At 34.4% G+C, this 144179-nt stretch overlaps 3 protein-coding genes, 1 long non-coding RNA gene, 1 other non-coding gene and 1 pseudogene across 5 annotated transcripts; 4 read left to right on the forward strand and 2 right to left on the reverse strand.

The window, feature by feature from the left end:
* The first annotated feature begins 24248 nt into the window (after window positions 1-24248).
* Window positions 24249-26569, forward strand: LOC109806848 (pathogen-related protein). Its single transcript, XM_020369376.3, has 4 exons — window positions 24249-24525; window positions 24676-24808; window positions 25285-25583; window positions 26202-26569. The coding sequence occupies exons 1-4, from the start codon at window positions 24376-24378 to the stop codon at window positions 26334-26336; spliced, it is 717 nt and encodes a 238-aa protein (XP_020224965.1). The 5' UTR covers window positions 24249-24375; the 3' UTR covers window positions 26337-26569.
* Window positions 26570-33422: 6853 nt separating this feature from the next.
* Window positions 33423-70919, reverse strand: APC6 (anaphase promoting complex 6). Its single transcript, XM_020370280.3, has 16 exons — window positions 70438-70919; window positions 70218-70352; window positions 69260-69333; window positions 68818-68857; window positions 68377-68422; window positions 68154-68233; window positions 67893-68074; window positions 67639-67764; window positions 57592-57666; window positions 56894-57019; window positions 56179-56248; window positions 55940-56022; window positions 42844-42957; window positions 42412-42511; window positions 41677-41712; window positions 33423-33639 (listed from the first exon to the last, which is right to left on the reverse strand). Exons 1-16 carry the CDS (start codon window positions 70681-70683, stop codon window positions 33541-33543), a joined length of 1632 nt encoding a protein of 543 aa, XP_020225869.1. The 5' UTR covers window positions 70684-70919; the 3' UTR covers window positions 33423-33540.
* On the forward strand, window positions 70904-70976 carry TRNAE-CUC (transfer RNA glutamic acid (anticodon CUC)). Its single transcript has one exon. It is a non-coding gene; the product is annotated as a tRNA-Glu (tRNA).
* Window positions 70977-73406: 2430 nt separating this feature from the next.
* Window positions 73407-74956, forward strand: LOC109807440 (uncharacterized). The gene is made up of 2 exons (XR_014428586.1): window positions 73407-74349; window positions 74723-74956. It is a non-coding gene; the product is annotated as an uncharacterized LOC109807440 (long non-coding RNA).
* A 14292-nt stretch (window positions 74957-89248) lies between these two features.
* Window positions 89249-92802, forward strand: LOC109807778 (Pentatricopeptide repeat (PPR) superfamily protein). The gene is made up of 2 exons (XM_020370400.3): window positions 89249-91410; window positions 92652-92802. The coding sequence occupies exon 1, from the start codon at window positions 89340-89342 to the stop codon at window positions 90708-90710; it is 1371 nt and encodes a 456-aa protein (XP_020225989.1). The 5' UTR covers window positions 89249-89339; the 3' UTR covers window positions 90711-91410; window positions 92652-92802.
* A 35079-nt stretch (window positions 92803-127881) lies between these two features.
* LOC109817455 (putative mitochondrial protein AtMg00820 pseudogene) lies at window positions 127882-128349 on the reverse strand (annotated as a pseudogene).
* Window positions 128350-144179: the final 15830 nt, after the last annotated feature.

Consider the following 144179-nt stretch of genomic DNA (forward strand, 5'->3'; position numbering starts at 1 on the left):
AAAAGTATATTTTGTTGTAGTGTGTCTTAATAAAAAAAGTAAAGCAAAAAAATGGTACCTTTTATCTATTGTCATAGATATATATATATATATATATATATATATAGAATATAAATATAGATTTATATACGGTATAAGTATAGATATAAGATTTAGATTATGTATTGTATAGATAAAGATAAAAATAAAGTAATAAATGAAAATTTGAAAAATAAAAATAAAGAAAATATAGACGTTACTTAATAGTAAGGGTATAATAGTCTTAAAAATATGGATATCAAAATGAAGTAGGGATGAGTATAACCAATCTATTTCCGGACCCAACCTATCCTTCATTCTTTTAAAATGTATAAATTATTGGAATAATTGTGTATTAATAATAAAATATTTTTTAACATAAAATATTTTGTATAACATTATATTGTATTTATAATAAAATTATTTATTATATATATATATATCATAAAATATATTTTAATTTTAAGTTTTGTATCACTTTTATTTCATAATTTAGTTATACATATGTTAATATTGATATATTGAATTAAAACATTATATTGATTCAATTATATCTCATATTTTGGATCTTGATTGGGTTGGTTTCATATTTAAATAAATATTTTGATCAATTTTTTTTTGGTCAAGTAAGAACAAAACTAAACTCATCTCAACGCGTCTTTTGCTCACCCGCTAATAAAAAGAAGTTGCATGAGTTATAAATAGTATAAATTAAATTTAAAAATAAAATAAAAAATAGATATTTAAAAATAAAACTATAGAGATTTATAAAATAAAATGAAAAATAAAGACAAAGATAATAGAAGTTACATACACTATGCCAAAAGTGAGAGTAGATAGTATCATTTAGATGACGTTTAATTAATTAAGTGTTGTGCATAAACACATAAAACTTTAAGAGAAAACTTAATTAAATAGACATTATAATAAGATTTTATATAGAAAGGGCTTAAGAAAAAAGTATGTTGTTTTTTGTTTATTTTATTTTATTATTAAAAAAATATTTCAAGGTGTTCTCTAAAGAAATTGGATAGAGAGTGTTGGTGTATCGAAGCGTCTTTTGTAACATTCTACATAGAGAGAGCTTAAGAAAAAAAATGTTATCTTTTATTTATTTAATTTAATTTAATTTTTTAATAATAATGTAGCATTTATCCAAAAAGGTACTTTCTAATGAAAATAAATAGAGTTTTTTGTTGATAGAAATTAACACCTTCTATTGATTTATATAAAAGTCACTTTCTCAAAAGCGTGCTTTCATATATATATATATATATATATATATATATATATATATATATATATATATATATATATATAAGTTTTTGTACCAACCTAGCCAATGATATATATACTCAGCTACATGTGTTATCAAACTAATATGTCGACCTCTATTAATAACTAGAGAACATGTGGAATCAAGTTGATATATCAACTCAATATTTATATTCATACTAAAGGGTAATAATCACAAAAAGAAGTTTATTTACATGTCAACCATAACAGTTATAAAATTGATGTAAATGGACAATTACAATTAACAAGAAGAAAGATATGTATAACATAACGAGCAAGAATATTGGGGAGATTAGACTAACTTGATCGTTGAAATCCTTTCTGCAAGTATCTCCTCAACTTGGAAATGAAGATCAACAACAATATGAACCAACATAAATTCACAAGGACGGAAGGAGATCTTATGAGATAACCTCATCATCCAAGTTTATACTAGTAAGAACATTTTGGCGCCCACCGCAAGACCGAGGTAAACTTTCTTTCAACTGCCTATGGTTTCAACCTAAAGTCATACCAGAAGTGTGACAAGAGCAGTAGAACACGGAGTACCAAGAATGGAGGATATTCATGCAACACTTAAACATTTACTTGAACAAGTTGAACTCATGCAACAACAAGCATGAAGTCAATCTTCGCACACTACACACTGAGAATGAACATATCTGAGCACAGTTTCAGAAACAACATCCACAAAATGCACAGGAAGAGGAATGTCATTCTTTTTCTCTAGCACATACACATCACTCTGCAAATGAAGTTACACATGCACAATCTCAACGTCATCAAGGTCATTCATGAGTTCAATAACACACATTCATTGATGGCATAAAGGAAGCCTCTCTTCCATTAGGTTGGAAGTCACTCAATATTTAATGTTAAGATGGGACATCAAATCTTGACAAACACATATAGATGCCTACATCACTCAAATGTATTTATTCACAAATGACAATGCTTTTATGTGTTGTGTTTTTCCTACTTCATTGAAAGGATTAACATTGAGTTGGTATACCTAGTTTCCACCAAGATCTATTGACAACTTTGAACCGTTGGTGCAACGGTTCACGGCTTAATATGCTATAATGAGATCTCATCACATCACTTCGGCAACCTTCGCCAATTTGAGACAAGAAGGTGATGAGTCCTTACCAAAATTTATGGAACACTTTACAAGTGTATCTATGAAGATATGTAACCTTAATCTTCAGGTTGCTCTACATTTCATGCTTATTACACTCAAATCGGGATCATTTGTAGATAGTTTATGTAGTAAACAACCTCACAACATGGACAAACTCCATTTAGATGGAGGAACATGCCGTGTTTAGAGATAAAGTTTGAGGAGGAACATCTAGTAAAGGTGATTAAGGGCATAAAGAAAAATTTAAAATATTTGGAGAAATTCGATTTAAGAAACCTTGTCAAGAACGAGGTCCAAGGTATGATTTTTATATTCCATTAAATGCACCTTGAGTCAATATCTTGAAAAAGCCTAACAATGTAGGTTTAATATCTCTACCACCACCTAGAATAATCCCAACAATGCGGATAAATCCAAAAATTATTATTACCATAAAAATTATGATCATATGATAGAAGAATGTTAAAAGTTAAAAGATCGCCTTAAAGAATTAATTCAAAGCAAGACAAATTGGTCATTACATTCAATGATCTCCGTCTCATCGAGGTGGTTATCGAGGATGAGGACAAGGCTGAGGTCGCAAAGATGGTAGAGGTCAACAAACTCAACAAGATCAATCCCAAGAAGAACAACCAGTCACTAACAACACAAAACAACAAGTTAGCGAACGAAACAATGAGTTTTAGTTGTAGTATGCAAGAGAGATCGATCAAACGTCATGTGATCAATAACACCTAAATCGATAATCTACCCGATGTCCTTGATAATATCAATACTCAAAAAAGCAAATCCAATATTACCTAATGATTGAGTATTTTGTTGTAAATCAGAGTTGGAACCAGTAGGCTTAATTGTCATGATGGATAATGACATGGAAGGAGGTGACACAATCATTGCAACTTTATCATCCCTCTTGTCTTCATCCATCCGATTATGTCAATCACAAGATTTTTCGTTCCTTAAGCTTATCCCACCAATCTGGGTATCCATGGAGCTTGAAGTAATTGTCTACAACATGTTTAGGATTACTACAATGACTACAACCACTCTCACCACCTCTTTGATTTTTAGAAGGAAAAGGCCGATTCTGAGTTAGAGTAGTTTTAGTTGCCATAGCCACGTTAGGAATCACTTGACTATGTAGCATAGTATTTCTCCTTTGCTCTTCACTCCGGATGACAACAAATGCATTCTCTAGATTAGGGAAAGGTTATATACAAAGAATATCACTTCGAACATGATCGTACATGTATGTCGTTCAGACCAGCTAAATAGGTATAAACATGTTCTTCGTCAATTTCCTTTTATTGAGCTTGCTTGACATCAGGCAGAGAAAAGGGTTCGTTATTGGCTTGCGATAGTCTAATTCGTGCCATATTGTACACAAGTCAGCATAATACGTGGAAACAGGCCTACCATCTTGCCTCATTTGCATTATTCGTCGAGATATGTCATAAATAACTGACCTGTCAACGCCTTCATGATAAGTTTGAGATAAAGCAGTCCAAATACTCTTTGCTGTGGGCAAACAAACGAACAAATTCATCAAATCAGGCTCCATAGCACCAATGAGCCAACCTTTCACAATAGCATTCTCCATAATCCATTTGTCATATCATGCATCATCTATAAGGGGTTCTAGAGTTTTTCCTGTTAAATAGCCAAATTTACCACGACCAGCAACAAAGGTCTCAATGATTTGAGACCAAAGAGAATAATTTACACTATTAAGCTTCACACCGTAAGGAATGGCTGGAGGTTTTGGTCCAAGACTCATAGCTTGGACATTAGGAACATGGGTAGTATTAGAATCATTCATGGTAGCACTCACAGAGCCAAGGATGGCTCTGATACCAACTCAAAAGGTAAAATGCTACAATATTATTCTTCTCTGACAGACGCAATATATATCTACAAATTTGATAACATCTTTCCTAATTTAAGCATAATTAATCTCTAAAATAAAGTCTAAATCCCATAATTATAGATATTCTAATTTCCATAATTACAGATATGTTAATTACTATAATTACAACATAATTGTATGCATAACTCATGCCAACACTAGTCTGATTGCTCTTTGTTGGTAGTATATCCAACATCGATCTCCATGCAATGATGGTTTTGATGACAGTTTGAGCCTCCTTATGATTGTAAAGATATCAGTCTCCTATAATAATGGGTCTTAATGAGTGTAATTATTCTTCATACGCCAAATTAACCGTATAAGAGTTGGATGAATCTAGTTTCCACTACCATTTTTCAAAACGTTTTCATTGATTCTTAGTGCTGCCACACCTTAATTTCCAACAATAGTTCATCTGGCACTATTTTGTTTCTCTATAAATTTGCTCAAAAAATACACAATAGATACGTAAAATGTTGTTGATAAGAGTGTTATTAAACTTGGACCGCAGACTAAAACAAATCTATACATAATCTAGTCACTATATTCGATCGAATATATGATTAAACCGACGTCATCTCAACCCGGTTATGGAAACCCGATCTATAGCCAATTAACAAATTAAGTAATTTACAATAAAACATGAAAAAATAGGCTCACAAGGGTTAGAACCCTGGTCATTAGGAAAACTACAAGTGTTTTGACAACTATACTAGCTGAAGCCTTTAATTCATTTATGAGAGATTTTATTTAAATATAATAGTTTTAGAGTAAAATTTAATAAATTTAATTAACACTGATTCCCATTATTTAATTAATAACTCACTAATTCAATCGATTCAATACTGATAATTAATTAATTAATTAATATCGATAGATGACAATAATTAATTATCAATTCTTTTTACATGAAAAATCATTTGTATTATTTATTTACAAGAAATTAAAAATATTATTTTATTTTTATTTTTCTTATTTATGTTAAATAAAATACTCTTACTTTTATTATATTTTCACTTGTTTTCATTCCATCTATTTTTCTGTTGTCCATTTTCATTTACTCTTTTTTTTTCTTCTCTATTTACATTCACTCTATTTTTATTCATTTATTTTCATTATACGGAGCACTAATTCAATTTCATCATAAAGAATCAAAATTAAAATACATAAGTGAGAATTTTCAAAGTCAGATAGAGAAAGGAAACGCTCATTTCCCGTCAATTAATGCCATCGTCTTTATTTGAGCTGAAATCGTTGTTTCCAGTAACAAGTCATTTACAGCTATCCAATTGCTAGCTAGCTTGAAATCGATTTTAATTTTTTCTAATTCAGTAACTCTATTATGACAAATTTTATGCAGCAAAAATAAACACAAATTTTATGCCTATGTCTCTAATTTAATTATTATCTCAACTTTAATATCTTAGTGTCAATAATGATATTTTTTTATTTTTAAAAAAGTCCATCTATTTCTCTTGTATTATAAATTATTATAAATATTTTGAAGTTAGTTAAAATTTTTAAATCACAAATTAATGACCATACAATTTTAACTTTAGTGTGTGATTTTGTTTAAAATTTGGACATCTTTATTGAAGAAGATTATAAAGTAACTTGCTTTCGCTTCAAAATTTCGAGTAAATGAATGCACTAAGTAAATTACTTTCGGGATATGTGAAGTTCGCAGGGTCAAAAATTTTATATTAAAATATACTCTTTTTTTTAATATAAATCACGAAATTTATGAAGTTGAACATGTTAATTTATTCGAATTTTTTTTCCTTTTTAAGGATATTTTCACATCTTTAAAGTAATAGATTTAAATTTAATTCAATCCTATAAAATAAGATAAGAATTATTTTTCAATTATATATTATTTAATTGCTTAATTTTTAGTCTAAGACTTGAATTTTTTTCAATAATCCTTTTTAACATAATTTTACACTTATACTTATAATTAAAAACTATTTATTCAATAAAATAGTGACTTAATTATTGTTATTCGAAACTTTTATGAAGAAAAGTAAAAAGCTTGATGTTCTATTATTATTGAACTTAGAAAATTAATAATGGAAAGGTAGTTCGAATCATCTATAGGATCAGATTGAATTTTGGGTTCTCTTGTATTATATCTACTATGTTGATAGTTATCACTTTTAATTGAAACGTTTTCTTATTTTATTTTTAAATTAAAATCTAAAAGATAGTAATATAAAACAAGTTGTATGATTTTAATATAGAATACATATTTCAAAAGTGTCGAAAATATTTCTCTAGAATCCAAGACCAAGAGCATATATTTTTCTTTATTTTCTCTTTCAAGTAGTATTATTTGCATAATCATATTGTATACTTAATTTCAATGTTATCGGACATGGTTCGGGCTGGTTAATTGGTCCGATTAGTTAACCCAGAAATTGGTCATTTAACAAATCCAAATTGACAATTGGATCAATGATATATACTTTCAATTTGGTACGATTTGATCGATAGGTTTGGCCAAATATATGTAACTTGTGGATTTGGTTGACTCAACTAGGAATGCATTGTTTTTTATGTTAGTAATATGACATTTGTTACTGTCTTATATTCGTTAGTCTTTTATGTTTATCACTCTCCTTTGTCGCATGAGACATCTTTTATTTCGTATGCCATAATATATAAATAATGAAAATTAAGTAACATAACTTTGAATAAATAAAAATTATATGCATTCAAGTAAAAAAGTATCACATTCTTAACTTAACTAGATAACATAATCAACTGAAATTACAAGGAAATAAACTAATGTTTTTCAAAATAATTCAACAAATAAGCATCCTAATCTAGTCCTAGAAAGCTCATAACCAAGCCTAAGTACGTCACATGTCCTATTAGAGCAATCCAACAAGAAGTCAAAGTCTCATCACCAGTCTCATCACCAGCATGTTAATCATCACCTAAAAAATCAACACAATAACAAGAAAGACAAAGGGAGTGAGAAATATCTCACTCTGACTCGCGATGTAGGAATGTAAATCAAATAGCCAATACATAAACATGACATACGATACGTAGCCATACACACTTCATTTAACATGATATTAATAAATAATTCTCATGATCAATATAATAACTCATTTGTCATCATCGACACAATTACTCATCCATGACACACAAATCATAACTAACTCATTCACATGCAATTATGGAATGCAAAAGACACAGACTCTCAATTTGCATGCATTTGGTACAAATCTCAAGATATGCGGAATGCATATTAAACGATTTTCTAATTTACTAACTTGTCGATTTGCGTGTATATAATACATGTTAAACAAACACGATGCAACAATAAACACATGCTTTCATTTCACATGTCACATATTTCTCATATCACCTCATATATCTCATGTACATTCTCAAATATGTTAGCTAGCCATTAGTAAAAAGGTAGTATCAAAATCATAAAGGTAAAATAACCAATTAATAGTCGCTACCCAACAACATCTAACTGAGTCACCAACATTTAACTGAGCGAGTTGAGCCCCTTAAGACTTCTCACCAAGTGACTAATATATCTAGTTGAGCGAGTTGGGGCTTCTCGTTGAGCGACCAATCATTTAGCTAAGCGAGTTGAGCCCCTAAGGCTTCTTGTTGAGCGACAATATCTAGCTAAGCGAGCTGAGCTCCTTGGAGCTTTTTGCTAAGTGACATTGTGTGTCTCGCTGAGCAAGAATGTGATCTTCCTTCATGAATCACATATCCTCAACAACTACAAGTTATCGACATCTAATTCCATGCATAAAAACATATACAATTGATAAAATTATTCTATAATATTAACATTTTAAATCACTCAATTTACACAACAAGTTCCCTTATAGGGTTTGACATAAGAACCCACAAGAACTTTAGATAATACAATTACAAACTAAAAATATAATTGATTATACATTCCAACAATTCATGTCATTATTTATGAGTAAGAAGAACAGAGAGTAAAACAAAAAATATTAGGAAAAACCCTTCATACATAAGCATACATCATACATAGGATTAAAGGCCAATTTCACTACCCAATATAAACTCACACCAGTAAGGTTTCTCACTCCCCCCTTACCTCTATTAGCAAAATGTGAAGAACGTGGAACTTCGAGATGGTATCCTCTTATCACTACAAAAAAACAAGGATTTAACGGGGGTTATTTAGCTGGGGTTATCATAACCTCTAGAAATGTATGAAATTATCAAGGATTTTATTAACCGTAGTTAAGTTTCAGCAGCTTATACCATAACCCCAAGTAAATTGATGAATTTATTATGAACCCCCGTAACATTTAGATATTTTTTTATTTAATTTAATTTATTCATTAAAAAAATATGATTCCCACCTTTTTGTTTTTAATTATTTTTCATTTCCCCCTTTTTTTTTAATCAATTCAATCATTTTTTCCCTGACCCTCTTTGAAATCGCGCGCTAACCCTCCACTTGCGTTCTCTTCTCCCATGATCAACCTAACCTTTGTTTTTCCCTCTCCACACTCTGTAGGTCCTTTTATCAAGTTGCATAACCTAGCCTTCGTTGTTCGCACAAGCCCATTGTTCAAGCCACATGACACTTTGTTGTTCACGCACAACTACTCGCACAATCCTCTGTTGTTCGGACAACGTTCTACTATTTGTGTAAGATCCTCTCATTTTTTTATTCTTATAAGATTTTTATATATAGAAATTATCATCATGTATATTCCATCTTAGGGACATTTTATTTGGTCGTGCAACTGACAGATTTGTGCGGAAGGGAAAATAGGGGGTTTTGTGGGGTTAGGTAATGTAACGGACCGATGAAAATGATTCCCCTGTTCTTTGTTTGAAAACCGAATTCTTGCTTTGTTACTGGATCAAGAAAGATTCACTCTTCAAAGAAGTAATTTCTATTAAGTCAGACGAAGCAACTCCCAGTAAGGTTTTGAACGAGACAAATATAATTCATATTGTTATTTTTAACAAGTGTGTTAGTGTTTTAGATAAAGACATAAGTACAGGCAAACTGAAGGAAATACATCAGACGAAGACACCCACAAACGCAGACAAAGGAAATAAAGAATAGAGCACGAGCAACCAAGATGAAGGGCAAAAGTTAACAAGACGTCAGATGAAGAGATAACACAAGAAGGAAAATAATGAAGCCTCAGATGATACAAGACCATACGATGGACAAAACTAAGTCAAAGCATCCTAGACGGAGTCAAGAGCTTGCACAGCTGACCAGACGAACACTCAAATGCACAAACGAAAACCAAGAAGGCTAGATTGCATCTGAAGTCACAACGAGAAGAATTACCCAGCATCCACACTCTCATAAGAACACATGAAGTCATCAAAATAGAAGAAGAGAGAAGAGAAAAATGGACTAGCGCTTATCCACAAATCAAAGTTACATGTGTCAGAGCAAGTACACCTACCAATTAGCAAAGGACAACGCCTCTGTAGCTACAATACTAGGAAAGTACAGAGATATCTAGGTCATGATTAATGTCAGACATAGAAGCAAACAAAATGTACAAAAGACTTCGTGAAACGCAGATTCAACAACCAAACATTAAATGCAAGAATCCACAAAGCCTGTGCAAACTAAACAAGAGAATCAGATGATGGCTAGTCAAGCATCAAAACTAGATTTGCTCACGGACAGAAGAACATTCAACAAACACCAGATGCGGACTACTACAAGAAAGAGACATTGGAGTATCAAAAGAAAAGCCAAAACGAGACCAAACCAGGAACAAGAAAAGTTGTTTCGAACATCAGATGAAGCCAGACGGTCAACTCTATTAAAAGAACAGTTAAGGTAAGGCACATCATGAGAATCAGACAATTCAAGCTAATTGAATAGACAAAGTACAATATATGCACCAGACAACTATGAGTCCAATATCAGATGGATGTGTGTCAAGAACAACCTCCAGTGCAACATGAAGAAATGGACCAATCATGAGACAAATATAAGAAGAAAGTCAATTACACATCAAACGAAGGACAACAGCTCAAAGAAAAGTCAAAAGTATTAAACTCAAAAGTATTAAACTCAGACGCTGAGACGAAGGTCAAGATTGAGATGCACAGAACCAACAAACGAAGACGAAGATTGCCACGCAAGTAATTAAAGAATCAAGTCTCAAGAAACAAACAAAGACATTGTCTATGACCACACAACAGCTCTCAACGTAAAATGCATGATCTAAATGAAGAAACGAAGAAGAAGAGAAGCACGCAAAAACAAAAGCATGTATATGTCAGAAAAAGTGCGTTACTTTTTCAGATAAGGACAACGACCATATTGCTACATGACTAGAAAAAGATAAATAATTCCTAGGTCTCAGATAAAGTCAAACATTGCTGCCAACAGGATAGAGAAGAATACACGCAATGTCTAAGAACATGAAGTAACATTTAATGCAAGATGTTGAGCATTAAATGAAGGATGAAATTGGTCATGAACGACTACATTAGCTTTAAAGGAAATATGCAACAGGTAAATTTTACAGGCCTATAAGTATGCAATAACCTCAAACTGAAAAAGGTTGGCAAGAAGCAACGAAAGAATAACTATAGGCATTACCCTGGGCTCTGAGTATTAAGCACCAAAAGTAATATCAAACCCAAAAGAAAAATAGAGAGATCAGAGATCGATTCTTCATAGTTAAATCTACAATGTATCATTGTATTTGTCTCTGTAGTCTAAGGTGTTCCGAGTGTATCTTAGGAGAGAGACCTTAGTGAGTGTTGTAATCTTATGTATCCTCTTTGTAAAGAGTAAGCCACACACTCAAAATCTTTGTAGGACTAAGGTAGTGAAACCTTAGAGAGTGTAAATCACATATATATCCTCTCTATGAGAGTAACCCAAACACTCAAACCTGATTATACGTATATCATCTGTAAATCCTGAAGAGGCAATACTTGTAAAGCTTGAAGAAGCTAAGGAAAGAATACTTGTAAATCCTGGAGAGGCTAGTCAAAGAATACTCACTGCTAACCAGAAGTGGCTGATAAGAATATACTAGCGTCGACGAGTGAAGTCGAAGGGCCAAGAGGTGGTTGAGAATACTCACTACAAGTCAGAAGTGGCTGATAAGAAAATACTAGCACTAGTGAGTGAAGCTGGCGGGCCAGGAAGTCGAGAATAATTGGGAAACCAAAAGTGATTTAAGAATACTAGAGCTAGTGACTGAAGCTAGCCAACCAGGAGTGGTTGAGAATACTCGTGACCAGGAGTGGTCGTGACCTGGGTGGTCTAGAATACTCATGACCAAGAGTGGTCGTGACTTGGGTGGTCTATAATACTCACTGCTAGCATGAAGAGACTGATAAGAAAATACTAGCATTGAAGGAGACTGGACGTAGCTTAGTTGAGCGAATCAATATAAAAATGATTGCATTGTTTTATTTATATTTCAGACGCAAACTCTTCTTAATTGACAAATCATGTTGAAAACTTCGTTTATTGTCTATTCTTCATTAAAACCATTTTTCAGACGAAGACGCAAATTTTTCTTAACAAATATATTACACTGAAAAGCTTTACCTACTGCTTATCTTTAAATGAAACTATCTTGAAAAAGAAAATGCAAGAACTTTAATCATTATTATTATATGAAACATTTTCCTTCAGCAGACGATAAATCTTTCAGACGCCATGACCTTGTGATTGAGCAAATTATGCATAACCATCTGGTATCTAAAAGTGCATTGGACGTAGTACATTATTCTTGCGAAAATGGCTTAAAATTTCTTCTTACACACACATATTCAACCCCCCCTTCTATGTGTTTCATGTATAACTTCAATTTCCTTTACTTATACGAGTTATAATGGAGTAATGCCAAAGTTAATTATATATGTTTTAATAAAGAAATGGAGAGGATTGCATATAAATTAAAGAGAAACATACTAGATAGGTTTGCTTGTCTAATCATGGGTGGGAATTGAATCTGATTCATTCATAAATTAATCAATCATAACCGAACTAGCAAACACTATGATTGGGCACATCCTAAACTAACTTAGCTATCTTTTGCATTGCTCATCTGTTTCCACGGCTCCACACATTTTTCGTTAATAATGGGTAACGGAGTTACGTTACATTACATATTTCACATGCCTTGCATATATAATATAGCCCTATAACATGTAATTAACCTAAACTAGGGAAATGATCCTCTAGACCAATTAACAACCTCTAGACCCTTTATGTCAGGAGGAAAATTTGTTAGAGTCAACAAGTAAGATATATAGACTGCTATATATATATATATATGAACGAGTAAGGTTTTCCTTCCAATGTGATATCCTGGATTTGAGCTTGAAAGCACTAATAAAGTTCGGTCTTTCAGATGCCAAATGTCATGGCCTAAATCTTGTTTATGTTTTTTTCAAGATATAGAAATGTGTATTAATTTTATTTCTGGTGTTGTGTCTTTTTAGTAAAAATGCTAATTAATTTGTTTCTTTAATAACTAATTTCTTTAAGAAAACTTACTATTTTTATTGGGATCTTCCGTTAACTACATTTTTTCTCATACACAAAATTTAAATAAGAAATATTGTTTAAGTTTAGTATCACTCAAAACAATGACTTGGTAGTTTTTAGTTTTGTGTTTGATTAGATAAATTGTGCAAAACTTTATCTTAACTGGGTTAACAATTAAAATGAAATATCTGCTGCTATGAGAACAAAGGTCTAGTAAAAGTGTTAGTGAACGGGCCTTGTCTTGATTTTGGGTCTTAAGAGTCTAAGATTAAGAATGGGCTTTTGTTATAGCCCAAGCTTGTGATAGCATGAGTTATGGGATGATTAATAGTGTTGGTATTATGATGAGCATGGAGATCTCTATCGCTATCATGTTTGTGGTCGCTGTGGTAGGTGGTGAGGCACAACAGCCAAACCTTGATGCCTACTTCTAAAAATGATAGTTACCAATTGGGAAAAATGATAATGAAAGCACTTTTCTACCCCCAACTAAAAAAACTTTTGATATAAACTTTAAAGATGTGGTGGTGTCTTGTCATCCTTTATTTTCATCGACTCTACTCTGTTTTGAATCTAACATTTTCTAAACAAGTTTCTATGATATCCAATATTTTATTATGATTTTGCAGTAAAACAATATCTATTTCAATTTGGGTTAATGCTACTCTGCTTGTAGCCACAAATTTAAAGATAACTGCCACTCGTAACTATGAAATAATTAGACCGTTAAAAGGATTTTAATCAAGTACTAAGAATTTAATTTATATAAATCCTTTGGCATATATCCTTCAAGTGAAACAGATTTCGTAGGTGGTTATAAGATTCCTAATTAAACCCCTGACATAGTATTTCATACCCTGTGCCTGTTCCTGAGGATATTTATGGAGGCAAGTCAGGTAATACTATTGTCACGGTTTCCACAACAGCCTCAGATTCCACAATAGTTTCCTCTGAGAAAGTTGGAGTTGAGCTTCTAAATATACTATAGGCTTCAGCAACTAGTTTTTCAATTTCTTGAAGAATGCTTTCTTGTGCTTCTTTGGATTTTGTCTTCCGATTCTTCTTGGAGGAAATGTCTGTCACCAAATGTCGTATTTCATTGATTATACCATCAGTAAATGCAGAGATAGATTCCTCTTGACCTGCCTCTTCAGTCACTTCCCTCTGTACACCTTCTGATTGATCTTCTATGTTGCCAACAACTAAGCTACCAAAACATGAGAAATGGATATAAAAGTCATTTCCCATGTCATTTATCCAAGTACTGTCATTTAGCTTAAGAACAAAAAGAAATCCAGAAAACTCTTCTCCCAAAGAGAGTTGTACTAAACTTCCCTCTCCACTCTCTCTTGACTGTAGAAAAAGTTGGGTATGTAAATATATCATAAAACACAAAAGAATGACAAGGAATTACAATACCACATTCTGAATGACATAAAACAAATTTTCAAGTTTTCCAAGAGAAAGAAGAAAAGGGGGAAAGAAAGTAACTAATATAAAAATTTAGAATAAAAGGCTGCATGAATATCATACATTCAAATATTGACTTAAAGAAAACACCCAACATAACTAAAGGTAGGACAAGAACACAAGACTAATCCTTCAGATATTGACACAGCATAGTCTTAATTTTAGTCCAATAAGAACAAATCACATTAGGTGATTATTTACTTTAATTTTAAAAACAATATTACAATTATCATTTGTTGTATCCGACTTCAGGAGAATCTAGATATTTTCCCCAAGGCCCCTAGGTGTGAGGAAAGACCATGAATCATGTCTCAGTTCAAGCTCACCAAAATAATGGTGTGACATCACAACTAAAAGGATTAAAAAAATTAAAAGAAAAAGAGCATTCTTAACTCATTAAGCTTAAATAATGATCTTTTCAAAATTAAATAGAAAGCTGAGTCACATCAATTGCATTAGTTGTATGGACTATATTTCTTATTTCATTTATATTATTCTAATTGTTTTTTAGGATCTTTGAAGAAGAGGACATTTCACACTAGCAACAGTAACTCTGCACCTCAACTAAATATTCAACCTCCACTTGCATCTCATTTTGATTCTCAACCTGCACATGATTTTCTATATGAATCTACACCTATAGCTACATCTGAGTTACAATCTGATAGTGACGAGGAAGGAAATGAGGAAATTGGCATGCAAGCAAAGCAATCAAAGGTTGCATCACATAGGAGATCATGGCTTGTTGATGTGATAGGTAAGCTTTAATTAATATTATTTAAATTACATATATCAGAAAATTTGTTCCTTATGTAAGAGATCAAGTCCTGTTGACTTCATAAGTTAGATTTAATTTACTAGTATATAATTAAATTAAATTCTTGTTTCTCCTGTTTATGTGATACTTTAACAGATGATCAAGGCAATAAAAGTACAAAACATTTGACAGTCAATGATGTTTGGTTTTTACCTCTTACTGAAAAAGATTGTTGTGCATTGGAATAGTGAGGACCAACCGATTGACAATGTTGGAGCCTTGTTGAATAGGTTCTTAGGTCGAGTTGCGAGAAATGTTAATGCATTTCCTATTTACTATCAAAGTTGGAGAAATATTCCAAAAGATTATAAAGAAAATGTTTTTAAGAACACCATTCAAGTAAGTCATGTATGCATTTCACTTATTTGTAATTTCAATTATACATAAATTATTGTTAACTTTAATTATTTAATAATTTGAAGGCTAAGTTTGAAGTTCACTCTGAAGCTCATGTACAATATGTTTTCAAATCACTCAACACAAAATGGAGTGACTATAGGCAACAATTATAGAACCAAAGGAATGATGGAACACGTACTAGAGGTGAATTGATTGCAATGGTTCCAACAGGAATAAATACAGATCATTGGGCTTCTTATGTTGACTAACGTCTAACTTCAAAAATGAAGGTACTATAAACTAATTTTTTTTATCCTTACTATTTATGCACATGGACTTGTTAAGTTTTTTTTTTATCATGAATAGGAAATTTCCCACAAAAATAAGGATAATAGAAAGAGGCAAGCATTTCCTCAGACTAGTGAATCCAAGAGCATTGCAAGAAAGAGACATGAGATGGTAACTTAAAACTTTCAATAATAAAATTATACTTTTTCTTCTAGTGTATATTATAATATAATTTTGTTACATTTTATAGGAATAAGAGTGTGTTCGTAAAGTTAGTAGGGGAGAAGTATGGATAACAACACATAAACATGCTAATGGAGAATTTGTAAATGATGAAGCAAAAGAAATTAGTGTAAGTGTATTTTGGGTAAACATTATAATGCTCAAACAAGTATATGTCAACTTATTGTATGGTTACTTATATTATAGGAAAAAATTAAAGCATATGAATCAAATGCACCATCATTTTCACAAGACATATCAACTCAAGATTCCCTAGCACATGCTCTAGGAAGTCAAGAACATTGTGGACGTGTTCGAGGGATGGGATTGGGACCCTGCCCATCTCGCTTGTTTGGATACACTAGGCATTCTCATAGTGGGATGGCTTCATCTTCTTCTTATAGACAATTGCAAGATGAGGTTAGTATGTGTTTCTTTTTCTTTCATTGCTATTAATTTTTTGGGACTGAATTAATTCCTTGTGAATGGGACAGAATTGGTGGTGCTAGTCCTAATGCATTGTAATTTTTTTATTTTATTGGCTTGACTAAGTCAATTAATTATTTTAAAACAAGTCACTGCCTTGAAATCACAATTAGATGAACAAAATAAAAAATTTGAGACGATGTTTAACTTTTTCGCGCAAAATTATATCAGGGTCAATTGCCCCCCAATTTGGCAATGTTTCATCCTTCACCGGTAATTTTTAAAAGTGAAATAACTTTTTTAATATATTTCATATAATTTTCTAAGTTTTAAATTATGATTTACATTTATATGTCATGTTTCTGATCAAGGAAATGTACCAACTAATAAAACAAATTCTCGACATGGAGATGAGCATACTAATTTGCAGATGATTTTCTTTTATTTTTGGAAATTTGATAGAACATATTGTACTAGTTTGTTTTGAGGAACATATTGTAAGTTTTTATATTTACTATTTTGTAGGATTAATCACACAATACAAGTTTCATACATTGTGCTTGTTTTGTATGTACTTTGTGTTTTCTAGTGAAACTAATATAAATTTGTGTTACTTTTATATTTTATATTTTGCATCTTTATTACTTGATTTATTTTATATAATTATATAAAAAAAAGTTATTATGTAAAAAATATCTTGTATAATATTATATGTGCAAGTATAATAAAATATTCTTTTAAAAAATAGGTATTATTGAAAAGTAGATAAGCTAGGGAAATTTTATATTGTATTAATAGGGGTTGTATAACTCCCAACACATTCCTGGGGTTATAACTCCCGCTAATCTACAGGGGTTATAAATACATGTTATTTAACAAGGGTTATAAACACACATTACTTAACGGAGGTTCGTAATCCTGGTTAATTACCGAGGGTTAAAAATTGCAATTACATAGTTGGGGTTACAAACCCTTGTTACTTGTTGGGGTTTAGAAACCACAACTACATAGTCAGGTTAGAAACCTTTGTTAATTATTGGGGGTTAAAAACCTCAACTAATTAGTTGGGGTTTAAACCCGCCAGGAAATTTGCAATTTCTGGAGGTTGCTAAAAACCCCGTTAAGATGTTCCCTACGGATGATTTACCGGGAGTTTGCGCAACCCCTGGAAATGTGTTTAGCGGGGTTATAACCCCGGTTAAATTCAAAATTAACTCCATTAAATCCAAATTTTTTTATAGTGTATCTCCTCTCCTCTTGATTCTAAAGACCATAAAAGAAAAGTGAGAGCTTGAGTAGAAAATTGATGCATCCCTCTTTTTAAAAAACCTAACTCACCCTCCTTTTAACTCATCCTTAATTACTTGTCCATAACCCTGGTTACCTATTCATTTCTCTCACTTGTAATAATAATAATAAAAACATTATAATAAAATATAATTCTCATATAATTTACTCAAAACAAATATATAAAATATAATATCAACCTTGAAATACTTTATAACATCCACCCTTTAATTTTATAATAAAATATATATTATTAATCTAATTGCAAAAATGTAGGGTGTTACATCACACATCAATCGCACTGCACAACGCTTGTGGTCACTCCTCTCTCATAGTCACACATCTGAAAGTAGTGGTGCGACTTTGCTGATACGTATGCATTCATCATCTCTTCATCGTACAATGACACAACCTTTAGCATTTGATATCATTCATCATCTGTCCTCACTATATAAGAGAGTGTTCATCATTTGTTCATTGCATGACAATGCAACATTACTTTAATGCATGAGTTATTAACTAGATTTTAATATTTATTTTATTATGACTTTTGCCTACTAGTTTGAGTGAGTGAAGGTTGCTTTATTGTTACTTACCTATCCATGGGTTCTTAATTTTTTTTAATTGTGTTTATTATGTTGTTCGATTGCTCTAATTATGATTTGATAAGAGTGTCTATAATCTTAAAAACTTTAATATCTCTATTCACGGAAAGTTTATAATATATTTTTATTTTTTTATAATATGTATTTTGAAGCATAAATTTTACGTGTTAATTATTTATAAATTTTTTAATATAAACAGAATTATGCAAATCAATTGGTGACCTAGTGGTTCAATATCTAATTCACTAACCCAATATCTTGACTTAGTTTTCTACTGAGTCAAATATGATAACATTACTTAATTTTAATTAAACTTTTTTTATAATGTAATAATGATTAAATCAAAACAATTTCTTTCACACTCGTAGTAATTAAATGTCTTGACTATACTATACACAAAATATTTGTATTCATTTCCTACATTTTTTTACTTTTATTACAAGAAAAATGCTGATTTCCGACGGAAACAGATAAATTTTCGACAGATTTTTCTTTTTCCGACGTATTTTTGATGGATTTCAATCCGTCGAAAAAAGTGACGTCGGAAAAAAAAAAATCCGCGGAAATAATTTTTTCCGACAGATTTTTCTGTCGAAAAAATCCGTCAGAAATTTCTGACAGAAACATCCGTCGAAAAATTCTGGCAGAAATTTCTGACGGAAAAATCCGTTGAAAATTTCTGATAATTTTCCGACAGAATTTTTCGTCGAAAATTATAATTTTTTTTTAATTTTAATAAATTTATTAATGTAACAACCCTCATATTTGGCCTCTCAAGAGTTCTATTTCACAATATTTCATTGTTTACTACTCCAGGTTAAGCACGCGAAGTTCTTATGAGTAAGCTACCGAAATGTATATGTATGTTGTCAGTATAACTTGTACAAATTAATTCATTTAAGTCATCCTCAAATATACAAATTTGTACTATAATAATAATATATAATAATTTTATATTACGAATAATAATAATAATAATAACAATCATATAATAATAATAATAACAATAATATATTTAATTATTCTTTATTTATATGTACTTACTTTTATAATTAACATATACTTATTTCTATTTAAAATTATAATTTAAATTATTTAATTTTATAATTTATAATGATAATATAATTTATAAAATTATAATTATTTATTTATTACATACTTATAAATTAAATTTTAATATTTTAAATAAATTATTAATTAATTTAATATATTTATTTACCTTAAATCAAACATATAAAATTCAAAAAATGTATTTATCCGTGTTTTTTTTCTTCTAATTATTAACTTTTAATAAAATACTAACTTAAAATCTTATCTAATTATATATAATATTCTCATATTAAATTTAAAATCAGATATTAGTTATACAAAAATATTAAGATCATATAGTAAATTGTCAACAAGATTTTAGTTAAATAATTTAAAATAATTAATGTTTCAATTATATTGTTAATTAGCAAATAACTTATTCCAAAACTAATTAATTTTTTTATATTAATTATTAGTAAAATTTAATAACTTTTAATTTAACAATTAATTGGATCGATGAAATTCAACACACACCATGAGTTATTGAGCGGAATAACTTTGCCAAGAGTTATTTTGTAAGTTATCTTAAATCAAACATATAAAATTCAAAAAATGTATTTATCCATGTTTTATTTTTTAATTATCAACCATTAATAAAATACTAACTTAAAATCTTATCTAATTATATTATAATATTTTCATATCAAATTTAAAACCAGTTCTTACATTTTCGACAAATATAAATTTGTCTGAAATTTTCTCATCAAAAATATAAATTTTTCGACAGATTTAATTTTGTTTTATAAGAAATCATCTTCAATTAATATAACATTTTGTATATATGATTTAAGAGTAAAAGATTTTCAATTTAACGGTTGAATTTACAAAATTTACATTTAATATAAAGTTATTGAGCGGTGTAACACTTAGTAAAATTTACACCATTGTAATTATAACCCCCCTCATATATATATCTATATATATATATATATATATATATGTGTGTGTGTGTGTGTGTGTGTGTGTGTGTGTGTGTGTGTGTGTGTGTGTGTATGTATGTATATATATATATATATGTGTGTGTGTGTATATATATATATATGTATATATATATATATACACATATATATATATGTGTGTGTGTGTGTGTATGTATATATATATATATATATATATATATATATATATATATATATTAAATGTGACTTTTACTAAGTATTACATCACTCAATAACTTTATATTAAATGTGAATTTGGTAAATCCAACTGTTAGATTGAAAGTTCATATCTCTTATAGATTATATATACAAAACTTTATATTAATCCAAGATGATTTGATACTTCATTTTTATAAAACAAAATTGATGTAATATATTCATTTCAAAATACACTAAAATATGAACACTTTGATTACGTTCCATTTGTTGTTCAATTTTAACAAAATTTGATATACACGTATAAAGTGATATGAACTTTCAATTTAACGGTTGGATTTACAAAATTCACATTTAATATAAAGTTATTGAGCGGCATAATACTTAGTAAAAGTTACACCGGTATAATTATAACCCCCTATATTATATATATACATGTATACACATATAATTGTGTTTTTTATTTATTGTATACATTGATTGAAAAAATCAAAATAGTAAAATTGTATACATTGATTAAAAAAATCAAAATAAGAAAAATTAGAAGGTTTATGTTCCATTAAGAATTGTTATTATAAGATATATTTTAAAATAAATTATCATCTAAAAATATATATTAGATATTAAAAACATATTTATATCATAAATAAATTAAACTTTATTTTTATAAAATTTAACATATTAATTTTTATATTTTTAATAGTGTGAAATTATTATAAAATAAGTCTTTATGATTGTAGTTTTACCCAAACATTTAAAAAATGTCTATGATAGATAAATAAGTCATACTTAAGATATATATTTTTAAAGAAAGTTAGGTTCAAACCAACTAAATTATAATAAAATATAGTGTGACCTAATTTATTTTCATCTTTAATACTAATCGTAAATATAAAAAACTTGTAAAAAATAATTATAATATATATTTATACCTTTAAAAGATATATAAAATTTTTAATACCACAAATATATATAAGAAGTTAAAAATAATAAATTAAAAAGAAGAAATTAAAATAAAAATTAAAAATAATAATTAAAAATAAGAAATTTCCGATGGATTTATATTTCTGTCAGAAATTTCCGACGAAAATATAAATCCGTCGAAAATTTCCAACAGAATATTCTGTCAAAAATTTTCTGTCAGAAATTTCTGACAGATTTATATTTCCGTCAGAAATTTCCGACGGAAATATAAATCCGTCGAAAATTTCTGACAAAAATATCCGTCAGAAATTTTCGACGGATCCATATCTGTCAGAAATTTACATTTTTCTTGTAGTCATTTCTATTTTTTTAATCATATTTTTTTTTATTTATCTATCTTTTCTCCACCTACCTCCAATTCTTTTATATATATAAATAATAATTATATGTCCTTCTCACTAGAAGGCTTGACTCAACTATTTTAAAAATAAAATAATACTTTTAATCGTGATTTTATGTTTAAAATAGAAGTTAAACCTCAATTAAGCTTTTTTTTACACTATAAGAAAAAATTTTATTTATCTATGGAATATTACTTACGAAATTTTTTTAGTAGATAATTTTTAGTTATTTATAGAATATTACCTACGGAATTTTTTTTGTAGATAATGTTTAGTTATCTACGAAATATTACCTACGGAATTTTTTCTGTAGACAATGTTTACTTATCTACAGAATGTTACCTACGAATTTTTTTGTGTAAATAAATTTTAGTTATTTACGAAAATTTTCAGTAAATAACATATAGTGGGTGAGTAATAAAAAAATTCAGATTACCTACGAATTTTCGTAGATAAACTTGGCGGGATGTAGGGCAAAAAATTTTATGCTCTAAGTGATGTAAAGAATATTTTGTAAAAAATAAATATTATTAAAAATTATCATTTTAAATTTTTTTATTTTTATAAATTAATGATAATAAGAAATAACATAGTAATTTTTTATAATAATATCAAAATATTTAATAACATTTAATTTAAAAATAAGTACAATATTTAAAATAAATGAAAATAATAATAAGTACAATATTTTATTTTTGTACAACTAATATTTGGTTTTAAATTTGATATGAAAATATTATGATATAATTAGATAAGATTTTAAATTAGTATTTTATTAATGGTTGATAATTAGAAAATAAAACAAGAATAAATATATTTTTTGAATTTTATATCTTAGATTTAAGATGAATAAATATATTAAGTTAATTAATAATTTATTAAAATGTTAAAATTTAATTTATAAAAATAATATTTTGAAAGAGAAGGGTTATAATAACACCGCTATAACTTTTATTAAGTATTACACTGCTCAATAACTTTATATTAAATGTGAATTTTATAAATTCAACCGTTAGATCGAAAGTTTTTTACTCTTAGCTCATATATACAAAATATTATATTAATTCAAGATGATTTGATACTTCATTCTTGTAAAACAAAATTGACGTAATATATACATTTTAAAATATACTAAAATACGAACACTTTGATTACCTTCAAGTTGTTGTTCAATTTTAATAAAATTTGATATAAACATATAAAATGATATGAACTTTCAATCTAACGGTTAGATTTACAAAATTCACATTTAATATAAAGTTATTGAGCGGTGTAATACTAAGTAAAAGTTACACTGGTGTTATTATAACCCTTATCATTTTAAAATATATAAATTATTATTTAAACTTTTAAATTTATAATAAATAATTTAAATTGTATCATAATATTAATTTTAAATAAAAATAAGTAGATTGTTAATTATAAAAGTAAGTATATATATAAATAAAGATTAATTATATATAATATAATTATAATTATTTGTAATATAATTATTATATATTTTTTTATATTTTTATAGCAGTCCAGACACACCAAAATAAGAGGGATTCAAAGATAGTATAAGTATGAGATTGTATAGTTGAGGATGACTTAAATGAATTAATTTGTACTACTTATACTGACAACATGCATCTGTTTTTTTGTAATTTATCTCATTAGAACTCCACAGTTAAGCGTGCTTGACTTGGAGTAATATACAGATGGGTGACCTTCTAGGAAGTTTCCCAGAAATTGTGCAGTAAGGACAACACACGTTGAAAAGTGAAGTGTCGTGAAATAGCATTCTTGAGAGGCCAAATATGAGGGTTGTTACATTAATAAATTTATTAAAATTAAACAAAAAAATTTCTACGAAAATTTTTGTAGATAATCTCACCCATAGATAATTCCGTAGGTAAGTCTTTTAAATCTTATCCGTAGATATAATTCATAGATAATAACTTTCGTGGGTAATATGTAGATATGTTCGTATATAAGGTTATCTACGGATAAATTTTTTGTAAATAACGTTATCTACGACCTTATTACCTATAAATTTTTTGTCGTACATAATCCGTAGATAATTAAAACTTATCTACGGATTTTCATGCTTATTTACGGATTTCTTTCATAGATAATTCTAATTTTTCTTGTAGTGTTAATTCTTTGGGTTTTATTAGGAGCTCGTCAAGGTCAAGGCAGGCCAAGTTCTATAATTATTTATAGAAATACTTACATATTATACCAATAAATTTCTTATCACATCATCACCCAGAATGGAATCCACATCATTCTCAAACATGAATTTATTTTTTATCAATTGAACCAACTTTTATTAGCACCTCAATCAATCTTTAGTTAAAAAAATATGTGTGAAACCATTTGTGGTTTCTTATATATTCGGTTTGGAAAACCTTATCTTATTATGTAACCTAGATAAGGACATGAGATAGAACTTATATAAATTCTGATCTATGTTGCAGACTATATGCTCATACCCTGTTCATATTACTTAGTTGTTTCCTATATATTGTGTCCAAGCTCCACCACAACTTACGATGGCCAACGAAGTAGAAGTGTCTGGCAAAGTTGCAGGCGATAAATACAGATCTTACATACATGATGAGGCTGATACAACCCTCTGGAGACATGGAGGACCACCCCTCTATGATGATGTGAACAAGCTTTTTGAAGAAGGGCGAACCAAGGTGCACCATATAAATATAAATATAAATATATATATATATATATATATATATATATATATATATATCTTTAATTATATGTTTTTTTATTTTACTTTTTCTCTCTAAGTATATTTTATGGCCACACAAGAATATTTTGTATATATTTTGCAGGAATGGCCTAAAGGATCATTAGAGGAGATCGTGCAAAACGCTATAAAATCATGGGAGATGGAGCTCTCACACAAAACCCGCTTGCAGGATTTCAAGACTATAAATCCTGAAAAGTTCAAGATCTTTGTTAATGGTGATTAAGGCTTAAAAATAAATTAAATTGTTAAGCTTTTATTTGCTATGTTATTACTGCTATATATTCTTTATTTTTCTTCCATTAATTATTTGATTTGGAGAAAATTATCTACATAATTAAAGAGATTATACACTTTCATACGGTTAAAAATTATCTTATACGTTAAATTTAATTATCTTAAAAACTATACTTATCATGATTTATTTTGTTGGTCAAGAATATAAAACTGCTTGATTTGACTGTTTATAACATGATTATTGGAGGTGAGTGGATACAAGATTTCCACGTATTATATATTCTTTAGAGGTTTTGCTAGGTTGTTCAAAAAGATATCACAAAGTCAACTAGCTTAATACTGTTTAATATTTTATCCAGAGTTGGAGACAGACATTTGTTTCTTTCAGGTGAAAAGGCTAATGGCATCAAACTTCTTATTCTTTTCAATTTATTGTTTTTTTTTTCAATATTGGCAGGGAGGGAGGGATTATCTGCAGAGGAAACTCTAAGCATAGGAAGTTATAATGCTTTGTTGAAGAACTCGTTGCCACAAGAATTGAAGTATTACAAAGCTGATGAAGAGAGCTTTGAATCATCTCATGAAGCATTCAGATCAGCTTTTCCTCGTGGATTTGCATGGGAAGTGATCAAAGTATATACTGGACCCCCTGAAATTGCTTTTAAGTTTAGGCACTGGGGCTTCTTTGAGGGTCCTTTCAAGGGACATGCCCCTACTGGCAAGATTGTTCAATTCTATGGCTTGGGAACTCTCAAGGTATGTTCAATCACAAGAAGTGATTTCTAATTTGACTATGTATTAGGTGAAATCGAATTTGAAGAAAGAAAATAATTAATCAGCAACAGGAGGGAAATTAAATACTACTTTTATTACTTTTATATTTCTCATTGAAAGAAAAAATCTTTATAAAAAAAAAGGGTTTAATAATAATAATATATTATCATTGAAAAAAAAATTACACACTCAACTAATTCAGAAATTATGATTTGTAAGACTTTTTAGATAATTCTTGTAAAAGTCAACACAAATATCATTTATGATAAATTGTGATCGGATGATCATGTAAGATTATTTTATATTTTCAGTATGTTATTATTAAAATTAAAATTAAAATTATTTAGAATATACTAAAAAAATGATTTCACACTAACTACCTTCTAATTATAAATTAATTATCATTTATGATAAAATTGTTGACTTATTATACAATAATTACTTCAAAAATAAATTTTAATTGTTTGATAAGATATGGAATATATTATACTAATAGTGTATAAAAATTAAATTCTATAAAATATTCATGCCCTAGATATAATAACAAATCAAATATATTTAAGGTTTATCGACAATGAAGAGCATTGATTCTGGTCACAGGTTGACAACTCTCTGAAAGTGGACGAGGTGGAGATATACTATGATCCAGCAGAGTTGTTGGGAGACCTTCTGTCTGGAGGCAATGACAACAAAACTTCATCATCTTCTCAAGGATATTGTCCTTTCTCCAAATAATTACACTGAAAAATTATAAGAATGATATCATTTGATCTAGTTAAATATATGTTTGATTAAAAGAAAATAAGTGTGCTACTATTCGTGTCATCGTGTGATAAATGGGGTCTTGTTAATAAAATAGTAAGTGTGCGTGGTCCTGATTCACGCCTTTGTTTTACTTGAAAAACATGCAGTGGTATTGTGTTTATATATAATAAAATTATACACTAATTTATGTTTTTTTTCCTTTATCATATTATCTATTTTATGTTACATGTTTCTTTCTTAATTATTCGCAGAAAATAATTATATAAAAGTGATGTATGACAAGCTTGGCTCTACGTACGCAGCAGCAAAAATCCACAACTTTGTTTCTGAAGCAAAGTGTTAACTATTAATAATGAGCGTTGCAATTTTGACCAAAACAAAAACTTTAATTAAAAACATAAAAACCAATTATTATATTAGGTTAATATGAAGGAATAGGCAGTTGACTTTCTTTTTTGTTAAACTTTGTGAATTTTGATTTTTTTTTCAAGCAACACACACTAAATTTATTAAAAATGATAAATGGATAATATATATATATATATATATATATATATGAGTTAATCACTTATACACTGTCAGTATAAAGTTTTTTTACACTGGCAATCAATTACATCTTTTAATTGTGCCATGTCACTGTTAAAAGTAAATGTATTTATAGTGACATGACACAATTAAAAGATATAATTAGTTACTAGTGTAAAAAAAATTTACACTGACAGTGTATAGGTGATTAACTATATATATATATATATATACACACACGAAACAAGAGAACATGGATGGATTAGACCAAAATCCATAAAATAAAAAAAAATAAATAATTAACAAAATCGGAACAATGGTAGACCAACGCAAACCCACTTCGTTTGTTGTGTATTTGTTTGATAAAAAAATTATTAATATGTTTAATCTTTTTATTTGTTATTATTAATTAAAACATTTTAGGAACTTGAATAGAGATTTAATTCGTTATTTGATATAATAATTTTTTCATTTTTTTATGAAGACAAACAAAGATATATTTAAATGAGTTTTTTCTCACATAGTTAAAGATTCAAATCATACAATCTATCATATAAGCTTAAGTCAAAGCAACAAATAAATTTATCAAAGTAATTGATAGTTATATGAAAACAAAGATTACCATGTTATCAAAGCGAGAATGACTCCCTGCTAAGTATAAGAGTCAAAAAGAGTTTGCAATGTTTAATGCTAAGTGAGAATGAGTTTTTGCTAAGTGTAAGAGTCACAAGGAATTTCAGACTAAGCTAAGTGTGAGTAAGTTGGGCTAAGAGCGAGAATCACATAGTCATTGGAGTATTGGCACTAAGCATGGAATTTCTCATGTTAGGCATGACAACAACAGAGAATTCTTAAAGTTTGGTGCTAAGTGAGCAACTTATCCTACTTAGCAAAGGAAGAATAAGGAGAAATGTTATGTATTTTGAATGTTATGCTAAGTGTGTATCTAGTTACATTAAGAATCAAGAGTTACGTCACTAAGAAAGCCCCTCAAATTAAGGATCCCAAAAAACATAATGAACATACTTAAAATGTCTACTAGAAACATGTATATTAGTTATGAATTTACCTAATATGCAATGATAACAAAACACAACTTTAATTTATCCAATTTATCACCAGTTAATATATTTTGTTTTTCTAGTTTCATTAAATCACTTTCACTAACATGCCCAAAGTCTTAGATGTCATAATTTGGTTTTATCAAGCAAACCTTGGCTAGTTATAGATGCATGAGCAATAATAACGATAAAAAAATTTATTAACCATTTTTCTTAGTTCCCTTAACAATTTATTAAGACATAATTAGAAATCGTAATCATACCATGTTCAATTCTCGTACAGAAGCTAAAATCATCAAACATGATTATAAACAAAAGATTTCTTTTAAGTTTAAAAATATACCTCGTATCTTAAATAAAGTTTCACAAATATGAAACATTCAACAAGACAATACTCATATATTGTACCTCACAAGTTTTGTCGTTGCTAAGAAGCAGATCCACCTTTTTCGATCTTTGAGGTCTCAAGTAGTCTTTCACATGACACATGTGGTATATACATCCAAAATTCATAACTACTCAATTCTTTTATATTGGCGTCGTCATCACCTCTATACTCTCAAAATTGAAAGTGGTAATAAACAAGGCGGGTGAGGGAAGTAACCCCCTATCACCCACATCATTTTGTGTGGTACTTATTTATTGGGTGTCCATGAAATTTGTATCTATCCACAAGTATTCATGAGGATGCTAGTTAAAATAGAAAATTTTAATTAAAGAGGTAAAAAATAAAAAATAAAAAACTAAATAAATAATTTTAAAACATATTTGAATAAAAAATAATTTTGTAACATATATTTGTACAAATAATAAATAGTTATGAAATATATATTTATAGAGAAAAAAATAAATTAGACCAATTTAATTTATATTATAAATTTCGAAGTTCAAGTACTCATAAGTATTAGTACCTTATTACTCATCTCCACTCATTAATAAGTGGGTTTACATTTAGTTATTCATTTTCAACTCATAATGGATTTTACCCACAGGTATTCATGAGCATAGGTTTTTGTCATCCTTACTCTAATCATCTAAAGTAATATCAACATCCAACGAATCAATTAAGATTTTGGACTCTTTAACCCTTTTCTCAAGAAAAACTTTTTTGAAATAACAACTTTTATGATATTTAAAATGCTTAAACTTTGACTTTATGTTTCTTCCTTTGACCCTTTCTTCTTACTTCCCCATCTTGAGACATTCATGTCTTTATAATTACCCTCGGTTTAATTACTATTCTTGTTGTTTCTGAAGTTCCTTAGTATGAATTGAGGTTTGAACCTCTTTTAAGGTAATGGTTTGATCATTATCATACATAACAACATCCTTGAAATGCTCAAATAATTTAAGTTGAGTAAATGTAAAGCTTTATCCTAATCATCAAGTTTCACCTTGATGCTCTCCATATCACTAAAAATCTGGTCGAAATCAACACTTTGTTTTGTAATAGATATTTACTTTGTCATATTGAAAGAATGAAGTTGTTGCTTCAAACATAAGCAATTTGCTAAAAACTTTATCTTGTATAAGATTTCAACTTGACCTAAATGACAAAAGTAATTTTCATCTTGAAACCTCCCTAAGGGATTTAACATCAAGACACAAAATGATTGTGCTTCTTTCCCTATTATCATTATCATTCTTCTAGTTTTGTGATAAAGATGCAAACATTTTTGTCTCACCCTTCAAAGAGGTCTACAACTCCTTATTGCTCCAAGATGGTACCGATCTTTACCCTCCATATAAGCCAAAGTCATTATGTTTGAAGAAATTATTGATTCCATACTTGGTTATCTTGATAATTCAAATTTTCTATTTTCTATCTTTCATTCTATAGATAGAGTCGCTTGTTGGTCCTGCAAGAAAGAAAGACACAAAATCAAACCTACACAAAAATAAACCAAGAAACACAAAAAGCTCACAATACCCATTAAAAAAGTAAAACACTAAAAGTAATTTTTCTAAAAAAATAAAAAGACGACATCAAAACGAAAGAGATTAAGAGAAGAGAATAACAAGATTTACGTGATTAGACCATTTAACTTACATTCATAGGAAGAACAATTTCCATTACACAAAGAATAAGATTAAGTTAAAATATAGCAACCATTGGCTTTTATGCGTTCTACATTCAAGATAAACATCAATAACACCCTAGACTCTATTTCCACATCCTTTAATATCTCTAATAGTATTCCCTTTTCTCTCTTTACACAACTCCTTGTTACTTACTTTGCACTCACATTCTCACTTAGATAGGAGTCATATATGTGTGTGCGCGTACATGCACATGCACATATAAAAGTCACTAAGAATAAATTGCATAAGATTGAATAGATCGAATCCATTAGACTAATGGAGAAAAACATAGCAAACTAAACTCATCGAATTAAAGAATCGGATTAAGAAAATGATCCATTAGACCATGAGACTAAGTCAAACTTAAGACAAATTTAGAATCATTGTTAATAGTTGTTGCAAAAAAGAAAAAAAATGTGTAGACTGTCAACTTAGGGTTGGTGGATGAATGATGTATGGGTTAGAGTTCAAGTGTGAAATAAAGATATACATCGATTAAATTTGGGCATGTTAAGTGATATATAAGTGAGAAAAATTCATCTACCTAATGCCTTAAGGTTTTAGGTTATGTTGTGGTGTTACACTCATTTATATGATTTACTCACTACTCATTGTGTTGATGCTCTCTGGTATAAAACTCTCTAACCCAACAATAGTATCAAATAGTTGATGGTTCGACCAATTGACTAATGACCAATTTAGACGAGTATTGACCTATAGAATTAGCAGTGGATGGATTCAAAAGTGGCATACTAAATAATGAAATTGGCAGGAGATCCAAGAGTGAGATCATCCCTTATATTAAAAGTCTCCCTAGAGGTGTGGAGGACGTGTGTCATTAATGTGTAACAACAGTGCAAGTAGGACACTATTAAATACTCATGGGCGAAAAAAGACTTTCGCTTGAGGGAAAGTGTGACCATGTGGAAGGGATTCACACTTGAGGAGGAGTGTTAGAGTTCACATGTAAATTGAAGTCTCACGTTGGTTAGAGTTGGACATATTGAGTATATATAAATGAGAAAAACCCACCTACCTAATGTCTTAAAGTTTTAGGTCATGTTGTTATATTAAATTCACTTGTATGACTTACTCACTACTCATTGAGTTGATGTTCTCTAGTGCTAAAACATCCCAATAGTATGAGCAAAGAAAAAGAATCAAGAATGTGATAGTGGGTGTATATAGGAAGAAAAGGATCCATCTCGAGATCTATTTGAACATTTCCATAAAAAAAAATCAAATTGTCTATATTTATTCCCTACAATTATGTTATGGCTATGAAAAATGAGAAGATTTAAAAAGGGGGAGAGAATAAGGAATGTTGAAGGGAAACAAGTTTGTCAAAATGTGAATTTTATATGTAAGCTTATATAAGAAAGAATCAAATAGAAGTGGATGGTGACTTTCCCCTCCTCGGAGAGTGAAGTTAGACCCTATGATAAAAAATGGTGAAGAAAAAATAAAATAAATCCAAAAATTACATACTATTGTATTTAGCAATGCAAAATGTACCTAAACTCTACAATTATCCACAAAAATATACATAAGCAAAATTAGTATTTACCTACAAAATATACATGAGCAAAAATATACCAACAAAATTTTGCGAGTATTCATCCAAGTCTATGTATTAATATAACTAAAATCATATATATATATATATATATATATATATATATATATATATATATATATATATATATGAAAAGTAATTATATTTTTTAATAGGTATTGGATAGTACTATCACCACATGACATCCAAGTTTAATAAGAGTTTTTGTTAAAAATTTAACACAATTGTTTTGTTAGATGATTGTCTTTATAATGTATTTATGACTTGGGTCTTAACAAACAAATGTTATATTTACTTGTTTTTAATATTTTGTGTGTTTATTTTTAAGCTTATGTTAGAATTATCTAAGAATGAATTTTTAATAGAATTGTAATAATTTTTTTAATTATTTTTTTATTAATTTATTATTATTAACCTCATATATAAATAATGCAATTCGTGAGTATGTGTATGGATATCTAGGTAATCAATGGATACCAAGATGAGAATCAAAATTGTTAGCCGCATGAATATGGACAAAGTACGAGTATTATTTTTCAATACAAATACAAAAATGGGTACTATAAGACCCTACTCAAACCCTATCTATTGTCATCCCTAATCATATTGCATTAAGCAAGATATTAAAACCAAATAAGTAAAGGCAAAGATATCAAAGGGAGAGCACAAGAGTAATATGTTCTCAAATGTGGGGGTAGCTAGGAACCAATTTTGCATGCAAATAGGGGCAAGAAATGAATTGAGCTAAGTTGAGTTTGATTTTTTTCATCTTGACTCGATAACATTTGGTTTAATTCGAAATTTAACTCAAGTTTGACATGAACATTTTTTTTCAACCCAATTTAAGCTATAACAACTTAGTTTAGCTCTTTAACTTGAATCACAAACCAAGAGTCAAAAAATTTTAATCTTATACATTTCAAGATTTTAATTTATTAATAGATTTGTTTTAAAAAATGATTGTTTGACTATTTTAAAAGACAAAAGACAAAACATAACTTATTATATTATCTTTGCAAGGTTACAATGTATGACTCTAAAGAAATATAATTACAACCAAAGTCTACATAAATAAAAAATATTTTAACTTGGATAAAATAATAGAAAACTCAATTTATAATCATGAAACTCAATAGAAAACACCTAGTTGTACTACAAATGAGATTTTTTTATTATTATTATAACTATTTTTTATTAATACTATTGTATCTTTCCTTTTTATTTAATATCCATTGCCTTTTATTTTTATTTTTGTTAATTTTATCAGGACAAAATTGAATATCCATATATAACATTTTGCACAGATATCTGAAAATGACAAGCTTGACTTGTAACGACACCCTTATATAATGCAATTACATCTTGAATTATTTTCCATGTTAATTCTTAACTTACTTTAATCAACACAATCAAATTTTAGTTTCTTTAATTACAACAAACAAATCCTTTAAGATTCTTCTACTTAAAACTGTATAATTTCTTTTTAAAATCTATATATAAAATAAAAGCATTAGGCCATTCTAATCCTTTTTTTCATCATAAACCCACCATAGTATCATTTCTCCTAAACGAATTACTAAAATTTTCCTTAATATCAGATTACATATTATTTCAAATTTCCTCATTTTCTTAATGAACCTTCAAAATTATTCTCTCAAATTAATTTTAAACCTTTTATTGAGCAAATATATATATATATATATATATATATATATAAAGGTCTTATGTACAAGGTGACAAAAAATGATTGCAACAAAAAAATTAAGACTAAATTTCAGAAAATTTGATAAAGATATCACCCACTAACCATAATAGAAGGATAAATCATCTAATAATAATAATTGCACATTGGCAATAAATTAATTTGGTTCCAATGAATTGTTTACATACATATATTACAAGAGTAAACGAAACTGCACCATCATAATATTCAAATCAGTCTAGGGTCAAGTCCCCTTCGGCTTTCATCTATTAGGGCCCAACTTAACATTTCTGTGCAGAACTGATCATCTGGTTTCAGCCACAAGGCCTAACATTCAACAAAATGATAAGTAAACTCAAATGCATGTTAAGCAAAACATACAAATGATCACATGGAGATTCCTTAATAGACAGTGACGGTATCGTTTTAAGCATAATATTCAAGTAAACATGGCAAATTCCCAGAGCTAACATTCATCAAGTTAATAATTAGTTGAAGAAAAATTCTTAAGCATTATCCAATAGGCACTCCATTCAACAATTGATACGCAAACATTCTTCAGATATGAGTGCATTTATAACATGTTGAATAGTGTCCATGGTAGGTATGCTACAATTCTTGAGTAAACATTACCCAACATAGGCACTCCATTCAACAATTGATGAACAGAACACCCTTCACAGGTAAGTGCATTTTTAACAAATTTCCATACAACCTTACATTTGTTACATGTTAAATAGAATCCCCATGAGAAGTAGTGCCTCCTAGGGACATGTTTAGTTTGAAAAAAATATTTTTTAACTAATGATTACAAAATGTTATTTTATTTTCACATTGTTTCTTGTTCTCAAGAATTTTTACAAGAAATGACGAAAACACCAAATACTGAAACAAATTGATATTTTACAATTATTAATGAAAATAGAAAATTAAAATACACAACATTTTCTCAAATCAAATATATTTCAAGGATTTCTCTTTTAGGGGAGGGGCAATTCAATGGATTTAATTCAAGTGACCTCTAAATCTACTCAAAAGTTAAAGATAGACACATCCTTGTTCGCTCTAGAAAGTGACTCACTAGCCATGAAGCACATACTCTGGCACATATAAGAAACCACACACACACAGAAAGAAAAACTCAAATGAAATGAAATATGAGAAACATATTACGAGTATAACTCAGTTACTGTTTTCTTTTATACTTTGTATTTTTACTTTTTCCATGTTTTAGTTTGTTGGGCCTTGGGCTTCAGTTGTTTTCTGAGACTTGGGCCTTGGGTAGTTAGCTGATGAGCTGATCTGTAGATATATATTTCTATATGTTAGACATCAGGAACCACAGGAGATAAATAGAGGGTTAAGAGTGTATTATAGGAAGAAGGGTACAAATAGGAATTAATTAAATCTATTTGTTCCTTTGACCTATTAGTTAGGTTCACGGTTACTGTTAGTTAGTTTTCAGTCTTCTTTAAATAGTTTGGTTGTTTAGGCTGAGGGGGTAAGGAATTACTATTGTAAGTGAACAACTGGACTGATTTCAGTGTGAAAGGAGTAGTCTCCTTTGTGTAATCATTTTCTTTCTAAAGATTCAATAAACTCAGGGACGAATAATTCCCTTTCTCTTTCGGACATTGTCAAGAACCTAACAAATTGGTCCGACCTGCCGCTCTTCCCCCGAATGCATGTATGCACTCCGCGAAAAATACGATCAAAGATCAAGGCATCAAGTTGGCAGAATTACAGAAAGACGTCGCATACATCAAAGAACATCTGCCCGATCTGAGCCAGATACGGAATCTCATCATGGAATGCCTCACCAACAAACCCAACACTGACGATGATGGTCAGTCCAATACAACCAAACCGAGTTTCACCGAGGACGACGATAATAGCACGATGCGTTCTTGGTTAAAGAAAGTTGTGCTACCCACGTTCGAAGACCCTCTGGGATGGCTTGCTAGAGCAGAAAGATTCTTTGAAGTCCATCAAGTTAAACCATCAGAGCGATTACGCGTAGCCTTCATCAGCATGGAAGGCAAAGCCTGTCATTGGTTCCAATATTGGCGTAACCAAGCCAAACACCCATCTTGGGACGAATTTACGCGCGCACTACTGAAGCGATATGGTGAGAACGGTAGGGGTACGGTGTACGAAAGACTGGCGACTATTCGACAAACAGGCAGCGTGGAAGATTACGTTCAAGAATTCGAGTTACTGATTGCCCAAGCCAAGCCCAGCTCCGAGGAACAGGTGTTGGGATATTTCTTGGCGGGATTACGTTCTGATATTCGCAGCCAGGTCCGTCCCCATGACCCAAAAGAATTGAACCGTGCCATGGAGATCGCGCACGACATAGAAGAAGCCATGAACGACATTCGCAATTACGGAAAACCCCAAAGCCACAATTCCAATTCTAGGTTCCGCTATCAAGGAAATAACACCATAATTTCGCGGGTTGAAACCCCAGGCACAAACCGCGAACCACAGGGTGAAAATCGCCCCAGTTCGGGCTCCACCGGGACAAGACAAGATGGAAACATCGTCCCACCTACCCGACCGCGTGGAACGAGAAACCTGCCCTACCGAGAATACATCAAACACAGAGAAGAAAATCGATGTTTTCATTGTGGCCTAGCATTCGGCCCAGGGCACCGTTGCCCAGAGAAGAATTTACGGGTCATCATCTTGGCAGATGAAGAAAGTAGCGACCCAGACAGCCCTGTGCTTAGGGGTGGGTATACGGACCGGTCCGGCCCGTTTAAGGCCCGGTCCGTAAAACCCGCGTTTTATACGGGCCGGATAAGTCCGGTCCGTAAAATAAATGGACTTATTTTTTAAGTCCGTATCCGGCCCGCCAAAATCCGCGGATAACGGACCGGTCCGCGGGCCTAAATAATGGTTCAAAAAAATAAATTTTTTAAAAATAAAAATACATAAAATTAGAAGAAAAAAATATTTTTTATTTATAAGCTAAATTTTATCATACTAAAATTTATCAATAGTTAAAATGGTTTAAAATACTAAATATTAAAATATTAAAATAAAAATAATTACAAATACTTAAATAATAGTAGCAAATTTTCAATAATAAAAACATCAAAATGTCATAAAAATCATTCAAATGACAAATATATACCAACTAAACATAATTTTAATGTCATAATAATTTTAAAAAAATAAATACACAACTTAATATTAAAATCATAATATTTAAAAATATTAAATGTGAAGTCCGCGGACTAGCCCACGAGCCCGCGGATTAAATCCGCCAAGTCCGCGGACTTAACGGGCCGGGCTCAAAAATTAGACATAATCATACGGATTTGAAAAAAACGGGTCCGTTATCCGCGAAATCCGCGGGCTTACGGACCGGTCCGCGGACCCGGGTCCATCTACCCACCCCTACCTGTGCTTGATGCTAGGGATTCCGCCCCCTGGCGAGTGCAACTGGTTGGACCTATCAATTTGCTCAGCCGGAGGCCTCACGACCCCTCACACCATGAAACTCAAGGGCAAACTGTTTGACCGCGACATTCTTCTTCTCATCGACAGCGGTGTCAGCCATAATTTCATATCACAGCGTCTCGTAACGGAACTCGACCTCACAGTATACCAAACAAAGACATCCTTTGTAAGGCTCGGTGACGGGAATCAAAAGCAAACGTATGGTAGTTGTAACAATGTGCAAATTCGCATAGGCGATTACACCATGACAAGAGAATTTTTCATCTTTGATCTTGGGGGAGTTGATATCATTCTCGGGGTGGCTTGGTTGATGACGTTAGGAGAGGTTAAAGTAAACTGGAGGACCCTGCAAATGCAATTGATACACCAAGGACAGTTAGTTACCATCCAAGGCGACCCCAGCCTCTCCAAAGAAATGATCACGACTAAAGCTTTGTGAAAATTGACTCCTCGTTCGGTAGAATCCCTAACCATGTTGTGGATAGGCGAAACCCACTGGGACACAACCCACCAACTGACCCCCGATCAAGAGACACAATTGCAACAAGTCCTCTCAGAATTTATGCCAGTTTTTTCTAAACCTCACGGCCTTCCGCCTCAACGAGACACTGACCACCGGATTCCCTTCAAAGCCGGGATCGACCCTATCAATGTAAGACCTTATCGATACCCATACCTACAAAAAAATGAGATCGAAACATAGGTGAACGAAATGTTAGCCGCAGGACTCATCAGGCTAAGTAATAGCCCATTTTCGAGTCCAGTCATCTTGGTCAAGAAGAAGGACGGTAGTTGGAGATTCTGCGTGGACTATCGCGCCCTCAACAAAGCCACGATTCTGGACAAATTTCCCATTCCGATGATAGAGGAACTGCTGGACGAACTCAGAGGCGCCACCTACTTTTCTAAGATCGATCTCCGAGCGGGATACCACCAAATCAGGATGGTTGCACCAGATATTCAGAAGACAGCTTTCCGCACGCATCACGGACACTACGAATCTCTGGTCATGCCTTTCGGGTTGACCAACGCCCCTGCAACATTCCAATGTGTTATGAACTCCGTCATGAAACCTTTCCTTCGCCGGTTTGTGTTAGTCTTCTTTGACGATATCCTGATTTACAGCAGCACGTGGGAAGAACATCTTCTGCACTTACGGGCTGTTTTAACCAAATTAAAGGAACAATGTTTGTTTGCCAATCAAAACAAATGTAGTTTTGGGTGTACAAAGGTGGCATACTTGGGGCACATCATCACCAAAGACGGGGTGTCAATAGATCCTCAAAAAATTGATTCTATCCTCCATTGGCCACTCCCGAAATATATCAAAGCTCTTCGCGGCTTCTTGGGTCCCAGGATACTATCGTCGCTTCATTTGCGATTATGACAAGATCGCAAGGCCACTCACGGATTTGTTGAAGAAGGGCAGTTTTCACTGGTCTGCCACAAGCACGACAGCATTCAAACAATTACAAATGGCTGTCACTACCGCACCGGTCTTAACGATGCCAGATTTTGCCAAACCATTCGAAATCGAGTGTGATGCGTCGGGCAAGGGAGTGGGGGCAGTGCTTATGCGGGATAAGAAGCCCATCGCCTTTTTCAGTAAGGGACTCGAGGATTCGAGTCTCACTAAATCAATTTATGAAAAGGAATTGATGGCACTCGTCCTAGCCATCCAACATTGGCGCCCATATCTCTTAGGTAGAAAATTCACAGTTTATACTGATCAAAAGAGCCTGCGTTATTTGTTGGAACAGCGGATCACCACACAAAACCAACAAAACTGGTTGGCTAAACTTTTGGGTTATGACTTCGACATTGTCTACAAGGTGGGGGCCTCCAACAAAGTGGCGGATGCGTTATCTAGGCTAAATGAGAACCCAGAATTGCAAGCTATTACTAGACCTTTTTGGCAGGACATAACCGAAATTGACGAGGAAGTTCGCAAAGATTCTGATTTGGAAAAAGCAAAACTGCCTTGCTACACAACCCCAACTCCTATCAATACTATACCTTGGAGCATGGCAGGCTACATCACAAGGGAAGGTTAGTTTTATCTGCCACATCCTCTTGGATTCCCAAATTATTACACGAATTTCACACCTCACCTACGGGAGGTCACTCCGGAATCTATCGAATTTATAGACGAATGGCTCAATCTCTCTTTTGGATTGGCATGAAGCAAACCGTGACTCAGTATGTTGCTTCATGCCACGTGTGCCAACGCAGCAAGTATCAAGCGTCATCTCCGGCTGGTCTGCTGCAACCTTTGCCCATTCCTAACGCTGTTTGGGAAGAAATCAGCATGGATTTCATTGTGGGCTTACCCCGTTCTAAAGGATTTGAGGCTATAATGGTAGTGGTGGACCGCTTAAGCAAATATGGGCATTTTGTGCTGATCAAACATCCATACTCAGCCAGAACTATTTCTGCGATTTTTGTGAAGGAAATCATACGCCTACATGGGATTCTCACTTCCATTGTGAGTGATAGAGATCCTACCTTCATGAGCCATTTTTGGCAAGAACTGTTCCGACTACAAGGCACCTAACTGAAGATGTCTACTGCATATCATCCGGAAACCGACGGCCAAACGAAGGTTCTAAATAGGACACTTGAGACGTATCTACGATGTTTTAGTTCCGAGCAACCGAGAGTTTGGGCTGATTTTATTCCTTGGGCAGAGTATTGGTATAATACCAATTTTCAAGCTTCAGCAAAATGCACCCTGTTTGAAGTAGTTTACGGTCGACCACCACCGTCCTTGGCACGATTTGTTCCGGGGGAAACTCTAGTAGAAGCAGTCGCACAAGACCTTCAGGATAGAGATGAGGCTTTAACACAATTGAAGTTCCACTTACAACGTGCTCAACACCAAATGATTCATTACGCGAATGCGCATAGAAAACCATTGGAGTTTCAGCCAGGGGACTATGTCTATTTGAAGATCCGACCACATAAACAGACTTCCATGCCAACCAAATTGCACCCCAAACTCTCAGCTAGATATTACGGGCCTTACCCAGTCCTTAAAAGGATTGGAGCTGTGGCATATCAATTGCGGTTACCAACGGAAGCCCGAATACATCCGATATTCCATGTCTCCCAACTTAAGAAAGCTTTGGGCAATCACACGGTGGAAGCAGTGGTACCAGTAGAGTTACAACTTCCTCTGGACTCCTATCAACCTAGTGAGGTGCTGGGTAGCAGAGTGATTACACAGGATGGGACGCGTCTCTCTCAAGTCCTCATCCGTTGGCAAGGGAAAACGCCAGAAGACGCGACGTGGGAAGATGCAGCCACCCTACAGACCCAGTTTCCGGATTCTCACTTGAGGACAAGGTGGTTTTCGAGGGGGGAGATGTTGTTAGACATCAGGAACCACAGGAGATAAATAGAGGGTTAAGAGTGTATTATAGGAAGAAGGGTACAAATAGGAATTAATTAAATCTATTTGATCCTTTGACCTATTAGTTAGGTTCACGGTTACTGTTAGTTAGTTTTCAGTCTTCTTTAAATAGTTTGGTTGTTTAGGCTGAGGGGGTAAGGAATTACTATTGTAAGTGAACAACTGGACTGATTCCAGTGTGAAAGGAGTAGTCTCCTTTGTGTAATCATTTTCTTTTTAAAGATTCAATAAACTCAGGGACGAATAATTCCCTTTCTCTTTCGGACCTTGTCAAGAACCTAACACTATCTAATGTACTAACACACTTTCACCTAATCAATAATAACAATTAAACAATTTAGCGTTTATTATTTTTCTAACAGCTCCAACCCTAATACAAAACAAAATATCTAAACAAATAATATTTGTATATTCTTTTATAATTACCTATTTCTTTAAAGTCAAAAATATTAAGAGACATTATTTTACAATGATTCAATGAAATATCTTGGTCTCTTTACCAAAATCCCCAGAATAAGATGAAGTTAACATCTTTTAAGAAAGGTATATTCACCTTGTCAAACCAACTTTCTTTTATAATAGTCACTAAATGAGCCTCATCATAAAAAGTGGGAAACTATTTTTTTAATATTTTATATTATAATTTGAGTTGATTTATCTAGAAGTTACAAATACTCTTTTTAAAGATATAAGTATGTGTCTATCCATATGGAGATGCCAACTCAGTGTGTTTGAGTATTGTAGATGTGCTAGCTTAAGTTTCCAAGCTGACAAAAAGTGATTTTTCAATTAGACTTAATGAGAACCTTGGGGGAATTACACCAGAAAATCTAGCTATTATAGTTGGAGAGCCTAAGGACTTACAAAACCTACACTAGAATCCCATACTTCCAATGTGGAACTCAGGTCCCATACCATGCAATTGGATCCTAACATTCCACCACGCTTTGCAACCCCAACACACGCGGTCTAACTGTGCACTAACCCCTTTTACTAGTCTCTGGCAAACACTAAAATGCCAGTGTCACCACCCACACCACTCGTTTGCAACTGGGAGACATGATGGAAGGCTCTAATACCAATTTTTAAGAACCTTGGGAGTACCACACCACAAAACCTAGCTAATATAGTTGAGGAACCCAAGGCCTCATAAACTCCACACTAAAATCCCATACTTCTAATGTGGAACTCAAGTCACATACCTTGCAATTGAATCGTAACATAGACACTTAATGAGGGTATGACACATGTCATGAAGAGGTGTTCGTGCTTCATAGCCAGCACACTTCATGAGCCTTGTCCACTTAATCATAATTTAATACCACTAACACCATATTGCAAATAGTGGTTATCATATTAAACTAACCATATTGTGAAGATGAATACACACGTCATAGATAGAACTTTTAGAGCTCTGTACAAAAGTAAAACCATCATAAATATGATATCAAGCATACAAGCAATATTGGATCACAGTTACTCACTTTGTGATAATATGCTACTGCTGTAGTGAAATCATCCTGCATGAATTATATACACAATAAAAAAGGAAGTCAACCAAAATATATTAAATAAATAAATATCTAAAGATGTACAAATACTTTTCAAGCAATAATAGATATCTGGAATGTATGACCCATTGACAGCCAAATTGACTGGTGCAGGAAGGACGTGCAATTAGTTTAGCTGGAGGTCCTTTAACACTAAATCACAGAATTTATTTCTTTTCACACGCACTACTCTCAAGTCTCAAACTGCCTCAACTTCTTTCAATAAATATATCCATTAATGAATGTGTTGGCATCTGCTATTGTTGGTATAATTGTGAAATCCATCAACTAAGGATTTACATAGATCAATGCATTAAGAATTTTAGTAGCTCAGACTAGGAACTAACATATCTAGAATTTTATTTGTAAAAATAAATAATAAAAAAAATTCTACTCAAATATGGGTGACGTAATGGTTAACCCATCCTCTGTTCCTCTCAAAAATCACAAAAACTGGCAAAAGTCAAGAGTAATCATTCCCCTGCTTCTAGCATAGACTATTTTAGATAGAAAGCCAACATAGACTATATTTACCTAAATGAAACCATAAATCCAAATTTCCAAGGAAACTCGCATACAAAAGGCTACATACAAGCAGCACATTTGCTTTTCATATAATACCATAATACATTATGTTATACTGAAAAATACAGAATAGGCTTTAGATACCTGTAAGTGGTAAGCATATGCAAGACCAGCATAAGTGCTCACACTTTTTGTTGATAATGTAAGTGCTTTCTCATAATATGAAATTGCTTCTCGGTACATCCTGAAATAGTTCATTTCGACAATCAGAATCAACAACTCTGTCTTTCACCAAAAATGATCAACAAATTAGCACTACCAATATTTAGATTAAACCTTTTATCAATTCAAGAAATTGATATTCAACTTTCTTTCCGTCAAATTTAATAGTTGAGTAATTTCAGAAACACCAAAATTTAAACATAAAGTACCCATGAATATAACAAATTTGATGGGCTTATAAACAAATCCCCTAGCAAATGATGATTCAACTCAACAGAGAACTCTGCTAAATTTTCTGTAGCCGAGAAAAATAAAATTTAAGTCAAGTGACCACTTAGATATTTATCAACTTACTTCAGCTTTCTGTATGCATGAGCAAGATTGACTACAGTCGATTCCCACATTTCAGATAAAGCAGATGGTATCAAGGCTAATGTTTTCTCAAACCACCACACCGCTTTCTTATACCTGAATCAGAAGCCACAATTAGTCATGTCAAAATCTTTCAATTTAGCTAATTTGCATGGAAATTTGTATGAAAAAATATTAAAAATACACGTATCTTTAACTGTGTTGAAATTTGGAAATAAAGAAGGGCAGATGATCATAACATGAAAACTGAAAGTTGTCGATTTCATCACATTAAAAAAAAGAATAGCTTTTCCAAGATACAAATGAATTAGCACATTGTTACTCTTCCAGATTTAACAAGCCTCCACTAAAGTGTTTTGCAAGATCTTAATTTCATTCCTTCTTTCCTAATGATAAGATATCTCTGTCAACGTTCTTTAATCCATAATGCCATAGATGGAATTGACCATGATTTATTTTCTTGCATCAGCAAATTATTTGACATCTTCAATTGTTAGGCATCTCCTAATTCATGGTTTCTTTAGATAAAATGTATTATACATCCCCAATGGAACTTTACAAGTATTAGATCAGATGAATATTCCCACACATCCAAAGAATACCTGCTTTTAATGATTAAGAGCTTATTTTCCTTGTTTTAATACTTTAAAATTCACATATCACCCACTTTCTTCTTCACAACCATTTATATAGTAATACCAGAAGATAGAAGACTTGTACAGAATGAGGTCAGGATCCTGAGAACTTAGATGTGAGTTGCTATCAAAGAAATGAACTACAAGCTGAATTGTTTTTTTGGTCTACATACACCCACATTCTAAACAGACAAAAAGCAACGCCAGTTAAGAGAAATATAGATACAGGAATCTCTGGTTCTTTACCACAGATCATGTCATCACAGGTGATAACACGTGAACAACTAATAAAGAATTAGAAACTTACAAATTTTGGAAGGTCAGGTCCACTTGAATGAATGCATATCTTGAGTCAAAATAAATAAATAAAATCAAGTGTAACTGAAAGCACTAGTTAACAAATGTGTACTGCTCCAGGTCCAATTAATATATGTTTTAAGTATTTTATGAACCTTCACGAGACCTATAATATATCATTATATTGTCATTCAAGTTGGCAAAAGTTCAATTCGTCTAAACAAATTTGACCTATAATATTTTATGAACCTTCACTGCTCATTCAAATTTGCTTAAGCCTAACACTATTAAATTATTGGCTCTGACATATCCCTATGAGTTAGTGGTCAAGGATACAAAAACCTCCTTACCCACGCTATGTACAAGGTTATCGATAACGGATAACGGTCTATGGCGGTGAGATGAAAATCCATTATAAACATATGACGGATGCCATAGCGGTCTATGGCAGACACCATGGCAGACAAAAAAAAAAAATATATATATATATATATATATATATACACACACACACACACAAAAAACAGTAAAAAAAATACATAACAAGCAGCAAAAATAAATTGAATATAACAAAATATCAACTTAAATAGTTAAATATCATAACAATAACACCAAATTCATTAAGTCTCAAACATAATTGATTAAAATACAACAATTATGCTAAATATGACAATGTTTTCATCCCATGTCTATCCTCTTAATAGAGTTTAAGGATGTTTGACTTTGGTTTGGGTTGCTAGACATTGTCCTAAAAATAAGAATAGGAACAATACCAAAATAGGTACAGAATATTAGAACTAAAAATAAATTCAAGAACATACTTGCAGATGAAGAAATGTTGAAGGAAGAAGTAGAAAAAAAGAAAGAGAATGAAAAAATATGCATCAATAGAGCAGATGAAGAATAGATGAAGGAAGTAGGATTAAAAATAAAAAAAAATTTAAAAAATTTAAAAAAAAACTTGCTATGTTTCTCGAAGATGTTCGCCAGAGTCGCTAGTCGGAGTTGCTCGCCACAGTGTTGGGCCACTACGGTGTAGATGGTCGGCCGCAGAGGTAACCGGAGAGTGGTTATCGGAGTTGAACAAAGGTGACCAGATAGGTTTACAAACCTAGGGCAAATTCTACATGACCTCCTCTTCAAATGCAGAACTTTGTGACTATGAGGGAGAAGTGAGACAAGCCAAAAAACATAAGGGCTCACTCCATTTGGACCTATTTCGAAGCCCAAAAATAGGTTTTTTCAAAAAAAAAAAAGTAACCCCTAATGACCAACATGACCACTGTAAAGCTTCACAACACCATGACCAGGGCAGGCGCCATGACAGAAATGGCAGACACCGCCATAAACCTTCATAAAACGGATGGCAAATGGCAGGTTGGACCTTAACTGCAACATTTTTCCGTTATAACGGATATTTGACAACATTGGCTATGCATCAGCACCAGATCATGGTGCCAAGTGGAAAAAGATTGATGCTCAATTATACAATGTCATCAAGTGTACTCATCATTCCTTTATCAAACCCATCTTCCGACCACATTATGTGTGAATAGTGTGAAGCTTGTGCTCTTATTACAAATGACACTCAATGACTATATGGTGTTTGTCAGGACTTGATGACCTCCATTGCTCCTCAAAAGTTTTATGGTCCTATGGCGACATATCAAGGAAGAATTCATGCCACCCCTCATAACTTTAATGAACCTTTACCAAAATACAAAAAGGAAATTGAGAATAGGAGCATCTTTTTCATGCTTTTTTCTCTTCATGGATTGTCCCAATAATATTCTGCAACACAGAATTTTGGTTCCCTAGTGGTCCCTAGTATGACCACAACACTATCTACCCTTCTCAAGATCCTTCCAAATGCATACTTTGAGACCTCTAGTCAAACTCTTGCAAATATTTCTACTATTGCATCTTAGAATCATAACTTGAGTCAATCTCATGGTGGGTCATTGCAATCAACTTGGTCAATCCAGTGCTAGAAGTTACACGATAAATCACATGCTCCCATCTTTCTTTTTCACTAATGATAGTCTACACATAACCTTATGCTCCTATCTATCTTTTTTCACTAACAATGCACGTGCTCCTCAAGGTGACATACTAGGCCTCAAACGATTTTTCTAGTAACTCTTCAAACAATTTCTTAAGCTCAACTAGTTCTAAAGGATACATCCTATAAGGTGCTACAAATATAGGTTGAGTATCATGTACAAGGTTAATGGGAAACTCTATCTTAAACTCAAGTAGTAAACTAGACATACCAACAAACACCTCAAGAAAATCTCTCGCTATAGGTATCTCACTCTCAATTTTCAAGGTAGCTAACATCAAGTAAACATGGGCATTTTATTTTAGAGATGCCTTAACTTTGGCATTCATAAAGCTTTCATTCTTACCCTCAACAATCTCACCAAAGACAACAATTTTATTAAGTAGATTAACGACAACAATTTTATTAAGTAGATTAACAGGACATGGTTAAAAGATAACCATGTCCATTCCTAGAATCACATCAAGTTGACTAAGAAATAAACAAAGTAGACTACAAATTTTCCACCAAACACTTTCAAAGAGCATTTTAATCAAACATCAGAAGTAGAAACTAACTTGCTAGTTGGCATTTTCATAATCAAATTTTGATGTAGACAAAGCAATTTTAATTTTTCTACACATGCAAGTGATATGAAGGAATGAGTCTCACTAGAATCAAAGAGATCAATTAAAAGAGATCCACTTATGAAACACATCATGGATCAAGTGATAAGACTTTCAACATCAGTCAAGGCAAAGACTCTCCCTATAGTCTTGGGTCTACTGGTTTGAGAACTCTTACCTCCACTAGCAAACTCCTTAAAGTCAGTACAATCCTTGGCAATATGCTCTTTTGCCCAATGATTGAAGCAAGTAAACTCCTAGTCTATGTAGAAAGACATGTGTTGTGGCCCAAACGACCACATCTACCACACCTCAAAGCACAAGTGGGTGTAAAACCCACACCTCTACCACCTATGGGTTGACTAGCAATAGGTTGTTGGTTTCCTTGACAATTACCATATTATCTCATTGGAGATGAATATGGTTTACTCCTACTAGAGGAACCTTTGGTCTCTAGTAGTAACCACAGTCTTGTAATGTGTTGTGCATGTGCTTAGTTGTCATCATCAAATATCCTACACCTCTCACCAATATAAGGAACTGGAAAATCTCTTGATGGTTAATGGTTTGCTTGATCTCAAGACACAAGTCACTCACAAACTTAAAGCATTCATCATCCGCACTATTACAGTATGGAAAGTGACGCACCAACTCCTCAAACATCACAGGATACTTTGCTATGGTTGTGTTCCCAACTTAAGCTCAAGGAACTACATCTCCTTCTTGTTCTTAATGTCCTCTAAAAAGTACTTCTCCAAGAATACCCCTTTGAAGTTATTCCATGTAATAGGCGTAGCTACCACCATAGTATGCCTCCTCTAACAACATGAAAGTGCCAAGAGCCACCTTCGAGGCTTGGGACACTCCATAGCTCTAAATATCTTTTCAACCACCTTTATCAAACCCTATGCTCCATCAAAATTAAACCCACCCTTAAAGATGGGTAGATTATTCCTGTGGAGCAAGTTTTGGAAATGGAGGATTTAATCTTAATGGTGCACAAAATATATGTTCTGCAAGGCCAGAAGGTTACTTGCTTCAACTGTCAAGGATCAGGTCAACCCCAAGAAGGAGTTTGCTAGTGGAGGCAAGATTACTCAAACCAGTAGACCTAAGACTAACAGGAGAGTCTTTGCTTTAAGTAGCATTAAGGCCTCAAAGAATGATGACTTGACCCAAGGTACATGTTTCATAAGTGAATCCCCATTATTGTTCTCTTTGATGCTAATGTGACTCATTCCTTCATATCACTTGCTTGTGTAGAAAAATTAAAATTGATTGTTTGCTTTGAAATTTAATGTTTGTGAAAGTGTCAACTAGTGGGTCAGTTTCTACTTATAATATTTGTTTAAACTTTAATATTGTTGTCTTTGGTGAGTTTCTTGAGGATAAGAATGAAAGCTTTATGATTTTCAATCAAGTTAAGCCATCTTTAAAAGAAAATGCCCAAGCTTACATAATGTTAGCTTCCTTGAAAACTAAGTAAAACCGTTGTGAGTGAGATACATGTAGTGAGAGATTTTCCTAAGGATGTGTCTAGTTTATCACCTAAGCATGAGGTAGAGTTATCCATAAACCTTGTAACCAGTATTGGACCCATATTTGTAGCACCTTATAGGATGTCTCCTTTAGACTAGCTTAGTTTAAGAAACAACTAGAGTTGTAACATCCTGTTTTTCATAAATTAAAATAATAATCATAATATAGCTTATTTTATTAGCTTGAATAATTAATTTAATTAATTGGACTTTTAAAATAAATATAATGCCTTTTGTTAAATAAAATAATTGGGTTAAGTGCTTTTGGTGACCTGACACTCAAGTAACAAGGTTTAGACTCAAAAGAACCTAACTATTGTACTTTATCGTCTTTAGATCTTAAATATTATGTTACTTCAATTGATGACTTCACTCGTTGTACTTGGTTACTCTTAATGAAAAATATATCCAAGTTATTTTCTATTTTTGAGTTATTGTACAAAGAAATTAAAACCAAATTTGGTGTGTTTCCATTTGTGCCTTAAGGAGTTAAAATGCACAAGAATACCTTTCTAACCCTTTTCAACCATTTATGGTGTCTAAGGGAATACTTCATCACAAGGTTGTTAATCTCAACCGATTACATAATCTCATTGAGGTTCCATAAACTCAAATCGTAAACTAAAATCATAAACTCACAAGAGTTTGTTTAATATAAAAAATATGTTATAATACTTATAAATAACATAATAACACAACATTTCAACTCCATATTAAAGTAAAATAGAAAATTACACTATTAAAATAGTAGTGTTTAGTAGCAAATCATGCAAAATTTCACACAAGACACAAGTTCTTAAAATAAATAAAAAACTAAGAAAAACCAATTCTTGCTTTTAGCAACAAAGGGAGCAAGATTGCTCGAGATTACTCAAAAACAAGTTTACTTACGAGTTGTACAGGTAGGACTGACCAATCTCATAAACTCAGTAATTATTACAAGTTATCACTCGAGATTGATAACCATGCTTCATCAAACATCTTGTGCACACACCCCAACAAAATGGAATCACTGAATGAAAAAATCAATATCTAGTTGAGACTACTCTCACACTCCTTATCCATGGCAACATCCACCAACTTTTTGTGTGATGCCATTATCACAGCCTGCTACCTTATCAATCACATGCCATCTTCTATACTTAATGACAAAGTCCCACATTCACTCTCATTTTCCCGCACCCCCCCCCCCCAACTCCATCCAACATGTGGCGTTGACTCTACTTGTTTTGTACACATTCTCTCTCCTAGCTTTGACAAACTAGCAACTCGATCTCTCAAGTGTTTTTTTTTAGGGTATCATCGATCACAAAAAGGTTATCGTTGTTTTTCTCTTACTCTTAACCATTATGTTATATTTGGTGATGTCACCTTTGAGTCTATATCATAATTTAACTCAACCAAATATGGTTTATCTCCCTTCTATCAAGGATGTTCCCTGTTAGATATAATTTTATCTTATAGTTTTTATCTTATGGGCCTAGGCCCACTATTTTGTATTTAAACACATCTTGTGCTTTGCAATACACAAGGAATATGTTCTCTCCATTCACCATTACTCTCAACATGGTATCTAGAGCCTAATCCTTGAATTCCCGGTGGACCCACTGTTCATCGGTGCCCGGAGAACGTGTCTCATTCCGTTTTCCAGCTACCCACCCTGTCGTGTCTCCTTCCGGCAATTTTTTTCCTATTTTTTAGGGTTTTTTCTTCGCTGCCGCCGCCGTCCGCCGCCGCCGCCTTTCCGGTCGGCGACCCCCCCACCCAACTCGCCTTCCTCCGGCGAACCCAACGCCGCCAGTCGCGTGGCAAACGGAGGCCGCATGCGCCCCCACGCGCCGGTTCCGTGCTCGCGCAGTTTCTCTCTCCTCTCCGTCGGCCGCCGCGCGTGGCGGCGCGTCCGGCGACTTTTCCGGCGACGATCACCGGCGCCGGACTCGCCCAGACCCCCTCTACCCAGATTTGTGATTTGTTTTGTGATCGGCCATCGTTTGTCCCGGATCTCTTCCTTCTCGGGTCGTTTTTCTCTCTCTTGTTGGTGTTTCTCTCTCCTGTTACAGCATCTATGACTTCCTCTTCCGCTGATCGGCCTGACTCTGCTATTTTCACTAATTATGTCAATGTCCCTCTTTCCATTGACAAGTTAGATGGCACCAATTATGATACTTGGGCTTCGGATATCAAACCTTGGCTTAAGGAACAGGATTATGTTGCTCACCTTACCCAAACAGCTGCTTCTCTTGATGAGAAGGATCGTCCTCGTTGGTTGAAAATTGACGCTCAAATTTGTAGTGTCCTTAAGTCGACTATTCATCCTCCTTAAAGCAAATTTTTCGTGCCCATGAGACATGTGTTGATGTATGGGAACAAGCCCGAGTGTTATACACCAATGATACTCAACGTCTCTATGGTGTGTGTCAAAACCTCCAGAATATCATCTCCCCACGACGTTTTGATGACTCCATGGCTGAGTATTTGGGCAAAGTTCATGGCCTCCTACATGACTTCAATGAACTTTTGCCTCCTGCTGACACTCCTGCCAAGGAACTAGAGCAACGCCAAACATTCTTTATGTTGATGGCATTGTATGGGCTTCCTGATGAGTACTCTTCCATTCGTGATTAGATTTTGGGATCTCCGACCGTGCCTACCTTGAACTCGGCTTGGTCCACTCTGTTGCGTGTGCCCTGCAAGTTTTCCCCTGACATACCTTCTTCAGCTCCCACTAGCAACTCCTCTGCTTTGGTTTCTCAACGTGATGATCGTCAGCGTTCTCGCAAACCGGGCAAAGGTCGTCCCAAGTGTGATCACTGTCACAAACTGGGCCACACAATTGACCGTTGCTATGTCTTACATGGTCGTCCCCCTCGCCCTACTACTGCTGTTGCCCACACTGCCTCTCCTGTCTCTACTGCATCTGGTGCTACCCCCTCTGATAGTTCTGGCTCTGGGCCCCGAGCTCTCTTCAATGACTTCCTTAAATGGTATGAAGAACGTCAAGCTTCCAATTCCACTGCTTCTGTTGCGCACACAGGTCCTTCGTTTGTTGGTCTCACTCACTCCACCTCTCTTGGCCCTTGGGTCCTAGATTCTGGTGCAACCGATCATATTTCTGGTAATCGGTCTCTTTTCTCATCTCTTTCTACCTCTGCTTCATTACCCTCTATCACTATGGCTAATGGTTCTCGCGCCACATCTCATGGTGTTGGTACTGTCCACCTTTCTCCTTCTCTCTCCATTGACAATGTCCTTTATGTCCCAGAGTCTCCCTTTAATCTATTATCCCTTAGTCGTCTTACTCGCTCTCTTGATTGTCTTATCTCTTTTACTAAAGATTTTGTTTTCTTACAGGACCGAAGTTCGGGATGGATGATTGGCACCGGATGTGAGTCTCATGGCCTTTATCACCTACGCACCTCTGCTCCTGTTGGTTTGGTGGCAGATTCCCCTTCCCTCATCCATGCTCAATTAGGTCATCCTAGCCTTGCCAAGCTTCAACAACTTGTACCACGTCTGTCTAAGTTGTCTCATTTGTCGTGTGAGTCGTGTCAATTAGGCAAACATAGTCGTAGTTCTTTTTCTCCGAGTGTCCCCAACCGAGCGTTGTCTCCTTTTGCTTTAGTTCATTCTGATATTTGGGGGCCGAGTCGGGTCAAGTCCACTTTAGGATTTCAGTATTTTGTCACTTTTATTGATGATTACTCTCGATGTACTTGGTTATTTTTAATGAAATCTCGTTCCGAATTATTTTCCATATTTTAATCCTTTTATAATGAAATTCAAACTCAATTTGGTGTTTCTATTCGTACTTTTCGTAGTGATAATGCTCGTGAATACCTCTCTCACTCCTTTAAAGCCTTCATGGCTTCCCATGGCATTCTTCATCAGACTTCTTGTGCATATACCCCTCAACAATATGGGGTGGCTGAGCGTAAAAATAGACACCTAATTGAGACCACTCGCACCCTCTTACTTCATGGTAACGTTCCTCAACCCTTTTGGGGTGATGCTGTCCTCACTGCTTGCTACCTCATCAATCGAATGCCATCTACTGTCCTCAACAACCAAATACCTCACTCTATTTTATTTCCCACTCAACCTCTCCACCCTCTACCACCTCGCGTCTTTGGATCTACATGTTTTGTCCATAATCACAGTCCTGGTCTTGACAAACTATCCGCTCGGTCTCACAAATGTGTCTTTTTAGGGTATCCTAGGTCTCAAAAAGGGTATAAATGTTTCTCACCCTCCCTTCGTCGATACTTAATTTCAGCTGATGTCACCTTTCTTGAGTCTTCCCTCTACTTTTCATCTTCTTCCTCTTCTCCTACACCTGTCATTGCCCCTTCACCCTTACCTCTTATTTTTGATACTCCTCATGTGTCTGCTATGTCACCCGACCCCCCACCTCCGCCTCCGCCTCCACTTCAAGTTTATCATCGTCGGCAACGCTCTAGCCTTCCCATTGAACTCCCACCCGACTCTACTTCGGTGCCACCTCCTTCGTCTCCTCCGGCCCCACCACTTGAGTCTGACCTCCCTATTGCCCTCTGGAAAGGTAATCGTTCTACTCGTAATTCTTCCCCTCATTATATTACTCTGAGTTATCACCGGTTATCCCCCTCCCAATATACTTGTCTCTCTTCTCTTTCCTCTGTGTCTATTCCTAAAAATGTAGGTGATGCCTTGGCCCACCCTGGTTGGAGACAAGCCATGCTTGATGAACTGTGTGCTCTTCAGAACAATGGTACTTGGGACCTTGTTTCTTTGCCTCCTGGGAAGTCTGTGGTTGGATGTCGATGGATCTTCACAGTCAAGGGTGGTCCTGATGGCACCATTGATCGACTCACAGCTCGTTTGGTCGCCAAAGGTTATACTCAAATTTTTGGATTAGACTATGGTGACACTATCTCCCCTGTTGCCAAGATGACCTCTGTCAGATTATTCTTAGCCATGGCTGCTCTTCGCCGTTGGCCTCTCTATCAACTGGATGTTAAAAATGCCTTTCTTCATGGGGATTTGCTTGAGGAAATTTATATGGAGCAACCTCCTGGGTTTGTTGCTCAGGGGGAGTCTTCCGGTTTGGTATGTCGTCTCCGCAAATCACTTTATGGTCTTAAGCAGTCTCCAAGGGCATGGTTTGGTAGATTCAGTACTGTAGTCCAACAGTTTGGTATGACTCGAAGCGAAGCTGATCATTCAATATTTTATCAACATTCCCCTGCTGGGTGTATCTACTTGATAGTGTATGTTGATGATATTGTTCTTACCGGTAGTGATCATCATGGCATTTCTCAGATAAAACAACATCTTTGCCATCACTTTCAGACAAAAGACCTTGGTAAACTTCGGTATTTCTTGGGGATTGAGGTAGCGCAATCTACAGATGGAATTGTAATATCTCAAAGAAAGTATGCATTGGATATTTTAGAGGAAACTGGGCTAATGAATTCCAAGCCCGTTGATACACCTATGGATCCTAATACCAAACTTCTACAAAGTCAGGGGGAGCCTTTCTCAGATCCCGAGAGATACAGAAGATTGGTTGGGAAATTGAATTATCTCACAGTAACTCGTCCTGACATCTCTTTTGCGGTTAGTGTGGTGAGTCAATTTCTCAATTCTCCATGTGCAGGACATTGGAATGCAGTCATCCGCATTCTAAAGTATATCAAAGGTGCTCCAGGAAAAGGTTTATTATATGGCTACAACAATCATACCCAAGTTGTGGGATACTCAGATGCAGATTGGGCAGGCTCTCCCTCTGACAGGAGATCCACCTCAGGTTATTGTGTCTTTATTGGCGATAACTTGATTTCGTGGAAAAGTAAGAAGCAGAATGTAGTGGCAAGATCTAGTGCAGAAGCAGAATACCGTGCCATGGCCTCTGCTACGTGTGAGCTTATTTGGCTCAAACAGTTGCTTAAAGAACTGAGATTTGACGAAGTTACACAGATGACTCTCATATGTGATAACCAAGCTGCCCTTCATATTGCCTCAAATCCAGTATTTCACGAGAGGACCAAACACATTGAGATAGATTGTCACTTCATTCGTGAGAAGATTTTATCTGGGGACATTACTACTCAGTTTGTTAACTCTACTGATCAGTTGGCAGATGTCTTCACCAAATCATTACGGGGTCCTAGGATTGATTATATTTGTAACAAGCTTGGTGTATATGATCTATATACACCAGCTTGAGGGGGAGTGTTAGATATAATTTTATCTTATAGTTTTTATCTTATGGGCCTAGGCCCACTACTTTGTATTTAAACACATCTTGTGTTTTGCAATACACAAGGAATATGTTCTCTCCATTCACCATTACTCTCAACATTCCCAATGATGATCCATCAGCCATGGGACCACTTCAAACATACTAACTTCACCAATGCCCAACAACTCAGAATGATCCACCATAGAGAACACATATTGATTCCACCTTTAATACCAACTTTGACCCTACCTCCTATAATTGAGTTGCCCATAACCCTTAGAAAAGGTAATCGTACTACTCGTAACACATCCCATCACTATGTTAGCATAGACTCTCTTTTTTCCTCCAACATAGTTTGTCAACTTCACATGTCTTTATATAATCTTAAACAATCACCACAAGTTTGGTTTGGCAAGTTTAAAAATGTGGTACAACAATTTGGACTGACTCAAAGTAAAGTTGATGTCTATTACAATCATTCCCCTAAAGGGTGTATTTACCTTATTGTCTAAGTGGATGTATTGTCATCACATGCAATGATCATAATGAAATATTGCACTTAAAACAATACCTCTCACAACAGCTTTAGACAAAAGATATTGGTAAGCTTCGATATTTTTAGGTATTAAAGTAGCTCAATCTAAAGATGGACTAATGATTTCCAAAAGGAAGTATGCACTTGTTGAGAAACTAAATTATCTAACCATCACTCGACCTAACATTGCTTTTCGTAAGTGTGGTAAGGTAGTTCTTGAATTCACTTTGCCAAGACAATCAAGATATAGTAATAAGGATACTCAAGTATATTAAAGGTGCTCTAGGGGAGAAAGGTCACAGTCAAATAATTGGATACTAAAATGTTGCCTAGACAAGCTCACCAAGTGATAGATGATTCACCTCTACATATTGTGTACTTGTTGGAGGAAACAAGATATCATAGAAGAGTAAGAGACAAAATGTGGTAGCATGATCAAGTGCCAATGTAGAATATGAGCCATGGCCCTAGTAACTTGTGAACTTATTTGGTTAAAGTACTTCTCAATGAGCTTAAATTTGATGAGAAGATGCAAATGTCATTAATATATGATAACCACATTGCCTTACACATTGTATCCAACCTTGTCTTTCATGAAAGGACTAGGCATATTGAGGTAGACTGTTATTCATCATTGAGAAGTTGAGACAGTAGAAATCATCACTAGTTTTGTTAACTTTAGTGATCAATTGGCAGATGTCTTTACCAAATCTTTGTGGGGACCAAGAATTGATTATATTTGTAACAAGTTGGGTACATATGATGTATATGCTCCCACTTGAGGGAGTGTTGAAAATTAGGAAAATACATTTTTATTTATAGCATAGAATAGGAAAACATCTCCAAATTAGGTTAACATCATATTCCCTATTGAAACATATCTCTTGTATTTTTCCTATTTAATAAACTTTCATTGTGTAGTTGAGACACGAATTCAGCCTTTTATGTCTCTATTTTCTAACTCTTTCAACAAAAACTAACATATATTCCTTCATTACAACAAAAGCAACGCATTTTGTATTAAACTGAATTAGGGTCAATTCTTCACAAACAGACTTTGTTTCTTTCAAATAGTAGGATCATTTGACTAGCATTCTAGGGAAGGGAATTATGTACAAATGAAGAATGTGAACATCAGATTAAGTAACTTATAAAATAATAATTCTAAGCAGATAGTTGTCCTTACTCTTTCATATGATAAGCAACAACTCCAAGTTCATTATACACAAGTGGATCTGAGGGGCAAGTTGACTTGGCCTGCATAAAAAACTGACAAACAATATGGTAACATTAATATTTAGATAAGGGTGTGAAAGTATATACATGATCATACACACTTGTAGGAGAAAACTTATTTTTTTTTCGTAATCTGTGATAGAAAGCTTAAATCTTGTTCTTGAATCCATCCAACTTTGTAATATATACCTGCTCAGCAAGCTTATAGCTGTGGGTCCGCATGCATTCCATTCCAATGTAAAGAGTTGGTAAATGGCACCTGGAATAAGAGAACATCAAGATTTAACCTGTAAAAGAACAATTTATAGAAAATAAGAGGATTTCGTACTAAAGTCGATAAACAAACAAAAGAGACGCATACATGCAAGTGAGCACCTAGTGTAAGAGTCACAACTTGGAAAATTTGAAATTGCAAACTGATTTGTGATTTGGCAGGAGTAAGAGTTTGTGTTGAGGAAAATTAGTAGGAAATGTGTTTCTGTTCATATAGTATTATGAATCACTAAAAGTAAATATGTTGCAATCTCAGAAAGGTAAAAATAAAGTTCTTTAAGCACCGACACCCCTTCATTATAATAAAAAGCTAAAAACTTCGAAACAAAAAGCAAAAACTACAACATTTTGTTAGATTGCATTCATTGTAAGGAGGGTAGATAGATTCAGCAAAAAGTGATTCAAACCCAAAAGCTGGAGGACCCCACATATAAAAGGAAAATTACACAAATTCAAGCTATAGGACTGGGGTTACAAGGCTGAGACCACCCCTCTAGTCCAAATCACAATGCAAAGACAATTGCCATCTAAGGATTCTTATCTGCCATTAGTACTAAAGAAATTCACAGAAGAAAATAACTCATTTTTGGGAGGTAGCACGAAGATCTAATAGTAAAAATCAATATCTTACCCAGGAAACAATCTAGCTGCCGTGCGGTAAGCTGACATAGCCTGATCACCCTCTTCTTGAGCCGCATAAGCATTCCCATAGCCTATCCATGCAGGGGGAAATGTTCTGTCCAGACTAGTTGCCTTGCTGTATAGTACACAATGAAATTGAACAATAAGTTTTGATAATGATGTTCAAAAATAATCAGGGTCATAAATAATGAAGCCTTGATAATCCAAATTCATGCAGAAAATTCAGATTGAAGCCAGCAATTTTTAAGTACTTGACAGACAAACTGCCAAGCAATCAAACTAAGGTCAAAGTAACAGTCAAACTTGACAAGCCACAAAAAACAATCTCAATCAACCAAGCCCAGGGCCAATCCTATATGCATTTATGTACAGCTAGGTTGATAACATGTCATTAAACATACCCACCACTGCCCAGCTATAACACATTTGATGGTTATGAAACAAATTAACAACTGTATCAAGACTCAAAAGTGAAATATAATAAATTACCTGATCATATGAAGCATAATGAAATGTAACAAACTTTCAGTACATTCTCAAGTAAATAAGAGTCAAACATTCAAGTTATAACAATTGACAAGGCAAAAAACCAAGAACCACATTCCTATGATGATAAATTACTTTAAAACAGTAGCATAGACATTTCAAGATCAATTATATCTAACTAAGGTAATAACATATGTTTACCTAAAATAACGGCGGGATTGATCATACTTCTTGATACAATAGTAGTAGCAACCAACAGCAAACCATGATAAAGCCCTACACCAAAATCAATGAGATTTCATTGTTTTACATAGTAAAGGTTAAAGAAGACAACTACATATATTAAGCAAAAGTCTAAATAAAGAATTATTCATATTGTTAGATATAATTTAGTCTTATGGGCCTAGGCCCACTACTTTGTATTTAAACACATCTCTAGAGCACAATATACACAAGGAATATGTTCTCTTCATTCACCATCACTCTCAATATGGTATCTAGAGCCTAATCCTTGACCTCCCGGTGGTCCCACTGTTCTTCGGTGCCCGGAAAACGTGTCTCATTCCGTTTTCCGGCAACCACCTCGCCGTGACTCTTTCCGGCCGTTTTTCCCTCTATTTTCCGGCGTTTTTCTTCGCTGCCGCCGCCGTCCACCGCCACCACCGTCATCTTTCCGGCCGGCGACCCACCCACCCGGCTCGCCTTCCTCCGGCGAACCCAACGCCACCGGTCGCGCGGCGAACGGAGATCGCACGCGCCCTCACGCGCCGATCTCCTCCTCGCGCGTTTTCTCTCTCCTCCACGCCGGCCGTCGCGCGTGGCGGCGCGTCCGGCCACCTTTCCGGCAGCGACCACCGGCGCCGGACTCGCCCAGACCCCCTCTACCCCGATCTGTGATTTGTTTTGTGATCGGTCATCGTTTGTCACGGGTCTCTTCCTTCTCGGGCCGCTTCTTTCTCTCTCCTGTTGCTGTTTCTCTCTCCTATTACAGCATCTATGGCTTCCTCTTCCGCTGCTCGGCCTGACTCTGCTATTTTCACTAATTATGTCAATGTCCCTCTTTCCATTGACAAGTTAGATGGCACCAATTATGATACTTGGGCTTCGGATATCAAGCTCTGGCTTAAGGGACAGGATTATGTTACTCACCTTACCCAGACAGCTGCTTCTATTGATGAGAAGGATCGTCCTCGTTGGTTGAAAATTGACGCTCAAATTTGTAGTGTCCTTAAGTCGACCATTCATCCCTCCTTAAAGCAAATTTTTCGTGCCCATGAGACATGTGTTGATTTATGGGAACAAGCCCGAGTGTTATACACCAATGATACTCAACGGCTCTATGGTGTGTGTCAACATCTCCAGAATATCATCTCTCCCCGACGCCTTGATGGTTCCATGGCTGAGTATTTGGGCAAAGTTCATGGCCTCCTACATGACTTCAATGAACTTTTGCCTCCTGCTGACACTCCTGCCAAGGAACTAGAGCAACGCCAAACATTCTTTATGTTGATGGCACTGTATGGGCTTCCTGATGAGTACTCTTCCATTCGTGATCAGATTTTGGGATCTCCGACCGTGCCTACCTTGAACTCGGCTTGGTCCACTCTGTTGCGTGTGCCCTGCAAGTCTTCCCCTGACATCTCTTCTTCCGCTACCACTGGCGACTCCTCTGCTTTGGTGTCTCAACGTGATGATCGTCAGCGTTCTCGCAAACCGGGCAAAGGTCGTCCTAAGTGTGATCACTGTCACAAACTGGGTCACACAATTGACCGTTGCTATGTCTTACATGGTCGTCCCCCTCGCCCTGCTAGTGCCGTTGCCCACACTGCGTCTCCTGTCTCGACTACATCTGGTGCTACCCTCTCTGCCGGTTCTGGCTCTGGGCCCCCAGCTCTCTTCAATGACTTCCTTACATGGTATGAAGAACGTCAAGCTTCCAATTCCACTGCTTCTGTTGCGCACACAGGTCCTTCCTTTGTTGGTCTCACTCACTCCACCTCTCTTGGCCCTTGGGTCCTAGATTCTGGTGCTACCGATCATATTTCTGGTAATCGGTCTCTTTTCTCATCTCTTTCTACCTCTGCTTATTTACCCTCTATCACTATGGCTAATGGTTCTCGCGCCACATCTCATGGTGTTGGTACTGTCCATCTTTCTCCTTCTCTCTCCATTGACAATGTCCTTTATGTCCCAGAGTCTCCCTTTAATTTATTATCCCTTAGTCGTCTTACTCGTTCTCTTGATTGCCTTATTTCTTTTACTAAAGATTCTGTTTTCTTACAGGACCGGAGTTCGGGACGGATGATTGGCACCGGATGTGAGTCTCATGGCCTTTATCACCTACGCACCTCTGCTCCTGTTGGTTTGGTGGCGGATTCCCCTACCCTCATCCATGCTCAATTAGGTCATCCTAGCCTTGCCAAGCTTCAACACCTTGTACCACGTCTGTCTAAGTTGTCTCAGTTGTCGTGTGAGTCGTGTCAGTTAGGCAAACATAGTCGTAGTTCTTTTTCTCCGAGTGTCCACAAACAAGCATCGTCTCCTTTTGCTTTAGTTCATTCTGATATTTGGGGGCCGAGTCGGGTCCCGTCCACTTTAGGATTTCAGTATTTTGTCACTTTTATTGATGATTACTCTCGATGTACTTGGTTATTTTTAATGAAATCTCGTTCTGAATTATTTTCCATATTTCAATCCTTTTATAATGAAATTCAAACTCAATTTGGTGTTTCTATTCGTACTTTTCGTAGTGATAATGCTCGTGAATACCTTTCTCACTCCTTTAAAGCCTTCATGGCTTCCCATGGCATTCTTCATCAGACTTCTTGTGCATATACCCCTCAACAAAATGGGGTGGCTGAGCGCAAAAATAGACACCTTATTGAGACCACTCGCACCCTTTTACTTCATGGTCACGTTCCTCAAACATTTTGGGGTGATGCTCTTCTCACTGCTTGTTATCTCATCAATCGAATGCCATCTTCTGTCCTTAACAACCAAATACCTCACTCTATTTTATTTCCCTCTCAACCTCTCCACCCCCTACCTCCTCGCGTCTTTGGATCTACGTGTTTTGTCCATAATCACAGTCCTGGCCTTGACAAACTCTCCGCTCGGTCTCATAAATGTATCTTTTTAGGGTATCCTAGGTCTCAAAAAGGGTATAAATGTTTCTCACCCTCACTTCGTCGCTACTTAATCTCAGCCGATGTCACCTTTCTTGAGTCTTCTCTCTACTTTTCATCTACTTCCTCTTCTCCTACACCTGTCCTTGCCCCTTCACCCTCACCTCTTGTCTTTGATACTCCTCCTGTGTCTGCTGTGTCACCCGATCCACCACCTCCGCCTCCACTTCAAGTTTATCATCGTCGGCAACGCTCCAACCTTCCCATTGGACCCTCACCCGACTCTACTTCGGTGCCACCTCCTCCGTCTCCTCCGGCCCAACCACTTGAGTCTGACCTCCCTATTGCCCTTCGGAAAGGTAATCGTTCTACTCGTAATCCTTCCCCTCATTATATTACTCTGAGTTATCACCGGTTATCCCCATCCCAATATACTTGTCTTTCTTCTCTTTCTTCTGTGTCTATTCCTAAAAATGTAGGTGATGCCTTGGCCCACCCTGGTTGGAAACAAGCCTTACTTGATGAACTGTGTGCTCTTCAGAACAATGGTACTTGGGATCTTGTTTCTCTGCCTCCTGGGAAGTCTGTGGTTGGATGTCGATGGATCTTCACAATCAAGGTTGGTCCTGATGGCACCATTGATCGACTCAAAGCTCGTTTGGTCGCCAAAGGTTATACTCAAATTTTTGGATTAGACTATAGTGACACTTTCTCTCCTGTTGCCAAGATGGCCTCTGTCAGATTATTCTTAGCCATGGCTGCTCTTCGTCGTTGGCCTCTCTATCAACTGGATGTTAAAAATGCCTTTCTTCATGGGGATTTGCTTGAGGAAATTTATATGGAGCAACCTCCTGGGTTTGTTGCTCAGGGGGAGTCTTCCGGTTTGGTATGTCGTCTCCGCAAATCACTTTATGGTCTTAAACAGTCTCCAAGGGCATGGTTTGGTAGATTCAGTACTGTAGTCCAACAGTTTGGTATGACTCGAAGCGAAACTGATCATTCGGTCTTTTATCGACATTCCACTGCTGGGTGCATCTACTTGATAGTGTATGTTGATGATATTGTTCTCACTGGTAGTGATCATCATGGCATTTCTCAGATAAAACAACATCTTTGCCATCACTTTCAGACAAAAGACCTTGGTAAACTTAGGTATTTCTTGGGGATTGAGGTAGCGCAGTCTACAAATGGAATTGTAATATCTCAAAGAAAGTATGCATTGGATATTTTAGAGGAAACTGGGCTAATGAATTCCAAGCCCGTTGATACACCTATGGATCCTAATGCTAAACTTCTACCAAGTCAGGGGGAGCCTTTCTCAGATCCTGAGAGATATAGAAGACTGGTTGGGAAATTGAATTATCTCACGGTAACTCGTCCCGACATCTCTTTTGCAGTTAGTGTGGTGAGTCAATTTCTCAATTCTCCATGTGCAGGACATTGGAATGCAGTCATCCGCATTCTGAAGTATATCAAAGGTGCTCCAGGAAAAGGTTTATTATATGGCTACAACAATCATACCCAGGTTGTGGGATACTCAGATGCAGATTGGGCAGGCTCTCCCTCTGACAGGAGATCCACCTCAGGCTATTGTGTCTTTATTGGCAATAACTTGATTTCGTGGAAAAGTAAGAAGCAGAATGTAGTGGCAAGATCTAGTGCAGAAGCAGAATACCGTGCCATGGCCTCTGCTACGTGTGAGCTTATTTGGCTCAAACAGTTGCTTAAAGAGCTGAGATTTGGCGAAGTTTCACAGATGACTCTCATATGTGATAACCAAGCTGCCCTGCATATTGCCTCAAATCCAGTATTTCACGAGAGGACCAAACACATTGAAATAGATTGTCACTTCATTCGTGAGAAGATTTTATCTGGGGACATTACTACTCAGTTTGTTAACTCTACTGATCAGTTGGCAGATGTCTTCACCAAATCATTACGGGGTCCTAGGATTGATTATATTTGTAACAAGCTTGGTGCATATGATCTATATACACCAGCTTGAGGGGGAGTGTTAGATATAATTTAGTCTTATGGGCCTAGGCCCACTACTTTGTATTTAAACACATCTCTAGAGCACAATATACACAAGGAATATGTTCTCTTCATTCACCATCACTCTCAATACATATATGTAGCAAAATCATTATGTTGAGAGTGATGGCGAATGAAGAGAACATATTCCTTGTGTATTGCAAAGCAAAAGATGTGTTTAAATACAAAGTAGTGGGCCTAGGCCCATAAGATAAAAACTATAAGATAAAAGACTATAAGATAAAATTATATCTAACACTCCCCCTCAAGCTGGTGTATATAGATCATATGCACCAAGCTTGTTACAAATATAATCAATCCTAGGACCCCGTAATGATTTGGTGAAGACATCTGCCAACTGATCAGTAGAGTTAACAAACTGAGTAGTAATGTCCCCAGATAAAATCTTCTCACGAATGAAGTGACAATCTATTTCAATGTGTTTGGTCCTCTCGTGAAATACTGGATTTGAGGCAATATGCAGGGCAGCTTGGTTATCACATATGAGAGTCATCTGTGTAACTTCGCCAAATCTCAGTTCTTTAAGCAACTGTTTGAGCCAAATAAGCTCACACGTAGCAGAGGCCATGGCACGGTATTCTGCTTCTGCACTAGATCTTGCCACTACATTCTGCTTCTTACTTTTCCACGAAATCAAGTTATCGCCAATAAAGACACAATAACCTGAGGTGGATCTCCTGTCAGAGGGAGAGCCTGCCCAATCTGCATCTGAGTATCCCACAACTTGGGTATGATTGTTGTAGCCATATAATAAACCTTTTCCTGGAGCACCTTTGATATACTTCAAAATGCGGATGACTGCATTCCAATGTCCTGCACATGGAGAATTGAGAAATTGACTCACCACACTAACCGCAAAAGAGATGTCAGGACGTGTTACCGTGAGATAATTCAATTTCCCAACCAGTCTTCTATATCTCTCAGGATCTGAGAAAGGCTCCCCCTGACTTGGTAGAAGTTTAGCATTAGGATCCATAGGTGTATCAACGGGCTTGGAATTCATTAGCCCAGTTTCCTCTAAAATATCCAATGCATACTTTCTTTGAGATATTACAATTCCATTTGTAGACTGCGCTACCTCAATCCCCAAGAAATACCTAAGTTTACCAAGGTCTTTTGTCTGAAATTGATGGCAAAGATGTTGTTTTATCTGAGAAATGCCATGATGATCACTACCAGTGAGAACAATATCATCAACATACACTATCAAGTACATGCACCCAGCAGTGGAATGTCGATAAAAGACCGAATGATCAGCTTCGCTTCGAGTCATACCAAACTGTTGGACTACAGTACTGAATCTACCAAACCATGCCCTTGGAGACTGCTTAAGACCATAAAGTGATTTGCGGAGACGACATACCAAACCGGAAGACTCCCCCTGAGCAACAAACCCAGGAGGTTGCTCCATATAAATTTCCTCAAGCAAATCCCCATGAAAAAAGGCATTTTTAACATCCAGTTGATAGAGAAGCCAACGGCGAAGAGCAGCCATGGCTAAGAATAATCTGACAGAGGCCATCTTGGCAACAGGAGAGAAAGTGTCACTATAGTCTAATCCAAAAATTTGAGTATAACCTTTGGCGACCAAACGAGCTTTGAGTCGATCAATGGTGCCATCAGGACCAACCTTGATTGTGAAGATCCATCGACATCCAACCACAGACTTCCCAGGAGGCAGAGAAACAAGATCCCAAGTACCATTGTTCTGAAGAGCACACAGTTCATCAAGCATGGCTTGTTTCCAACCAGGGTGGGCCAAGGCATCACCTACTTTTTTAGGAATAGACACAGAAGAAAGAGAAGAGAGACAAGTATATTGTGAGGGGGATAACTGGTGATAACTCAGAGTAATATAATGAGGGGAAGGATTACGAGTAGAACGATTACCTTTCCGAAGGGCAATAGGGAGGTCAGACTCAAGTGGTTGGGCCGGAGGAGACAGAGGAGGTGGCACCGAAGTAGAGTCGAGTGAGAGTCCAATGGGAAGGCTGGAGCGTTGCCGACGATGATAAACTTGAAGTGGAGGCGGAGGTGGTGGGTCGGGTGACACAGCAGACACAGGAGGAGTATCAAAGACAAGAGGTAAGAGTGAAGGGGCAAGGACAGGTGTAGGAGAAGAGGAAGTAGATGAAAAGTAGAGAGAAGACTCAAGAAAGGTGACATCGGCCGAGATTAAGTAGCGACGAAGGGAGGGTGAGAAACATTTATACCCTTTTTGAGACCTAGGATACCCTAAAAAGACACATTTATGAGACCGAGCGGAGAGTTTGTCAAGACCAGGACTGTGATTATGGACAAAACACGTAGATCCAAAGACGCGAGGAGGTAGGGGGTGGAGAGGTTGAGAGGGAAATAAAATAGAGTGAGGTATTTGGTTGTTGAGGACAGAAGATGGCATTCGATTGATGAGATAACAAGCAGTGAGAAGAACATCACCCCAAAAAGTTTGAGGAACGTGACCATGAAGTAAGAGGGTGCGAGTGGTCTCAATTAGGTGTCTATTTTTGTGCTCAGCCACCCCATTTTGTTGAGGGGTATATGCACAAGAAGTCTGATGAAGAATGCCATGGGAAGCCATGAAGGCTTTAAAGGAGTGAGAGAGGTATTCACGAGCATTATCACTACGAAAAGTACGAATAGAAACACCAAATTGAGTTTGAATTTCATTATAAAAAGATTGAAATATGGAAAATAATTCAGAAAGATATTTCATTAAAAATAACCAAGTACATCGAGAGTAATCATCAATAAAAGTGACAAAATACTAAAATCCTAAAGTGGACGGGACCCGACTCGGCCCCCAAATATCAGAATGAACTAAAGCAAAAGGAAACGATGCTCGTTTGTGAACACTCGGAGAGAAAGAACTACGACTATATTTGCCTAACTGACACGACTCACACGACAACTGAGACAACTTAGACAGACGTGGTACAAGATCTTGAAGCTTGGCAAGGCTAGGATGACCTAATTGAGCATGGATGAGGGTAGGGGAATCCGCCACCAAACCAACAGGAGCAGAGGTGCGTAGGTGATAAAGGCCATGAGACTCACATCCGGTGCCAATCATCCGTCCCGAACTCCGGTCCTGTAAGAAAACAGAATCTTTAGTAAAAGAAATAAGGCAATCAAGAGAACGAGTAAGACGACTAAGGGATAATAAATTAAAGGGAGACTCTGGGACATAAAGGACATTGTCAATGGAGAGAGAAGGAGAAAGATGGACAGTACCAACACCATGAGATGTGGCGCGAGAACCATTAGCCATAGTGATAGAGGGTAAATAAGCAGAGGTAGAAAGAGATGAGAAAAGAGACCGATTACCAGAAATATGATCAGTAGCACCAGAATCTAGGACCCAAGGGCCAAGAGAGGTGGAGTGAGTGAGACCAACAAACGAAGGACCTGTGTGCGCAATAGAAGCAGTGGAATTGGAAGCTTGACGTTCTTCATACCATTTAAGGAAGTCATTGAAGAGAGCTGGGGGCCCAGAGCCAGAACTGTCAGAGGGGTTAGCACCAGATGCAGTCGAGACAGGAGAGGCAGTGTGGGCAACAACACTAGCAGGGCGAGGGGGACGACCATGTAAGACATAGCAACGGTCAATTGTGTGACCCAGTTTGTGACAGAGATCACACTTGGGACGACCTTTGCCCGGTTTGCGAGAACGCTGACGATCATCACGTTGAGAAACCAAAGCAGAGGAGTCGCCAGTGGTAGCTGAAGAAGGTATGTCAGGGGAAGACTTGCAGGGCACACGCAACAGAGTGGACCAAGCCGAGTTCAAGGTAGGCACGGTCGGAGATCCCAAAATCTGATCACGAATGGAAGAGTACTCATCAGGAAGCCCATACAGTGCCATCAACATAAAGAATGTTTGGCGTTGCTCTAGTTCCTTGGCAGGAGTGTCAGCAGGAGGCAAAAGTTCATTGAAGTCATGTAGGAGGCCATGAACTTTGCCCAAATACTCAGCCATGGAACCATCAAGGCGTCGGGGGGAGATGATATTCTGGAGATTTTGACATACACCATAGAGACGTTGAGTATCATTGGTGTATAACACTCGGGCTTGTTCCCATAAATCAACACATGTCTCATGGGCACGAAAAATTTGCTTTAAGGAGGGATGAATGGTCGACTTAAGGACACTACAAATTTGAGCGTCAATTTTCAATCAACGAGGACGATCTTTCTCATCAACAGAAGTAGCTGTCTGGGTAAGGTGAGCAACATAATCCTGTCCCTTAAGCCAAAGCTTGATATCCGAAGCCCAAGTATCATAATTGGTGCCATCTAACTTGTCAATGGAAAGAGGGACATTGACATAATTAGTGAAAATAGCAGAGTCAGGCCGAGCAGCGGAAGAGGAAGACATAGATGTTGTAACAGGAGAGAGAAACAGCAACAGGAGAGAGAAAAAAAACGGCCCGAAAAGGAAGAGACCCGTGACAAACGATGGCCGATCACAAAACAAATCACAGATCGGGGTAGAGGGGGTCTGGGCGAGTCCGGCGCCGGTGGTCGCTGCCGGAAAGGTGTCCGGACGCGCCGCCACACGCGACGGCCGGCGTGGAGGAGAGAGAAAAACGCGCGAGGAGGAGATCGGCGCGTGAGGGCGCGTGCGATCTCCGTTCGCCGCGCGACCGGTGGCGGGTGAGTCGCCGGAGCAGGGCGACCTGGGTGGGTTGGTCGCCGGCCGGAAAGTCGACGGCGGCGGCGGTGGACAGCGGCGGCAGTGACGAAGAAAACCCTAAAAAAAAAGGAAAAAATTGTCGGAATGAGACACGACAGAGTGGGTAGCCGGAAAACGGAATGAGACACGTTTTCCGGGCACCGATGAACAGTGGGTCCACCGGGAGGTCAAGGATTAGGCTCTAGATACCATGTTGAGAGTGATGGTGAATGAAGAGAACATATTCCTTGTGTATTGCAAAGCAAAAGATGTGTTTAAATACAAAGTAGTGGGCCTAGGCCCATAAGATAAAAACTATAAGATAAAAGACTATAAGATAAAATTATATCTAACACATTATAATACAATCAACATCATGGAAAAAGTATTTACATCTGAGGATAATCCTTCACCAAATTGCATGCCATCAGATAGAGTTCATTTGAATGTCCAAGCTCTACAGCAGCTGCCAAATGTACTAATGTACACTTTAGATGGAAAAGATCCTTCTCAAGCAAACTATAACAGAATAGTTTAAGTCAAGTCAGGGGCAAAAAAAAAAAAAGCAATGGAGTAAGTGAATGATGCAAAAAGTCAGAGTTGTGTCGCACTCTCAATTCAGTCTCCAGATTAGATCCCCAACTTACACATATGTTAAGTCAAAACACTTTTGATATTCACCACATTGATGGTAGTATTCAGCTTTACAGGCCAATAGATCAGTGTTGGATTTCAGTGTCCGCAAGAAAGAAGGATCAGATTGGTCACTTTTACAGCTTTCATTCTCGAGATCTCTGAACTTGGCTTCTACAACATCTTCTTTGTCATACTGTGTGACAAACATGGGATTATCTTTCAGAAGTACAAAACATTTGGATAGAAGCAAACTCTGTGTCACCTATTATTACCTTCTTTATCAAACAAGAATAAAATGAAGATAACCATCCGTCCTCACTACCAAATTGTAATGATGAGATCAAATTTGCTTCTGATATACACCATACAGAAAGGAAAGACAAATATATATTAGGATCAATTTTTAATTAGACAATCTACTTCATAACCAAATTTATCTGAAGATATAAAATTCAAATCAAAAGAATTCCAAAGGGATAAATGAAAAACTTCTACCTTCCTCACACGTAAGCATGTGATTCTCAATAAGACATTCCAAAGCCTGACATAGGTATTGCCAAACAGCAAGGAAAAACCAGATAAACTAGTTACTACTGTATGAGAAAAATATGCACAAGTACATATGCTACAAATAACACTTTCCCAATAATGGAAATAATAAATTAGAGCATTCTAAACCTGAGGGCTACTAGCTATAATATACACTGTATCAGTTTATTATTTTAGAGAAACTATCATAAGAGAAATAAACTCTATTTCTTCCGCTACAGAAGTGTAAGGCATCCCAGCATTATTTTCAGAACTAAAGTGTTGCCTATCAGGAATTCACAAGCAAATGTCCCAACCAAGTGAGCATTGCTCACAAGACAGATCCCAGCACTACAAGATACTATCAATGAACTTACAAAAGACAGTAAGGAGAATATCAAGCCATACCTCATAGCATAAAGGATCCGCTTTTATAGCAGCTTTATACCTTTAACAGAAACAAATACAGCAAAAAAAGGTGAACTTTTTTAATCAAATATACTTTGGTAACTCTTCACACAAGCAGCAAGCTATACTTACTCCCTATAATACATATAGAAAATTAATAAGGCCTAGTGTGGAAGTTTTAAATAAGTATTTATAAGACAGAAAAATAAAATGATTAAATGAATGAAATTTCTTTTGAAACATTTTTAAAAAATCTTCCATCTTTTTCAAAAAGCTGAGGCCCATGAGTAACTTATGAGAGAAGTTTCATCCATTTTACCTCTTATTTCTTCTTCCATGAGATATTATTGAGGAGTTTATCCAAACTGACTCTAAAATCGTATGTTTTCTACTTATCCATAAGTTAGAAAGTAACAGTCAAAATACCCCCAAATATACTCACCATAGTCTGGCCTGAGCACGGTTTTCTAGAGCTTCATATGCTTTGCCTCTTAAGAAGCATATTGCAGAAGATATCTGTTATAGTATAACAAAATGTATTCAAATAAGTATAAAACAAGGGCATTCACAATGCCTCAAATTCCTATTTCTAACTAGATATTCCAAAAATTTCACTTCTAACATCTTTTTCACATTCTAAGAATTACCCTTGTACTATTCTAGCACATCATATCAAAGCAGCAGAAATAAGTAATTCATTCAATATTTTCTCTTGTCTCTTCCTAATCAACATAACAAATGTTGCCAAAATAATATGCAGAATTGATTATCCTTAGCTACTCCCCTTCAAACGTTTGCCTTCCTTAAGGAAAATCATTTAGACATCCAAAATAGATTATCAACAGATTCTTATAATAATATCATATTAATTCGGCACTTTTCAATGACCCATTTTAAATAGACTATCAGCAGATTCTTATAATAATACTTTTAAATTTAGTGCGTTTGGGTGCACATTTGCAAAATGATTTCAAATGAAAATGATTATGTAAAATTGATTTTAGTTAGAAATGATTGAGGTAAAGCTGTTTATGTTTTGGTGCTTTTATTCTTAAACCGAGTCAGTAGTATATAACTCGGTATAAAATTTTTAATCCAACACAAAAGTTGTTTAAAAATATTTCAATATCATTTTGAAAAAAATTGTCTTATTAGAATAAACTTCTCTACAATTTTACAAACAATTTTTAGAGAAGAAAAAGATAAGGTAAAATACATTTAGCTAAGCTAAATTAGTACCTTAGCTTTTGGAGTATCTAACTGATCAAAAAAATTATAAAAACTAAGTGCATAAGTTAATAAATTAAATTTAGCTTCCGTTTCTTACTTCATCCCTTGTAAGAAAAAGTTTATCAGTTGCATCCATTTAAAAAATAAAAATAAAAAAAAAAGGAACTGACATGGATTTCACGATCTTCACAATCTTTATCCAAGTACATGACATTAGAGTCCTTTGTATCGGAAACATTCCCATCCTCGTCCACTTTAGCCTCGCCCAGCATCGACAGGCACTGATCCCACTCCTTCAACTCCTCCTTCAATTCCACCACGTCATTAGCAAACAGCAATAACAGTTAATCAATCAATTAGCAAATTAATCAACTAGATTGGGGGCGGTACGAGGCACTTGGCGGCGAGGTAGCGGAAGCGGAGGTCGCTGAGGACGATTTTGGAGGCGTTGAGGAGGTGGAAGGCGCGGCGGTAGTGGCGGCCGAGGAAGAGCGCCTGCGCCTGCATGTAGATGTCGGCGGGGTCCGCGGTGAAGGCGGCGACCTTGTCGGCGAAGAAGATGGCGGAGGAGTAGAGGTGCTTGCTCACGCAGTCACGCACCACTCCTCGAAGCTTCTCGATCTCTTCCTCCCTCATCTTCGTTCCAACTCGGAACTCGGAACTCGGAACTCGGAACTCGGAACTCGTTCTGTCTGTGAATTCACTGCTAGGGTTTGTGTTCTTCGTTTCTTTTTTCTTCTCTTTGTGGTGCGGATGCCAAATTGAAATAGCGAAGGGAGGGAAGGTTTTTTATTTTCTATTTTCAAAATAATCTGCTATTTGTTTTGTTACTGTTTAGGGACTTATGTATCATCGATCCGTTGTAGTCTAGTTGGTTAGGATACTCGGCTCTCACCCGAGAGACCCGGGTTCAAGTCCCGGCAACGGAATTTTTTATACTCTGATTAATGAGTACGAAACTGGTGTCTTATTGTGTTTGGTATAAAATGCAAGCATAGGGAACAAAGTTTTGGTTTTGCGTGAAAATATATGAAAAAAAATTTGTCAATGTAAAAAAATGATAATTGAGTTTTATTAAGGGTGCTCATATGTAGGTACTCATTTATCTAACTCCGAAATTTGGGGTGGATATTTTTAGTGTTTGGGTAACACTCAACTCAATTTAATTATATCTTTTTTTTTTTTGTTTCAAAATAATATTTTAGTGTTGAAAATTCAATGCAACCAATTAAATAATTTTTAAATTTTAATTTAATATATATGTATAGTATAAAAAAATGGTTATATATTTAAAAATTAAAAATTAAAAATATAAGTGATACTACAATGTGTACATAGCCATTTAGGCTTCCTAGTTCACTCATTTCAATAGTCTAATTCTAATCCAACTCTTTCATATTTATTACTCTTCTTTCTTTTTTGTCCAATTTTCTAATCAAACTCTACCCCACAATTTAAGCCCTAAAAGTGATTCAAAGTTTAATAAGAGTTTGGACCTTTTTCCCTCAAGTAATTCCTTTTAAACTTGACCCTTAAGCATGATTTTATCATTTTTTATTTATCACCTCTCATTTCTCATCAACCAAACTTCCAATCTCATTTTCACTCTTTCTTTTCTATTTCTCACTCATTTCTTACCAACCAAACACATCCATAATGATAAAAGACAATAGAAAAACAATCCACAAAAACCAACCTTTTTACTAATACTAATTATATGAATTGATAAGTCTTATGATTTCATAATTTTTAATAAATTGACTTAATAATAGATTGCGAATTTGTTAAAAATAATAGGTTACAAAATAGAAAATAATTTCTAAATGCGTTACAAGTATATTTTTTCCCCTTACATTGTTAATTGATTAAAAATAATGTTAAAGATAACTTTTAAATTAGTTATTATTAATAAATTAAAGTTAATAAACTTACAACACATAGCAATTTTTTTTATTAGATAATAGTATAATTTTTTATTATTACAATATAAAAAAAATTTACATGTTACAGTATTACAAGTGTGAAAAAAGCTTTATACAAAGAGAGTTTAGGTCGGATGTAATCCACTTGACATAGAAAGTGACGCAATGATAAACTTGTATATATAACTACATTTTCTATATTGGGTGTTGATTAACTCATCACTTTGCGGTTGAACCTAACTTGTCCATAACAAGTGTTTTGACCTTATATTTTTTTTTTGTTCATTTGGTACTTGTTCTTACCAAAATTTGTAAGTACTCCAACGACGATATAATGTTCTTGTTGTTCCAATATTCATGATGGTGGGAGCACTTGCAAAGATAATCTAACGCTCAAAATAGAAGAAAATTTAAGTTAAAAATGAGATTAGAGATTTTGTGATAATTAACCTAGTTTAATAGTGTTGCACGAGTTTTTAGGAGATAATTTTGCATTTATTTATTAATATGTTATCATTGTGTGAGGTGCTTAATGACATAGATATATCACCTTTGTCACTCTTTAATATGTATTTTAAAATTCCTAAATATATGATGTCAAATTATTCCTTAACTAGCATCTGGGTGATGACAAACTCAACTTAGTGGAGTAAAGTTTATAGAGAGTTTGACTTGATCTACCCAATTTGGATAGTAAATTCCTATATTTTTAGTCCTTACCACACCAATTCCTATAAAATTATACATGTTCAACTTAAATACCTTTTATATTATTATTTAGAATGTATCATATAATTTACAATTTTTACTTAACCACGTCATTGTTTAATGGAGAATTCTAATGGGAGGAACCAAAATAAAATAAGAGCAAATGATAAAAATAATAATTTTGAAAAATCAAAATAAAAAAATGTAATTTTATAAGAGCTAAAAAGTATTTATTATAAAAAAATTGTCATGTAATGATAGACACTCTTTAATAATATAAATATTTATTATTAAAATCTATTTTTACCTACACTATAAATATAATATGTTAGTATATTGTTAAAATTGTAGGTATGGACTTAGTGACAAATAATATATGTTGTTGAATTTCACTCAAAATTCATTAAAATTATGTGTAACTATATGTCAAATAAATTTATACTTACATATATTATATTTATAATGATAATTTTTATATCATTTGTAATATATTTTGTAATATATATATATATATATATATATATAATATTTAACATTGTTCGAATGCTTTAGTTGAATCGCAATATTTAATCTAAATACATTACATCTTCTATAAAGTTAACGAACTTATAAAATATTACATCTTTTATAAAGTTAACAAAACATATAATGATAGTGTACTTCTTTTACCTTACATTAAATCACTACTTAAATATCAAAATTACCATGTAAATATATGATTGCCAAGAACACTGATCTAGCCTTTTTGCCCCAACCCAAATAAATAACCGAACCATAGATAACTTTCCCCCATCAAATCAAATTGGTTTCTAAATTCCGACAACCAACTAAAGTTGATCTAAATTGGCATGAAACACCAAATACCTAGTATATACTTACAAAGTAAAGTTGAATAAGCATTTCATAACTTTTTGAAAGTGTCTCTTCTATTCCTTTCCCTTCATTTTTCAAATACAATTTTTCCCCTTGGCCCCCCTTGTTGAAAACTAGAAGAGCCAGGCACCAAATAAGAAACTCCAATCATAGTACCCACCCTTGACACCCTAGGTCCCCACCATGATTTGCTACTTTAATTTCCCCGATCCTCTTTATGAATGAATCTTGAGATGTATAGAATATTATCAATAATCAAATTCTTAGTTTTAGAATAAAATTGAACTTAGTTATTTTACACAATATATTATGTTTAAATGTTGTACATAAAGAAACGTGTGATTAGATTAAAAAAAATTCATTAAAATTGATTGATCAAATTTTCTGACAAAAATTAGTGTAAATATTTGGCACAAATAACATAGTACTAAAAAGCACTGTTATCGATAATAAATAACCTATGTCCAACACCTCATGTGTTGTTCTTCTTTGCCCACAACAAGTTTCAATGTCTGAGTCTGAATTAGCCTCTTGTGATGATCAATCCCCCCCATCCTCCACATCAAGTACTCCAACCATTCAAATCGTCTCAAAGTCCTTCTCTGAAAGGCTCATGGGGAAATTCTTCGATGCTTCTCAGTTTGATTTTGTGTATGAGCAAAGTGGTTTGTGGTCTCCTCCAATAAGGAGGACTGTGTTTTTGGCCTCACCTGGTAACATATGTTCTCAAGATGAAATCCTGAGGAAGCTCAAGAAGGCAAAGAAGACAAGGAAGAGACCAATTTCATGCATCTTCAACGTATGCATTTTCTGTTCCCTTTCACTACTTTTCTCTTTCATCTTTCCAAAACTTAGGCTCACTTCTTAAGTGTTTCTATTTTTCTTTCTTTCTAATACTCATGCATGGTTGTCCATGAATTTGATCGGTTATTTTTAGTAAGATTTTTTTTCTTTCTTTTTTCTGTGTAACTGCAAGACTAAACAAAAAAAAATGATCTAAAGAGACTCGGTCCAATACTGCTTACACCAACGACTCATTTAAGTATTGAGTACATTCTTTAATTGAAATTGGTTTTTGAGAACAGACACACTTAACAAACTGTGTTTGTAGTTTTTAATTAATTTGTGATTGAGAGTAATAATCTTATGAGATTCTTCTGACTCTTTTTCAGGCCTTTTGGTGCTCTTGAAGTTGATCATGGCATAAAGAGTGCATATGCCAACCATAGTCTCTTTTAGGGTAAAGTCGTGTTTGTCTCAGAATATATATGATCCGTACTTTTCAATGAGCATGTGAGTACTGCTTTGCCAACTAAATATGTGGTCCAATGTAATCATAACCTTAGGAGACCCATAAAGTGAGATATTATATTTTATATATATAACTACTTGCAGTTAGTTCTTTACTCTTATTTTCATGTCAGTTTTTAATTTTAATGCAATATATTGATGTATAAGCTAATTGAATTCTCTCAGACATAAGTTCACCAAATCTGATAAAATCGTTCAATTTATTTGAGTAGCTTATACATTTGATAAACATTTTTTAATCTTATCCTGGTGTAAGAAAATAAGAAACTAATGAATAGAGATATTATGGAAAGTGATTGTAATTGTACAAGTCATTTCTAACAAACGTGAAGCTTCTTATAAATACATTATGTTCATGTGACCTTCCTATTTCTTTGGCTGAAAAGAAAATTACAGACATATTAGCGGTATATAAATGGCATTATTAGCACTCTAAATTAATAAATAAATTAATGCACCCAAATGCATGGTTTTGTTTTTTCTTGAAAACATTTTTTGATATTTTGTTATTACCAATGCAGTAGAGAATATAAATGACTGTACTGCACACAGTGACCCATCGTTTAGAATTTCTTTGAGAGTAGCTACCTGCTACTGCATTACGTGAACCAAAAGCGAAAGCATTGCTTTTGACCAATTGTAATAGTAAACATTTATGCCCTATTTATTAGAAGAGAGATAAAAAGAAACAAGGGGGGACAGTGAAGAAATAAGAAAAGGAAAATAATTCTGTTAATTTGGTGTCAAAGAATTATATCATATAAGAAATAAAAAGATATGATTCCACGCTGATATAGACAAAATTATTACGAAAATTATATGTTGTTTGTATTTATTGGCAGTTTTTTCTTAACGATATCAAAACCGTCAAAAATGACATTAATTAATTATTATTATTATTATTTTATATATATTTCTGATGGTTAAAAATTGCTACCTTAATTTTTCATTTATTTTTCAAACATATGTTAACGATTTTAAACCGTTAAAAATATTATTTGAATAAATATATATCTTATTCGACAAATTTCATCTCAAATTTTTATTTGAATAATTTTTTTCTTATTAAAATAAAAATTTATTAGATTATGAAACTTTTTATATTATGTTTAAAAATGATTATGCACTTTAAATTTATTTAATTATGTTAATTATTTTTTAACCTAAAAAAATTACTTTTGAATTATTTACTTACTTTTAATTAGTTATTTATTTTATTTTAAAATATTATTTAATTATTTATTTTTCTCTTTTCTTTATATATATATATATATATATATATATATATATATATATATATATATATATATATATATATATATAATCAAACAACTAAATTTTCACTCTATTTTTTTGTTATATCTATTTTCACTCATCTATTTCTCTCCATTCTATTTCTTACATATTTATTTCCTCTCTACTAAACACAAGCTTAAAGATTAATATAAAATGTACTTCAAATTTAAAATTAATATTTTTAGTACTCGTAATTCAAAAATCATGTTTTAGTCCCTCAGATCATCAATATCATATATGAAAATGACAAATTAAGATAGTTATGTAGTATTAGTTAGATTTAATGAGATATTCTTATTAATAGATACACTAATAAGTATATTTTATACGACTGTATTTATTAGATTTCCTAATAAAAATTTGATTAAAACAAATATTTTTGAAATTATAGAGACTAAAAATAAATTTACTTTAATTAAATTTGAGAAACTAAAAATACAATTAAGTCAATTTACAATAATATGACATGTAAATACAAAAATGTTGAGATTAGTAGTTATTTTTTTATTCATTTTTTAGAGATTTTCTATATGATTAAAAGGTTTTGATGATAGAAACTAAAATGATAAAAGAAATAAAAATTTAAAGATTAAAAATAAAAATGGTAAAAATTAAGAAACTAAAACTAATAAAAAGTTTTGTTTAGAAACTAAAAGTTAAAATTGACAAAATTCAACAATTAAAAACATATTTAATAAAAAAATAAACAATGGATATTAAGTAAAATATGATATAAAATATTAAATAATTTATAATAGTTTAAATAAACCTTTTTCAAAAAGTAATTTTTAAAATACAAAGAAAAATCCTTAAAAATAATGAAACATTTCCTAATAAAGTTGTGTTACTAATGTATTATTTATAGTTCACTAAAAAGATATTTTCACCATTATTTTATATATATATATATATATATATATAGTTAATTACCTATACACTTCTAATGTAAAAATTTTTTACATTGGCAACCAATTATATCTCTTAATTGTATCATGTCATTGTAAACACATTTACACTTATAAGATATATAATTAGTTGCCAATGTAAAAAAACTTTACACTTGCAGTATATAGGTGATTAACTCACATATATATATATATATATAAATTCTAAAATTGGTTTGAGAATCTTCAATATTTCATTTGCTCTTAAGGCTTATTTATCATCTTACTCATTAAAAAATATAAATTCTAATAAACTTTAATTATTGTGAATGTAAAAAGAGTAGGATTAAGCACGGAAATGACTAGTTGTTGGGGATATGTGTGCCTAAACCAGAAATTCACGACTGGTTTGTATTTGACAGAGAGAGACCTTCTAACTTCCTCTTTTTTGTAGCTTTCCATCCACACTTCTCATGTCCAAATCCCTTTTCTTAATTTTCTGATGCCTTAATGGAATCGAAATTAAATATTTCAGATGAGCATTATAGTGTTTAAATTAACTTTGTTTTGGAGGGTATATGAATAATAAGACATGATTTCTCTTCAGATTCCCTCTCTTTTGAGGGTAATAATTGATAAAATATGAATTTCTTCTTCACTCTTCTATTACACCAAACAAAAATATTGACATAACTTCGTCTCTCTTCTTTGCTGGTCCTCTTCCCTCCCTCACCTTTCGAGCAAATCGCATACACCAAACGCAGTGCAATGTCTTCTTTTGCATTGGACTCATTCCTGTTTTATTTTTTATGCATACAATGTAGACCAATTACACACGTGCATCATATGCTAATTCCTTGATATTACACTTGATATCCTTGTAATTTTTTTATAACTCATGGTATTTTTTTATTTGGAAGTTAATAACAAATATTTTTTAAGTTATTGAAATATATTCATTGGTTGATTTGATATATATATATATATATATATATATATATATATATGATCTAAAAGATATGAACTTTCAATCTAACGGTTGGATTTTCAAAATTCACATTTAATATAAAGGTATTGAGCGGTATAACATTTAGTAAAAGTTACACCGGTGTCATTTGAACATTCCTCATATATATATATATATATATATATATATATATATATATATATATATATATCAAATTTTATATTAATCTAAGATGATTTGATACTTCATCCTCATAAAACAAAATTGACGTAATATATACATTTTAAAATATACTAAAATATGAACACTTTGATTACCTTCAAGTTGTTGTTCAATTTTAACAAAATTTGACATATATGATCTAAAAGATATGAACTTTCAATCTATACGGTTGAATTTTCAAAATTCACATTTAATATAAAGTTATTGAGCGGTGTAAAACTTAGTAAAAGTTACACCGGTGTCGTTTGAACCCTCATATATATATATATATATATATATAGTTAATCATTTATACACTGTCAGTCTAAAGTTTTTTTTACACTGGCAACCAATCATATCTTTTAAAGTTACTTATTTTATTATTATTTCATTAAATAAGCAACTGACATAACACTATTAAAATATATGATTGATTGCCAGTTGTTTGTGGTGAAATTCGTTTATGGGTTCTTTTTATTCGAATTAGCACTAGTTTGTTTCAATTTAGGTATTTTACGTTTAAACTTAATAAAGAATAGGGACAGACAGAGTAGAGTGACTAGTAATTACTTGTTTCTAGATTTTCATCAATAATTATCAAGCAATAATGTTCATACATGTAGATACTTAAATGAATGGAATGAACAATACATATATTAGCAATACAAATCATGGTCCACTTCGCATAATGATTAAATTACAATATCAGAATTACACTAACTACGAATTGAAACTAACTACACTAATCCTAGAAAAAGAAAGAAAATGTGGTCAAGAATTCGCCATACCCAGCAATTTCGTGCACGAAAGCCATATGCGCAAGCGGTGAGTGCTTGAGAGTGTAAGTATGATTTTTCTGACCCCTGTACATGAGGTTGCTTCTTCTATTTATAGACATAATCGAGAGCGATTAATTTTGTGTAAATCCATCATGGGCGCATAATCCCTGTCCACTACATCACTTACGTGGGTTAAGGTGTAACTTCTCGTAACCGTTCATCCCACGTATTTTATTTCTTCGATTATCTCTTTAATAACTACCTTGATGTAACTACTCAACTGCTCGAGAAAACCTCCAGTAACCTCCTTTCTCTACTCTTTCCGAGCAATTCTCGTTCCAAGCGGTTCTCGAATATGTATGTTTATGGCTCCTGATATTCCCCTTTTGGTATAAGTACTTCTTCCAAAATATAGATTTTTTTTGAGTGACCCTAACAAATGCCCCCCCTAGGAATTTAGTTTTTGAAGCACGCGTTGAGGCGATGAAAGACTAAATTCCTATGACTTTCATTTTTTCGATCAACACTGATTAACTTTTGAGTCACCTATTCGATAGAACCCTAATCAGACATGCATTAAATGTGGCTATCGTTATATCTAAAATTTTACTGCTCCTAATAAAATTTGACGGCACCTGCTCACGTTTTCCTATGCTCTTGTCCGTTGATTTGAATTGTGATTTGAAATGTTGATGGTTGATCTGACTTGTTTGGGCCTTAGCCTCGGCTCGTTTACACTTGTTTAAAAGTCTTTTTAGGGTAAAATTTCTTTTACCGCTTTTTTCACTGTACACCCTTGATTTCTCTTTGCTTTCTTCCTTCTTCGCTCCATCTCTTATTCTTGTTTTTCTTCTAGTTTCCTCTTCTGGTTCTTGCTGCAATGGCTTCTTCCGCTGCTTCAACCTCTACTATTGCTTCAGTTCTTTCTCCTACACTGGCTGCCGCTTCATCTACTCAATCTGTTCCCCTGCTAATGGCCAATGCTACGGTTTGTGCTATGAAAGATGGTGACGAAACTTTCGTCCCCATTCTGGGCATGGAGGAAGCTAGCCTCAAGATTTTTAATTCCCAGGTACTTCTTCCCTTCTCTCTTCAAGATGGTACCACCCATGCTTTTCTGGGTCCTTTCATAGGTCAGAATAAGAAAAATTTTAGTAACACATTGCTTCCTGAGGATTCTTCTATCTTACATTTCATTTATTCTCCTACAATAGACCTGAACTTGTTTAGTGACACCACCAAAATCTTTAGAGCGTTTCCACCCACGAAAGATAGGCATTTACAATGGTTAGAATGCGTAGAGAAATCAATGCATTCTGTGTGGGTAGGTGCTGGTATATCTGAGTTCATCCAACTCTTTAAGTTTGATTTGCATGCTTTCGACCCTCAAATACTTATCTCTACTATCTTCTTTTGGAATAGAGAAACTCGAGCTTTCGAGTTTCCATGTGGTTTTGTGTGTCCCACTTTGTTAGATATTGTTGCTATCACTGGCTTGGCGCCTATAGGGGAAAGGTTTCATCCAAATCATGGTTGGCCAATAATATCCTTTTCTCGACAAAGTCCACCTCATTTTTTCACCTGCTTGATGCGCCCCACAAATACCTTCGTGTATTTCTGCCATAGCTAAATAACTCTCATGATTTCCGAGACATTTAAATAAAATTCCATCGAACCCTTTCTTGTATAATTCATTATTTAGTATGACATAATTGAGATCCTGGTATTTTATTTTTTTTTCTCGACTTTTAAATTTGGGTCTTGAAGATATTCGATCAATTTTTTCCTCCAATCTTGAGCACTTGAGGTGTCGATGGTAAGGCCTTCTAAATTACCTATCAATTCATTTTCTGTATGAATCAAAGTTTCGAGACATTCCTTACTCATTTTATATCCTGATGCAATTTAAGCCAATTCATTTGCTATTATGTTTGTATTTCGAGAAATATGTTCAAACTCAACCTCGTTAAACAAGTTTAGCAATGTTATTGCTCGAGATTTGTATTCGACCAATCTTTCATTTGAACATTTATACTCTTGAGTTACTTGTTTGATGACAAGTTAGGAATCTCCTCGAACTATGATATTCCTAGCTCCTAATTCTTTTAGAACTTCGAGTCTAGTAATGAGTGCTTGATATTTAGTTTCATTATTCGAGTACCCCCTCCTTGTTTTTAGTGATAGTTTAGTCGAAATCCCTTTAGGGGAAATGATTAACAAGCCTATCCCAATTCCTAACTCATGTTTCGAGCCATCGAAAAATAATTCCCAAGGTTTTGTTGTTATGTAATGGACTTGTTTAGCTAATTTCGAGTGGTCTACGAGAAAATCTGCAATTACTTGTCCCTTTGTGGATTTGAGAGGAACAAAAGTTAGTGAATATTCAGTTAATGCAAGTGCCCATTTTCCAATGTGAGAATGCAATACAGGTTTACCCAACATATACTTGATCACATTACTTCGACAAAATACCAATACATCAAAAGGTCTAAGATAGTACTTCAACTTTGTACAAGCAAAATATAAACTTAAACATAATTTTTTCTAAAGGAGTATATCTAATCTCTACTCCGACTAACATTCTACTTAGATAATAAATGACTATTTCAATTCCATTATTATCATCCTACGCCAGCATGCCCACAATAGTCAAATCGTTGGCTGAAACATACAATTTCAGTTGTCTTCCTTTAGAGGGTGGTGCTATTACTAGAAGATGAGCCAAATAAGCTTTGATTTCCTCGAATGCCTTCTGGTGCTCTTCTTCCCATCGAAATTCCTCCTCTTTTTTCAAACGTAATAATAGAGAAAGCACTTTAGTTTTGCCAGATAAATTCGAGATAAATATTCTAAGAAAATTTATTTTACCTAGGAGAGATTGAAGTTCTTTCTTATTCGATGGAGACCTAGTTTCCATGATGGCCTTAGTTTTGTTCTTATCCACTTCGATCCCTTTTTGATGCACGATAAATCCCAAAAACTCTCCTGTTGTAACACCAAAAGCACATTTTAGTGGATTCATCTTTAGACCATGTTTCCTTATTCTCTCGAAAGATAATTTTAGATGGCATAAATGTTCCTCCTTTTGTTTCGACCCAACAATTATATCATCAATGTATACTTGTATAAACTTACCTATCAAATCATGAAATATTAAACTCATTGCCCTTTGATATGTGGCACCTGCATTTTTTAATCCAAATGGCATCATCACCCATTCATACACACCTAAAGCTCTTGGACACTGAAAAACAGTTTTCGATATATCATTACCTGCAATGTAAATTTGATTATATCCAGAATAACGATCTAATAAACTTATGTTTTCGTTACCTGCAGCAACATCTACCATTGTCTCAACAATAGGCATAGGGTATTCGTCCTTGGGGGTAGTTGTATTAAGGTCTCAAAAGTCAATACATACCCTGAGTTTCCCATTTTTCTTGATAACAGGCACAATATTCAATACCCATTCAACATATCTTGAGGTCCTGATGAACTTGATTTTCAACAACCTCTCGACTCCTTCTTTTATCTTGTCAATGACTTCTGGAGCAAATCTCCAAGGATTTTGCTTAACTAGCTTCTTCCCAGGAATTGTTGGTAATCTATGCTCTACCAAACTTCGATCCAGACCAGGCATCTCTTCATAATCCCAAGCAAAACAATCTTTAAACTCCTGTAATACTCGAATAACTTCTTTCCTAAGCTTCCCTTTCAAGAGCTTGCTAACATAAGTTATTTTCTTGTTCTCGATAGTACCCAGATTAATTTCTTCCAATGGGTCTTGAGATTATAACTTATGATCTTCATTACTTGACCTCTCAAATCCCAATGGTGAGTCATCGAAAACACAATCCAATTTGGCTTCAAACTCCTGCATTCTTTCTTTTTCCCGGTTTTTGATCTCTTGGGCTATTTGATCATTTTCTGTTTTTTGGTTTTCTTTTTCTTTTTCTTCGGCCGATGTGGCCGTGTTGCTCGTATACTCTTTTGATCCTTTTGACAACATCTCCTCAATGCCTTCCTTGATGTCTTTACAATTTACGGCCTTTCTGGCTGTTCATTCGGTCATATAGGTCGAAATTCGAGCTAAAAAGCTCGAATAGTGATCTTGGTGCTTCATTCTTGCTCTTGAGGTGACTCTTTTTCGGCTCGAATAATAAATCCTTTTTTCACATCCCAACAGAACATTTTCTTTATGCTTTCTTCTTCGTCCATCATATTAACATTATGGGCATCGAAAGGTTTGGTTTTGGCAAACGCTGTCAATTGTTGGTCTGCAAAATACATGCCTACTTCGTACTCCTTTTGGTCAACATCGAGTACCTCCAAGCCTTCATCCTCATTCCAGAAAAAGATTTTTTGATGGACAGTCGAAGGGACAACTCCAACTCCACGTATCCATTCTCGACCCAACAACACATTGAAATTTTCCTTCGACGGGGTCACAATGAACATGATTGTTCTTTTCACACTTCCTATTTGCACATCGAGCAAAATCATGCCTTCTAGTTGTGACGACTTTCCTGCATAATCTGATATGAGGATGTTATGAGGCTTTATATCAGTTACTGTCTTCCCAAACCTTTTCAGCATGGTTTTTGGGAGTATGTTTATGGCTGCTCCTCATCAACCAGTACTTTATTCACCTCATGTCCTTCAATCATCAGAGTTAATAATAAAGGCTTAAGGTGAGCCTTCATATCCTCAGTGGGAGAGTCAAACAAAGCTGAGTTAAATTTGGGAATAACTCGGGAGATCTAATTAACCCACACGATCTTCGACTCATAGCTAGGATCATCGAAAAAATCCTCTCTGTGGATATCCTCTTGCTCATTAACGGATTCCATGGCCCCAGCATATTCAGAAGGTAAGATCGACACTATCCCACAAATATCTTCCAAAGAGTCGTCGAACCCACTCTCGAAGCAGTTAATTATCATATCTTCATCATCCTCCATGAACTTTCGAGATGACTCACCTTTCTGAGCTACCGGGATTGAGAAACGGTTTCCTTTAAAACCTTCGAATGTAGCTTTCCTCATTCTTTGTTGTCTTCTCCATTGGGTCTTCGTCAAATTATTAAAAGGTTGTTGTCTAAATCCATGCCCATAATTTCTAGACATATTCGAGAATTTTTCAGGAACTCTAGACATATTCGAGAATTTCCCCCTAGGAACTCCCTGAAATGTGGGCCTAACATAATTCATCACTTGTTTCCCTCGACCCATTCCAGCCATTGGCCTTTGTGGAGCATTCCACTTTCCTACTAGGACATTAGCATTTGGCACAAAAGTGTTGCCAAATTTCGATGAGTTTTGCATTTCCACCTTTCCCATTGGGGCGTTATATTGAGGCATATGTATCTGCCTCATCATTACACCAGTACTAGGTTTCGCTCTCTCTCGAAGTTTCTTAGCTTTGTAGCTTTTCATCAGCTTCGATTCCTCAAAGGCCTTAGCAGCGACTTATCGAATACTGCACTACATTGAGGGCAAAGCATGACCTCTCTATCCACGTCCTTTTTCTTAGACAGGAATTAGACTAAACTATCTCCCTCCTTAGGATAAATAGGTTCCTCCTCTTTAGCAAAGTCATCCAGCAATTCCTTCAACTTTTCATCTGAGATAGGTTCGACGTTTTCATCTTCCTCAACATTCACTTTGACCATGTTGATCCCCATCGAGACTAGTTCTATATACCCAGTATGAGTTGCAAATGGATCAGTATCCATTTTCATATCCTTTTCCTTGAAAGCTAGACGACACTCAGTGATCGCCTTCTCGATCATGTCCTTGAAATGCACACAATTATTAGTCCAATGACTATAGATGTTATGAAATTTGCAAAACATTTTCCCTTTTCTTTGCTCAAATGGAGGAATTTTGTGGTTTTCTGGAAGTACAATTTATTTATCTTTTAATAAAATATCGAATATTTTATCCGCCTTAGTTACATCAAAACTATATCGCCTAGTGGTACTCCCTTCAACATTGTCTCCTGGTTTTAACATTTGACATTGGTATGTAGGACCAGGACGTAATTCAGCCAAGTTTACTTCGAAATCCTCACTAAGACCTTCATAATTAACATCTTCGCTTTCTGCACTTTCTATATAAGCAATTTTATCTTTTCAAACAAACCTATCAAAATTTCTTAACTTCTCTTTTTCTAACTTAATTTGTTCGATCCTTCTCACTTTTTCTGCTAATTGGGCCATATCTCTTAATTGTTCGTTCACTAGTTTTTTACGAATCGAGAAATCTAACCCTGTTGCAGCAATTTTAACCAATTCATGTTATGTTGGTATAACATCGAGATTTTAATTGCCTGAACCTATTCAATTAGTCGTCCAATGTTTCATGATTTTGTCTCTTAATATTCATTAAGTCGACAATACTCACTTTAGTTTCTCCTCAAAAGAAATGCTCATGAAAATTCCCTTCTAATTGAGCCCAAGTGTTAATCGAATTTGGAGGTAGAGTTGTAAATCATGTAAAAGCATGTTTAGTTAGAGAACTTGGGAAGTACTTCATTTTTAAATATTCGTTGTTCCCTAAATCTCCACATTCGACTAAATATCTTGCAATATGTTCGACTGTAGACACATTCAATTCTCCTGCAAATTTCGAGAACTTTGGAGTTTTTATCCCTCTAGGCAATTCTGCTTGAGTTATATACTCAGGGAACGCAGACACGAAATAAGGGCGCTTATTTCGTTCTACCTCTAAACCATGCCTGTTCAATACCTTTTCTATAACTTGATCTAAATTTTCCTCGAGGTTCCTATGAGGTCGACCTATATTTTGAGGAAAAACTCCAATCCCACCATGATTCTCTGTTTCGTTCAAATTCACACTATTTGCCCTCGAGGGTTGATTATCTCCCATTTTATCTCCTATTTTACTTATTAACTCATATAAAGGGGTGAGTATATTATGCATCTGAGTCGATAGCAAATTAACCATGTCATGATTACTATGGTCCATCTGTTGTCGAAGGGCTATCATGGCTTGATTACTTATACTTGTGGGGACGTAACTACTTTGTCGAACTAGAGATCCCTCATGATTTGTCCCTACATGTTGATAAGGATCTTGCATGACAAATCCCATTCCATTTGGTCTGGGATTATATCCTTGTGGGGATACATGCATTTGTGAGTTTGGTCCTAAATAGGGTATTGGCATCTCGACATGTACAGGTTGAGTAGTCCGCCAATTTGGCGGCATACCCCATGGATATTCTCGAGTGGCATTCAACATTTCTTGAGACACATTCATTTGCCTCGCCACATTCTCGGGTACCATATTTGGTGGCGTTGCCCCCCTTGTCAAAACAGTTACATTTCCCCATTGATGTTTACATTTTCCTCGTGGGTATTTGAATTTCTATTTTCTGTATCTACTAGAACATCATTATTTACCTCCCTAGATGTAGACATGGTTCTTCCACTCCTAAGTCTCATAAAACATACCTAAAACTAGTTCAATTATGATTTTGAATTCAATGAGTGTCCCACCGGGCGTGCCAATTTGTTTGTGATGAAATTCGTTTATGGGTTCTTTTTATTCGAACTAGCACTAGTTTGTTTCAATTTAGGTATTTTATGTTTAAACTTAATAAAGAATGGGGACAGAAGGAGTAGAGTGACTAGTAATTACTTGTTTCTAGATTTTCATCAATAATTATCAAGCAATAATGTTCATACATGTAGATACTTAAATGAATGGAATGAACAATACATATATTAACAATACAAATCATGGTCCACTTCACATAATGATTAAATTACAATATCAGAATTACACTAACTACGAATTGAAACTAACTACACTAATCCTAGAAAAAGAAAGAAAATGTGGTCAAGAATTCGCCATACCCAGCAATTTCGTCCACGAAAGCCATATGCGCAGGCAGTGAGTGCTTGATAGTGTAAGTATGACTTTTCCGACCCCTGTACATGAGGTTGCTTCTTCTATTTATATACATAATCGAGAGCGGTTGATTTTGTGTAAATCCATCATGGGCGCATAACCGTTGTCCGCTACATCACTTACGTGGGCTAAGGTGTAACTTCTCGTAACCATTCGTCCCACGTGTTTTATTTCTTCGATTCGCTCTTTAATAACTACGTTGGTGTAACTACTCAACTGCTCGAGAAAACCTCCAGTAACCTTCTTTCTCTACTCTTTCCGAGCAGTTCTCGTTCCGAGCGATTCTCGAATATGTATGTTTATGGCTCCTGATATTCCCCTTTTGGTATAAGTACTTCTTCCAAAATATAGATTTTTCGAGTGACCCTAACACCAGTGTAAAAAAATTTTACACTGACAGTGTATAGGTGATTAACTCATATATATATATATTGTTCTTACAGTAGATCGGTCGAGAGGGACGATCTGCTAGACAAGATTGGTGAGCCTTCTTTGTTGGGTACGTCGGCTGCTCCGAAGTGGGGGTGGTACTTGCCAAGGAGACTTCGATACTAAAGTTAGTATTTGATAGTGTCATCGTCTCATATATATAGTGCATGTACCTTGATGTGAATTAGGATTTTTGTCTTATGCGAGGGCAACGTTGATTTGGGCCTGAGGTTGATCTCAGCCCGGTAGATAGTGGGCCTTTGTTCTGGCTGATGTCATGTGGCGTATATCCGATATCTTTTAGTGCTTTAGTGCCGAGTTCAAGCTCGACTTCTCGACAAGGATAGTACATATATGAAGAGAGATTCATTTACTCTAAGAGTAAGTCTACTTAGACTTACTTCATTCAATAATTCATGTTCTACATCAAATTTTAAAGATACTTCGTTACATTAATTCAAATCAATATATAAAATGTTTGATTTTCATTCATGATGACAAATAAAGAAGAAAAATAAAGAAGAAAGCATAACGTAGGAGAGCCCTTCAAGAGAAGAGCTCTAATATCATAACAAAGATGACAATCATGAGAGAAAAAAGGAGAATAAGAATGATCGATGAAGGCTCTGTTGATTATTATGAGAAAGAAGAAGATATATATACAATGTAGAAAAACAAAAATAACAAAAATGAAATAGAAAAGAGGAATAGAAAAATAAAACAAAATATATCAGAAAAATGGGAACAAATAAATAAAACAGAATGTAACAGAAAAATAAAACTATATCTGAGAGATGCCTCAGTGTAAGTAGGCCAATAATCTTCATGTCGGAGCTCTCCAAACTGTCCTTCGTATACCTTTTTGGAACTTTCTGCAATCATACCACATTTCATTTAGCCTTACTGTAAATCTCCCAGCGGGTCAAACTTTTCTAGGATGTAATCTTCATGTCAAAGCTCTCCAAACTGTCCTTCGTATACCTTTCTAGAACTTGTTGCAATCATACCACATTTCATTTAGCCTTACTGTAAATCTCCCAGTGGGTTAAGCTTTTATCGGATGTAATCTTCATGTCGGAGCTCTCCAGACTGTCCTCCGTATACCTTTCTAGAACTTGCCGCAATCATACCACATTTCATTTAGCCTTACTGTAAATCTCTTAGGGGGTCAAACTTTTCTCGGATGTAATCTTCATGTCGGAGCTCTCCAAATTGTCCTTCGTATACCTTTCTGGAACTTGCCACAATCATACCACATTTCATTTAGCCTTATTGTAAATCTCCCAGCGGGTCAAACATTTCATTTGGAGAGTTCCGACATGAAGATTATTGACCTACTTATACTGGTCCAACTTTGTGGTCAAATTCAGAACTCAAGCAAACTTTCAAGGGTCGGCCAAAGTCCAGCAGCATTAAAACAAAAATGGACATAGAGAACAACATAATCAGTTTCTGCCACCATTGATCTTTATTGTTGTATTGAATTTTAATAAATTTATTTAGATATATTTATAATGTTAATATTCAATAAATTTAAATATTTGATGTTAGTTTTTGAGTTTTGGTATTTGACAAGTGAAAATTGAAAAAAAAAATTTATTTGTAGGTCAGAACGACCCGTTCTGAAAGCAGAACGAACCATTTTGATTCCATTTTTTATGTCCTAATTTTAATTTTGGAACGACCCATTCTAATTTTTTTTTTCATGTGTTATTTTTTAATCCGGAACGGCCTGTTCTAATTTTAGAACGACCTGTTCCGAAACGTGAACAGCAAATAATACTAGTTAGGAAAATAAATTTAGACAATTGCTATTTGACTAAATTTTTTTTAAATATTATTATTTGAGTAAATAACTCTCTAAAAGGATCCCAGAATTTGGCGGCAAAAAGGGTAATGAAAGACAAACTCTGTTCGGTGCTCACTTATACGATCCTTCTCCACTGATACAATCAGAAAACAGCCTTGGAAAAGAAGAAGCAATGCCCTCATCGAAACCCATATCCCCCTTCCGCCTCACCTCCCTCCTCCGCGCCCAGAAGGACCCAACCCTCGCCCTCCAACTCTTCCTCAACCCCAACCCCAACCCCACCCCCACCACGCGCCCCTTCCGCTACTCGCTCCGCTCCTACGACCTCATCATCACCAAGCTCGCCCGCGCCAGAATGTTCCCCGAGATGGAACAAGTTCTCACCCGCCTCCTCCGCCAAACCCGCTTCCCACCCCCGCAACCCCTCCTCCGCCACGTCATCACCCTCTACGCACGCGCCCGCCTCCCCTCACGCGCCATCCGCACCTTCCTCTCCATCCCTTCCCCCTCCCTCCGCTCCTTCAACTCCCTCCTCCACGCGCTCCTCTCCTGCCGCGACTTCCCCTCCCTCACGCGCCTCCTCCCGCGCCTCTCCCGCTTCGGCCCCCCCGACGCCTCCACCTTCAACATCCTCCTCCACGCCTGCGCCCTCACCAACGACCTCCCACGTGCCGCCTCCCTCCTCCGCCGCATGCGCACGTGCGGCGTTCGCCCCGACCAAATCACGTTCGGGACCTTCATCAACGTTCTCTGCAAGCACGCCAGATTGGACGAGGCTTTCCGAGTGAAGGAGGAGATGGAGAGGGTTTTCGATTTGAAGCCTAATGTTTTCGTTTACACCGATTTGATCAAAGCGGTTTGCGGGGTTGGGGACTTCGATTGCGCGCTTCGGATGAAGGATGAGATGGTGAGGAACGGTTTGAGGCTTGATGCTGTTGTCTACAACACTCTGATTTCCGCGCTTTTCAAAGCGGGGAAGAAGGGTTTAGGGTTTAGGGTTTTGGAGGAGATGAGGAGTGGTGGTGGGAAGCCGGATTCGGTGACGTGTAATGTGTTGATTGGGGAGTATTGTAGGGAGGGGGAGATTGATGAGGCTTTTAGGGTTTTGGATGAAGGGGTGGAGGGTGTGAAGCCTGATGTTGTTGGATTCAATGTGGTTATTGGTTGGCTGTGTAAAGAGGGGAAGTGGAGGGAGGCAGAGGATTTGTTTCGGGACATGCCGCGGCGGCGGTGTGTTCCCGATGTGGTGACTTACCGGACGATGTTCGACGGGCTTTGCCGGTGGATGCAGCTTGAGGAAGCTGGGTTGGTTTTGGAGGAGATGGTTTTTAAGGGCTATGTTCCTCGTTCCTCAAGTTTGAATGAGTTTATTGGCAGGTTGGGGCGGGATGGGAAGTTTGAACTGTTGTGGAAGGTTTTGAGTGGATTGGGGAGAGAGGGGTTTTGCAGTGAGGATGTGTGGAGAACTGTGGTTTCATTGGTTTGTAAGTCGGAGAAGATGTTGGGGGCTTTTGAGGTTTTTGATGCCTTGGTGTTGGTATGAATTGTAGATTTGGTTTTTCATCAAATGCACTAGGTGAGATTTGTTTGGTTGTGTGCAGAACTTGTTGACTAAAGATCATTAATTTTTCAGCAATGGTCCTGAGGTTGACCAACCAAAATGCTCGCTACAGAATATTTTTGGTAAAGAGCACAATTATTCTTTACGGGAGACAATCATGTTTGAGTTGGGTAGCTGTATAGTTGGTGACGAGCTTTTGCATTTGAAATTCTTATTTAAAAACATCAAAGTGCTGTTTAATCCTTGTTCCTTCCACAATGCATGTTTTCATGGACGAGCCACACATCTCCAAATCTAGCCAAGCAATACATTAAGCACATGATAGGGAATTTGTATTATGAGGTGCTTAAGTCCCACATCGGGAAGGGTTTTCCTGGTGCTTAGGTGCTTATCAATTGGTATTAGAGATGGTTGTTGGTGTTTTAGAAATGGTTACCTATGGAGGGGCTAACTGGAAAGGTTGGGTGAAGTATCATAGAGTGTGCGACTAGAGGTAAATTTGTAGTCCACAAAGTTGAGATGAATATCCAATGAAGAGTAATTGTTTGGACAATCCTTTTGTTGAAGGAGATATATGCCAATTACAAGCCTTCTAATGCCTCTCTTCCTAAAAGAAAGTCCTCATGTCTGCTACTATAGCTCCCAACTCTACCACTTGCGGATGCTCTTCCAAACCAGGGAGGTAAGTAGCTTCAGTGCAAATTATTCTGACTTTTGCTTTATACTTTTAATCCAAATCCAATAGTATTTGTTGATTTGATTTCTATTGAACAAAATGGCTGAGGTGGAGCTAATTGTAATTTAACTTAAATCATTTATGTTCTTATGATTTTACTTTTTCTTGATATTATAATGGAATTTTTCGTTGTTCAATTTTAAGTGATTGTTATGTTACTTGACTGTGTGGTTAGTTGATTCATGCTGTAAGCCTGTTCTTAAAATGTAAATTTTCATTTAAACTGCTTAGAAAATGAATGAAAGGTTATTATTTTATTTTCTTTGTGCCTTATTGATATGATTTGAATGAAAAATAAAATTATTCCCAGATGATAGAAACATTCACTATTTTGTTGACTTGTCATTGTTAGTATCTTTCTTATTGTTGGTGATTTTATTTGTTTGATAAATTCAACTCAATATGTTTCAAATATTAAAAACTTTTAGTACACTAGTTAAAAGTTAAGAGATTATCTATAAGGTTGTCCTAGACATGGTTGAATCAAAGATAGTTCTTCTGTGATTGAAACCCAAATCCCAAGACAATTAGGCCCAAACCCAAAATAGTGTATGTTAGAAAGAAAAATAAGGGCAACACGGGATCAAAGATAGTTTGTGCTGTTGAACAAGACCCTTCTTTTATTGAAAATCAAAACAGCTGGAAAATACAGATGCAATCACCATAGTTAATATTCCTCCAGAGTTCAAGAAATGGGAAGGAACACATCCTTCAACCTCAACAAGATCTTTGGACATCTGCATATTTCTAGGATTTATATATTTTTTAATGCAAAGATTTTCTTTGATTTGCTGTCACTTATTATAAGATTTTCTGACTGCTATAATGTTTGTATGTATGCTCATGATCGAACATGATCAGCAAATAATTACACAATGATATGATCTGCTTGAAATTTTCATTTGTGATTCATGCTAAGTTAGCTCCTAACATGTCCCTTCTTTAGCCAAGCCTAATGTTAAAATTTGCAATAGTTTACTGGAAATTTTCTTAGAAAAAAATATATTCTCAGAAAAATCTAGGTGTAAATTATTTGGATTCCAATCTGATAGTGTAACTGTAGTAAATTTATTTGGAATATGAAAGTAAAATTATGAGAGCGACAAATCTGATGACAGTTGATGTCTCAATCATTGAACTTCCTTATACATTTTTTAATCTGTATGTCATTATTTTTCAACATGTAGATGCATCATCTCGACTCTTGAGCTAAAACTTATATATGGGCTTGTACAGGTAAATTTTTTATCAAGATCTTACACTAGAACGGATGTCTGTTACTCAATACTTCATACAGAAGATGCATTAGTAAATTATAGTATACTTTTTTGTGCTCTATTCTATAGTTGCTAATAAGAATCCAATTTTCAAGCATAAAGATCTACGATAAATTAATATGTAAACTGAAACATGATACCTAAGAATTTGAGAGGATCTTTAATGACTATTATTCAGCAATAAAAATAAGCTAGAACAGTTACAAAAATCAAAGACCATACTAGTGCATGTTTGATTTTGAATTTTGTTATGCCATTCAAGTCAAATGGAAGCTTTTCCTTGTAGCTTCTCGTTTATTTAAGATTTGGATGTGAAAAAAGTATGTGACACGCACGCCGATTTAGTGTTATGGATTTTCAACCAGAATACTTTATTATTTTAAATCGTTTATTCCCCAAGTATAAATATATTTATGGATTTAGGTCCTCTTAGTTTAGGTAAGAAACATCACAATGTCATGTTACGAGAGAAAAATATTCAATATAATTAAAGTAAAATCTAGCATTACTTGTGTGTGTGAAGATCATTAATTTAATCTGTGTTTTTATATTATAACATGACATTGTCATGTTGTTAACATAAAAGTTTCCTGATCTTTAGTGTGTTGAAATGATGAACCACCGCCCAAAGCAAAGAGCAAATTAAGTTCTAGCTACTCTTAAAAAGAGTAATCCAAGAAGTTTGATGAAAGTTTGTTTAGGAACTGTGACTTCTATTGTGAAAGGTGATATCAAATCAACCTAAGTCAATGCTCTAAAAATGAGGTTGAAAGGGAACAAATGAAGGAGTCCATATGCTTCAGCTATGGAAAGCTTTGTGCTCAGTTTATAAGACCTGACATTGTATATGTTAAGATGCTTAGGTGATATTAGCATGATTAAGGCTTAGATCTCAAGAGCTGTGAAAAAAGGGATGATGTACTTTCAAGGATAAGCATTATAAGCTAATCTAAAAGGGACTCCCTAAACTAAATGAGGTTGGTTATATTTTGAAATTATTGTTTACTTGGATCTAGATTTGTTGGGTTATACTATATTGTACTCTTCTGTTCTTTATTATTAAAAAAAAACTGATTTATTGTATATTAAAAAAAAATAATTATTTGTATTAAATTTTACTAATTTTATAATATTATTTAGTATTTTTATTATAAATTTTAAAAGAAGTAATACAATCGAAAAGTCATGCAATAAATGAAGAATATTTTAAGAAAAATATCGATAATTAAAATAAAAGCAGTTGAAATTTATTTATATTTAAAAATAAAAAACATGTTTTTATTTTATTTTAAGGAGTACTAATAGAAAACAGGGGGCGTAGAACTTTGAGTTGAGACTTTTCATGTTGTGTAACAAAGTTGTTTTGTGGAGAAGTGTCCATCTCTCATTACTTGTCACATTTATTAAGAAAGCTAAGCTGGTTTCTTGATTTGAGGAGACAAACATAATTAAAACCGAGTTTGGTTTCAATGAACGGTTCTATATCCTAGTGAAATAAAATTCTTGGTTAGATTTTGGATAATATGTTTATATAAAAAAAAAAAACTTACAAAATGGAGGGTCATGACATGAAAGTTGAATTTCACATAGTACAAGTATATAGGCAAATCATAAACTTTTTGAAGTAGAAGGAGGAGGAAACCTTGTCACCTATGCATCTACGTGGCATCCACGTCGTCCACATTTAACACCGTTTGTAGAATTTGGACGGAAGTCCCACATTGATGTGTTTTTAAATTATTGATGACTAAATTGAAACAAAAATAAAGTGGGACCAAATTGAAAATTTTAATTATGAGGGACCAAATTAGGCATTTAGCCTATTTAGTATTATTTTTCTTTTGTATGTCTAATTAGCTGTCCTAGTCTCTCAGCAGTCCTAGGCTCTTAGTCTTTTTCAGCCTATGTTGTATGTTTTTATATACTCAATCTAGTAATGAAGAAAGTGAGTGAGACACTTTTCAAGAACCATCTTAAATTTAAGTTGGTATAAGAGCGGGTCCGATCCCGCTCTGTCGTTCGCCGTCTTTTGCCACCGGCCACCGTTTGCTACCGTTTGTCGGCAACCAAATTCTCTAGGGAACTTAGGGTTTGGTGTGCCTCGTTGAGCGCGACCGAACCCTGTTGGTTTTGAGCATATATCAAAGTCTCCACGCGTTCCCATGCGCCGCTCCAAGTGTCTGCTGTGGAAGAACTAAAATTATTTCTTGATGAGTCATTGGAAGGAATGAAGAAAAAACTTGATAGGCTATATATGGTGATGATTTTACGAACATTGCATTTAGACTTTAATCATGTTCGTGATCAACTCCTGACCGGTCATGAAATTCCCTCAATGGACAACCTAGTTACTAGACTACTCCAAGTTCCAACTAAAGCCAAGAGCGAAAATTCTACTGCCATTGTTGAAGCTTCTGCTATGGTCTCTTCCAGGGTAAGAGGTGGTTGTGGAAACCGAGGAAGAGGGGGTAGAAGTGGTCATCCTCAATGTTCCTACTGCAAAAGGATGGGTCATACTCAAGAGAATTGTTACTTTCTCCATGGTTTTCCAGACAGCAAAACTGTCCAAGTCTGATCAATCAGAAAAGGTTGATAGGAAGATTCCTGAAAATGATTATCATGAATATCTTCAATGGAAAGCTATGAGTCAAGCTCAATCTTCCTCTACCCCTACTATTTCTACAGCCTGTATTTCTCAATTAACTGCAAGTCAAAGTCCATGGATCATTGATTCAGGTGCCTCTGATTACATACTAGTAATGATTCTCTATTCTCTTCCATGTCCTCTCTTAAATCACCCCATCTTATTACCTTAGCAGATGGATCCAAATTCACTTTCTCCTATGTTAAATTTAAAATCTGTTTTATTTGTCCCTAATTTTCCTTTCAATTTAATCTCTTTAAGTCAATTAACTAAATCCCTAAATTGTTCAGTAACTTTTAATGCTGAATCTTGTGTCATTTAGGAACGTGGTACGGGCAGGATGATTGGCGTAGGACATGAATTTGGTGGTCTTTACTATTTTGGAATGCAACCATCTGCATCTTGTGTTGCTGTTTTGCCACCCAAGCTTTTGCATGGTCGTTTGGGTCATCCAAGTTTATCCAAGTTGAAACTCTTAGTTCCTAGTCTCAAAACATTGGAGGAGTTGGGTTGTGAGTCCTGTCAACTAGGCAAACATGTTAGATCATCCTTTCCCAAACAAACTGAAAAAAGATGTATATCGGTTTTTACCATCATTCACTCTAACATTTGGGATCCAAGTCGTGTAACATCTTTTGGTTTCAGATATTTTGTAACCTTTATTAATGAATTTTCTCGATGTACTTGGGTGTACTTAATGAAAGATCGTTCTGAACTTTTGTCTATATTTGTTTCTTTCTTTAATGAAATTAAGAACCAATTTGGAAAATTAATCAAAATTTTTAGAAGTGACAATGCCAAAAAATATTTCTCCTTTGAATTATCTTCCTTTTTATCCTCACAAGGTGTTTTACATCTGTCTACATGTCCACACACACCCCAACAAAATGGAATAGCAGAAAGGAAAAATGGACACCTTGTAGAAATTGCACGCACCCTGATGCTCAATGCAAATGTTCCTGTACATCATTGGGGTGATGCAATTCTTACAGCCTGTTTTCTAATAAACAGAATGCCATCTTCTCTTGAGAATAAAATTCCTTACTCAATTATCTTTCCAAAGGAACCCTTGTTTCATGTCTCACCTAGAGTCTTTGGGTGTACATGTTTTGTCCATGATGTCTCTCCTGGTTTGAATAAGTTATCGGCTAGAGCTAAGAGCTATCAAATGTGTTTTTCTAGGCTATTCTCGTCTCCAGAAAGGGTACAAGTGTTACTCTTTTCTTCTCTTCTCTCTATAACTAACTCTTTCCTCCTCCTCTATTTCTTGCCTACTGTAACTCTAAGTGGGCCCTGGACAGTTGGGACTACGGGTACCCCATGTTGGATTGTGTCCTGATTCCATAGAAATTGGATGAAGGATTTTAAGTTTTGACACGATAATTCTTTAAAGATACAGAAAGGGTCGCTGTGCTAATGTTACGAAGTTACTACATCCGGTAAATGTTTATAGAAGTTTATATTTGTTTGATTTGGCTCAACCTGAAGAAATAAATTGACTTTCTCATTACTAGTAGAAAAAAAAGGCATTTTGTGCCTTCGAGAGAAATAATTTTTTCTTTTTAGTTAAATGATGTGTAATTTTCTTTTGGTAGTGTACAATTATTTTTATGGTTGTTGATTAAAGGGTAAAATTGGAACAAACTGTTGACATAAAAAAGGGGTATTCTTTTTATTACCAGTATAGATTATGTATTTTTAATTTTTAATTTTTTTTGCCTGTTACTCGCAATCCTAGCTCAGATTTAGTTTTCTTTTTAAGAAAATCCTGTTGTCACTTATTGAATACATCCTTTTGTCATCTTGAACTTGAAGCAATACCTATTTTTAAAGATTGATATATGTGATGGTTTTCCTTCATAACCATGTTAAGAACATAAAACTTAGCCCCAAGTGAGATGAAGTATATTTATCTTATCATTTATTTTCTTAAAACTGCTGGAGATAATTTTCCAGTTCTTTAGAGTCAGTCTAACTTAGCTTTGAAATTTTATTCCTGTTATGGTCTTTCACAACCAAATTATATACATACATATATATATATATATATATATATATACCTCTTGACCCTAAGTAAGAACTATCTTCATGTGGTATTGGTGCTACAGCTGCACCATGCTACGTTCATGATCAGGTTTGTTGCTGGTTGGTATTATAAGTTTAATGGAAGACTGATTTCTTTAATACAAATTGTAAACTCCCATTCATGCCCTTGTAAAGTTTTTTTAATCCCAAAATTGAATTAAGGTGGCTATTTTTGTTTGATCGGTGTTAGTTTGTGCTGATGAACAAGACCCTTCTTTTATTGAAAGTCAAAACAGCGGGAAAATACAGATGCAACTACCATAGTTAATATTCTTCCAGAGTTCAGGAAATGGGAAGGGACACATCCTTCAACCTCAACAAGATCTTTGGACATCTGCATATTTCTAGGATTTATATATTTTTTAATCCAAAGGTTTTCTTTGATTTGCTGCCACTTATTATAAGATTTTCTGACTGCTATAATGTTTGTATGTATGCTTATGATCGAACAAGATCAGCAAATATTTACACTGTGGTATGATCTGCTCCTAACTCGCCCCTCCTTTCTTTAGCCAAGCTCAACGTTAAAATTTGCAAAAGTTTAGTTGAAACTATCATAGAAAAACCTGGGTGTAAATTATTTGGAGTCCAATCAGGCGGTGTAACTGTAGCAAATTCATTTGGAATATGACAGTAAAATTATGAGAGTGGCAATGGTGATGACAGTAGTTGTCTCAATCATTGAACTTATACATTTTTTAATCTGTATGTCATTATTCTTCAACATGTAGATGAATCATCTTGACTCTTGAGCTAGATCTTATATATGGGTTTGCACAGGGGCAACTTTTATCAAGATCTTACACTAGAACGGATGTCTATTACACAATGCTTCATAGAAAATGCATTAGTAAATTATAGCATACATTTTTGTGCTCGTTTCTTGGCTACTATTTACTAATAAGAATCCAATTTCCAAGCATAAAGATCTACGATAAATTAATATGTAAACTGAAACATGCTACCTAAGAATTTGAAAGGATCTTTGATGACTATTATTCAGTAATAAAAATAAGCTAGAACAATTACAAAATCCGAGGGGGGTATTAGTGCATCTTTGGTTTGAATTTTGTGATGCCATTCTCAAGTCAGAAGAAAACTTTTCCTTGTAGCTTCTCTGTTGATTTAAGATTTGGATGTGGAAAAAAGTATGCGAGGCTTGTGTAGAACGCCCATTTAGTGTTATGGATTCACTCAATCCCAATACTTTATTATTTTGAATCGTCTATTCCCCAAGTATAATTATATTTATGGTTTAGATCCTCTTAGTTTAGGCAAGAAACATCACAATGTCATGTTATAAGAGAAAAATATTCAAAATAATTAAGGTAAAATCAATCATTACTTGTGTGTGAAGATCATTAAATCAATCTGTGTTTTTATGTTATAGCATGACATCGTCATGTTCCTTGATAAGTATTAACATAATAGTATCCTGATCTTCATAGTGTGTGTGCTGAAATGACGAACCACAGCCCAAAGCAAAGAACAAATTAAGTTCTAGCTAATCTTAAAAAGTGTTACTCTTTTCTTCTCCTCTCTCTCTAACTAACTCTTTCCCCCTTCTCTATTTCCTGCCTACTGTAACTCTAAGTGGGCCCTGGACAGTTGCGACTACGGGTCAGTTTAACTTTTCTTTGAAATTTATTCCTGTTATGGTCTTTTACAACCAAATTATATATATATATATATATATATATATATATATATATATATATATAATTAGATTAGTTTCCATAATATTAGAGATTAGTATCTTTATTATTTATTGTATTCTCTCTATAAGATTAGTGTGTATAGCAATCCATACAATTCCTAAATTACAACATGGTATCTAGAGCTTAGGTTTTTTTTTTAGAATTTTTTTCTCTCTTTTTGTAGAGGCCTTCACGCTGCCACCACTGCCACCGCCACTGATGGCTGCCACCGACCATTGTGGGCCTCCATCGGCTACCGCCTTTGACCATTGTTGCAATCTTTGCTTTGAAATTTATTCTTATTATGGTCTTTCACAACCAGATTATATATATATATATATATATATATATATATATATATATATATATATGAGGAGGGCTCAAATGACACCGACGTAACTTTACTACGTGTTACATTGCTCAATAACTTTAAATTAAATATGAATTTTGTAAATCTAACTGTTAGATTGAAAATTCATCACTTTATATGTGTATATCAAATTTTGTTAAAATTGAACAACTTGAGATTAATCAAAAAGTTCATATTTTAGTATATTTTGAAATAAATATATAACGTCAATTTTGTTTTATAAGAATAAAGTATCAAATTATCTTGGATTAATATAAAATTTTGTATATATGATCTAAGAGTAAAGAACTTTCAATCTAGCGGTTGGATTACAAAATTCACATTTAATTTAAAGTTATTGAGTTGTGTAACACTTAGTAAAAGTTATACCGGTGTATTTTGAACCCTCCTCTATATATATTGCTATAAATATTCTCGATATATTACAAATATTGTTGATATAGATATTATTGTTATTATCCTCGCTATAAATTAGGGATATGATTAGATTAGTTTTCATAATATTAAAGATTAGTATCTTTATCATTTATTGTATTCTCTCTCTAAATAAGATTGGTGTGTACAGCAATCCACACAGTTCTTGAATTACAACATGGTATCTAGAGCTTAGGTTTTTCTTTTAGAACTTTTTCTCTCTCTTTTTGTAGAGGCCTTGTCGCAACCCAAATATTTTTGATCTCGCGACTAATGGTTTAGACATCCTTTTAAAAGTCTCATCAATTAAGGAATGCCCGGACACCAGACTAATCCTTAATTAATGGTTTTGAAAAATGAGTTCATGGAGTCGCCACCAATGTTTTACTCAAAACATTGGAAAAAGAAAAGATTTTTTTAAAATCCAATAATGGTCTTGATAACCAGAATTGGGTTCGGGGGTCGGTTACGTGTAGGGAAGGTATTAAGCACCCCTACAACGTCCTTAATTGGTACCCTATGGTGAAGTTAACATTATAAATGATATTAATATAAATATTAAATTTCCTTTTATTACTAATTATTTACATGCTTGAAATTTAAATTATACAATTAACCCTAAAATGCTACATGATTATTTTTATTATAACAATATTAATTATAGATAAGAAATAAATAAAAAAAGAAAGAAAGAGATTATTGAAATACCTCTTGAATGAGCTCTATTGAATCTTCAAAACAGAAAGATTTTAGGTTCTTTGTGGCAACCTTTCACACTACAATGCCTCACAAAATCTCAAGAAATACAAAAGTGAGAGGAAGAGAGAAAAAGAGAGAAATTCCGAGCTCTAAGGAGTCCGGACGAAATTTTGGAGTCCTCAGAAATGAGCCTCAGCTGTCTATTTATAGATTTTAAAAAAGGTCCAGAACGGCCCGTTCTGAAATCGGAACGGCCCGTTCTAGATATGGCCGTTGTGGGTTAAATTGATAACTGGAACGACCCGTTCTGAAATTGGAACGGCCCGTTCCAGAGACACAATTTTCACACACTTGGCTATGTTGGAACGGCCGTTCCGAAGAAAGGTTTTTAGGCCTTTTCCTTAACTTGGAACGGCCTGTTCTAGTTTGGGAACGACCCGTTCCAGTAAAGGTCTTAACACCCTTTTTAGAAGATTGAAACAGCCTTGGAACTGCCCGTTCCAATTGGAACGGCCCGTTCCAATCTAGGGTTTTTGGCCTTTTTAGAAACTTGGAATGGCTTGTTCCAAATTGGGAACGGCCCGTTCCGGTTTTGGAACAGCCCGTTCCAGTCTTCTAAAATCAGCTTGTTTGAGCTTTTGGGCCCTCTAAAGTTCTGTCCCATTGTTTGCATGCCCCCCAGATGAAATTGGGTGTCTACAGGCCTTCATGTCGCCTTCGACCACCATCGCTGCCCACCACCTCCGACTGCTGCCTTCGACCGTCGCCTGTCGCCACCTTTGACTGTTGTCAGTGGCTGCCTCCGACCGTCGTCAGCTGTCGCCTCTGACCGCTGCCTCTGACTATCATCATCGTCTTTGTTTTGAAATTTATTCCTGTTATGGTCTTTCACAACCAAATTTTATATATATATATATATATATATATTGTTTCAGATATTCTGTATTTATTACAGATACTGTTGATACAGATATTATGGTTATTATCCTCGCTATCAATTAGGGATATGATTAGTTTCTATAATATTAGAGATTAATATCTTTATCGTATGACTGGTAATCAATCTTTTGTCTCTCAATTGTCCTTCTTCGACTCCTTACCACTTGTTACTTTTTCCGATGGTTCTCAAATTAAAGTTCATGGCATTGGTCAAATACAGCTACTCCCCTTTAATTTTATTTTGTCCATAATAGAACATTTTTATTCTAAGTATAACAAGCAAGGCAACAATAAAAATTGTTACTCTAGAACTTGACGAAAATCATAGACATTTCATTTTGAACAAAATGTAGAGAACAATAAGTGACCGATGGACCCTGTCCTTGTCTTGCATCTTGTGCTAAAATAAAAACAACGGGTAGGGAGAAAATAAAAAAAAGAAAGAATAAACTTGAAGAACTCGACGACCACGACCAACAACAACAACCAACAAACAAGCAACAGACAAATAGGGAATGAAAGAAAGCGAGACTCAAGCACAGCAATAAGACCACTGTTCGACGTCCTCTTGGCCAGTAGGAACAGTAGCATCGCCCTCAAAAGAAGAGAGTGGTACTAGATAAGGCATTCTGTCAAAGGTGTGAGCAAGGGCAGAGGTGAGAACCACAGTGCTGTCAGTGGTGACGAACTCAAAAGCACGATGCTTTAGAGAATCGAACATGAGCTCGGGCTAGTGATGGATCACTCGAAGGATGTCTCCACAGAAGGGCCCAGGCACGACACGTGTAACCACGAAGTTGTGGAGGCCGTCGCTCTGCGATACCCTCACGACGCTAGGGTAACCAAACAAGTTATGGACTTCGCCAAGCGCCTCCTCTTAAGCCCTGATATTATCATTTATTTTCTTAAAATTGCTGGAGATGATTTTCCAGTTCTTTGGAGTCAGTCTAACTTTGCTTTGAAATTTTTTCCTGTTATGGTCTTTCACAAACAAATTATATATATATATATATATATATATATGTATATATATATATGTATATATATATATATATATATATATATATATATATATAGTTACAAATATTCTAGATATATTACAGATATTGTTGATATAGATATTATGGTTATTATTCTCGCTATCAATTAGGGATATGATTAGATTAGTATCCATAATATTAGAGATTAATATATTTATCATTCATTGTATTCTCTCTATATGATTGGTGTGTATAGAAATCCACACAATACCTAAATTACAACATGGTATCTAGAGCTTAGGTTTTTCTTTTAGAATTTTTTTTCTCTCTTTTTAAAGAGGCCTTCATGCCGCCGGCCACCGCCTACGACTTCCGCTGGCCGCTGCCTACGACCGTTGCCGGCTGATGCCGACTGTCGCCTCCGACCGTCGCTCTGACCGTCATCGCCGTCTTTGCTGTGAAATTTATTCTTGTTATGGTCTTTCACAACCAAATTATATATATATATATATATATATATATATATATATATTATTACAAATATTCTGGACATATTACAAATATTGTTAATACAGATATTATGGTTATTATCCTCGCTATCAATTAGGGATATGATTATATTAGTTATAATAATATTAAAGATTAATATCTTTATCATTTATTGTATTCTCTCTATAAATAAGATTGTGTGTACAACAATCCACACAGTTCTTGAATTTCAACATGGTATCTAGAGCTTAGGTTTTTCTTTTAGAATTTTATTTTCTCTTTTTAAAGAGGCCTTCACGCCGCCGACCACCGCCAACGATTGCCGTTGGCCGCTGCCTACGACCGTTGTCGGCCGAGGTCGATTGTCGCCTCCGACCGCCATCTCTGACCGTCATCGCCGTCTTTGCTGTGAAATTTATTCTCGTTGTGGTCTTTCACAACCAAATTATATATATATATATATATATATATATACATATTTATATATATATATATATGTATATATATATATATGTATATATATATATATATATTGTTACAAATATTCTGGACATATTACAAATATTGTTTATACAAATATTATGGTTATTATCTTCGCTATCAATTAGGGATATGATTATATTAGTTATAATAATATTAAAGATTAGTATCTTTATCATTTATTGTATTATCTCTATAAATAAGATTGGTGTGTACACACACAGTTCTTGAATTACAACATGGTATCTAGAGCTTAGGTTTTTCTTTTAGAACTTTTTTTCTCTCTTTTTTCGGAGGCCTTCACGCCACCTTCGACCACCGTCGCTTTCGACCGTCACCTGCCACTACCTTTGACTGTTGTAGATATTGTTGATACAAATATTATGGTTATTATCCTTGCTATCAATTAGGGATATGATTAGTCTCCATAATAATAGAGATTAGTATCTTTATCATATGCCTGGTAATCAATACTTTGACTTTCAATTGTCCTTCTTCGACTCCTTGCCACTTGTTACTCTTTCTGATGGTTCTCAAATTAAAGTTCCTGGCATTGGTCAAATACACCTACTCCCCCTTAATTTATTTTTTCCATAACTGAACATTTTTCTTCTAAGTACAACAAGCAAGGCAATAATAAAATTTGTTACTCTAGAACTTGACGAAAGTCAGACATTTCATTTTGAACAAAATGTAGAGAACAATAAGTGACCGATGGACCCTGTCCTTGTCCTGCATCCTTCGCTAAACTAAAAACAATGGGTACGGAGGAAATAAAAAAAGAAAGAATAAACTTGAAGATCTCGACGACCACGACCAACAACAACAACCAACAAACAAGCAACAGACAAATAGGGAATGAAAGAAAGCGAGACTCAAGCACATCAATAAGACCACTGTTCGGCGTCATCTTGGCTAGTAAGAATAGTAGCATCGACCTCAAAAGAAGAGAGCAACACTAGATAAGGCATTCGGTGAAAGGTTTGGGCAAGGGTAGAGGCAAGAACCACAACGCTGTCAGGGGTGACGAACTCAAAAGCACGGTGCTTGAGAGACTCGAACATGAGCTCGGGCTGGTGATGCATCACTCGAAGGATGTCTCCACAGGAGAGCCCAGGCACGACACATGTAACAAGGAAGTTGTGTGGGCCGTCGCTTTGCGACACCCTCACGATGCTGGGGTAGCCGAACAAAATAGTTTTTAACACAAATAGTTTTTAACAAAATTTGAAAAATGTTACTTAATTATTTATATATGTTACTAATTTGCTTTAACAACATATTATCAAAAGTTATATATAGTCCATGTTGCTAAAGACTTTTAATAACATTTTTATATAATTAGGCAACATTTTTCAAATGTTAGCAAAGTAATATTTTTGTAACATTTTAATGATTTTGCCAATATTTTGTTAATTTTATAAAATGATAATTAATTTTAATTAAGATATATTACTATCAATTATTATATTTTTATGCCTCATAAACTCCTAGAAGTTATTTGAGAGAAGATTAAAGACATTTTTAATTAGTTACCACTAATTATATATAAAATATCAAATTTCATTTATCATAAATATAACTATATCTTTATATATACTCTTTATGAGTCATTAATCTATTCGATGTGAGACTTTAATTATGGGTAACAATTAGAGATAAGAAAAATATAATTTTTTTAGTCGATGTGGGACTTTGATTTTAGAAGCAATTATAGTAACATTTAAAAAAAAAAGTTGCAAAATAACCTATGTGAAATTGTTTTACTCTGATATGAGACTTTGAGTTTAAAAGCAATTAGAAAGAATAATATTGAAATAAAAAATGTTACTCTATCTAAAATGACATTTTAAAAAAATGTGTTGCAAAATAACCTATTTGTTTAATATATAGTAACATTTTAACAAATGTAAACAAGAAAATGTTGTTAAAGAATTAAAATATAGTACTGGTAATCCCCGATATTATCATTTATTTTCTTAAAATTGTTGGAGATGATTTTCCAGTTCTTTAATTAGAGTCAGTCTAGCTTTGCTTTGAAATTTATTCCTGTTATGGTCTTTCACAACCAAATTTTGTATATATATATATATATATATATATATATATATATTGTTACAAATATTCTGGATATATTACAGATATTGTTGATATAGATATTATGGTTATTATCCTCGCTATCAATTAAGGATATGCTTAGATTAGCTTCCATAATATTTGAAATTAGTATCTTTATCATTTATTGTATTTTCTCTTTAAGATTGGTGTGTATAGCAATACGCACAATTCCTAAATGACAACATGGTATTTAGAGCTTAGGATTTTCTTTTAAAAATTTTCTCTCTCTTTTTGCAGAGGCCTTCATGCGGCCTCCTACTGCCGCCGGCCCAAGCCTCTGACTGCCGCTTGCCGCTGCCTCCAACTGCCGCTAGCCGCCACCGACTATCGCCTCCGATCGCCGTCTTTGACCTTCATCGCTGTCTTTATTTTGAAGTTTATTCTTGTTATGGTCTTTCACAACCAAAATATATATATGTATAAATATATTGTTACATATATTCTGGATATATTACAAATATTGTTGATACAAATTTTATGGTTATTATCCTCACAATCAATTAGAGATATGATTAGATTAATGTTCATAATATTAAAGATTAGTATCTTTATTGATTATTGTATTCTCTCTATAAACAAGATTGGTGTGTACAACAATCCACACAGTTCTTGAATTACAACATGGTATCTAGAGCTTAGGTTTTTCTTTTAGAATTTTTTTCTCTCTTTTTGCGAAGGCCTTCACGCCACCTTTGACCACCGCCGCTTTCGACAGTCACATACCACTACCTTTGACTGTTGTAAATCGCTGCCTCTGGCTGCCGTCAGCTGTCGCCCCCGACAGCTGCCTCTTACTATTGTTGTCGTCTTTGCTTTGAAATTTATTCCTGTTATGGTCTTTCACATCTAAATTTTATATATATATATATATATATATATATATATATTGTTTCAGATATTCTGGATATATTGCATATATTGTTGATACAGATATTATGGTTATTATCCTCACTATCAATTAGGGATATGATTACTCTCCATAATATTAGAGATTAGTATCTTTATCATATGCCTAGTAATCAATCCTTTGACTCTCAATTGTCCTTCTTCGACTCCTTGCCACTTGTTACACTTTCCGATGGTTCTCAAATTAAAGTTCATGGCATTGGTCAAATACACCTACTCCCCCTTAATTTATTTTGTCCATAACTGAACATTTTTCTTCTAAGTACAACAAGAAAGGCAATAATAAAATTTGTTACTCTAGAACTTGACGAAAATCATAAACATTTCATTTTGAACAAAATGTAGAGAACAATAAGTGACTGATGGTCCTTGTCCTGCATTAAGCTAAAAACAATGGGTACGGAGGAAATATAAAAGGAAAGAATAAACATGAAGATCTCGACGACCACGACCAACAACAACAACCAACAAACAAGCAACAGACAAATAGGGAATGAAAGAAAGCGAGACTCAAGCACATCAATAAGACCACCGTTCGGCGTCATCTTGGCCAACAAGAATAGTAGCATCGACCTCAAAAGAAGAGAGCAGTTCTAGATAAGGCATTCAGTCAAAGGTGTGGGCAAGGGCAAAGGCAAGAACCACAGCTCTGTCAGGGGTGAAGAACTCAAAATCACGGTGCTTGAGAGACTCGAACATGAGCACGGGCTGGTGATGCATGACTCGAAGGATGTCTCCACAGGAGAGCCCAGGCATGGCACGTGTAACCACGAAGTTGTGTGGGCCGTCGCTTTGCGACACCCTCATGACGCTGGGGTAGCCGAACAAGTTGTGGACTCTGCCGAGCGCCTCCTCGTAAACTACAACACAAATAGTTTTTAACAACATTTGAACAATGTTACTTAATTATGTATAAGTGTTACTAATTTTCTTTAGCAACATATTATCAAAAGTTATATATAGTCCATGTTGCTAAACACTTTTAATAACATTTTTATATAATTAGGCAACATTTTTCAAATGTTAGCAAAGTAATATTTTTGTAACATTTTAATGATGTTGCCAATATTTTGTTAAAATTTTATAAAATGATAATTAATTTTAATTAAGATATATTACTATCAATTATTATATTTTTTTGCCTCTTAAACTCCTAGAAGTTCTGTGAGAGAAGATTAAAGACATTCTTAATTAGTTACCACTAATTATATATAAAATATCAAATTTCATTTATATTAAGTGTAAGTATATGGTTATATATACTCTTTATGAGTCATTAATCTATTCGATATGAAACTTTAATTATGGGTAATAATTAAAGATAAGAAAAATATAGTTTTTTAGTCGATGTGAGACTTTGATTTTAGAAGCAATTATAGTAACATTTAAAAAAAATGTTGCAAAACAACCTATGTAAATTTTTTTTACTCTGATATAGGACTTTGATTTTTAAAACAATTAGAAAGAATAATATTGAAATAAAAAATGTTACTCTATCTATAATGACATTTTTAAAAAAAGTGTTGCAAAATAACCTATTTGATTAATATATAGTAATATTTTAACAAATGTAAACAAGAAAATGTGGTTAAAGAATTAAAATGTAGTAGAGGTAAGCCCCAATATTATCATTTATTTTCTTAAAATTACTGGAGATGAATTTCCAGTTCTTTAGGATTAGTCTAACTTTACTTTGAAATTTATTCCTGTTATGGCCTTTCACAACCAAATTACATATATATATATAGTTAAAAATATTCTAGATATATTACAAATATTGTTGATATAGATATTATAGTTATTATCCTCACTATCAATTAGGGATATGATTAGATTAGTTTCCATAATATTTGAAATTAGTATCTTTATCATTTATTGTATTCTCTCTTTAAGATTGGTGGGTATAGCAATACACACAATTCCTAAATTACAACATGGTATCTAGAACTTGGGTTTTTTTTTAGAAATTTTTTTCTCTTTTTGCAGAGGCCTTCATGCCTCCTCCTACCGTTGCCGGCCCAAGCCTTTGACTGTCGCTAACCGTCGCCGCCAACAGCTGCTAGCTGCCACTGACTGCCGCCTCCGAGAGCCGCAATTTACCTTCATCGCCGTCTTTATTTTGAAATTTATTCTTGTTATGATCTTTCACAACCAAATTATATATATATATATATATAGTTACATATATTCTGGATATATTACAAATATTGTTGATACAAATTTTATGGTTATTATCCTCGCTATCAATTAGGGATATGATTAGATTTGTTTTCACAATATTAAAGATTAGTATCTTTATCGATAATTGTAGTTTCCCTATAAACAAGATTGGTGTGTATAACAATCCACACAGTTCTTGAATTACAAAATGGTATTTAGAGCTTAGTTTTTTGTTTTAGAAAATTTTTTCTCTCTTATTGTTGAGGCCTTCATGCTGCCTACGACCACCGCCGCTGCCTGCCAACTTCGACTGCTGCCTTTAACCATCGCCTGCCGCCGCCTTTGACAATTTTCAGTCCCTGCCTCCGACTGCTGTCAGCCATCGCCTCTGACCGCTGCCTTTGACTATCGTCGTTGTCTTTGCTTTGAAATTTATTCTTGTTAACGTCTTTCTCAACCAAATTATATATATATATATATATATATATATATATATATATATTGCTTCAGATATTCTAGATATATTACAGATATTGTTGATACAAATATTATAGTTATTATCCTCGGTATCAATTAGGTATATGTTTAGTTTCCATAATATTAAAGATTAGTATCTTTATCATATGACTGGTAATCAATCCTTTGTCTCTCAATTGTCCTTCTTTGACTCCTTGCCACTTGTTAGTCTTTCCAATGGTTCTCAAATTAAAAGTTCATGGCATTGGTCAAATACAGCTACTCCCCATTAATTTTAATTTTTCCATAATAGAACATTTTTATTCTAAGTATAACAAGCAAGGCAACAATAAAAATTGTTAATTTAGAAGTTGACGAAAGTCATAGACATTTCATTTGGAACCAAATGTAGAGAACAATAATTAACCGATGGACCCTGTTCTTGTCCTGTATCGTGCGGTAAACTAAAAACAATGAGAATGGAGAAAATAAAAAAGAAAAGAAAAAAATTGAAGATCTTGATGACCGTGACCAACAACAACAACCAACAAACAAGAAACAGACAAATAGGGAATGAAAGAAAGTGAGACTCAAGCACAACAATAAGACCACTGTTCAGCGTCCTCTTGGCTAGTTGGAAGAGTGGCATCTCCCTCAAAAGAAGAGAGTGGTACTAGATAAGGCATTTTCTCAAAGGTGTGAGCATGGGAAGTGGCGAGAACCACAACGCTGTCAGGGGTGACGAAGTCAAAAGCACGGTGCTTGAGAGACTCAAACATGAGCTTGGACTGGTGATGCATCACTCAAAGGATGTCTCCGCAGGAGGGCCAGGAACGAGACGTGTAACCACGCAGTTGTGGGGCTGTCGCTCTACGATACCCTCATGACGCTAGGGTAACCGAACAAGTTGTGGACTTCGTCGAGCACCTGTTCTTAAGCCCTGATATTATCATTTATTTTCTTAAAATTGCTGGAGATGATTTTCCAGTTCTTTAGAGTTAGTCTAACTTTGCTGTGAAATTTATTCCTATTAAGGTCTTTTACAACCAAATTATATATATATATGTATATATATATATATGTATATATATATATAAGTATAAATATATATGTATATATATATAAATATTTATATATATATATACATATTGTTACAAATATTCTAGAGATATTACAGATACTGTTGATATATATATTATGCTTATTATCCTCGCTATCAATTAGGGATATGATTAGATTAGTATCCATAATAATAGAGAATAGTATCCTTATCATTGATTGTATTCTCTCTATAAGATTGGTGTGTATAGAAATCCACACAATTCCAAAATTAGAACATGGTATCTAGAGCTTAGGTTTTTCTTTTAGAAATTTTTTTCTCTCATTTTGGGGAGGCCTTCACGCCGCCGGAGACCGCCTTTGACTGCTGCCTCCGACCATTGCCGGCCGCTGGCAACTGCCACCTCTGACCGCCGCCTCTGATCGTCATCGCTGTCTTTGCTTTGAAATTTATTCTTGTTATGGTCTTTCATAACGAAATTATACATATATATATATATATATATATATTGTTACAGATATTTTGGATATATTACAAATATTGTTGATACAGATATTATGGTTATTATCCTTGCTATCAATTAGGGATATGATTTTATTAGTTTTAATAATATTAAAGATTAATGTCTTTATCGTTCATTGTATTCTCTCTATAAATAAGTTTGGTGTGTATAGCAACCCACACAGTTCCTGAATTACAACATGGTATCTAGAGCTTAGGATTTTCTTTTAGAATTTTTTTCTCTTTTTTTGCAGAGGCCTTCACGCCGCCTTTGACCACCGCCGCCTTCGACTGTCGCCTGCCACTGCCTTTGACCGCCACTAGTCGTTGCCTTCGATCGTTGCGAGCTATCATCGGTCGTCGCCTCCGAGAGCTGCCTCTGACTATTGTTGTCGACTTTGCTTTGAAATTTATTCCTGTTATAGTCTTTCACTTCTAAATTATATATATATATATATATATATATATATATATATATACATATATATATATATACATATATATATATATATATATACATATATATATATATATATATATATATACATATATATATATATATATATATACATATATATATATATATATTGTTTTAGATATTCTGGATATATTGCAGATATTGTTGATACAGATATTATCGTTATTATCCTCGCTATCAATTAGGAATATGATTAGTTTCCATAATATTAAAGATTAGTATCTTTATCATATGACTGGTAATCAATCCTTTGTCTCTCAATTGTCCTTCTTCGACTCCTTCCCACTTGTTAGTCTTTCCGATGGTTCTCAAATTAAAGTTCATGGCATTGGTCAAATACAACTACTCCCCCTTAATTTTAATTTTTCCATAACAGAACATTTTTATTCTAAGTATAACAAGCAAGGAAACAATAAAAATTGTTAATCTAGAACTTGACGAAAGTCATAGACATTTCATTTTGAACAAAATGTAGAGAACAATAATTAATCGATGGACCCTGTTCTTGTCCAGCATCATGCGTTAAACTAAAAAGAATGAGAGTGGAGAAGATAAAAAAAGGAAAGAAAAAGATTGAAGATCTTGACGACCACGACCAACAGCAACAACCAACAAACAAGAAACAGACAAATAGGGAATGAAAGAAAGCGAGACTCAAGCACAACAATAAGACCACTGTTTAGCGTCCTCTTGGCCAGTTGGAACAGTAGCATCGCCCTCAAAATAAGAGAGTGGTACTAGATAAGGCATTTTGTCAAAGGTGTGAGCAATGGAAGAGGCGAGAACCACAGTTCTGTCAGGGGTGACGAAGTCAAAAGCACGATGCTTCAGAGACTCGAACATGAGCTTGGGCTGGTGATGCATCACTCGAAGGATGTCTTCGCAGGAGGGCCCAGGAACGACACCTGTAACCACGAAGTTGTGTGGGCCGTTGCTCTACGATACCCTCACGACGCTAGTTGTGGACTTCGTCGAGCGCCTCTTCTTAAGCCCTGATATTATCATTTATTTTCTTAAAATTGCTGGAGATGATTTTCCAGTTCTTTAGAGTTAGTCTAACTTTGCTGTGAAATTTATTCCTATTAAGGTCTTTTACAACCAAATTATATATATATATATATATATATATGTATATATATATATATATGTATATATATATATATATATGTATATATATATATAAGTATAAATATATATGTATATATATATAAATATTTCTATATATATACATATTGTTACAAATATTCAAGAGATATTACAGATACTGTTGATATAGATATTATGGTTATTATCCTCGCTATCAATTAGGGATACGATTAGATTAGTATCCATAATAATAGAGAATGGTATCCTTATCATTGATTGTATTCTCTCTATAAGATTGGTGTGTATAGAAATCCACACAATTCCAAAATTACAACTTGGTATCTAGAGCTTAGGTTTTTCTTTTAGAAATTTTTGTCTCTCATTTTCGGGAGGCCTTCACACCACCGGCCATCGCCTCTGACTGCTGTCTTTGACCTTCATCGCTGTCTTTATTTTGAAATTTATTCTTGTTATGGTCTTTCACAACAAAATTATATATATATATATATATATATATATATATATGTGTGTGTGTGTGTGTGTGTGTGTGTGTGTGTGTGTGTGTGTGTGTGTGTGTGTGTGTATAAATATATTGTTACATATATTCTGGATATATTACAAATATTGTTGATACAGATTTTATGGTTATTATCCTCACTATCAATTAGGGATATGATTAGATTAGTTTTCATAATATTAAAGATTAGTATCTTTATTGATTATTGTATTCTCTCTATAAACAAGATTGGTGTGTACAATCCACACAGTTCTTGAATTACAACATGGTATCTAGTGCTTAGGTTTTTCTTTTAGAATTTTTTTTCTCTCTTTTTGTGGAGGCCTTCACTCGACCTTTTACCACCGCCGCTTTCGACCGTCACCTGCCACTACCTTTGGCTGTTGTAGATCGCTACCTCTGACCGCCGTCGGCTGTCGCCCCCGACAGCTGCGTCTGACTATTGTCGTCGTCTTTGCTTTGAAATTTATTCCTGTTATTGTCTTTCACATCTAAATTATATACATATATATATATATATATATATATTGTTTCAGATATTCTAGATATATTGTAGATATTGTTGATACAGATATTATCGTTATTATCCTTGCTATCTATTAGGGATATGATTAGTCTCCATAAGAATAGAGATTAGTATCTTTGTCATATGCCTGGTAATCAATCCTTTGACTCTCAATTGTCCTTCTTCGACTCCTTGCCACTTGTTACTCTTTCCAATGGTTCTCAAATTAAAGTTCATGGCATTGGTCAAATACACCTACTCCCCCATAATTTTTTTTGTCCATAACTGAACATTTTTCTTCTGAGTACAACAAGCAAGGAAATAATAAAATTTGTTACTCTAGAACTTGACGAAAGTCAGACATTTCATTTTGAATAAAATGTAGAGAACAATAAGTGACCGATGGACCTTGTCCTTGTCTTGCATCCTGTGCTAAACTAAAAACAATGGGTACGGAGGAAATAAAAAGAAAGAATAAACTTGAAGATCTCGACGACCACAACCAACAACAACAACCAACAAACAAGCAACAAACAAATAGGGAATGAAAGAAAGCGAGACTCAAGCACAACAATAAGACCACTATTCGGCGTCATCTTGGCTAGTAAGAATAGTAGCATCGACCTCAAAAGAAGAGAGCAACACTAGATAGGGCATTCAGTCAAAGGTGTGGGCAAGGGCAGAGGCAAGAACCACAGCGCTGTCAGGGGTGACGAACTCAAAATCACGGTGCTTGAGAGACTCGAACATGAGAACGGGCTGGTGATGCATGACTCGAAGGATGTCTCCACAGGAGAGCCCAGGCATGGCACGTGTAACCTCGAATTTGTTTGGGCCGTCACTTTGCGATACCCTCACGACGTTGGGGTAGCCGAACAAGTTGTGGGCTCTGTCGAGTGCCTTCTCGTAAACTATAACACAAATAGTTTTTAACAACATTTGAAAAATGTTACTTAATTATGTATAAATGTTACTAATTTTCTTTAGCAACATATTGTCAAAAGTTATATATAGTCCATGTTGCTAAACACTTTTAATAACATTTTTATATAATTAGGCAACATTTTTCAAATGTTAGCAAAGTAATATTTTTGTAACATTTTAATGATGTTGTCAATATTGTTTTTTTATTGAGGGGATGTTGTCAATATTGTTAAAATTTTATAAAATGATAATTAATTTTAATTAAGATATATTACTATCAATTATTATATTTTTTTGCCTCTTAAACTCCTAGAAGTTTTGTGAGAGAAGATTAAAGACATTCTTAATTAGTTACCACTAATTATATATAAAATATCAAATTTCATTTATCTTAAGTATAAGTATATGGTTATATCTACTCTTTATGAGTCATTAATCTATTCGATACGAGACTTTAGTTATGGGTAACAATTAGAGATAAGAAAAATATAATTTTTTTACTCAATGTGGGACTTTGATTTTAGAAGCAGTTATAGTAACATTTAAAAAAAAATGTTGCAAAATAACCTATGTAAATTTTTTTTACACTAATATGGGACTTTGATTTTGAAAACAATTAGAAAGAATAATATTGAAATAAAAAATGTTACTCTATCTATAATGACATTTTTAAAAAAAGTGTTGCAAAATAACCTATTTGATTAATATATAGTAACATTTTAATAAATGTAAACAAGAAAATGTTGTTAAAGAATTAAAATCTAGTAGTGGTAAGCCCTGATGTTTTCATTTATTTTCTTAAAATTGCTGGAGATGATTTTCCAGTTCTTTAGGGTCAATCTAACTTTGCTTTGAAATTTATTCCTATTATGGCTTTTCACAACTAAATTACACACACACACACACACACACACACATATATATATATATATATATATATATATATATATATGTATATATACATATATATACATACATATATATATATATATATATATTGTTAAAATATTCTGGATATATTACAAATATTGTTGATATAGATATTATGGTTATTATCCTCACTATCAATTAGGGATATGATTAGATTAGTTTTCATAATATTTGAAATTAGTATCTTTATCATTTATTGTATTCTCTCTTTAAGATTGGTGTGTATAGCAATACACACAATTCCTAAATTACAACATGGTATCAAGAACTCAGGTTTTTCTTTTAGAAATTTTTTCTCTCCTATTGTAGAGGCCTTCATGCCGCCTCCTACCGTCCCTGGCCCAAGCCTTTGACTGCCGCTAACTGCCGCTGCAAACCCCTGCTAGCCGCCACCGATTGCCGCCTCCAAGAGCCGCCTTTGACCTTCATCCCCGTCTTTATTTTGAAATTTATTCTTGTGATGGTCTTTCACAACCAAATTATATATATATATATATGTGTGTGTGTGTGAGACCCCCCCGTACGAACTTATTTTCCCCAAACCTTCTTTCACTCTAAGGTCTCACTCACTCTCTTGTTTCTTCTCTTCCTTGCTGACTAAAGGTGGTGGTGCGGAGTAATCTTGGATCTCTAGCTGAGTGTTCGGAGTCTTCTTTTCTCCCTTTCCGGTCGTTCAAGCTCTCTTCCGTCCCTCTCTTCCGTTCTTCTTGTCCCGAAGCTCAAATTTCTGGATTCAAGGTAAGGGAAGTTAGTTTTATGCTGTGGTTTGGTTAAAAGGGGGTCTGGGGACTCATTTAACCGGCTGAGAACTGATGATTTTGGTTGAGAACTTCTAAAGTTAAGATTTTGGGGTTTTCGGGATTTTTGAGAAACTTTGAGGAAATTCTTGGATTGTGGTTGCATGTGGAAAATGAGGTATTTTTCTTGATGTTTGATGAGAATGTGACATTTTGGCTGGATTGCATGCTTGTTTGCTGTTAAGATTTGCAGGTTTTGAACAATTTTTCGAACTTGGGGAAGTTACTGATGAGTTCGCGCTGAGCGCTGTTCTTCGCGCCGGGCGCGCGACCACCAGGAGACTCTGTTTAGGCAAGCCCGCCGGGCGCAAGGCTGTGTGCGCTGGGCGAGCTTGCAAATGGGGGTCTCTGGTTGGCCCGCGCCGGGCGTGACTCGATCTGCGCTGGGCGCGATATCAAGAGTAACATGTTTTTGGGATACTTGGACTGCGCTAGGCGCACTTTTGGACTCGCTGGGCGCGGAGGCTCCTTGGGAGTCTCTGCCAAGGGCACGCCGGGCGCAATTGTGAATTGCGCTGGGCGCGAGACCCTGGTGGGTCTCTGCCTTCCCCACGCTGGGCGCGGGTTAGGCTCCGCTGGGCGCACGAGACTCCTTGAGTCTCTGCCAGACAGGCGCTAGACGCAATTTGGAATTGCGCCAGGCGCGGGAGAGCCTTGGTGCTCTCGGGTTGAGTCGCGCTGGGTGCAACCTCGAGTGCGCCGGGCGCGCAAGGAAAATGATGATCTATAGGACATTGACTGTTGAGTTGTGCCGAAATTGTTAATCAATGATGTGATATGCTGAACCAAGCGAATTTGATGAATATGTTGTGATGATTAGGGGATTAAGCTGAGATAAATATGTTAGTTGTATTAGAAGTGTATTGTTGAGCTAGAATCAATGGATTAATAAGAGAAATTATATAGTATAGCGGCATTATAGACCGTTGGGCTGAATTGTAGAAAGTAATAATTTTGTTGAATTGCTGTGCTGTGCTGTGCTGTACTGTGCTGAGATATGCTGGGTTGGGTGATATTATAGCCGCTAAGTCGGTGCCGTTATAGCCACTAGAGTGGTGCTGTTGTTGCCGCTTTGCGGTGCCGTTATAGCCACTAGAGTGGTGCTGTTGTTGCTGCTAAGCAGTGCTGATATTGCCGCATTGCGGTGCTGATATTGTTGAGTGGTATAAGCTGTACAAGTGTGCTGATAACTGTATCTGTTGTTATTTATATTGCCAATTATATAATTGTATGATGAATTTTAATTTCACTAGCTTACCCTTCTGTTGTTTTCCATGTTTTTGGACTGCGATGATCATACTATGTATGGGAGCAGGGCAGGAATAGAGGTGCGTCTTGTGGTGAGGTTGGTGGACCTTGCAGCTGTTTTGCTTGGCGATGTGTTGTTTTGCTTGTGGCTACGTGGGATAGTAGCATTTGGTTGTATTTTTCTTTAGTACACTTTAACTCTAGTCAGATTGGAACCTTGTATATCTATATATATTCTAGATCCTATATTCATATACTTGTTCTATCTGTCTGGTGTTTCGAGTGTGCTATGCCGGGCGTAGTGACCAGTCGGGTCGTTACAGTGTGTGTGTGTATATATATATATGTATATATATATTGTTACATATATTCTGGATATATTACAAATATTGTTGATACAAATTTTATGGTTATTATCCTCGCTATCAATTAGGGATATGATTAAATTAGTTTTCATAATATTAAAGATTAGTATCTTTATCGATAATTGTATTCTCTCTAGAAACAAGATTGGTGTGTATAGCAATCCACACAGTTCTTGAATTACAAAATGGTATTTAGAGCTTAGGTTTATCTTTTAGAAATTTTTTCTCTTTTATTGTAGAGGCCTTCACGCTGCCTACGACCATCGCTGCTGGTTGCCAACTTCGACTGCCGCCTTCGACCATCGCCTGCCGCCGCCTTTGACAGTTTTTAGTCACTGCCTCCGATCGCTATCAGCCATCGCCTCTGACTGCTGCCTTTGACTATCGTCGTTGTCTTCACTTTGAAATTTATTCCTGTTAACGTCTTTCTCAACCAAATTATATATATATATATATATATATATATATATATATATATTGTTTCAGATATTCTGGATATATTACAGATATTGTTGATACAAATATTATGGTTATTATCCTCGGTATCAATTAGAGATATGATTAGTTTCCATAATATTAAAGATTAGTATCTTTATCATATGACTGGTAATCAATCCTTTGTCTCTCAATTGTCCTTCTTCGACTCCTTGCCACTTGTTAGTGTTTCCGATGGTTCTCAAATTAAAGTTCATGGCATTGGTCAAATACAGCTACTCCCCCTTAATTTTAATTTTTCCATAATAGAACAATTTTATTCTAAGTATAACAAGCAAGGCAACAATAAAAATTGTTAATCTAGAACTTGACGAAAGCCATAGACATTTCATTTTGGACAAAATGTAGAGAGCAATAATTAACCGATGGACCCTGTTCTTGTCCTACATCATGTGTTAAACTAAAAACAATGTGAATGGAGAAAATAAAAAGGAAAGAAAAAAATTGAAGATATTGACGACCACAACCAACATCAACAACCAACAAACAAGAAACAGACAAATAGGGAATGAAAGAAAGCGAGACTCAAGCACAACAATAAGACCACTGTTCACCGTCCTCTTGGCCAGTTGGAACAATAGCATCACCCTAAAAAAAAAGAGTGGTACTAGATAAGGCATTTTGTCAAAGGTGTGAGCAAGGGAAGAGGCGAGAACCAAAGCGCTGTCAGGGGTGACGAAGTGAAAAGCACAGAGCTTGATAGACTCGAACATGAGCTTCGGCTGGTGATGCATCACTCGAAGGATGCCTCCACAGGAGGGCCCAGGAACGACACGTGTAACTACGAAGTTGTGTGGGCCGTCGCTCTACGATACCCTCACGACGCTAGGGTAACCGAACAAGTTGTGGACTTCGTCGAGCGCCTCTTGTTAAGCCCTGATATTATCATTTATTTTCTTAAAATTGCTGGAGATGATTTTCCAGTTCTTTAGAGTTAGGCTAACTTTGCTATGAAATTTATTCCTATTAAGGTCTTTTACAACCAAATTATATATATATATATATGTATATATATATATATATATGTATAAATATATATATATATATATATATATACATATATAAATATGTATATATATATATATATCTATATATTGTTACAAATATTCTAGATATATTACAGATACTGTTGATATAGATATTATGGTTATTATTCTCGCTATCAATTAGGGATATGATTAGATTAGTATCCATAATAATAGAGAATAGTATCCTTATCATTGATTGTATTCTTTCTATAAGATTAGTGTGTATAGAAATCCACACAATTCCAAAATTACATGGTATCTAAAGCTTAGGTTTTTCTTTTAGAAATTTTTTTCTCTCATTTTGGGGAGTCCTTCACGCTACTGGCCACCGCCTCTGACTGCTGCTGGCCGCTGCCTCCGACTGTTGCCGGCCGCTGCCGACTGCCACCTCCGACCGTCGCCTCTGACTGTCATCGCTGTCTTTGCTTTGAAATTTATTCTTGTTATGGTCTTTCACAACCAAATTATACATATATATATATATATATATATATATATATATATATTGTTACAGATATTTTGGATATATTACAAATATTGTTGCTACAGATATTTTGGTTATTATCCTTGCTATCAATTAGGGATATAATTAGTTTTAATAATATTAAAGATTAGTGTCTTTATCGTTTATTGTATTCTCTCTATAAATAAGTTTGGCGTGTATAGAAATCCACACAGTTCTTGAATTACAACATGGTATCTAGAGCTTAGGATTTTCTTTTAGAATTTTTTTTCTCTTTTTGCAGAGGCCTTCATGCGGCCTCGTACCGCCGCCGGCTCAAGCCTCTGACTGTCGCTAGCCGCTGCCTCCAACTGTTGCTAGCCGCCACCGACTGTCGCCTCCGACCACCGTCTTTGACCTTCATTGCTGTCTTTGTTTTGAAATTTGTTCTTGTTATGGTCTTTCACAACCAATTTATATATATATATATATATATATATATATATATATATATATATATGTATAAATATATTTTTACATATATTCTAGATATATTATAAATATTGTTGATACAGATTTTAAGGTTATTATCCTCACTATCAATTAGGGATATGATTAGATTAGTTTTCATAATATTAAAGATTAGTATCTTTATTGATTATTGTATTCTCTCTATAAACAAGATTGGTGTGTACAACAATCCACACAGTTCTTGAATTATAACATTGTATTTAGAACTTAGGTTTTTATTTGAGAAATTTTTCTCGCTTATTGTAGAGGCCTTCACGTTGCCTACGACCACTATCGCTGCCCGCAAACTTCAACCGTTGCCTTCGACTGCCGCCTTCGACCATTGGGTGCCGTCGCCTTTGACAGATTTCAGTCGCTGTCTCCGATCACTGTCGGCCATGGCCTCTGCCCACTGCCTCTTACCGTCGTCGTTGTCTTTGCTTTGAAATTTATTCTTGTTTGGTCTTTCTTAACCAAATTATACATATATATATATATATATATATATATATATATATATTGTTTTAGACATTCTGGATATAATACAGATATTGTTGATGCAGATATTATAGTTATTATCCTCGTTATCAATTAGGGATATGATTAGTTTCCATAATATTAGAGATTAGTATCTTTATCATATGACTGGTAAGCAATCCTTTGTCTCTCAATTGTCCTTCTTCGACTCCTTGCCACTTGTTAGTCTTTCCGATGGTTCCCAAATTAAAGTTCATGGCATTGGTCAAATACACCTACTCCCCCTTAATTTTAATTTTTCCATAACATAACATTTTCATTCTAAGTATAACAAGCAAGGAAACAATAAAAATTGTTAATCTAGAACTTGACGAAAGTCATAGACATTTCATTTTGAACAAAATGTGGAGAACAATATTTAACCGATGGACCCTATTCTTGTCCTGCATCCTGCGCAAAACTAAAAATAATGAGAATGGAGAAAATACAAAAGGAAAGAAAAAAAATTAAAGATCTTGACGACCACGACAAACAGCAACAACCAACAAACAAGCAACAGACAAATAGGGAATGAAAGAAAGCGAGACTAAAGCACAACAATAAAACCACTATTCAACGTCCTTTTGGCCAGTAGGAACAGTAGCATCGCCCTCAAAAGAAGAGAGTGGTTCTAGATAAGGCATTCTGTCAAAGGTGCGAGGAAAGGGAGAGGCGAGAACCACAGTGCTGGTAGGGGTGATGAAGTGGTGCTTGAGAGACTCGAACATGAGCTTGGGCTGGTGATCCATCACTCGAAGGATGTCTCCACAGGAGGGCCCAGGCACGAAACCTGTAACCAAGAAGTTGTGTGGGCCGTCGCTCTACAACACCGTCATGACGCTAGGGTAACCGAACAAGTTGTGGACTTCGCCTAGCGCCTCCTCTTAATCCCTGATATTATCATTTATTTTCTTAAAATTGCTGGAGATGTTTTTCCAGTTCTTTAGAGTTAGTCTAACTTTGCTGTGAAATTTATTCCTGTTACGGTTTTTCACAACCAAATTATATATATATATATATATATATATATGTATATATATGTATATATTGTTGCAAATATTCAAGATATATTACATATATTGTTGATATAGATATTATGGTTATTATCCTCACTATCAATTAGGGATATGATTAGATTAGTATCCAAAATATTAGAGAATAATATCCTTATCATTGATTGTATTCTCTCTATAAGATTGGTGTGTATAGAAATCCACACAATTCCAAACTTACAACATGGTATCTTGAGATTATATTTTTCTTTTAGAGATTTTTTTCTCCCTTTTTGGGGACGCCTTCACGCCGCTGGCGACCGCCTCCGACTGTCGCTGGCCGCTGCCTCCGATCGTTGCTAGCTGCTGCCGACTACCACCGTCGACCGCCGCCTCTGTTTGTCATCACCGTCTTTGCTTTGAAATTTATTCTTGTTATGGTCTTTCAGAACCAAATTATACACACATATATATATATATGTTTATATATATATATATATATATTGTTACATATATTCTGGATATATTACAAATATTGTTGATACAAATATTATGGTTATTATCCTCGCTATCAATTAGGGATATGATTATATTAGTTTTAATAATATTAAAGATTAGTATTATTATCATTTATTGTATTCTCTCTATAATTATGATTGGTGTTTACAACAATCCACACAGTTCTTGAATTACATCATGGTATCTAAAGCTTAGGTTTTTCTTTTAGAATTTTTTTTTCTCTTTTTGCAAAGGCCTTCACGCCGCCTTTGTCCGTCGCCTGCCACTGCCTTTGACTATTGTAGATTGTTGCCATTGACTTTGATTGCCACTAGCCGTTGCCTCCGACCGTTGTCGGCCGTCTTCGGCCACCGCTGCCTCTAACTATTGTCGTCGTCTTTGCTTTGAAATTTATTCCTGTTATGGTCTTTCACATCTAAATTATATATATATATATATATATATATATATATATTGTTTCAGATATTCTGGATATATTGTAGATATTGTTGATACAGATATTATGATTATTATCCTCGCTATCAATTAGGGATATGATTAGTTTCAATAATATTAGAGATTAGTATCTTTATCATATGCTTGGTAATCAATCCTTTGTCTCTCGATTGTCCTTCTTCGACTCCTTGCCACTTGATCCTCTTTCCGGTGGTTCTCAAATTAAAGTTCATGGCATTGGTCAAATACACCTACTCCCCCTTAAATTTTTTTGTCCATAATAGAACATTTTTATTCTAAGTACAACAAGCAAGGAAACAATAAAATTTGTTACTCTAGAACTTGACGAAAGTCATAGACATTTTATTTTGAACAAAATGTGGAGAACAATAAGTGACTGATGGACCCTGTCCTTGTTTTGCATCCTATGCTAAACTAAAAACAATGGGTACTAAGAAAATGAAAAAGGAAAGAATAAACTTGAAGATCTCGACGACCACGACCAACAACAACAACCAACAAACAAGCAACAGACAAATAGGGAATGAAAGAAAGCGAGACTCAAGCACAACAATAAGAATAGTGGCGTCATCTTGGCCAGCAAGAATATTAGCATCGACCTCAAAAGAAGAGAGCAACACTAGATAAGGCATTCAGTTAAAGGTGTGGGCAAGGGCAGAGGTGAGAACCATAGTGCTGTCAGGGGTGATGAAGTCCAAAGCACGACGCTTGAGAGACTCGAACTTGAGCTCGGGCTGGTGATGCATCACTCGAAGGATGTCTCAATAGGAGGGCCCAGGCACTACACGTGTAGCCACGAAGTTGTTTTGGCCGTCGCTTTATGGCAGCCTCATAACGCTGGGGTAGCCGAAGAAGTTGTGGATTCTGCAGAGTGCCTCCTCTTAAACTACAACACAAATAGTTTTTAATAACATTTGAAAAATGTTACTTAATTATGTATAAATGTTACTAATTTTCTTTAGCAACATATTATCAAAAGTTATATATAGTTCATCTTGCTAAACACTTTTAATAACATTTTTATATAATTAGGCAACATTTTTCAAATGTTAGCAAAGTAATATTTGTTTAACATTTTTATGATGTTGCCAATATTTTGTTAATTTTATGAAATGATAATTAATTCAGATATATTACTAACAATTATTATATTTTTATGCCTCTTAAACTCATAGAAGTTATTTGAGAGAAGATTAAAGACATTCTTAATTTGTTACCACTAATTATATATAAAATATCAAATTTCATTTATTTTAAGTATAATTGTAAGGTTATATATGCTCTTTATGAGTCATTAATCTATTCGATGTGAGACTTTAATTATGGGTAACAATTAGAGATAAGAAAAATATAATTTTTTTTACTCGATGCGGGACTTTGATTTTAGAAGCAATTATGGTAACATTTAAAAAAAATGTTCCAAAATAACCTATGTGAAATTTTTTTACTCGATATAGGACTTTGATTTTGTCAACAATTAGAAAGAATAAATTAAAATAAAAAATGTTACTCTATCTATAATGACATTTTTAAAAAATATGTTGAAAAATAACCTATTTGTTTAATGTATAGTAATATTTTAACAAATGTAAACAAGAAAATGTTGTTAAACAATTAAAATCTAGTAGTGGTAAGCCCCGATATTATCATTTATTTTCTTAAAATTGCTGGAGATGATTTTCCAGTTCTTTAGAGTCAGTCTAACTTTGCTTTGAAATTTATTCCTGTTATGGTCTTTCACAACCAAATTATATATATATATATATATATATATATATATATTGTTACAAATATTTTGGATATATTATAGATATTGTTAATATAGATATTATGATTATTATCATCGCTATCAATTAGGGATATGATTTGATTAGTTTCCATAATATTTGAGATTAGTATCTTTATCATTTATTGTATTCTCTCTTTATGATTGGTGTGTATAGCAATACACACAATTCCTAAATTATAACATGGTATCTAGAGCTTAGGTTTTTCTTTTAAAAAATTTTTTCTCTCTTTTTGCAGAGGCCTTCATGCCGCCTCTTACCACTATCGGCCCAAGCCTCCGACTGCCGCTGGCCGCCACCCAAACTGTTGCCAGCCGCCTTCAACCGCTGCCATCCGCCACCGATTGCCGCCTCTTACCATCATCGTTGTCTTTGTTTTGAAATTTATTCTTTTTATGGTCTTTCACAACCAAATTATATATATACATATATATATATATATGTGTGTGTGTGTGTGTGTGTCTATATATATATATATGTATATATATATTGTTACATATATTCTGGATATATTACAAATATTTTTGATACAGACTTTATGGTTATTATCCTAGCTATCAATTAGGGATATGATTAGATTAGTTTTCATAATATTAAAGATTAGTATGTTTATCGATTATTGTATTCTCTCTATAAACCAGATTGGTGTGTACAACAATCCACATAGTTCTTGAATTACAACATGTCATTTAGAGCTTAGGTTTTTCTTTTAGAATTTTCTCTCTCTCTTATTGCAGAGGCCTTCACGCTACCTACGACCACCGCGACTGCCTGCCAACCTCTACCACTGCCTCCGACTGCCGCCTTCGACCGTCGTCTGCTGCCGCCTTTGACATTTTTCAGTGGCTGCCTCTGAGCACCGTCGGCCATCGCCTCTAACCACTGCCTCTGACTATCGTCATTGTCTTTGCTTTGAAATTTATTCTTGTTATGGTCTTTCACAACCAAATTATATATATATATATATATATATATATATATATATATATATTGTCTCACATATTCTGGATATATTACAGATATTTTTGATACAGATACTATGGTTATTATTCTCACTATCAATTAGGGATTTGATTCATTTCCATAATATTAGAGATTAGTATCGTTATCATATGATTGGTAATCAATTCTTTGTCTCTCAATTGTCCTTCTTCGACTCCTGGCCCCTTGTTACTCTTTTCGATGGTTCTCAAATTAAAGTTCATGGCGTTGGACAAATACACCTACTCGCCCTTAAACTATTTTGTCCCTAACAGAACATTTTTATTCTAAGTATGCAAGGCAACAATAAAATTTGTTTCTCTAGAACTTGACAAAAGTTATAGAGATTTCATTTTGAACATAATGTAGAGAATAATATCTGACCAATGGACCCTGCCCTTGTCCTGCATCTTGTGCTAAACTAAAAATAATCAGAACGAAGAAAATAAAAAAGGAAAGATAAAAATTGAAGATCTCGACGACCACAACCAACAGTAACAACCAACAAACAAGCAATAGACAAATAGGGAATGAAAGAAAGCGAGACTCAAGCATAGCAATAAGACCACTGTTCAGCGTCATCATGGCCATCAAGAATAGTAGCATCGGCCTCAAAAGAAGAGACAACACTAGATAAGCATTTTGTCAAAGGTGCGAGCAAGGGCAAAGGCGAGAACCACAACGTTGTCAGGGGTGACGAACTCAAAAGCACGGTGCTTGAGAGACTCAAACATGAGCTCAGGCTGGTGATGCATCACTCGAAGGATGTCTCCACAGGTGGGCCCAAGCACAACACGTTTAACCACGAAGTTGTGTAGGCTGTCGCTTTGCAACACCCTCAAGATGCTGGGGCAGCATAACAAGTTGTGGTCTCCATAAAGTGCCTCCTTGTACACTACAACACAAATAGTTTTTAACAACTTTTGAAAAATGTTACTTAAATATGTGTAAATGTTACTAATTTGCTTTAGCAACATATTATCAAATGTTATATATAGTCCATGTTGTTAAAGACTTTTAATAACATTTTTATATAGTTAGGAAACATTTTTCAAATGTTAGCAAAGTAATATTTTTGTAACATTTTAATGATGTTGCCAATATTTTGTTAATTTTATAAAATGATAATTAATTTTAACTCAGATATATTACTATCAATGTAAAATAAAAGAGAAATCGAGAATAATTGGGTTGTAATTTTTATTCAGAAACAAAGGCAATATATACACAAATATGTATCTCCAATTTGATGATTTTGTTCCTATAATTAAGTTATTCTGATATTATAGTTTCCATATTTTCAGCAAGAATCATGGGATACAATTATCTTTCCTAACACTCCCCCTCAAGATGGAGAGTGAATGTCATGAACTCCCAACTTGGTCTTCATTATAAGAAAAGCTTCCTTCCCTAATGGTTTAGTGAACACGTCGGCAATTTGTTCTGTTGAAGGAACATACTTCGTTGCAACTGAGCCATCTTGAATTTTTTCACGAATAAAATGGCAATCTATCTCTATGTGTCGAGTTCTTTCATGAAATATCGGATTAGACGCAATGTGAAGAGCTGCTTTATTATCACAATACAAAAATGATGCCTTTGAGTGCAATATCTCTAAATCCTTCAATAGTGATTGTAGCCAAGACAACTCACAACATGCACCTGTCATAGCTCTATATTCAGCTTCAGCTGATGATAGAGAAACTGTCTTCTGTCTCTTTGTTCTCCAAGAAATTAGTGATGATCCCAAGAATAAACAATAACCTGTAGTTGATTTTCTTGATATTGGGCAACCTCCCTAATCGGAATCGCAGAAAGCACGCAAAGATAAATCATTTTGGGAAGAGAAAAATAAACCTTGACCTGGATTGTTCTTTAGATACCGCAATATTCGCATGGCAGCTTCCATATGAGGTTTACGAGGAGCATGCATGAATCTACTCAATATGTGCACTGAGTAAGTGATATCTGGATGGGTAACAGTTAAATAAATTAGGCCTCCTACAAGTCGCCTATATGAGGATGGATCTTTCAATAAATCTCCTTCATCTGAAAATTTTACATTTTGCTCCATGGGAAAATTCACAGGTTTAGCTCCCAAACATCCTCCATCTTTTAGAATCCCTAGAACAAATTTTCTTTGCGAAATAAATATACCTTTCTTTGACCGAGAAACCTCCATACCCAAAAAATACTTTAAGCCACCCAAATCTTTAATATGGAATTGATTATGCAAAAAATGTTTAAGAACAACTATAGTGTTGGGATCATTACCAGTTATGATGATGTCATCAACATAAATCAATAAGGCAGTAAATGATTTGCCTTTCTTACAAGTAAACAATGAGTAATTTGATTTGGATTGAATAAATCCAACACCTTGAATAGCTGTAGAGAACTTGGCAAACCATTGACGAGAGGCTTGTTTTAATCCATATAAGGATTTGTTGAGACGACACACAAGATTCTCCCCCTGTCGTTGAAAACCAGGAGGAAGAGACATATAAATTTCTTCAGAGAGATCTCCATGAAGAAAAGCGTTGTTGACATCAAGTTGATGAAGTGGTCAATTTTGAGCAGCTTCCAAAGCTAATAAACAACGTATTGTGACCATTTTAGCAGTCGGTGAAAAAGTATCATGGTAATCAATACCTTCAACTTGTGTGTAACCTTTTTCTACTAACCACGATTTATAGCGTTCAAGAGAACCATCAAAGTTGTGCTTGATTTTGTATACCCAACGACAACCGATAGCTTGCTTTCCCGGAGGGAGGGGTGTGAGGAACCAAGTGTTGTTGGCCTCTAAAGCAGCCAATTCAGATTGCATTGCTATTTGCCATTGAGAGTGGGAGGCAACTTGTTCATAACATGTAGGTTCAACATCATTAGTAACAGTAGCAATAAAGGATCTATGTTGTGGTGAGTAACAATCATAAGAGAAAATTGCAAAGAGGGTATTGGGTACCTTGACTTGGAAAAGATGACGAGAATGACAATGATTCCGGAGAACTTACTTGATTGCAAACATAGTCATTCAGAGCTACAGGAAGAACATGAGTTCTTTGAGAACGACGCAAAGAGGCTGTTGGAGGAATGGTAGGGGCATATTCTGCATGTGTTAGCTAGATGGGTGATGAATCTGGGACAACAACAAGTATGACATAATCTATTTTAGGTGGAGAAGAAGAGATAGATTCATAGGGAAAAATATCTTCATGGAAAATAACATCACAACTAGTGAAGACTTGATGAGAATCGATGTTATACAATTTGTATGCTTTCTGACCAACTGATAACCAAGAAAAATACATTGAGTGGCTCGAGGAGCAAACTTATGAGACAATGAACATTTGTAGCATAGGCTAGGCATCCAAAAACTCTTAGGTGGGAATAAGAGGAAATTTTTCCATAAATTTTTTCGAAAGGAGTTTGACGAGAAAGTATAGGTGTGGGTAACATATTAATTACATGAACAGCAGTAGAGACACATTCTGCCCAAAAGTGTAAAGGGAGATGAGATTGAAAACGGAAAGCTCGGGCTAACTCAAGGATATGTCTATGTTTTCGCTGGACCACCCTATTTTGTTGAGGTGTATAAATGCAAGAATGTTGGTAAATAGTGCCCTATTGTTTAAAAAATTCTCGTATTGAGAAGAATTCCTTTCCATTGTCAACCTGAATATTTGCTATAGTAGTATTAAATTGAGTTTTCACAAAAGAGAAAAAATGGGTTAAAAAATTTTGTGTCTCGTTCTTATGATGCATGAAAAAAAACCCAAGTAAAACGAGAAAAGTCATCCACAATAGTCAAAAAATACTTTACACCAGAAAGAGAAGAAACTTTGAATGGTCCCCAAATATCGCAATGGATTATTCAAAAGGCTTAACAGAAGAAATTGAACTAGGGGGAAAAGGAAGCCTAGTTTGTCTTGCAAGAGCACAAATATTACAATTATTATTTTTCTCCAAACGGAAATGTTGGAATTTTTTTGCCAAAATGTCTAATCTAGAATAGGATAAATGTCCTAGAAGTCTATGCCACAAGATACTAGAAGGGTTGGAAGTATAGGCCGATTTGATGGTATGAATTGACTAGACAGGATTGTGTGACTTATTCATTGCAACCAAGTAATAGAGTCCATCTCGTTGTTCACCCAAACCAATCATCGTCCCCGTCATCAAATCCTGCAAAACACACAATTGAGGAAAAAAGGTTATTGAAAAATTTAAATCTCTTGTTACTCGACTCACAGATATCAAATCCACCTTACAAGATGGCACCCCAAGCACATTCTTCAAATAAATTATAGGACTCAAAGGTAAATTTCCAATAGAAAGAATTGGAGCCTGATCTCCATTTGGCATAACAATTGGTGGTAAGGAGGTGTTTTCTTTACTATTGTCAAGCAAAGATGGAGACAAAATTATGTGATTTGTTGCACTACTATCAATTATCAACTTGGGTGCGGACAAACCTGAAGAAAGATTGGCATTATTTGCCTTGGGAGCAACTGATTGAGATGCTCCACTACTGTCCTGAATAACAGACAAAATTTTTTGCAGTTGCAATTCAGTTAATCCATTCACAATAGGCCGAACATGTGTTGTTGGGGCCTCTCTAACATGATTTGCTGAAGATTGATTGTTGTCGTTGGGCTTGGAATGATAGTGTTTATTTGTAGAGTGCTTGGACTGTCCAGGTGGATAATCGTGTAACTTCCAACATGTCTCTTTTGTGTGATGATCCCTGTCACAGTGGGAAAAATGCTGCGGCCTGCAATAATTGGAATTAGGACGAGAAGATGAACCAGATTTGTGGCGAACAACAAGGGCAATTGGTTCCTATTTTTGAACAACCATGGCAGAAGCTTCAATAGTCTCTCTTCTTGTACCCAAGTTTCATTGCTTTTCTTCTTGAATGATGGAAGAATAAGCTTGTGAAACATCAGGTAAAGGAATCATCAAAAAGAGTTGACCACGGACAACACTATAAGATTCGTCCAACTCCATGAGGAATTGCATCAACTTGCATCTTTTGTTGTTTGCTCCACATGTGCAAACTGCATGATTGTAGGATCCTAACTCATCCCAATTTTTTTTTTAACTTTGTATAGTAGGCAGTAACTGTCAGTTGATCTTGAGTAAGGCAAGCAATCTCTTTCTCGAGTTGGAAAATGCGTGGTGCATTATTTTTAAAGAAAAAATTTTGAAGATCTTCCCAAACTTCATGAGCAGTATCATAAAAAATAATATTGTCTGCAATATTAGGGGTCAATGAATTAAAAATCCATGAAAATACCATATCATTGCATTTTTTCCATGTTGCGTAGTCTTCTGGTTTGGTTTCGGCAGATGGTGCTTTGAGAGTTCCATCAACAAAACCAAATTTAGATTTTGCATTTAACGAGATGGTAATGGCTCGACGCCAAGTTGAATAATTGTCACCATTGAGAGGTTTTGAAACAAGAACCATTCCAGGATGATCAAAATGGTGAAGAGAGTAAGAGGGATCAGATTTGTTCCCATAGTTAGCCATAATGGTTTAAAAAAAGGAAAAAGAGAGCAGGTCGTTACCGCTCTGATACCATGTAAAATAAAAGAGAAATCGAGAATAATTGGGTTGTAATTTTTATTCAGAAACAAAGGCAATATATACACAAATATGTATCTCCAATTTGATGATTCTGTTCCTATAATTAAGCTATTATGATATTATAGTTTCCATATTTTCAGCAACAATCATGGGAAACAATTATCTTTCCTAACAATCAATTATTATATTTTTATGCCTCTTAAACTCCTAGGAGTTCTTTGAGAGAAGATTAAAGACATTCTTAATTAGTTAACACTAATTATATATAAAATATCAAATTTTATTTATATTAAGTATAATTATATGGTTATATATAGTCTTTATGAGTCATTAATTTATTCGATGTGGGACTTTAATTATGGGTAACAATTAGAGATAAGAGAAATATAATTTTTTTTACTCAATGTGGGACTTTCATTTTAGAAGCAATTATAGTAACATTTTGCAAAAAAAAATGCTGCAATATCACCTATGTGAAATTCTTTTACTCGATATGAGACTTTGATTTTGAAAACAATTACAAAGAATAATATTGAAATAAAAAATGTTACTCTATCTATAATGACATTTTTTTAAATAAGTGTTGCAAAATAACCTATTTGTTTAATATATAGTAACATTTTAACAAATGTAAAAAAGAAAATGTTGTTAAAGAATTAAAATCTAGTAGTGGTAAGCCTCGATATTATCATTTATTTTCTTAAAATTGCTGGAGATGATTTTCCAGTTCTTTAGAGTCAGTCTAACTTTGCTTTGAAATTTATTCTTGTTATGGTCTTTCACATTTAATTATATATATATATATATATAATATTGTTACAAATATTCTAGATATATTACAGATATTGTTGATATAGATATTATAGTTATTATCCTCACTATCAATTAAAGATATGAATAAATTAATTTCCATAAAAATAGAGATTAGTATCTTTATCATTTATTTTTTTCTCTCTTTAAGATTGGTGTGTATAACAGTACACACAATTCCTAAATTACAACATGGTATCTAGAGCTTAAGTTTTTCTTTTAGAATTTTTTTTCTCTCTTTTTGCAGAGGCCTTCACGCTGCCTCCTACCGCCGCCGGCCCCAGCCTCTGACTGTCGCTGGCCGCTGCCTCCGACCGCTACCAGTCGACACCGATAGCCACCTCTGATCACTACCTCTGACTGCCATCACCGTCTTTGCTTTGAAATTTATTCTTGTTATGGTCTTTCACAACCAAATTACATATATATATATATATATATGTATATATATATATATATAAATTGTTACATATATTCTAGATATATTAAAAATATTGTTGATACAGATATTATGGTTATTATCCTCGCTATCAATTAGAGATATGATTAGATTAGTTTTCATAATATTAAAATTAGTATCTTTATCAATCATTGTATTCTCTCTATAAATAAGATTGGTCTGTACAACAATCCACACTGTTCCTGATTTACAACATGGTATTTAGAGCTTAGGTTTTTCTTTTGGATTTTTTTTTTCTTTTTCCAGAGGCCTTCACGCTACCTATGACCACCGTCGCTTCCCGTCAACTTTGACCGCAGCGTTCGACCGTTGCCTGCCACCGCCTTTGACCATTGTCAGTCATTGCCTCTGATCACCGTCGGCCATCACCTCTGACCGCTGCCTCTGACTATCGTCGTTGTCTATGCTTTGAAATTTATTCCTGTTATGGTCTTTTACAACCTAATTATATATATATATATATATTTATATATTGTTTCAGATATTTTGGATATATTACAGATATTGTTGATATAGATATTATGGTTATTATCCTCGCTATCAATTAGGCATATGATTAGTTTCCATAATATTAGAAATTAGTATCTTTATCATATGACTTGTAATCAATTCTTTGTCTCTCAATTGTCCTTCTTCGACTCCTTGTCACTTGTTACTCTTTCCGATGGTTCTCAAATTAAAGTTCATGGCATTGCTCAAATACACCTACTCCCTCTTAATTTTTTTTATCCACAACAGAACATTTTTATTCTAAGTATAACAAGGAAGGCAACAATAAAATTTGTTCATCTAGAACATGACGAATGTTATAGACATTTCATTTTGAACAAAATATAAGAACAATAACTGACCGATGGACCCTGTCCTTGTCTTGCATCTTGTGCTAAACTAAAAACAATGGGAACAGAGAAAATAAAAAAGGAAAGAAAAAAAATTGAAGATCTTTATGACCACGACCAACAACAACAAGCAACAGACAAATAGGGAATGAAAGAAAGTGAGACTCAAGCACAACAATAAGACCACTGTTCGGCATCATCTTGGCCATCAAGAATAGTAGAATCGGCTTGAGTGACACTAGATAAGGCATTTTGTCAATGGTGCGAGCAAGGGCAAAGGCGAGAACCACAGCGTTGTCAGAGGTGACGAACTCAAAAGCACGGTGCTTGAGAGACTCGAACATGAGCTCGGGCTGGTGATGCATCACTCGGAGGATGTCTCCACAGGTGGGACCAGGCACGACACGTGTAACCACGAAGTTGTGTGGGCCGTCACTTTGTGACACCCTCACGACGATGGGGCAGCCAAACAAGTTGTGGACTACGTCAAGCGCCTCATCGTACGTAAGCCTTGATATCATCATTTATTTTCTTAAAATTGCTGGAGATGATTTTCTAGTTCTTTAAACTTAGTCTAACTTTGCTTTAAAATTTATTCCTGTTATGGTCTTTCACAACTAAATTATATATATATATATATATATATATATATATATATATGTATATCTACATATATATGGATATATCTATATTGTTACAAATTTTCTGGATACATTACAGATATCGTTGATATAGATATTATAGTTATTATCCTCGCTATCAATTAGGGATATGATTAGATTAAATTCCATAATATTAGATATTAGTATCTTTATCATTTATTGTATTCACTCTTTAAGATTGGTTTGTATAACAATACACATAATTCCTAAATTACAACATGGTATCTAGAGCTTAAGTTTTTCTTTTAGAATTTTTTTCTCTCATTTTGTAGAGTCATTCGTGCCGCCTCCTGCTTCCACCGTCCCCAGCCTCCGACTGTCACTGGCTACCACCTCCAACTGCTGCCAGTCGCCACCGATTGTCACCTCCGACCGCTGCATGTGACTGTCATCGCCGTCTTTGCTTTAAAATTTGTTCTTGTTATGGTCTTTCACAACGAAATTATATATATATATATATATATATATGTATTTATATATATATATATATATATATATATATATATATATATAAATTGTTACATATATTCTGGATATATTAAAAATATTGTTGATATAGATATTATGGTTATTATCCTCGCTATCAGTTAGGGATATGATTAAATTAGTTTTCATAATATTAAAATTAGTATCTTTATCGATCATTGTATTCTCTTTATAAATAAGATTGGTGTGTACAACAATCCACATAGTTCCTGAATTAGAACATGGTATTTAGAGCTTTGGTTTTTCTTGTAGAAATTCTTTTTTCTCTTTTTCCAGAGGCATTCACGCTGCCTACGACCACCGCCGCTAGCCGTCGATTTCGACCGCAGTGTTCGACCATCGCTTGCCACCACCTTTGACCGTCGTCAGTCTCTGCCTTCGATCGCCATCAGCCATCGCCTTTGATTGCTGCCTCTGACTATCGTCGTTGTCTATGCTTTGAAATTTATTTCTGTTGTGGTCTTTTACAACCAAATTGTATATATATATATATATATATATATATTGTTTTAGATATTTTGGATATATTACAGATATTGTTGATACAGATATTATGGTTATTATCCTCGCTATCAATCAGGGATATGATTAGTTTCCATAATATTAGAGATTAGTATCTTTATCATATGACTTGTAATCAATCATTTGTCTCTCAATTGTCCTTCTTTGACTCCTTGTCACTTGTTACTCTTTCTGATGGTTCTCAAATTAAAGTTCATGGCATTGGTCAAATACACCTACTCCCCCTTATTTTTTTTGGTCCATAACAGAACATTTTTATTCTAAGTATAACAAGCAAGGCAACAATAAAATTTGTTACTCTAGAACTTGAAGAAAGTCATAGACATTTCATTTTGAACAAAATGTAGGAACAATAACTGACCGATGGAACCTGTGCTTGTCTTGCATGCTGTGCTAAACTAAAAATAATGAGAAAAGAGAAAATAAAAAAGGAAAGAAAAAAATTGAAGATCTTGACGACCACAACCAACAAACAAGCAACAGACAAGTAGGGAATGAAAGAAAGCGAGACTCATGCACAACATTAAGACCACTGTTCGTCGTCATCTTGTCTAGTAAGAATAGTAGCATCGACCTCAAAAGAAGAGAGCGACACTGGATAAGGCATTCTGTCAAAGGTACAAGCAAGGGCAGAGGTAAGAACCACAGTGCTGTCAGGGGTGACGAACTCAAAAGCACGGTGCTTGAGAGACTCGAACATGAGTTCGGGCTGGTGATGCATCTCTCAAAGGATGTTTCCACAAGAGGGCCCAGGCACGGCACGTGTAACCACGAAGTTGTGTTGGCCATCGCTCTGCGACACCCTCACAACATTGGGATAGCCGAACAAGTTGTGGACGCCGCTGAGTGCCTCCTCGTAATCCCCGATATTATCATTTATTTTCTTAAAATTGCCAGAGATAATTTTCTAGTTCTTTAGATTTAGTCTAACTTTGCTTTGAAATTTATTCCTGTTATGGTCTTTCACAACCAAATTATATATATATATATATATGTGTGTGTGTGTGTGTGTGTGTGTAGTATATATATATATATTGTTACAAATATTCTGGATATATTGTAGATATTGTTGATATAGATATTATGGTTATTATCCTCGCTATCAATTAGGGATAAGATTGGATTAGTTTCCATAATATTAGAGATTAGTATCTTTATCATTTATTGTATTCTCTCTATAAGATTGGTGTGTATAGCAATCCACACAATTCCTAAATTACAACATGATATCTAGAGCTTAGGTTTTTCTTTTAGAATTTTTTTTCTCTCTTTTTGTAGAGGCCTTCACGTCGCCTCTGACTACCACTGGCCGCTGCCGGCTACCGCCTTTGACCACCACCGCCTTTGACCGTCATCGTCATCTTTGCTTTGAAATTTATTCTTGTTATGGGTATTCACAACCAAATTATATATATATATATATATATATATATATATATGCATATATATATATATGCATATATATATATATGCATATATATATTGTTATAGATATTCTGGATATATTACAATTATTGTTGATATAGATATTATGGTTATTATCCTCGCTATCAATTAGGGATATGATTAGATTAGTTTTCATAATATTAAAGATTAGTATCTTTATCATTTATTGTATTCTCTCTATAAATAAGATTGGTGTGTATAGCAATCAACACAGTTCTTGAATTACAACATGGTATCTAGAGCTTTGGTTTTTCTTTTAGAATTTTTTTTTCTCTCTTTTTGCAGAGGCCTTCATGCCGCCTTCGACCACCGCTGCTGCTTTCCGACTCTGACCTTCACCTCCGACTACCGCTTTCAACCGTTGCATGTCGCTGCCTTTGACCAGTTTTCATCGCTGCCTTGACCGCCATTGGTTGTCGCCCTCGACCGTCGACTTTGACTATTGTCGTCGTCTTTGCTTTGAAATTTATTCCTGTTATGGTCTTTCACAACCAAATTATATATATATATATATATATGTATATATATATATATTGTTTCAGATATTCTGGATATATTATAGATATTGTTGATACAAATATTATGATTATTATCCTCGCTATCAATTAGGGATATGATTAGTTTTCATAAAATTAGAGATTAGTGTCTTTATCATATGACTGGTAATCATTCCTTTGTCTCTCAATTGTCCTTCTTCGACTCCTTGTCATTTGTTACTTTTTTTCGATGGTTCTCAAATTAAAGTTCATGGCATTGGTCATATACACCTACTCCCTCTTAATTTTTTTTTCCATAACAGACCATTTTTATTCTAAGAATAACAAGCAAGACAACAATAAAATTTGTTACTCTAGAACTTGACGAAAGTCATAGACATTTCATTTTGAACAAAATGTAGAGAACAATAACTGACTGATGGACCCTGTCCTTATCCTGCATCCTGTGCTAAACTAAAAACAATGAGAACGGAGAAAATAAAAAAGGAAAGAAAAAAATTGAAGATCTCGACAACCGACAACCACGACCAACAACAACAACCAACAAACAAGCAACAGACAAATAGGGAATGAAAGAAAGCGAGACTCAAGCACAATAATAAGACCACTGTTCGGCGTCATCTTGACCAGTAGGAACAGTAGCATCAGCCTCAAAGAAGAGAGCGACACTAGATAATGCATTCTGTCAAAGGTGCGAGTAAGGGCAGAGGTGAGAACCATAACGTTGTCAGGGGTGACGAACTGAAAAGCACGGTGCTTGAGACTCGAACATGAACTCGGGCTGGTGATGCATCACTTGAAGGATGTCTCCATAGGAGGGCCCAGGCACGGCACGTGTAACCACGAAGCTGTGTGGGCGGTTGCTCTGCGACACCCTCATGACGTTGGGGCAACCGAACAAGTTGTGGACTCCGTCGTGCGCCTCCTTGTAAGCCGCTCCCAAGAACATTCCCAGATAGTAACTCCCTCCTTCCATCTCGTGCAGCAGAAGGCTACTCTCCCTGTTTATTAACTTATCAATCTTGCCATTGGTGTCGCATGTCAAGTCTGAGAGAATACCCCTCGCCTAAGGCTTTTCCTCCAACCGATGAATAGGGATAGTGGGAAACACCTGTTCAATGCCCCAGGTGTCGAGAATCGACGTGAAGACAAACAAATTCACGTGGTATGTACAAACCGGTTCCATGCCCCAGCCCCCAACCACTTTCCTCACCAACTCATACAACCTGTCTACAATTGTCAGCTATTCCATACACATTGTTCCCTGTTTGAACTGCTCCACGTATCGCTGCTTCATCTCCTCCGTGTACACTAGCCATGTTTCATAGTCCCCTCATTGTCCGCTTCTCGGATGTCTTGAAGAACCGCTTGGAGTCCCTTCAATCCGCCTTCGACTACGTTATCCAATCCGCTCTAATGACCAATTAGCAGATGCGTTCACAAAATTGCTTAAAGGCCTCGGGTTGATTATATTTGTAACAGGCTTAGTGCATATGATATATATCCTCCAGCTTGAGGGGGAGTGTTACAAATATTATGTCAACATAGTGTCAGCTTAACCGATAATAAAAAATAAAATAAATAAATTTATTAATGACAGCTTAGTCGATAAAAAAAAATTATGTCGACTTATTTAGCATCGGTCAAAAACCGACGAAATACCGACAATATTACGTCAATTTTTATGGCCGACTCTAAATTGAAACATTCTTTTAGTGCATTGTCATGTTCCTTGATAAGTGTTGACATAATAGGATCCTGATCTTCGTAGTGTGTGTGTGTTGAAATGACGAAGCACAACCCAAAGCAAAGTACAAACTAAAACCCAAAGCAAAGTACAAACTAAGTTCTAGCTAATCGTAAAAAGTGTTACAAGAAGTTTGATGAAATTTTGTTTACAAACTGTGACTTCTATTGTGAATGGTGATATCAAATCAACCTAAACCGATGCTCTAAAAATGACGTTGAAAGGGAACAAATGAAGAAGTTCATATGCTTCAGCTATGGAAACCTTTGTGCTCAGTTTATATAAGACCTGACATTGTATATGTTAAAATGCTTTGGAGATATTAGCATACTTCAGGCTTAAATCTCTCAGAGCTGTAAAAAACAGGATAATGTACTTTCAAGGGTAACCAGTATAAGCTAATCTAAAAGGGACTCCTGTTGGTTATATTTGGGAATTATTGTTTACTTGGATTCAGATATGTTATATTATACTATAATCCTCCATTCTATATTATAAATTAAAAAAAAGTTGATTTTACTCAAAAAATTAGTTATTTGTATTAAATTTTACTAATTCTCATAATATTCTTTATTGTCCTTGTTATAATTTTTAAAAAAGTAAATAAAAAATATTTTAAGGAATATTATTAAATAAGATAAAAGTAGTTAAAATTTATTTATATTTAGAAATAAAAATGTATTTTTTATTTTACTTTATTTCAAGGAGTAATAGAAAACACAGGGTGTTTTGAACTTTGAGAGTTGAGACTTTTCATGTTGTGTAACAAAGTTATTTTGTGGATAAGTGCCCAGCTCTCGTTACTAGCCACATTTATTAAAAAGGCTAAGCTGGTTTCTTGATTCGAGGAGACAAACATAATTACAATCCAGTTTGCTTTCAATGAACGGTTCTATATCCCAGTCATATAAAATTCTTGGTTGTTAGTTTTTGGGTAATATGTTTATAAAAATAAAAAAATAAAAATAAAAAACTTACAAAATGGAGGGTCATGTCATGAAAGTTGAATTTCACATGGTACAAGTAGATGGGCAAATCATAAACTTTTTGATGGATTCATAGATAAATACTAGCATTATACTGACTCGGAATGATTTCATAAAATTTTGACAATTGGTTGGATTAATTATTCAAAGGAATCTGCTTGCTTTGAAGCTATTGTTCTCCTTTGTTAGGAAGCTATTAAATGAGTACTGAGGATAGTAAAATGCATGATGGTCAACGTGTATTGATCCAATTGATTGGCTTTGAAAAGGAAGACGTGGATGAGTATATGAGCTTAATTAAGATGCCTGAAGCAGGTATCATGGATGTTTTCAAGAGAAAGAATGAAAGATTTAGGCTTTTTGACCAAACCGGTCCTTTTACAAATTTATTACGTAGATAGGGTTCTTTGAAAAGTATTTACGTCTTTAGGACCGTTTACAACGGTGTCGCTATGGACCATAATAACATCGTTATAAACAGTCCAAAGACGTAAATACTTTCAAAAAGCCTCATTTACGTAATAAACTTTAAAAAGCTCCTTTTCTAGGACTATGTTTCACATGTTACAAGGTAGATGAGAAAATCAAATCAACCACTTCTTGGTGTCAGAAAGCGACTCATCAAGTCTGAGGGGGAATTCCTTTCCTTGTGGTCATAGTGAAACTTTAATATGTTTATTTGTCTACTCATTTTGCATGCATATACACTTGATTTGATGTATTTGTTTAGGATCCAATGAATATTGGACTAGTTTATTAAACTAAATTATGGTTCCTCTAGTGTCAACAGAAAATTGACACTTTTGTCCTTAAATTTAGAAGATATTTTTGTATTAATTTTGGAAATTAAAAATAATGTTAAATAAGTCTTTCAAAACGTAAATTTGTAAGTGTTAGTTCAAAATTTATTAAAAAAAATGTAATTAAAATAATAATATTAATATATTTAAGAATAAAATGATAATAAATAGTTAACTTTAGGAGTTTATTTAATTTTTTGAGAGACTTATTAAATATTTTCTCAATTTAAAAAAAACACTAATATAATGTGGCTTACCACGACTATTTTTTTCCCTCTCTATGATGTACGAGAGGTGATATCCATTTATAAAACATTTAGTGTCATGAATTTTCTTTTGATTTATTAAAATTATAATTACAACACCATGATTTATATTTGTATTACTTCAATTGTTTATTATTAATTCAACTCTAATGTTCTAATGTCATGATTTCTATAATTATACCAACATTTCCTAAGAAAAGTTTGGATTAAGTGGAAAAGATTATATTTTATTTAAATGTGCAAATTAGAATATTTTAAATAGGGTCTAATATTTCTTATTTTCCTTTTAGTTTTATCTATAATCTATAATATTAATAAAGAGAATATCTTATTTTTGTGTTCACATTTTTTTTTTGACCTTTTTCTTATACCTCTTAACTAATTTGTTCAATTATTCCACTATTTTGAAATTATTACAAACATTTTTAATTTTAACATTTCTGTTTTATTTTTTTATGATAAGGCATGAAATGTCCCATTTTCACTAGTTAAGTATAATGTCACAATGTAAGTTTTTATTTTATTTTATATATATATATATATATATATATATTTTTTTTTTTTATTTTTTTTTGAAAAAAAGCTTACATGTATTACTGATATTTAGACTGTGAGAATATCGTAGCAATTTGTTTACTAATTGGGAAACAAAATTTTAACGTTACAATGTCACACATTGAAGAAATATATATAAATGTTTCCTAATATTATTGTAAATTTTAACAAATGGTTACTTGTATTCGCTCACACAATAATCAAGTGACTCTGCATGTAGGTGGAAGTTGCCACACTAATCTTGATCTCGTGGGAGATGGAGGTTTGTTGATGGACTCAAATGGTAGTTAGATTCATGGGTTTTATGGTGATATTAGTATTGCAAATATTCTCAAAGCAAAATTAGAAGCTATCTGTCAAGGTTTACATTTGGCATGAGAGTTGAATTTTACTGATGTAATTTATGTTTTTGACTCTTTGCATCCTGTGAATTTGATCATAATAATGGTACCAATGTTTGCCATTGGTATGCTACAATTGTGGAAGACATCAAAGATTATTTTAAAGAAGATTGAAAATTGGAATTGTTGCACTTCCTAGATGAGGAAAACTATTGTGAAAATTATCTTGTAGAGTTATAACCACTCTCTAAATCTTCTTTTATGAGTTTGGAGGTGCCTCCAATGAGTTTACATGAACAGTTGCTTGTAGATGTGTCGAATCTACCTGTCCCTAGATTGTAATTTCTTTATGTTTTTCTTTGTTTCACATAACTCATTTATGTTGGGTCAAAAAGTTGATTTTACTTATGTTGAAAAAAGTAAAAATAAGTAATGTATAGAAGTGAGACCCACTTAAGAATGGATCTGGATCTTCTCCTTCAATATTATCTCCTGCTACTCTCCATAACTCATCCTAACCAAGGTAGTCAAAATCGAGATCTTACTCAAGATCGAAAAGGGAAGTATGAATCGTAAAACGGAAGATCGTAACATGGATCGTAAGATCCTACAAAACTTATGAAACTCATATACGAACACATAAATTTTGTAGTAAAAAAAACAGCTTCATCCTAGTAAAAAACAGTAAAAATTCAACTAGATAATCAAAAAACAATAATATTTATATAATATAAAGTAGTAAGCCAAATTACTAATATATATTAAAGTAAAAACCCCATCCTAGTTACAAAACTGTAACTCTTTCTAATTGTTCCCAATTACAAAATAGTAGCCCCATCCTAGTTATCAAATAGAGATTCTATCTTAGTTACAAAAAAAAAACAATCCATCTAAACTCTAAAGCAAATAATCTTGCAAGTTAAAATCATAATCGCTTAAGATATCTTCAACTCCATCATTTTCAACTCCATCTTGTTCACCATTCAAATCAGCAATTTCCATATCATCTAGAGGTGCAGTTTCATCCTCCCCAACTTGTATTGGAGCCAAGTTCTCATCCGAATCCAAGTTGTTTACATTCAAATCCAATCCTTCATTCTCCCCATGCTCATCTTCCATAATCCATTCATCATCGGATGAGAAATCATCAAAATTAATTTGAACTGGTTTTCTTGTTTGCTTCTTCTTAGCTAATTTTGAATTAGCCATAACATATACAACATCATTCATTGTGCTTTGCTTTAGCCTATTCCTTCTCTTTGTGTGGACCTAAACAAATGCAAATATGATAAGAAGCTAGCTAATATGAGTGGACTAGTAATTCTATTTATAGATATATAATATATTTTAATTCTACTTAACTTACCATTTCAAAGAAACTCCAATTTCTTTCACATCCAGATGAGCTACATGTCAAGTTTAATACATGTATTGCAAATTTTTGGAGTTCTGGATGCTCATCACCATAAGACTCCCACCAATCTCCTGGAGTCTTTAAATTAATTGACCGAGTAGCCAAGGGACAACCAAAATATTTAGCTCGTTTTTTGAAATCATCAATTTGAACATCAATTAAAGTTTGTTCATCCTCATCCTTCACCATCCTTGTTAGACAGTCCATTAGACCTCGTTTCACTTCCAAATCAGCCTTAAATCCTGAACGATAATGCATTTGAGGGTTAAGGAAATAGCCTGCAGCATGTAAGGGCCTATGAAGTTGCTTGCCCCACCTTTCATCAATGATGCTCCACAAAGGCAAATAACTAAACCAAAATATATTGAGTTATTTTCTGTTTTCAGTTTCAAACAATTAAATAAATAAGTATATACTTAGTTACCTTTTTTTGATAGCATTGAAAGCCATTTGTATCTTCTCCTTAGCTTGGTCCATTGCTTCATAAATGAACCCCATGGCTGGTTTTTGATCCGAATCAACCAATCGAAGCACTTCAATTAGAGGCAACACACCCTTTAAACAGATTATGATATTACTCCAAAAGCCCTTATCCAAAACCACATCCTCAACTATTTTTCCATCCTTTGTTTTTGCATACCTACTAGACTTCCATTCATTACTAGTAAACATTCTAATTAGAGAACCTTTGTTCTCATGAAGACAACCTAATGTTAAATAAGATGTGGCAAAGCGAGTAATACCTGGCCTCACCAAGTCTCTTCCTTTTGTGAAATGTTGTAATAGAGAGATTAAAGAAGTTCTTGAATAGATAAAGGTTGTAATTCTTTTACCTTTTGGAATTGTTTCTTCATGAACTGGGATTTTCTTCTCATAATCCTCCAACATTAAGTCAACACAATGTGCTGCACATGGTGTCCAAAATAGCCTTTTTCTCTTTTCCATCAACATTTGACCAGCAGCTTTATAGTTTGCTGCATTATCTGTTACAACTTGAACAACATTGTCTTCCCCCACCTCTTCAACAATGCTATCCATCATCTCAAAAACCTTTTCAGCAGTTTTGGATATTGCAGAAGCATCTATGGACTTTAAAAATACAGTTCCCTTTGGGCTGTTCACTAGGAAGTTGATTATTGTCCTTCTTTTCTTGTCAGTCCAGCCATCTGTCATAATTGTGCATCCAGTTTTCTCCCATTCCTCCCTATATGATTGCAAAGTAATTGATGTATTTTTCACTTCCTTCTTCAAAAGTTTGACTCTAATCTCATGATATGATGGAGGCTTAAATCCAAGGCCATGCTTTGAAACCAAATCAAACATAGCAAAGAATTCCTCACTCTTTGCCACGTTGAAAGGTATTGCGTTGTTGTAGAAAAATCTAGCAATTGCTTGACATGCTTCCTCTCTCAAACCTTTCTTAAACATGGTATTGATGGT

Source organism: Cajanus cajan, chromosome 8 (assembly GCF_000230855.2).
Source record: "Cajanus cajan strain Asha chromosome 8, NIPB_CcT2T_4, whole genome shotgun sequence".
NCBI lineage: Eukaryota > Viridiplantae > Streptophyta > Magnoliopsida > Fabales > Fabaceae > Cajanus > Cajanus cajan.

Bases quoted from the DNA above. Each gene is read 5' to 3' on its own strand.
- APC6 (XM_020370280.3), bottom strand. From the start codon at position 70,683: ATGAGGGAGGAAGAGATCGAGAAGCTTCGAGGAGTGGTGCGTGACTGC. The intron at 69,334-70,217 runs GTCAGTTCCTTT...ATACTATAACAG, and splicing joins GTGAAGATCGTGAAATCCAT to ATATCTTCTGCAATATGCTT. The intron at 42,958-55,939 runs GTAAGGACAACT...CTTCTGATTCAG, and splicing joins GTTGCTTATCATATGAAAGA to GTATAAGAAAGCGGTGTGGT.
- LOC109806848 (XM_020369376.3), top strand. From the start codon at position 24,376: ATGGCCAACGAAGTAGAAGTGTCTGGCAAAGTTGCAGGCGATAAATAC. The intron at 24,526-24,675 runs GTGCACCATATA...TATATTTTGCAG, and splicing joins TTGAAGAAGGGCGAACCAAG to GAATGGCCTAAAGGATCATT. The intron at 25,584-26,201 runs GTATGTTCAATC...TTCTGGTCACAG, and splicing joins ATGGCTTGGGAACTCTCAAG to GTTGACAACTCTCTGAAAGT.
- LOC109807778 (XM_020370400.3), top strand. From the start codon at position 89,340: ATGCCCTCATCGAAACCCATATCCCCCTTCCGCCTCACCTCCCTCCTC.